This window comes from Populus nigra, chromosome 9 (genome assembly GCF_951802175.1).
Source record: "Populus nigra chromosome 9, ddPopNigr1.1, whole genome shotgun sequence".
NCBI classification, from domain to species: Eukaryota; Viridiplantae; Streptophyta; class Magnoliopsida; order Malpighiales; family Salicaceae; genus Populus; species Populus nigra.
Window position 1 is genome coordinate 16628640 of NC_084860.1, and position 142679 is coordinate 16771318.

The 142679-nt window shown below is 33.1% G+C and overlaps 13 protein-coding genes and 2 long non-coding RNA genes across 21 annotated transcripts; 8 read left to right on the forward strand and 7 right to left on the reverse strand.

Moving 5' to 3' along the window:
* Window positions 1-307: 307 nt before the first annotated feature.
* On the reverse strand, window positions 308-4133 carry LOC133703202 (uncharacterized). Its single transcript, XM_062127658.1, has 5 exons — window positions 3591-4133; window positions 3184-3504; window positions 2516-2791; window positions 2302-2439; window positions 308-2040 (listed from the first exon to the last, which is right to left on the reverse strand). Exons 2-5 carry the CDS (start codon window positions 3478-3480, stop codon window positions 493-495), a joined length of 2259 nt encoding a protein of 752 aa, XP_061983642.1. The 5' UTR covers window positions 3481-3504; window positions 3591-4133; the 3' UTR covers window positions 308-492.
* A 6131-nt stretch (window positions 4134-10264) lies between these two features.
* LOC133702903 (beta-1,6-galactosyltransferase GALT31A-like) lies at window positions 10265-15396 on the forward strand. 2 transcript variants are annotated; one of them, XM_062127235.1, is made up of 11 exons: window positions 10265-10650; window positions 12481-12583; window positions 12665-12726; window positions 12913-13124; window positions 13220-13283; window positions 13382-13454; window positions 13777-13897; window positions 13987-14074; window positions 14167-14292; window positions 14371-14480; window positions 14653-14788. In XM_062127235.1, the coding sequence occupies exons 1-11, from the start codon at window positions 10547-10549 to the stop codon at window positions 14694-14696; spliced, it is 1107 nt and encodes a 368-aa protein (XP_061983219.1). In that variant the 5' UTR covers window positions 10265-10546; the 3' UTR covers window positions 14697-14788. The 2 variants fall into 2 exon arrangements, with proteins under 2 accessions (XP_061983219.1, XP_061983218.1); XM_062127234.1 differs by having other exon boundaries at window positions 10266-10650; window positions 14700-15396.
* A 4342-nt stretch (window positions 15397-19738) lies between these two features.
* Window positions 19739-22973, forward strand: LOC133702649 (uncharacterized). The gene is made up of 6 exons (XM_062126954.1): window positions 19739-20673; window positions 20803-20965; window positions 21147-21323; window positions 21418-21501; window positions 22053-22134; window positions 22249-22973. The coding sequence occupies exons 1-6, from the start codon at window positions 20333-20335 to the stop codon at window positions 22686-22688; spliced, it is 1287 nt and encodes a 428-aa protein (XP_061982938.1). The 5' UTR covers window positions 19739-20332; the 3' UTR covers window positions 22689-22973.
* A 10361-nt stretch (window positions 22974-33334) lies between these two features.
* On the reverse strand, window positions 33335-35147 carry LOC133702576 (palmitoyl-monogalactosyldiacylglycerol delta-7 desaturase, chloroplastic-like). The gene is made up of 5 exons (XM_062126884.1): window positions 34556-35147; window positions 34341-34481; window positions 34095-34235; window positions 33622-33728; window positions 33335-33544 (listed from the first exon to the last, which is right to left on the reverse strand). The coding sequence occupies exons 1-5, from the start codon at window positions 35126-35128 to the stop codon at window positions 33346-33348; spliced, it is 1161 nt and encodes a 386-aa protein (XP_061982868.1). The 5' UTR covers window positions 35129-35147; the 3' UTR covers window positions 33335-33345.
* A 9908-nt stretch (window positions 35148-45055) lies between these two features.
* Window positions 45056-45781, forward strand: LOC133703970 (uncharacterized). Its single transcript, XR_009843961.1, has 2 exons — window positions 45056-45325; window positions 45399-45781. It is a non-coding gene; the product is annotated as an uncharacterized LOC133703970 (long non-coding RNA).
* A 5390-nt stretch (window positions 45782-51171) lies between these two features.
* On the forward strand, window positions 51172-55664 carry LOC133703057 (granule-bound starch synthase 1, chloroplastic/amyloplastic-like). Its single transcript, XM_062127462.1, has 14 exons — window positions 51172-51216; window positions 51631-51989; window positions 52086-52166; window positions 52295-52393; window positions 52528-52617; window positions 53148-53211; window positions 53296-53396; window positions 53496-53605; window positions 53720-53963; window positions 54049-54225; window positions 54321-54512; window positions 54655-54741; window positions 54819-54947; window positions 55049-55664. Exons 2-14 carry the CDS (start codon window positions 51648-51650, stop codon window positions 55163-55165), a joined length of 1833 nt encoding a protein of 610 aa, XP_061983446.1. The 5' UTR covers window positions 51172-51216; window positions 51631-51647; the 3' UTR covers window positions 55166-55664.
* On the reverse strand, window positions 52726-54512 carry LOC133703058 (uncharacterized). Its single transcript, XR_009843824.1, has 2 exons — window positions 54375-54512; window positions 52726-53919 (listed from the first exon to the last, which is right to left on the reverse strand). It is a non-coding gene; the product is annotated as an uncharacterized LOC133703058 (long non-coding RNA).
* Window positions 55665-59200: 3536 nt separating the features above from the next.
* LOC133702892 (glucan endo-1,3-beta-glucosidase 11-like) lies at window positions 59201-62140 on the forward strand. 2 transcript variants are annotated; one of them, XR_009843799.1, is made up of 4 exons: window positions 59202-59465; window positions 59555-60657; window positions 61394-61588; window positions 61976-62140. XR_009843799.1 is itself a non-coding variant. In XM_062127221.1 (3 exons), exons 1-3 carry the CDS (start codon window positions 59414-59416, stop codon window positions 61472-61474), a joined length of 1236 nt encoding a protein of 411 aa, XP_061983205.1. In that variant the 5' UTR covers window positions 59201-59413; the 3' UTR covers window positions 61475-62140. The 2 variants fall into 2 exon arrangements, 1 of the variants encoding a protein (XP_061983205.1); XM_062127221.1 differs by having other exon boundaries at window positions 59201-59465; window positions 61394-62140.
* Window positions 62141-62747: 607 nt separating this feature from the next.
* LOC133702891 (ubiquitin carboxyl-terminal hydrolase 9-like) lies at window positions 62748-71486 on the reverse strand. Its single transcript, XM_062127220.1, has 14 exons — window positions 71260-71486; window positions 70977-71167; window positions 69730-69966; window positions 68902-69049; window positions 68173-68232; window positions 67975-68070; window positions 66868-67263; window positions 66616-66756; window positions 65894-66064; window positions 65077-65334; window positions 64856-64998; window positions 63913-64473; window positions 63524-63794; window positions 62748-63311 (listed from the first exon to the last, which is right to left on the reverse strand). The coding sequence occupies exons 2-14, from the start codon at window positions 71144-71146 to the stop codon at window positions 63147-63149; spliced, it is 2817 nt and encodes a 938-aa protein (XP_061983204.1). The 5' UTR covers window positions 71147-71167; window positions 71260-71486; the 3' UTR covers window positions 62748-63146.
* Window positions 71487-73285: 1799 nt separating this feature from the next.
* On the reverse strand, window positions 73286-79968 carry LOC133703406 (uncharacterized). 2 transcript variants are annotated; one of them, XM_062127892.1, is made up of 8 exons: window positions 78732-79968; window positions 78189-78547; window positions 75940-77034; window positions 75690-75848; window positions 75236-75479; window positions 75039-75109; window positions 74799-74921; window positions 73286-74151 (listed from the first exon to the last, which is right to left on the reverse strand). In XM_062127892.1, the coding sequence occupies exons 1-8, from the start codon at window positions 79666-79668 to the stop codon at window positions 73801-73803; spliced, it is 3339 nt and encodes a 1112-aa protein (XP_061983876.1). In that variant the 5' UTR covers window positions 79669-79968; the 3' UTR covers window positions 73286-73800. The 2 variants fall into 2 exon arrangements, with proteins under 2 accessions (XP_061983876.1, XP_061983875.1); XM_062127891.1 differs by having other exon boundaries at window positions 75236-75584.
* A 7754-nt stretch (window positions 79969-87722) lies between these two features.
* On the forward strand, window positions 87723-93187 carry LOC133703725 (polyadenylate-binding protein-interacting protein 12-like). 4 transcript variants are annotated; one of them, XM_062128345.1, is made up of 11 exons: window positions 87723-88060; window positions 88154-88670; window positions 89223-89330; window positions 89435-89479; window positions 89557-89629; window positions 89737-89849; window positions 89964-90023; window positions 90128-90175; window positions 90272-90340; window positions 92675-92736; window positions 92840-93187. In XM_062128345.1, exons 2-11 carry the CDS (start codon window positions 88185-88187, stop codon window positions 92895-92897), a joined length of 1122 nt encoding a protein of 373 aa, XP_061984329.1. In that variant the 5' UTR covers window positions 87723-88060; window positions 88154-88184; the 3' UTR covers window positions 92898-93187. The 4 variants fall into 4 exon arrangements, with proteins under 4 accessions (XP_061984329.1, XP_061984330.1, XP_061984327.1 ...); XM_062128346.1 differs by having other exon boundaries at window positions 87723-87971; XM_062128343.1 differs by having other exon boundaries at window positions 87723-87946.
* A 171-nt stretch (window positions 93188-93358) lies between these two features.
* LOC133703726 (alcohol dehydrogenase-like 3) lies at window positions 93359-95712 on the reverse strand. The gene is made up of 9 exons (XM_062128348.1): window positions 95590-95712; window positions 95439-95488; window positions 95016-95344; window positions 94766-94848; window positions 94385-94460; window positions 94222-94283; window positions 94032-94127; window positions 93714-93875; window positions 93359-93576 (listed from the first exon to the last, which is right to left on the reverse strand). Exons 1-9 carry the CDS (start codon window positions 95689-95691, stop codon window positions 93466-93468), a joined length of 1071 nt encoding a protein of 356 aa, XP_061984332.1. The 5' UTR covers window positions 95692-95712; the 3' UTR covers window positions 93359-93465.
* Window positions 95713-99474: 3762 nt separating this feature from the next.
* On the reverse strand, window positions 99475-102242 carry LOC133703949 (alcohol dehydrogenase-like 3). Its single transcript, XM_062128699.1, has 10 exons — window positions 102051-102242; window positions 101808-101944; window positions 101657-101706; window positions 101234-101562; window positions 100983-101065; window positions 100552-100627; window positions 100389-100450; window positions 100199-100294; window positions 99881-100042; window positions 99475-99743 (listed from the first exon to the last, which is right to left on the reverse strand). Exons 1-10 carry the CDS (start codon window positions 102229-102231, stop codon window positions 99633-99635), a joined length of 1287 nt encoding a protein of 428 aa, XP_061984683.1. The 5' UTR covers window positions 102232-102242; the 3' UTR covers window positions 99475-99632.
* A 9643-nt stretch (window positions 102243-111885) lies between these two features.
* LOC133702804 (uncharacterized) lies at window positions 111886-112515 on the forward strand. The gene has a single exon (XM_062127118.1). It carries the CDS (start codon window positions 111886-111888, stop codon window positions 112513-112515), a length of 630 nt encoding a protein of 209 aa, XP_061983102.1.
* A 27268-nt stretch (window positions 112516-139783) lies between these two features.
* Window positions 139784-142080, forward strand: LOC133703056 (NAC domain-containing protein 43-like). The gene is made up of 3 exons (XM_062127461.1): window positions 139784-140153; window positions 140277-140545; window positions 140930-142080. The coding sequence occupies exons 1-3, from the start codon at window positions 139967-139969 to the stop codon at window positions 141740-141742; spliced, it is 1269 nt and encodes a 422-aa protein (XP_061983445.1). The 5' UTR covers window positions 139784-139966; the 3' UTR covers window positions 141743-142080.
* Window positions 142081-142679: the final 599 nt, after the last annotated feature.

Here is a 142679-nt window from a genome sequence, read left to right on the forward strand (position 1 = left end):
GCTTTTGAGTCGGAGCATTCACAAAGATAGCAGTCTGCTGGCTGAATCCGGTCGCCTCCAATTGTTTCGACGAAACGAAGAGCTGCAAAGTTTGTGCTAGATTTTCCTCACCGAAGAGGTGCATCCAAGAACAAGGGAAATAACTACAACATAAATACGAAGAACGCAAGGAAGAGATCTCAAAGAGCAAGAGGAATGATCTCCACTAACAAAAAGAGCAGCCTCGTTGATGGATGCCAGGTAAAATAGAAACAGCACTGTCATCAGTCAATCATCACTATGAATCATTTTGCTCATCTATAAGAGATTAACCAGAGTGTAGGAGAGAGTTACTAATTTCACTTTGCATTCAATTCACTATACTCGTATTCAACCTTTAGAAACAAAGAACATAGGATAGGAAAAAAGAAAAGAAATTGAGTATTTGAAACCATAATGCAATCTCTATATATACTAAATCAGTTTCGTATCACTCTATGCTGAAGAATTCCATCACCAAACACCGGTAGTGGCCTCCTTTGTAATGAGGTTTATGCCATGGACCCAAAGTTTCAAACTAGAAGCAGAGCTTGCCTCAAAATGAATCTCCCTCCCTGTCTCAGTTAACACCCTGAAAACCATCTCATCTCCAGCCTCATTTACCTTTCTCCTATTCTTCAAAAACGTTGGACTTGGTCCTGCCACTGCTTCCTTACACACCACATTCCTTCGGTTTGACTTTCCCCACGTTAACAAGCCAGATTTGAGCATCTGAACAACCTTCATATGTGGGGAACCTCTTCCCTCACGGGTGTGCTTCCATAGCTCCTCACCGAGTAGCACGTGAGAATGAGCCAAATAATCAAATATCACTCCCTCTGCAGCCTTACATTTAGTGCTTTTCCTAGCCAGAGATATCGCTGCCTCTCCTCTCTGATTGATAATCCCGCAATGAGCACCTCTTTGCAACAATATCTTACAGGCATCAGCGTGGCCTTCCCTAGCAGCAAGCATGAGGGGTGAATGCCCACTGTCATCGACTGAATTTATAGGGAATCCCATTTCCAATAGCTGAACTATCGCAGGCAAGTTCCCAACATGTGCTGCAAAGTGCAAAGCTCTAAACTCAGAATAACTTGTCACTTTGTGACTAAGCACAGCATCAAGCAATATCTCTTCAAATCGAGTCCTCACACTGGAACAGGCATGATTCTGCAAAAGAGACACTACTGCCTGACCATCCCTGCTCCTCTCGCTGATGTCAGCTCCAGCATCAATCAGGAGCCGGAAGACCTCAGTATGGCCAGATTTTACTGCAACCATAGTTGGTGTCAAACCAAGACCATCATGCTTACTTATGTCTTCTGTCGAATGTTGAAGGATCATCTGTAAAAGCTCTGTATTACCAATTCCAGCAACGAAGTGCAGTAAAGAAAACACCTCAAGATTGGAGGAGCAGACTTTTCTTCCAGTGGTAATAGCCTGTCGAAAAATATCTGCCAAAGAGGATCCAAACACACTTCTTTTCACCAAGTGCACTGCACTCTCACCATTATTGTTAACCAGACCCAAATCAGCTCCTGAAACAATAAGCTCAAGGAAGCAATCAGCTTGATCGGATTTGGCCGCCAACATCAGGGCTGTGTCGCCAGTTTCAGTCCTCGAATCAACTTCACAACCATAGAAGACCACCTGTTTTAGTATACGAAGGCAACCCATTCTAGCAGCCAAATGAATAGGACGAAATTCGTGACCTTTCTTGGTCCTTAAGCAGAACTCAACATCAGCACCAGCATTAAGAAGCACATCCATGGCATCTGAATTGTGGCAAAGGATGGCATGGCAAAGAAGGTTCCGGCCTTGCTGTTGACTCTCAAGGAACGAAATCTGATGCTGAAGCAAAAGGTTCAAAATTTGGCCACTTGCTTCATAATATTCAACTGCACACCAAACTTCATTATATGGCTCACCCAAGCATGCACCTACTCTCAGTTCTTCACCAGAGAAAATGTCCCATGACCAAGCTCCCAGCCTAACATAGCAATTGCTTCTTGCACCTGCCTAAATATACACTTATAAAACCCCATTCTTAATTAACAGTAATTAGATATCTAAATAGGGAAGTGGTGTTCTTATAAGTTGAAAACAGATCAGAAGGAGAAAACTGTGGCAACTCAAGGCATAAGACTGAATTAGCTTAAAAAAGAACCACAGACCACGAGTGATATGTTATGCTAATGATATTCAGTGATGCAAGTTTAAAGTCCTCTAGACCACTGCCATAATTTGAAGCCTGTAGAAATGGAACAATCAGATCACTACCTCTAACAAATATTTAACCACTGAAACTTGTCGGCTCACGATAGCAGCCACCAAAGGTGTACAATCGACATTCGCGTGCAATGCAGGCTTGACCGACTGCAACAGAACCCTCCGCTTGCAATTTATGTCTACTCCGTTCTGGAAAAAATGGAGAATTGGGTTAACCGGATGCTTCCCATTAAGAATTAGACTAGCCAAAATACTCAATCTGCACCTTGATCAAGGTGGTTACAACATCTACAAATCCGCGGCAGCTAGCTGATACAAGTGCATGTTGCGCCACATCAGGTCCTGTCATCTCTGAGCAGATCAATAATTCTGCAGCTTTAGCTTGACCACAAAGGCAAGCTTCAAGTAATGCATCTTCACAAGCTAATTGAGATGCACCTGCCTTGAGAAGCATGTCAAGAAGGACACAGTGACCTTCGCGAGCAGCAGCTGTGGTAGCGAAACCCCGAAATAATTCTTGGTTCACATCAGCTCCAGCTGACTATAATTGGAAACGTAGATTAAGATGAGATAATTAGTCTAATTGCATAAGATTACTTAAGCAGCACCAAACATTGTTTTAGCAAACGAATCTTTGGATGGCATAAAGGATTCGGTTCTGCCATTTTTGTCTTGCTTATACCTTTGTTTAGTCCCCAACTAAGCATGAACAAGCATTCCATAACTATACCAGCAGAAATTACACGAACTCTGAATAATAGGTAGTGGTTGACCATTGAAAAAATAAGAGAACCCCAAAAAGAATCAAAAGGAAAATTCTTAAAATCTCACTAAACAAAGGAGCTATTCACAGTTTTGAGAAGCAAACCATTCATACAATTTGTAACCCAAATCAAAGTTAAAAAGAAGAACAAAATCGAACAGAGTCCATACCAGCAATTTCCTGGCAATATCTACATGACCTGAATGAGCAGCAGCAAAAAGTGGAGTGACATCAGTAACAAAATCCCTGTGCTGAATCTCAATCTCATCAGCCTCTTCCTCTCTCAACACTGTCTCAATGCATTTCACTCTCAAGTTTACTGTCCCTATATAATTCACATCTACTGTTTTTGACAAACTCTCTGTCACAAACTCTACATCTCCACTCAAAGCAGCCTCTATTAGTCTCTGAGATGGCTCTGCAAGCTCATCCCTCTCACTCCCATAGACATAACTGTACCTTGCCATTGTCACACATTCACTAGACCAGTCCTACAAAACACAACAAGAAGCCAGAAAAAAGTTTCACTTTCTACAGCCAAAATCTAGCCAAAGATTATAACGTAAGTAACCATTACTTTGGATTAATATAGTAATTAAAAGATGCTGAGACATGATAAGTATCCAATGAAGAAGTGTAGACTTGATCAAATCATGCAGTTTTAATATGCTTAATACTTCTAAAATAATCAAAACGAATTAATTATATCAATATTTTTTCGTTGCAAGAGGCTCCTTGTGTCCCACTTAGGTGCCTTGCCCACGTTAGCATTCTAAAACCAAGGAGAGGATAGAAGGGGAAAAAACTTGTTGTAAAAGCATAAATCTTGGAAAAATGATTTATTTCAGTGCATGGAAAATTAAATAAAAAAAAAATATTGTATGTATAAGCTAATATGTGATCATAATACAACTTCAAATGGAATGAAAGGGTGCTAAATAATTTTATAAAGCAATAGTATAATTATCAAATCAAACAATAATTGGACTCATAATTGAAAGCAAACAAATGTAAGATTGCCAACTAATGAAGATGGAAGGAGTGAATGCCCTCTTAGCTGATTAGGTGTTGACGTAAATGGAAAGAGTAAAACGCAGGTAAAAGAAACAAAAACTTGGGTTGAAACAATGTACCTTGAGGCATGTCCTTGTGTTGATGGTTCTTAAATATGATGGATTTGCAGCCACCTAAAGAAGGAAAGGGACAAAATGCATAGGGAAAGAGACGACCGACTGGAATGGAAAGTGTAGCGAAGCATAGAAAGAGAATCCCAGAAGTGCAGAAAACAGCACCATGGCCAAATGGCATAACCTTAACTAGATTTGGTTGGTGTTTGTGATATGTTTATATATTAATAAACATGACTAATCAATTTAATAATTAGTTTTTTGAGGAAAAAAATGGATGGATAATGGATATTTAAAATCAAATATGGAGGACAATGAATACTTTATAGTTATTTTTTCGTCCCAATGGCAAGCCACTTCTGATGATCAAAAAACGAGTTCACCAATTCGTCTGGGCTGCATTACCAGGAGGTGGTGACCAACTTCGTTTACTTTATCAAGAAAAATCGGGCCAGTTTATTATTGATGGCAACTCTACATCTATATCTCCGTTCACATAAATATTATGAACTTCAGTCCCGACACGAGTGTGTTGGAATTTCTTTTTAAATATTCTTGCATGTTATCGATGCAATCTGCCGTATTAGAAGTAAGAAAATTAGAAAAAGGAATAAAAAAAGGATTAATTTTGATCTAAAAAGTCAACAGGACGACGAACAACTCTGGACTATGTCACTCCATCAATCTAAATTTTTAATGAGGTTGATTATAAAATAAATTGTCTTAATTTTTGTAATAAAAAAAGTTTTCATTGGAAGAGAGAGAGAGAGAGAGAGAGAGAGAGAGAGAGAGAGGGGCTAAGCCAAATTTTTATGTAGAAAACATTTTCCATTTCGCACTTATACAAATTTGAAAGAATTTTGCCCCACTTGCATTGGAATTGAAGTACAAAAAAATAGATGCAGAATAAGTAGATGAGAAGAGTTCATCAAAAGGTTATAGACACGACTCAAATCATATCATGTACGAGATGAACAATTAATGTTAGGATTTTTTTTAATTAGTACAGTAAAAAAAAATTAGTGAAGTTACGTAGGATAAAAAAATTGATGAAACTATATAGTTTCATCATGTTATATTTTAAAAATAAAATTTTTATAAAATATTATTATTTCTAAACATAACAAGATAATTATTACGTTTTAAAATAACAACATTTAATAAATATCATGTTTTTAAAATGCAATATAATTAAACTCCAATCTTTTATCTCAATCGATCAACCAATTGGATCTAGTTGTATTAACTGATTGATTCTTTCACACAAAATCAATATTTTAAAAAATTTTCTTTCAATTAGTTTTATAAGTTAAAATACATATTTTTGTTCAACTTGTTGACTAAAAATTAAACTCCAATTAAAATCTCAAAAAATTATTATTTATGTAATAGTGAATGATTTTGAGTAGTTATATATGAGTTTGTTATAACAATATGAGCCGTTGAATTTGAGATATCAAAAAATTTTCTGAAACCTCTTGGTTTTGACAATTTTAAAATTTTTCTTGTTATTTTTGAAACCAGCCGATCAATTGAATAAAAATAACAAATTGCTCTTTTTGAATAAAACAATGTCAAACTTTGCTATTTCATCAAATTTTTTAAACTTATATTAATTTATCAATTTTTTTAATTTACTTCAGTAGTTATCCAATTTATCCTTAATGTTATCAGTGAAGTAAGTTTTTGAAAAAAAAGTCGTATCATGTGTTGTTGCAGTTAATTATTTTTTTAAAAAAAATAAGTTAATGGTCTCATCTTTATTAATTGGAATATCCAAGCAGAAAAAAAAGATAAGCATCAATCAATTAATAGGTAATGTTGTTTGTTTTTACTGTAGCTATGGTTGTGGCTGTAAAAAAACGTTTGGTAAAAACAAAATTTGAAGTGTTTTTTAATAAGAGTTTTTTTAACAATGTGTGCTGGTAAATTCTGCCTCTAAAAGTGTTGTTTTTGTGGAAAAAAAAGGATTAGAAACAAAAAAAAATTCATCAATTACATTTGAATACAATGAATAAATTATTTTCTATAAAACATTACAATGGAGAAAAAAAATTATAATACTATATGTGATATACTCTTTAAAGCTATATTATTTTGATGGTTGTTATAAGATTTAGATCAGTTGATTCAAGATATTGTCCAGACCAAGTTTCATAAAATAATAAGGGAAGGATAATCAAGTAATTTGATCAAAAGTCTAGGTTGATCTATTACATAGTTGATCAAATCAAAACCAATTAATTTTAAAAAAAAATTATTATTTTAATTTTTTAAAAAATTTTAAATCAATCAAAATTAACCCACTAAACTTATAAACTTGAACATTACACTAGTTCAATGTCTAGATTACGTTAAATAACTCCTACTTTAAAGCCTCTACATTTAGCTCTAGAAAATATTGTAAAACTTTTGGTGCAAAAAAAATACTTCAGATTAATTTTTTTATATGTTTTTAAATTATTTTCACATATAAAAAATAAATTTTAAAAATAAAAAAATATTATATCAATAAATTTTAAAATAAAATTATTTTAAAAAATAAATACTACCACAATATTTTTGAGCCGGATTTTATAATTTGAGGTGTCGATGGCCCAGCGCAGTCCACAACACTTGTGGACATAAAGCATGGAATTTAGAGGAACCCATGTATATAAATTATTCGAGAATAAAATTGAAGGAGCAGCTGGGGGGGGACCGGAGCTGCGGCAGATGAGGCAGAATCAAATCAGAACTCGCGAGAGAAGGACAATAAATGCCAAGTCGCATCAAATGTGATCTTCTTGATTTCTTCACGTCTTCGTGTCTCATCTTAGGACACATTCATCGTCATCTCACTCTGTTATTTCTTGCATGCCCCAGATGATGAAGAAGACGAGTCGAAGAAGATGTACACCCACCGTCCTGTTTTCTTGGCCAAATGGACACTGAAATCCTTCTTCAATTTGGGTTTATCCAAATAATATCATTTATTAATAAATAAATGGATTTCACTTAAATTTTGATGAACTAACTTGATCTTAGGTTGATTCTGCTGAAATTCTTGCCTGGTTTAATATAAAACTTGCTCGGGGTAGATACTTTAGTAGGAAATCATCAAATTGATCTATTAAATTAAGCTGGATTTATTTTTTGTGCTACTAGCCAATTGCCTGCAGCTCAAAATAGTCCAAACAAAACTTTTAAAACGGACCAAACAAAACTTTTTAGTCTTTTCCCAACTTTTAAATCCAGCTACTTTGTCATTAATAATAAAGTTTTGTTCATTTAAATTCAGATTCGCCATCTAATGATTCATCACAGTCAACAGTTGTAATGGGAATCTTTTTCTCCTTTTGGTTGTTGCCTTTTTATCTTCCCCAGGGGGTGGTTTGTGAGTTTTATCACAATGAAAAAAAAATGATAAAGCAATAGTATTTTCCGATTACCAAATGCCATTTACAACTCTTATTTCATATATGTAAAACACGAGTCGCATGAGATATCTATGATTTCATATAAAATTAAAATTTACATGTAAAACAAGTGTTGTTTGCAGGCTCAGATTCTGATCAGGGTAGTGTTTTTAAAAGAAAAATTCAAATTTTAAGTTATTTCAATCCAAAAACATCTCATGAACACCCTTGAAATACCTATAAATCAATACATCAACTCAAAATACCTAGAAAATATCCAAAAACATGAAATCAATTCAGGTTAGATTTATCTTTCTCGACTTAGATTTGATTTGTCAGGCAACATTGAGGTTTAAAATAACCACCATCAAACCTCTCTCATCTTACAAAACCTGTGGACACCAAAAACATCCATTTTAATAATCGAAAATGACTTGAACAACGACCTTCTCTCTTGTTATTGGAATCTCACAACCCTTTTTCTTTCTTCTCTCTAAACATAAATTGGAAAATACTATAAATAAACCTTCACACAAAAACTGATTTTTTATTTAAATCTAAAGAGATTTTAAATTGTCTAATTTGTGTTAATTTTAAATTTTGAGGACTTAAGCGTATTTGTAAAATATTTTTGACACGTCTTCCATGTTTGGTGTCTTTTTCATTTTAGTCTCTCTCCTTTCAATTCCACCATTTTCTAAGAAATTAAAAGCAATTAGTTTTTAATTAAGATTAAATTACCCAAAATAAAAATTTAGAGACTAAAATAAATTATTAAAAATGTACGGTATATCCATATTGTTTTGTGAGTATATAAACAATATAAACGGAGTAGTATTTAGCTTACGGGTTTTAGTTTTTTAGTTAATTAATTACTATATTGTTCCTTTAACATAACAACAATGTCTCCTTTGCCATAGAATATAAAATTTTTATCATTTATGGAGAATGACCCTTGCTTTAAAATCATTTGTATGTAACGTAGTCTTGCTATAAAAAAATAGTTTACTAATGTCGAGATCGTGTTGCTTTGGTTAAAAGTAGCCTCCCATTTGAAGAGTAGCTAGAAAAAAATATAAACAAAATACTCGCCAGAACCAACACAACAAAAGTCTACAATCCTGACATCGCAAGACATGTTAATTTCTAAACAACTGGCGCAAGCTGCAAGCTGCATTAGTATATCACAAGATTTTCATCATACCAAGCACATGGAGCCCATAACCCTACATTTTGAGAAAGATCAAGCTGCCTCAACATTAAATTAATGACCCTTATAATTAACACTTTGATGAAGAAATAATTTCTTATAATATGGTTTAATCATCAGATGTAATAATATTTTGGACTGTACATTAATATTACCACATAAATAGATTTCAGTTTTTTGAGACTTCATTTTTTTTTTTTGAGGTTGTTGCCTTTTTATGGCCTTTGTTCCAAATATGACCTAACATGAAGTTGAAGACATATGCTACCATTATTTTCATCATCAAGGCTCAAATCCGACAGCCAAAAACTGCTAGCATCTTTTCCCAATCATCAAAATCCCTCTCTCTAATCATCAACAACAAGAATCTACCACCAATGATCTCCATGATTTCTTGTTCTTCCTCTTCTATTTTCGACCTTATTAGATTTCAAAATAATGGGTTGAACGAGTTAACTCGAATCAATAAAAAATATTGTTTTTATTTAAAGCAATAATGTTTAATATTTTTTTTATAACAAACCCAGGAATATCCAATGAATTAGATAAAGGGTTTCAGCTGAACCACGTTTTAAACTGAAAAACATATCCAAAATAAAACCCTAGGAGAGAGGCAGGCTCCTAGCTAGCATTAATTGGAGCTCGAACATGTTTGGACAGGGACAAACAGGATGTTGTTAGAGTAAATGCATCACATGGCATCTGATAACAAGAGACATTAACAAGAAATCTACACATAATCTCTCATGAATTACATATTTCACCAATATAACATATTCTCAAACCATTAGTTATAAGATCCTGTTTGGAGGACGACATGGCTCAAGACTTGTATTACAGGGGGTTAAACGGGTCAATCCAAATTATAATTTTTTTAAAAAAATAACATGTTTTTTTTTAAAATGAAAATTATATTGTTTAGGTAATAAAAAAGCAGTTAAAAGCAAAACTTTTCTATACCAAAACTTTAAATTAAGACTTGATGAGTTAATATAGGTTTTAGGGTTAGTGTGGTACGGTTGAAAATATTTTTGACATAACCACAACTTCAAAAATTATTTGATTTTTATTATTTATGTATTTTATTTTAAATTATGATAAAAACTTCAATTTTTTTTCAAAAAATATAATTTATAGATTTTTTAATTTATTTATTTTTAAATTATAAATATAAAAACTATCACAATACCAAATATATACATATTACTACAATTATAAACTATAATAAAAAAAATATAGCACTAGCTAGCTTAGTGGTCCATTACTCAAGTAAAAAAGCAATGGAAAAACAACAAAAGCTAAGAAGAAATAATAAAAGTTTGAGTAATAATTATTTTTTAATTTTTTTTATTTACAAATATATTAAAAAATAAAAAATTTAAGACAAAATATTTATTTTTTTATAAAAATATTTTGCTATCGCAAAAACAAACGTGACTTCAACGCAGTAAAGGAAGGAGTGACTTGGCATTGCATTATTTTTTATATAGAATATTTCTCGGTGACAAAACAGTGAAAGCAAGCCTAAATTATACAGCTTGTGTTTGTTGTTGCCCATTTTCATTGGATTTGAAAAGAAAACTAAAAGAAAGCAACATATTGATATAGTTCTTCAGTTTCCCATTATTTAAGACAACTATTAAGTTCAGGCATTGTTTTTGTTGTTCTCTTCTATCTTTCTCAGTCTTTGTGAGAAATGGGGTCGCCTGTTTTGTCTTTGTAGGTTAGTGCTACCACCCCCAAAAAAGTTTTAAGGAAAGAAGGAAACTTTCTTAAAGCTGAAGCTTGTTAGATTGAGATGGGAATAAGCAGACCTCATAAGTCCAGTAATGGAGTTTCTACCAGATGGGTTTTTCTCTTCTGCATTGCCAGTTTCTTCTTGGGTGTTCTTGTTGTTAACAGGTTACGTTTCTTTCTCTCCTTTTCTTTTGTGAATTTTTTGAAGATCTTGTCTTTTTGAAGTGATCAGCTGTTAGATTTGTTGCTTATCTTAGTAGGATTTGGAAAGTTTAACTTTGTTGTTAGTTCTGTTTTTGTGCTTTTGTTGCTTTATGCATAGGATGGAGAATCTTGCATGGTCTCTTATGAAATCATATGCAAAATGTACTCTTTTTGTGTAGATTTTGGCTGTAATTTAATGAATTTGAGGGTTTTTTCTTGGAATCCATGTAAAAGATTGGGACTTTTTTCTGTTCTGGCCTTCCGGGTCTACAGAATTTCAAGTTATAGGTGAGGTGGTGGAGATTGGACGTTTGCTCTTTTAGTATGTTACCAAATAATGAATTGATAAACGTGTATCCTTGCTGGAGCAAGGCGTCTGTTTAACTAGATTCAGATGGTTTATTTGTTTTCTTCAATGGTTTACCTCATCTGCAATATTATTAGTATTTTGAAACGCCTGAGATTTAAGGTGAAGAATGAGCATAGTTTTCCCGGGGAAATGAATTCTGAGTAAGGAGAATGTTTTAAGTATTGATTTGGATGGATAAGGTCATACATTGCTGGAAAACCCAAAACTTTACTGGTTGGCCTGCGAGGAAATGACAATCTACGAGCTGACGCGTTTCAAAAGGAAAGTCATTGGGTTGGTGAGTAGACTAATGTCAAGTAGCTGAAGAGATTTTGGTTGGATATTGGTGGTGGAACAAGTCTTGAGCAATTACCAAGTGATTATCTGCAAAGTTGGAAATTGAGCCCTTTCTTAAATTTTGATGTATGGAGATATTTCCGAGTTGTTTTTTGAGAGAAATCAGCTATCATATTTGAATATTAAATTTTGGGTTTATTTATTAAGAGAAAATTCTTAGTGTGATCTGCCTGGTAATATTGACATTCGATCTTGATAATTAGGGGTAGAATTTTTCAAGGTTTGAAGTTCGGGGTTAAGATCATGGCAGCCTTCTTTGATGTTAGCTGACTTCAAAACAAAGTTTCTTTCTTCTCTTTCTGACTCAAATGCCGGTGAAGACATGAACTAACTGCAATCAGCATGAAAAACAGAATGAAGCTCATAACATTAGTTGATATCAAAAGATAGTTTCTTTCTTCTCTTTCTGATGAAAATGCTAGTGACGACATGAGCTAATTGCAATCAGCATGGAAAACAGAATGATTCTCATAACATTCATTGATATCAAAAGATAGTTTTTTTCTTCTTTTTCTGACGCGAATGCCGATGAAGACATGAGTTAATTGCAATCAGCATGGAAAACAGAATGATTCTCATCACATTTAACTTGAATGATGTTTCAACAATAAAAGATACAGAATGGTTGCCACCCCTGACTTATTGCAATGCCACTGAGAAGTGTATCTGAAAGTTGGTTTGAGAGCTCATAAACCTTCATTTTCTGTATAATGCATCTGATCAGTTTTTCTTGTTCGGCAAACCAAATGACAATTACACGAGCAGTGCTGTGTAAAGCCAAAATGTGATGTTGTGAAAAAAAGGCAGCAAATTAGATGAGACTTGCTAAGTGATTCTACTTCGAATGAACCAGTGAAAAGTAGTCCAATTTTTGCTGCCATTTTTCTTAACACCATATCTCAAGCTGCTGGACTTAATGTAGCATGATAGAGTATCTTGCAGTTGTACCTGGTGCATTCTATTGATCATACATTGGATTGTTTCTAAGCTTTTACTGTTTTTCACTTATGCATCTGCTACCTTCATCTATAAATCCTACTGCAATTTTGTTCTAGTATGATTTGCCACTTACATGTGTTTTATAGGTTTTGGGATATTCCAGATCCGGGCCAAATGGACGACGAAGCTTCATCTCTGAAGAAGGATCAGTTAACAGCAGAACATTCCCCAGTTGATTGTCAGAAGCAGGCAAGTCAAGTTACTAAACTGTTACGTAAGCTCTGTTTCCGGCAGTAACATGTGTGGATCATACTGTTTATGGTATTGCAGGAGAATGCTGTTCAGGCAGGAGACATCCTTTCTCAGGTTTCTCAAACTCATGATGTAATCATGTGAGTTTTTATAGCCAGGTGTATTATGCTTCAAAAAGAATTCTGGATGACTTATGTAATTTAGTACACATGAATTGTCCTATCCAAATAAATAGGCTATTTGTTTTAATAGGTTCTGTAACTTTGAATTGGAAGAGGAGCATTAAAGTATCAAATCATGTAATACCCTCATAATGTTGATTATAGGGCACTGGACAAAACGATCTCCTCAATGGAGGTGCAGCTGGCTTCAGCAAGAGCTGCAAAAAGTGACAATGAGAATGTATCTCCAATGGTCATGAAATCAAGAAATGAGCATTTGAAGGAGCGACCAAAGGTTTTCTTTGTCATGGGCATAATTACTGCATTCAGCAGCCGGAAGCGAAGGGACTCGATTAGAGAAACTTGGATGCCCAAAGGTTAAATCCAAATCTTACCATTCCTTCCGATGTAAACCAGTAGTAGCTTTGACGAGTCAGTATATGCTTATGATTTTTATTATTTTTCACTCTAGGAGAGGAGTTAAAGAAGTTGGAAACAGAAAAGGGTATTATAATACGATTCGTTATAGGACACAGGTACGTATGCAAAGGGCTTGTGGTTACTCAATAGCTCAATGTTAAAGTTTGTTGATACAGACCTTATTAATTATGCTGAAATCTTTTGTATTTGACAGTGCATCTCCAGGTGGTGTTTTGGATCGTGCTGTTGAAGCAGAAGACGAGCAACACAAGGATTTCCTCAGACTGGTATGTTATGGTTAAGCTCCATATGACCTGTTTGACCCTTTATCTCCACCCAACTACCAAGTAAAGGCTATGAAACTATTTGCAAAATCAGTTCATGAATTTTGCCTTTATAGCATTCCCTCTCTTGAACCCCGTGTGGAAACATTTGCCTAGCTTTCCAGTCCTTGCCCTAATTAATGATAAAAATTATTTGAAAGCCAGAGCTACTGGTTTGGGAAAAAATTATTCTGAAATGTATTTGCCAGCACTTTTGACAGTCAAAACAAGTTTTCAGTTGTTTTTCTAAATTGCTTATGTAAAGTTACCATAATATGTTTTGCAGAATCATGTAGAAGGTTATCATGAATTATCATCGAAAACACAAATATATTTTTCAACAGCTGTTGCTATGTGGGATGCTGACTTCTATATTAAAGTTGATGATGATGTACACATAAATCTCGGTTAGTTTACTTGAATGCTTTAATTCTCTCAAGAATGGAGCACAGAGAGATGTATTTTGGTATGGTCATTTGATTTTAAAATTTGACAGGCATGGTCGGCTCTACCTTGGCACGTCATAGATCAAAGCCTCGTGTTTATATTGGTTGTATGAAGTCTGGACCTGTACTAGCACAGAAGTAAGCATTCAGATGGAAGCGAGTTTTTTAACTGTATCATGTTCAGATTATTTAACCTTTGTTACTCATGTACTTCTGCATTCCATTTGTAGAGGGGTCAAGTACCATGAGCCAGAATATTGGAAATTTGGTGAGGAGGGTAACAAGTATTTCCGGCATGCAACAGGGCAAATATATGCAATTTCCAAAGATTTAGCCACCTATATCTCAGTAAATAGGTAAGTCCCAGTGTTGTTCCATCCTTCTATTTGGATGCTATCCTTTTGAATGGCTGGTGCATGGCATTTCCTCTGCAGACACATACTTCATAGATATGCAAATGAAGATGTTTCACTCGGCTCTTGGTTTATTGGTCTTGACGTTGAGCACATTGATGATCGAAGTCTCTGCTGTGGGACTGCACCTGGTAAGATTGATGCAAATATGTTTTTCTTTGTTCCCTTCCTGCATGGCATGCTTTTGAATATTTTGATAGCCTCTTTCCTAGCACATCAACTGTAGCAAAATATCATACTAAGCATGATTTTTTATCCTTGTACAAAAATGCTTGCATGTTACACTAAATTTTGTCTCATCAGAGTCAAATAAAAGATTCTTCACTAATGGAGTTGCAATGCTGTGATAGACTGTGAGTGGAAAGCCCAAGCTGGGAATCCTTGTGCTGCATCATTTGATTGGAGTTGCAGTGGCATTTGTAAATCGGTGGAGAGAATGGAGGAAGTGCACCAGCGATGTGGGGAAGGTGATGAAGCCATCTGGCATACAAGTTTCTGAAACTTCCCCTCTTGTAATATGGTTTTTATATGTGTGATCAAGGCTGTTGGTTTAGACAACACCACTTGCCCGATTTTTGCTGTGGATGCCTCCGACGGTTGGTGCATGATTAAAATCATTACTGCACATACAGATTGTCAAGTCAGGAAAAGAGATATGGTTAACATATTGTAGTTCCAAAGACTGACTTGTTGCTGCTAACCAAGACATCAAGAAAATTAATCACTACACATACCGAGTCTTACAGCGCAAGGAATTGTAGGAAATCACAATAGCTAAATTCTACCAAAACATTGGATGAAGCAGATCAAATGTGGCTGGACATTCTGCAGGATGCATGGTGTTTTTCCATGAGTTCTGATTGTTAGATTGAATCCAGGATGGAAATGGACGTGTGCACAAGATCATCTTCCGAATATATATGTATCTCTCTCTTGTCTAATGGCCAGGTTTCTGGCAATACTGAATTAATTATTGGGCTTAGAATTTAGTAGAGGTGCTATGACCTGTTTATAACTTGATAATAAAGGGTTTTGCTATTTTAATCAGAGATGCTTCAATAGTGTCAAGTGTCGACTTTCAGTTGTCTATGCTTGCAACTTGCAAGCATGAAAAAACATTATCATTTTTTTTGTGTTTTTCACGTGAAACGCTGAGTCTGCATTCCAGGAGTACCGAGCAGCCAAATAGACTCTTTAGTTGTGCGCATAGTTTTAATCATTCAAGTTTTTGACAAATAATTTTTTTTCTTTACACTATCAAAAATGGAAAATGCTTTTACTTTATAAATATTGGTAAAAGTATTGCAATGAACCCAAAAAAAAAAAATCAAGAGTGAGTCATCTTTTTATGAATAAGGCGAATATATTATGGATAAATATAAAATATTGCAAGTTTGTTCAAAAATATTCTTTATTATAATAAAAAATGTTGAAAATGTGCATTTTTATGAAGCTTTAAACTTATATATATATATGCACACCATTCAATTCTTTGTTCTTTTTAAATTTAAATATTTTTGCTAGCATTCAAATACATTTATAGAAACACTAGATCAATATAAACGGATAGTTTTTAAAATAATTTCTAATAATAATAATTTAAAAACCTTTCTTTTATTTTTTTTTTTTTTTAAAAGCATAAATTTTGATTTTGTGAAATATATAGTGCACAAAAATGAAGAAGAAGCAACTTGATGTAATGACAAGCTAATTTTATGACTTGATCAAAAGCACAAGGCATTCAATCACACGAAAAGAGTTGCCGACGAAAAAATATTTTCTTCATATTAATTGCAAGAACTCCACGAAAAGTGGTCGGTGAGGTGAGATGTCATTATCAGCATAGTCTGACCCCATATATAACATCAAATTTGGCAGGATCGCCTCCTCAACCATTTTGTGGAGTTCATTGAATATTTTAGATTAATATGCAAAATATAATACACCCTCCAATCAGATTTTTTTTAAAGATTAATATGGTTGTTCGGTTAGCTTGCGCATATATCAATTAATTTTACGAGTTCTGAAATTAATGATCATATAAGTTTTTAATGATCCTGAAGTTTACGAGACTCGAACTTGTAATTTGTAAAATTTAAACTTAAGACCTGACTAATTAAACTATTTACCTCTCACAATTGCTCCAATCAGATTTTGTTTAATGAAGTGAAATCTCTCGCTAATCCGAGTCTTAAACAGATTGGATTTTATAAAAGAAAAGTTTTTTTTTTTCTTGCTTTCCTAAGCTAGATCTTCGGTATTAGACCCGTCCTAGTTCAATACATCAACTTTGTGACCTCTCCATTTAAGACTTGATTAGAATGGGATTAGTAAAATTTCCTTGAAATTCCTTGTATTAAACATTTTATTTTAAAAAGCTTGGTTTGATATTAGTCAACCAACCCACATGATTTTTTATTTAAACATTGTACCGAATCAAAATTCAATTTCTAATTTTTCTTCTGAATCGAAGAAAAATCTTATATATATTGAATATGTAGATTTAAAAAATGAAGAAGTTGAAATTTCAATAGTGAATCAATTCAATTCACACACATCCATCTCGGCCAAAATTGTATCTTTGAATGTGTACTCAGGTGACTTGATTGGATTATTGAATTGAGAATCACTAGAGCCTTTCGAGGCCAGTGCACGCAGCAGCCATTAGGAATGTTTTGCACCATAAACCAACGCATCAAAAAGATTTTCATATACAAACTTTCATTTCTCGAAGATAAGATAATGATGGACAAGATAAATAATTTTTTAATTAAATCCAGCATGATTCAAATCCTGAAATAAAAATTGAGCGAGTTAACCCATGTTAATTAAAAATATTATCGTTTTAATTTTTTAAGAGTAAAAATACCATTATTTGAAGAGGTATTAGAATAAAGTTTTGATTTGGCTGTAGATTCATCTGCCGAATCAATCGAATCAAACAAATTTAATTTTTGGTCGAAGATTGATTTGATAATCAACCGAGTCGAACCATGTAAACTCTAAATTTGAATTTTCTAAAGATTCAGTTCCGTATCAGCATGCCTGCCGAGTCATGCTGTATTTAATAAACATACCTTTCGAAGTGGTAGTCGTGATTCTTGATCATGCCCTCGGCCACCGCCATTCAGGCAACCTTCTTTTTCATATTTTATGTCCATTTTCTGAAAGTCAGAACGATTACAAGCAAGCCATGTCAATTCTCCAATGGAGGCTAAGGATCCATTCACACACAGCGTTGACATCTTTTGCTGAGAGCTTGTGAGGCATGTCTGTCACTAGAAAGAAGCCACGCCTCCCTTTTTCCCTTTAAGAAATGCATGAAAAGGACTCTTAGGAGCATGAGGAAATCCTGACTCGCCGTGTTTTTATTTCTCAATTATGTACAACAGAAACTACGTTGCTCGCTCGAATACAAGTGTTAAAACTCCACTATGAAGGAGCACTACAGCGTCAGACTAGCAGGGCCACAAACTCAAATCTAATTACATGATGTACACATGTAAATTATAAAATATTTTTTTGTTTAAAAATATATTAAAATATATTTTTTGACATCACCGTATTAAATTCATCTTAAAACACTAAAAAATATATTAATTTAATACTTTTTCCTACTAAATACACTTTTAAAATGCAGAAATACAAAAAAAAAAAATTGACTCGGGCGACCCGGTCAAAACCCGATGAAGCAAATACTAGCTTTATCTTACCGATAAGAAGCATTTGCGTTTTTTTATTATTAACGTGGATATCCAGGTCAGCTTGCGTGCACCTCGACTAATCTCACGGGCCTTGAAGTTAACGACCATGTAAACCTTTAGTGGCCCTGAGATTTGTGAAACTCGAACTGATAATATCTAAAGAGCAAACCCAGAACCTAACCAGTTAAATTATATTTTTTAGAATTATTTTTGCGTCCTTTTCTTTTATTATTGTGTATGTTAGTATTTATGAGAGGCACCTAAAGCATTAAAACATATTTAATTGTAGGGATCTAAAAATGAATGTGGATATATATTTTTTAAAATGATTTTTTTATTTAAAAAAAAACAAGGAACATGTTACATTTATTCCAGCTATCTTCATGTTTTCTATTCTAAAATAAGTAATCAAATACTATATTTAAAAACTTAAATTGATGCCCGACTTCTTGACCTTTCACTGTGCTCGAGTTCAAATTATAAATACCCCTGAATGCCAGATTATTTTAACTGACATCCTTAAATTATAAAGTAATGTTTTCAAATTAATTAATATTTAATTAATGTTAAAAGACAAAAAAAATCTCATTAATTACTTAAGTAATTACAAAAAAAACCCTGAAGGAAAAGATTAGAAAACCCATCAACCCAAGATTTTTTTTTATCCCAAATCATACTTATCAGTTTACTATGCATGACTAAAAAGATAATTCTATTATTTTTTGCCAGCTTTGTAATTTTGATTCCAAAGTCAATTAGCGTGCTTTAAAAATGAAAAATATAATTATATTAGTAGACAATTTTTTAATGATTAATATACCATATAAAATAATCAAAATATCCTTTATACAAAAGTAATTGGTTTTTTCAAAGAGAGGACAAAAACTTCATTTCACTATTGCACTGTGTGTCTATATATATTATTTGAGTTTTCTTACACTTTTTTAAAGGATAAAATTAGTCTTTTTCGAGGTTCGTGGCTGTCTCTTCTAATAAATACACTTCATAGGGATCAAACTTATATTCTTATCTTTGCAAGGGTATAACATGCCTTAACAGCTAGAACAATATTTTATTAAACAGTGAATAGTATATTGAGTTTTAATATTTTTGTCTTCAGCTTTATTTATTTATTTATTATGTAATGCATCCATTAAAAATCTATTCCAACAAACACTTTCTTTGATCTATATTAAAAAAATGAGAATTACAAAATGGAAGGATGAATAAAAAAAGATAAATAATAACCGATCCAATTTTCTCTATTAAAAAGATATATAGAAAGAATGAAGTCTATTTCTTTAAATTAGAGAGATTATAATATAATAAGAATATAAAGAATTTTTCCTTTCTTTCATTGTCTTATTATTACCCGGAAACCCTTAAATCTAACCATTTGGATCATCATTTTCTTCGTCAATTTTGCTAAAAAAAACTCAATCAAAACGAAAAAATGATCATAAATATAAACATACAACCTCAATCTTCAATGTTCATAGCATTATTAATCTATCAAAACTCATTAAAACCTTGCCATGTATTTTATAAACAAGAAAAGCCAACCCTAAAACGTGATAAATGAGATAGAAAAAGCCAGACGCGGTTGCTAGAAGTATGACCACTGACCACAGACCATATCTCCCCCATATATAAGAAGACACTCTCCACGCATTCAAACCCTCACACATTACAACATAGCAAGAGAGAAGACAACTGTTGAACAGAGACAAGACACCAATTTTCTATCTCTGTTTCTGTTTATAGGATAGAAGAATTTTATCCACTTGTTGCCATTTATCTCGCAACATTTGCTATTCATCAACCTGTCCAAAAAAAGGGCAAAATGGAAGTGACATTTTGTAACTAATGGTATTATTACAACAACACAGTTTGTGTGGTACCAGGTAGAAAAAAAAAGGAGAGTAAATGTTGGGCCTACAGTAATCTAAATAACATCTCTATCAGCAGCTTATCTTTGAATCCTTATCCCTTTCAAACAACAAGAAGAGAGTTTTTAATTTGTCGTTTCAATTCTCTGACAGTTCCTCTACAAAACCCATATCTTCTTTTGTCTTCTTTTTTTTCTTTAGGGTTGTGGAGGTTGTTTTGCATTGTTTTTTGAGCGGAGGGGTTTGTGTTTTTTTTTTTTTTGAAAACCCTTGAATAATCCTGTGCTTTAAATGTTTATTCTTTTGGATTAAATCGAGGGTTTTTCTTGTTTGTTCTTGATTTTCAAGGGATTAATTTATCTGGGTTGTTTTTGGTTTTATTGGTTAAAGATGGCTTTAGGGTCAGTTTTATTGGAGATTCTGCATAGACCTACAACTGGTCAAGTGTTGAGTGATCTTTTTATTTTTGCGATTCCTTTGTGGGTTGCTGTTGCTATTGGGGTGCTTGTTGGGTGGCTATGGAAGCCTAAATGGGCTAGCAATTTGAGTAGAGAAATGTTGTTGGATGCTAAACAAGGAGGGGAATTTTCAGCAACATCATTGAGTACCATGATTCCTAGTTTGAATATTTTGAAGTTTCAGTTGCCAAGTTGTGTTTTTCGAGCTGCTGATGATGGCGGGATTCAAACGGACTCTTTCTCTGGGCGACGTACCCTCAATTCTAAATGCAGGTTAGTTGGCTGCTGTTTCAAATTTAATGTCTTTATGCAAGATGCTCTTAGCTATGGATTATGATTAGAATTTGTGGGATTTGATTGAATTGGAAAAAAAAACTAAAATGGTTGAATTTAATCGGGCAGTTCATCAAAAATGGAAAAGGAAAAACCAAATCTAGTGGTGGAAGATGATTTGGAGCATTTGTGCAAGCTTGTTGAAGTGAAAGATGGAGGTCCTGCTTGGATTCAAATGATGGATCGTTCTACACCGACTATGAACTATCAAGCTTGGCGTAGAGATCCTGAGGTAGGTTTCCTCTTCTCAAATTGGTGTTGATTTGTGTAATATGTGTAATTGAACTTGTTAATGCAGTCTTGGAAATGAAGTTGTAGTTACCGATGCCAGTTCTTGCTTTATAATGCTGCTCTTTGGTAGACATGTGCAACCCTTGTGATTGAAATGGATTATGTTTTAATGGATTTTCTAGACTGGCCCTCCACAATATCGTACCAGAACTGTTTTTGAGGATGCAACTCCTGAAATGGTGAGGGACTTCTTTTGGGATGATGAATTTCGAGCCAAGTGGGATGACATGCTTGTGCATGCTGAAACTTTGGAGGAGTGCCCTACCAGAGGAACCATGGTGGTCCAGTGGGTGCGCAAGGTGGGAAGAGTGTCCCCTTCGTCACTTGTTTCTATGAAATGTTTTGTTTGTGGTGGTTTTTTTACTGAATTTATTGTTTTTTTTTTGGGTTCAGTTTCCCTTCTTTTGTAGTGACAGAGAATACATCATAGGCCGTCGAATTTGGGAGTCTGGTCGATTGTACTATTGTGTTACAAAGGTATGAGAAAGATTGGACGAATGAGTTGTATATTCTATTTTTCCTTTTATTGTACTTGTAGAGAGACAACTTGATTATATACATCTGCTGAGCAATGTATATCATGAAACAAGGGGATAATGAGTTCCATTTAGGGGAGATCTTATGATGTTGAATTATCAGTCTTATGTAGAATTACTCAGATGTCATATGAATATCAAACTTGATTACCTAGTCTTAGAAGTATGATATTCACGCTACTCTTGGTTTTGAATTTTAAAAGACATGCCTGGAGCAGCAATAGTTGGTTATTAAGCGAAGGGCAAGTTTCTAGTTCTTACCGTGTGAGTTAATTGCTGAAGGCACCAGTGAACCTCATCCCACTGTAATGGAAGACAAACCTGGTTGTGTCTGCTCAAGTCGTGAGCACAAATTAACTGTCCTCTTGTTGCTAGTCTTACTTTCTGTGTGGGGTATTCATGTTTCCATTGGGATGAAAGTGTAATTAGTATTTGATCATATTAGACAGTTACCTCTCCTAGAAACTTATTAGCATGTCTCTTATGTTCTAGGGAGTTCCTTGCTCCTCTGTGCCAAGGCGTAACAAACCAAGGCGTGTTGATCTGTACTATTCAAGCTGGTGCATTCGTGCAGGTAACTTATACTCTCATTTTTCTAAGTTATACACATTTTGTACATTTCTCTTTATAAGAGTTGCCTAGCATGTTCCTTGTGTGATTGAGATGTCTATCTGTTGGAATGAACTAGTTGAATCAAAGAGAGGGGATGGTGAGCTGACTGCCTGTGAGGTGATGCTGTTCCACCATGAGGACATGGGTATTCCTTGGGAAATTGCCAAGCTTGGAGTTCGGCAAGGTATGTGGGGAGCTGTAAAGAAGTTGGAGCCTGGTTTACGTGCATATCAGAAACATAGAGCATCTGCCGCACCACTTTCACGAAGTGCTTTCATGGCTCAGATCAACACCAAAGTGAGTGCAGACTACCTGAGATCTTTGGAGACCAGCATTAGTGATTCATCAGAGATTGAAATTCGAGAAACATCTGAGAAACCTGCTGGGCATAATGTGCCTAAGTTTTTAGTCATTGGTGGGGCTGTCGCTCTTGCTTGTACTCTTGAGCGGGGACTCTTAACTAAGGCTCTTATATTTGGAGTGGCTAGAAAGTTTGCAATTAGAAGGAGGTCATGATACCGGATTTTTTTTTCTTCCTTCATTCTGAAGGCACTGGACGAAGTTGACTGCTCATGCAGTGAAGTGAGAAATAGTCCATTGTTGATCTCCATGCCCCTTTTAGAAGGAATAGAGGCTTCCATTTTTTTTTTCCGCAGTTGAGCTAAGCGCAGCTTCGAGGACAGAAAAGGCGAAAAGTTCTTGTAATTGTTGTATTCACAAATTTTAGCAAATTGATGTCATTAAATGATACAAGCTGCAGAAATAACAGGAGTTCAAGGTTCTTTTCTTGTTCATTTAAAATGCCTGAATTAATTTTTTTTTTTGTCTTTTGCTTGATAATTTAGGGCACAAAAGACCCCACTTGGGAAATTGAGAGAGAAATTTGAGCTGAGCTGATAATCCATTCAAGTAGCCACCTTCTGCTAATAGAACTTGGTTAAAGCAGAAGTTTTGCTAATAACCAGGCCAAAGACGACCTCCTGCATGTCTACTCGTTAACTTTCCAGAGATTATTATAGTTGTTATTGCATGATGGAAGCTGGAGAAGTCTTTCTTCTTGACGGATTGGGATATTTCTCCCCTTCTCCCAGAATTCAACAAATATGGAGGTTCTTGGCAAGTCTTACGAGTGAAACAGTCAAAGGCAGAACAGAAGGCAATTTTCTGAAAAACACTAGACAACAAAAACCTGCCTCAGCTGCCTAGACATTTTTAGTGCTTGACCAAAATGAGTTCTCACCCATCCGTCTCATTTTTGAAGAAACAGACATTTTAAACAATACCCTTTCGTTTAAAGACAACAGAGTGAATGGCTTTCCTACTTGTTCGAGATTCTCTCATCAGAATTGATTTAAGCCTTTGGAGAGAAAAGGGTGGTTGTGGATGCATATTATATAGCATATAGACCATTTATAGTCAGATCACCTTTTGATAGTTCAAAGGATTCTTGGGTGAAAAGTAACAGGCAAGAGTTCTGTCATGTTAAAGTAATTCAGATCAAACATAAAAAGAAGTTAGAATTCTCAATGATATGTTTATTATGAGTGTTTAAGTTAACTTAAATACAAATGAATTATATATAGATTAAACTGAAAATACTATTCTACCTTTAATCAATAAAACTAGATAAATATTACTTAACATCTCCCCTCAAACTCACGATGCGGCATCTACAAGCATCGAGAGTTTGCCAACTAGAAAACAAAAACGAGATATGAAATGCGTCTTGATAAAGAAATCTGCAATCTGCAAGGAAGAATGAACAAAAGGCAAAGTAATGGTGCCATGCTTGAGATGATGACGAGTAAGATGACAATCGATCTCAATGTGCTTAGTTCGCTCATAAAAACCGAGTTGTGAGCAATCTGAATAGAACTCTGGTTGTCACAATTCATAGGAGTAGGATGAGAAAAGAAAACTCTCATATCAGTAAGTAAACAACGTAACCAAACAATCTTTTTGGTAGTAGATGCCATGACAGAAGCTGAAGGAAAGTCGAAATACCAAATTTTGCAGAAGCGGAAGACAAAATATCACTCCAAAATTTTTTATTTTTCTTGCAGAAACTTAATTCAAATACCAAATTGCAGAAGCTGAAGAGAAGACGAAATACCAAAACAATTACAGAGACAGAACAGAAATACCAAATTGCAGAAGCTGATACCAAATTGCAAAAACTGAAGAGAAGACGAAATACCAAAACAATTGCAGAGACAGAACAGAAATACCAAATTGCAAAAACTGATACCAAATTGCAGAAACTGAAGAGAAGACGAAATACCAAAACAATTGCAGAGACAGAACAGAAATACCAAATTGTAGAAGCTGATACCAAATTGCAGAAGCTGAAGGACAGTCCAAATACTAGATTTTGCAGAAGCGGAAGATAAAATATCACTCCAATTTTTATTTTATTTTTTTTGCAGAAACTTAACTCAAATACCAAATTGCAGAAACTGAAGAGAAGACGAAATACCAAAACAATTGCAGAGATAGAACAAAAATACCAAATTGCAGAAGCTGATACTAAATTGCAGAAACTGAAGAGAAGACGAAATACCAAAACAATTGCAGATGCATAACAGAAATACCAAATTACAGAAGCTGAAGAGAAGACGAAATACCAAAACAATTGCAAAGGCAGAACAGAAATACCAAATTGCAGAAGCTGAAGAATCTAAAATAAAGTTTCAGATATTAATTTTTCAGCTGCAAGCACAAAACTTGATCTTCATCCTCCATCTTTTAATAGGTCAAACAACCTATGTCTGATGTTTTGAAAAATGAATCTGAAGTTAAGCTTCAAAGAAATGCATTGAGCATGCTGAAACATCCTACAGGGAATGAAGTGGATGATGATAACGATTTTGATACGAGCAGTGGTTCTGACATTGGTGAACATGATTTCTATAAGAGCAGCGAGTTCCATAAAATTAATAAGCCAAGGGTTCGATCAACTAGGCTTTGATACCATGTTAAAATAATTCAGATCAAACATAAAAGGAGGCTAGAATTCTCAATGATATGTTTATTATGAGTGCTTAAGTTAACCTAAATACAAAGAAATTATATATAGGTTAAACTGAAAATACTATTCTACTCTTAATCAATAAAACTAGATAAATATTACTTAACTAAAAAATGCTTGACCAAAATGAGTTCTCACCCATCCGTCTCATTTTTGAAGAAACAGACATTTTAAACAATACCCTTTCGTTTAAAGACAACAGAGTGAATGGCTTTCCTACTTGTTCGAGATTCTCTCATCAGAATTGATTTAAGCCTTGGAGAGAGAAGGGTGGTTGTGGATGCATATTATATAGCATATAGGCCATTTATAGTCAGATCACCTTTTGATAGTTCAAAGGATTCCGGGGTGAAAAGTAACAGGCAAGAGTTCTGTCATTCTATGGTATGATTCCTCATCAAAGAACCTGTCATGTCTGAACTAGAATTTGGGATGTCAAGCATTCAAAAGCGTCTTCTTCACTGCCATGTTGTTCTTCTTGCCCCATATGATACGATCATTTTCCACTCAGTAGGTGGAGAACTGAACCTTTTGAATTAATGGTAAACAAATATATTCACATTGGGTCAACAATGCTACAATAACTCTGTTTTGATTAGTTGAGGCAAGATTTGCTCACGCATTTCCTTCCATTCCACCAGTTTGACATTTTCCTTTTGTCCCGTAAAAAAGAAAAAAAGTTGCCATTTCCCAGTTCCTCACGATGCAAACTTTGTACTAAGCATACTTTCCACACGGTGATGGATACCAAATCCAGTTGTGAGAGCCAGCAGAAGTCCTCAAATCCAGCCGTATTTGATGATTATTTTAAGCATGTTTATCGACACCCGCAACCACTGGGGCAAGATTGCCTTTTCCCGCGCCTTGGTCTCACTTCCATGCAAGGACCTCATTCTTTACTTTTCAAACTTGACCATGGAGGGCACGTGCAAGAGAATTGCATCTAGGTAGGATTAACTTTGCAAGCACGAAATTGTATTTATATAATAGTTATTAAACTCAGCTTTGCTGTACACGTTGATCCAAAAAACTTGAGATTTAGAATCTGATTTGAGATAAAGACATTAATGGTTAATTTAATGATTAACTCTTGACTTGGTTGAGATGACCAAATTCAACCAAGTAAAATTTTTTCAAAAAGAATAAAAAGATATTATTTTATAGAAAATCATTGACCCAACAATTCATGGATTGACAATGCCTACATCTTCTTTCCAAGTTAGAACTCTGACACAACTATAATTCAAATAATGTTTTAATTTTACCCAGAGATTTTTTGAAAAACACTTTCTTAGAATTTGAACCTCTGGTTTTATGGGATCCATTAATACTTGATGCATGTAAAAAGTAATTTCGAGAAGAGTATTCAGCAAGATTAGTGTTATTTATTACTGTTGTAGTTGAGTTGGATTGGCATTAAAACCCATCTTTATTTCAGATTGAAAACATTGTTCAGAACTCGGAACATGAGATTGTCAAAACAGAAGATCGAGAAGGAGCGGGGCACAATTCTGTAATTCTCAGGCAACAGCTGGGATGAGCGGTTCCTTGGGTAGAAAGCATCCAAAAGCAGCCAAGAGGTGAAGCTAGGCATGGGCTCATTCCTTAATTTTGGATCCCCACATGGAGTCCCTTCCATGGGGGCCAATTCGAAAGCCCATAGGATCTAGAAAAAGCTACTTATAGATTGAAGTGGCCCTCCATTGGCAAATTCCACTAATTGCATTTACAAGCAACAAGGAAAAGGCAAAATTTACTCAATGGAGTGATGGAAGAGGCACGCATGAGGAAGAATTTGCGTACAAAACAAGTTTATTGGACTAAAACAGTTTTAATTGAATGGAGCATTGAATCCTCCTCCTCTTCTCTACTTTGTATATAGTTGTTGCGCTTAATCAAGATAGAGAGATTTATGAGGTCTCATGGACATAATCCATGTAGTGAACTCTCCTGTGAAGGAGGAAACAAATTGTGTCGGTGGTGAAGGCAAAGCTAGAGCTAGCGTTGTTTAAAAGCTAATGCAAAAAACAATTATATGGGCTAACTATTCACCAGACATCTAAAGATTAGAGGCTAACCATGATGGTCTTGATTCATGTTTATAGCATCATAACTAACATGGAAGACATGCCAATTTGGCATTTTTTTTATGCCATGGAGGAATGGCTCATTGGGGTATAGATGTAAGAATAAAGTATGCAGACTGAAATTTGTCCTCAGTGATTATCTGTGTAAGATAATTGCTAGCAAATTATAGCCTTTGTTGTTTGAAGTTGATGGCCAGAATCGAACCTTAAGCCTAGGATTAAGTTGTTAATCTGAATTTAGAATAACCATCCTGCTACTTGAACTTCACAGACGGGCAGATTAGAGCAGCAGCTATATACAGAGGGCAGGAGATCTTGGCTCTGATAAGAGGAACAAGATTGCCGTGATTTGCGAGCATCCAAACAATCATAGATCACAGTATGCTTAGAGAAGTTAATCCAGGATTCATCAATTAAGAAAAAATCAAAATTATTTCAGGAAATTGAGATAAGATCATCAAGAAGAACAAAGAGTATATTAGTCATGAAAAAAATAGACTGGAAATAGATTTTCTCATTACCATCACAGCCTCAGATAGATCAATCAAAGAATAATTCCTATCCTTTTCTTCTCTGTAAATTTCCTACAAATGATCTCAATAGTTAACAATGGTCTCAAAACAGTTGAGCCCATCGAGCTCTAGCGCAAACCTTGTCATCTTCTTCTCTTGTTTCCTAGTTAATGATCTCGAGGAGCTTCCTTGTTGATTCCTGATCAGCTTATCTTCAGCCACCTTACTACTCAAAACCCTCTTGGTATTGCCATCCATGGTTGTAAAAGCAAAAGAAGACTTCACTTTTTGGCTCAAGAATTCATTACACAAAGCATCAAAAGAACTGAACATAGAATTCATATCTCTTCAACAAAATCTTGATCACCCCAAATTAATCTCAAGAAGTAGTAGAGGATCTTTCGAGAGCTAGAGAGCAAGATTTTGTTGGCAATTTGAGGAGGAGCAATGTCAAGAAAAGCTTATATATAGCGGTAAAGAAAGGAAGGAATCTTGATTGCCGTCAAAAACAAGGAAGGTTGTGCGATTCCTTTTATCTCCCAAGATGGTTGTTGTTCCTTGCAGGCTTCAAAGGCGTGGAATAGTTAATGGCGGCTTCTTGTGGAGCCTAGTGGAGATGACCATGAGATGAGACCATGTTCAACGATCAAAAGCCAGCCGCCTGCATGCGTCTTGTCAAACCATGTTTACTTGCTTGGGAATTGGAGATTGCTTAGCTAGCTAGTGCTTGGTCTCCATTCACAAATTTTCTTCTGACCTTACTTGAAAAATATCTCAACATGCCTTGCCACTTTTAACGGTCGAGGATTAGTTTGTTTATTATATGATTATTTCTGTTTTTACATTCCCTCACGTCTTGGGTACGTGACATTTTTTTATTTTCCATGATAACTTGAATTTTTTTTTATCTCAAGCTTAAACCCTTCATTCAATTTAAAAAAAACTTTTAGGATCACGGGCACAGGGTATAAAGCACCTTGTATTTCTAGACTATATAAGTATTTAGAGTATATTTGAAAACGCGGTATAAATCATGTTTTTTTTAATTTTAAAAAATTTTATTTTTTTATTTTTTTAAATAAAAAAATATATTTTCGAATCGTTTTGATGTATTGATGTTAAAAATATTTTTTTAAAAAATAAAAATATTTTATTTTAATATATTTCTAAATAAAATTTATTTTAAATCACCATTTATTCTCTTATTCGAAAACCAGCCTAAGATATACACTGTGTGTTTTTTTTTTAAATAATAATTGGTGCATTTTTTCTTTAAATTGATGATGGTAAGATGATCGTTGTGTGATTGTCGGTCCAGATATTCTTTGCTTTGTTTTTGGAAAGGTTAAATGAACCAAGACAAATGGTGGCATAAATCAGCCGAGTCGGTGGGAGGCAAGAGTTCTTCAGAGAATTAATTAAGAATATTGACTTCAATTCTGTCTCTGGCTCTCTGCTGTTCCAAGACACCAGAGAATATTAAATTAAACATGTAACCATTTATGTAAATAAAATCAATTTGACTAATTGGTGTAATGAATCTCAGACTATATAATATCATATATCAAGAAAATATAATTTATATGGTCCAATAGAGTGATCAGAAAACTGTTTTTTAGGGGGTGAAATATTCAATTATGATGAGCAATAAGAATTAATTAATTACATAATGATTATATATTAATTTAATATTGTTCTGGAAAATAGCAATCTCTATTTCTCTAGTTGTCATCTCTTAAGCATCTTTGGTAAGAATTATTATTTATATCGTTAAGGATTTATACCAACTAAATTTACCAATCACTTTAACAAGAATTAATCCATTGATTTTAGAACTTCAAAGGATAAGTGAATGACGCAATTTCACTTATCCTTTGAAATATATATATATATATATATATATATATATATCAATTGTTTAATTTTAACTTTCAACCTTTATAATTTACTGTTTCCTTCCTGCCACTTGCTTCAAGACCTCGTTGTGTTGGCGGATTTTGTTTAGAGATTTACCATAAAAAATAAAACTTGGGTTAATGGGTAATTTTTTATCTAGAAATATTTTTTTTATGTTGATTCATACGAGTTTAGATTATACCTGACCGATTATTCAGAAATTAATCGAGTTAATTTTACTATATTAATATTTATTTATTTAACTTAAAATTTGATTAGAGTTAAATTATAAATTTATTAAATGAACTTGTAATATTATTCGGTTATGATAGGATAACCTGGTAATTTTCTAGATAGATAGATATGCTTTTATTTTCTTGTTTTTTTTTTTTTCTCAAAGGAGATTATATTTGGTTTTGTCCTCAGATTTTTTTTATTTTCAACAATGTTTGATTTTCTTTCCAAAAATCCAGATTTTTATTTTCAGAACCTGGTCAATCCATTACATGTTTCGTCCTTTTCTTACACTTATTCATATTTCTATCGACAATCTCTTTTATATATATAGCATTTAATTATTACTTTAAAATAGAAAGTCATCTCAGCTTTTGAGCTTTTCCACAATAATGGAGTCTCTCCAATATCATATGGGAAAAAAATAATCTGTTGAGATATTTTTATTTTTAATTTATGAAAGCCAGCTTTGCTTTTGAACTTCCGGTGGCAGCTTCACATCTGTTGCCAATCCAATAGCTTGAAGAAACCTTACAACTTACCGAGTCATGTCAATCTGCCACCATTCCAGGCCATGCTTGCCTGAGTATTCAAAAGTATGTCAAAAATTGACCACCCACGACGGCATTAGAATCTTCATGATGGATGAAGTATTGCGTGCGGTGGTCAATGCAGTGAATGGCTTTGCTCAACTTTTTTTTTTTAATTCTTTTTTCCTCCTTGAAAAGCACGTTGCTTAATAATTGTTTTTAATATTATCCTCTTATTTTGATTAAGTTTCTAATTTATTCTTCTTGATTTTGATTATTTAATTTTTATCTTATTTCTTTTAAATTTGTTTTTGGTTTCACTATTTATTAAAATGTTATTTTTTCTTTTTTCTTCAAATTTAATATTTTTTCCTGATACCTTTTTGTAAAATATAAAAGTTTTTTTTACCCTTAAATCAAACAAAGCTATTTTTTTCTCTTATTCTGTTTTTGTTTAGTATTTAGTTCTCATATTTTTATATTGCTCCTTTTATTTTGGGATTGTTTGTTAAATTATTATTTTTTCAATTTTATTTTTTGATTCTAAGTTGATTAGGAATTGAGAGTGATCATGATTTTTTCTAGTTGGGTTACATAGGGTTCATGATTCGGGTCACGTATTTGAAAGGTTAACCTAGATATTATCAGCCTTTATTTTTCTTTTTTTAAAAAAAAAACTTTTTTGGGTTTGTTATTTTTAAAATTGATTTTTTCTACTTCTTGTTGTTCATCATTTTTTTATTTTTTTTACATTTAGCTTTATAACTTTTCATGGCATGCCTTTTATTGTGTTGTCCAATGCGCACGATCTGAGTCACGTTATTTAGTAAGCTAACCAAAGTTTGTTGGGTTTTTTTTATTTTGTTAATTATTTATTTATTCTATCAAGTCTTATTACATTGGGTTTTGTTAGTAATTAGAGCTTACATGTTTTTTTTTTGTTTTCTTTCTGATTTGTTATCACAACCTCTCAAACAAGTTGCGGGTTTGATAGGATTAACTTTCGTCATATTGTTTTTTATTTTTTTCTACCATACTTGATTAGATTGAAATTTATCATAATTTAATAAATATTTTTTTTTATCCTCCTTACTTTTTTTTTCTTAATTCAATCCATGTTACTTTTTTTTATCCTCCTCACTTTTTTTTTCTTAATTCAATCCATGTTACTTTTTCTTTTATTTTGTTTTTGTTTAGTATTTAGTTCTCATTTATTTATATTGCTCCTTTTGTTTTGGGGTAGTTTGTTAAATTATTTTTTTTTAATTTTATTCTTCAATTCTAAGTTTAGGAATTGAGAGTAATCATGATTTTTTCTGGTTGGGTACATCGAGTTCATGATTCGGATAACCTAGATGTTGTCAACCTTTATTTTAAAAAAAAAAAAACTTTTTTGAATTTATTATTTTTAAAATTGATTTTTTCTACTTTTTGTTGTTCATCATTTTTTTTTACATTTAACTTTATAACTTTTCATGGCATGCTTTTTATCGTGTTGTCCAATGCGCATGATCTGAGTCATGTTATTTAGTAAGCTAATCCAAATTTGTTGGCTTTTTTTTTTCTATTTTGTTAATTATTTATTTATTCAATCAAGTCTTTCATATTGGATTTGTTAATAATTAGAGCTTACATGTCTTTTTGGTTTGCTTTCTGATTTGTTATCACAACCTCTTGAACAAGTTGCAGGTTTGGTAGACACATTTAAATTAACTTTGATCATATTGTTTTTTATTTTCCTCCTACCATACTTGATTAGATTTAAATTTATTATCATTTAATAAATGCTATTTCTCTATCCTCGTCACTTTTTTTTCCTTAATTCAATCCATGTTACTCCTTTTTTGACATCTTATTAGTTAAGATAACTTGTTCAATCTAGCCAATTCCATAATCTAAATCACAATTTTTTCTTATTTTTTTTTCAAAACATACTTACTGTCTTTTAACATTCTTTTTTTTTTAATGCTATGTGTTTTACCCGGACCACGAGATTAGTCATGTCTAAAACATATTGAATCATGAGATATGTTTATACACACACGTATACAACTGACATAAGCTTATTCAGTAATATTTATAATAAATAATTTTAAATATCAGAAAAAATAATAAAAAATCTAAAAATAAAAATTTTGAAGGCCTCGATAGGGTTTAAATTAAGAATGTTGTCAATTTTGTGTATAAAATAATTGATCATAGGCTTTTAAACGTATTTGTAAGATATCATTCGGCCTAGTGAATCAACATTCAGTTTGCAAGCATATATAGATTAAATTTTGAAAAAATAAAAATAAAAAGAACATGTCCTAACTTTCCTTGGTGAGTAACCTATAATTAATATATATATGTTGCCATTTGTCTCGTAGATTAATTACAACCCATCAATCTTAATGTGTAATATGTTGAAATTAATGATGTGATAATGATTTCCAATTGAACTAATGCAAATATTTTATAGCGATTATGAACCATTAATTTCGTGTTTAATATTATATTGAGAATTGATGCACTTCATGGATTCTAGTAAAAATCCCATGCCCGTGTGTGTGTGTTATTATACACATGCACGATCAATATCTTGGAGATAATGACAACAATTTTTTTTTTTATTTAGATGAGAGGGGAAAAAAAGGGCTATTATATCATGAATCTGGGAATAAATTTTAATAGATATCTCAAAAGAGACTTATATTTCCTCCAAATTATGATTTAATTTTTTTCAAAATTTTCGAAGTCCAAATATTCTGTAAAAAAAAAAAAACAGTACGCCATGCACGTTTAAATAATAGTAGAATTATATTATATATATTCTTAAAAAGAAAAGCTTCTCATAACTCCACATAATTTCATTAATGATATCACACACACACACACACACAAACTTCAATTTTTGAAAGCCATCCTTTGCTTTTGAACTTCCGATGGCAGCTTCACATCCGTTGCCAGTCCAATAGCTTGAAGAAACCTTACAACATACCAAGTCATGTCAATCTGCCACCATTCCAGGCCATGCCTGGCTGAGTATTCAAAAGCATGGTGATTATTATGCCAACCTTCTCCAAATGTAAGCAACGCAAGCCACCTTAAACAAGTTTGCAGAACAAAATTATTAGAAATAACCAAATCAGAATGATAAAAGCTAAGAGCAAAAGGTATTACCAATTGTTCCTAGACAAGTCGCCGGTGTTCCACGCTCGCTTCCCCCATAAATGAGAAACTGAGTTTACTAGCCAAGTAATGTGAAAAACCAATACGGTTCTCACACCCTGAAATGGTCAGCAGTAAATTAGTTTTGTTGCATAAGCTATACAAAAATTAACCTAATTGACTACTGAGGCCTGAGGAGGGTGATAAGTGTTTAAATTTTCATGTCCATTTCAATGTCTGGTCACCGATCAAATATGAATGAGTAAATCCTGAGTTTATTAGCAGACAATATTGCCCTTTCATTTTACACCATGATTTTCGTGCCATTTGCCATTTACTTCCAATCAACTTGAGAAATTCATGTTCCAAGAGGTTGCGTTTGATGAAATTTAGTTCCAGTATAAAAAAGACAAATACTAATTTTGGCTATCTCTGTATATTTTCATGAAAAAAAGAGAGAGGAGGACATGAGAAGTATTCCATACCATTCCCCATACAAGGAAGGGAAATCCTCCCACTGCATATAGCAGAACTCCAAGCGCAATTGGATGTAGAAAGTACGTGTTTTGCATGAACTTGTAAAAGGGTTGCTTCTCTAAATCCCCAACATTGTTTTGCCCTCCACACTACCAAATCATATACTTTTAACAGAAAAAGCAGCAATAACACAATTTAATTTACACTAGGAAATTGTTCATTTGTGTGCGTGTGAGGAGGATGAACATACAGACCTTTTCAGTAATATAATTATTGTCAAAGAGCCAAGTGATGTGACTAAACCAAAACCCTTCAGTAGGGCTATGCGGGTCTCTCTCGGAATCACAAAACTGGTGGTGGTGTCTATGAGTGCTAACCCAAAAAATAGGATCCCTCTGAAACCAACATGAAGCCATTAAAAACTGATAACACAAAAAATCAAGGAAAGAAAAGGTTAGGGTACACCTACTTGAAGAGCTTGAACCCCACAGTACGCAAAAAAATACTCGAGCCATTTTGGAAGCTTGAAACTCCTATGAGAAAGATTCCTATGGAAAGAAAGAGTGATACCTAGAAGTCCAGTGACAATACCGATGCCAAGGGCAACCCAAAATGCAGGCCAAGTGAAATAAAAAGGTCCAAACAAAGATAGAAAATGCACCGCCGAAATTACACCAGCATTGACTATATCTGATGAATTCCATTTCCTGCCCCAAAATACCTGCCTTCTCCTTCTCACCACCACATCTGACAGAAAGATTTTCCCGAGGTTCCTAGGCTCAGCCTCTGATAGAGGTACACTATCAGCATCAGCCAATACTTGTAGTGCTTTTTTTGTACTGCTATAATTCTTATCTGAAGCATCCAAAAGACTTGATAATTTTTCTTTTTTGCATTTGTTGGTTGTTAGTGGTAGGAACTTGTGGTTATAGTGACCATAATTTAGGAGTATAGCAGGTGGAGAACCCAGTTTCTTAGCATGGGTAAAAGGAAGAAAAAGGCAAGGTTTGGATTTGGTCAATGGAGATGTCATCAAAGCCATTGAGACTTAAAAGAGGATGTGTTTTGATAGAATTGATTGTTTTGAGGGGGTTTATATAGAGCTCATTAATTTGTTTTTGTGTTTTAAAAGTTTTTAAAAAAATTATTTCTTTTTATTTTTTACTTTAAATTATTTTTTTTATATTTTTATATACTAATATCAAAAATAAATCTTAAAAAAAAAATATTATTTTAATATATATCTAAAAAAAATATTTTAACAAACAATCAATACAAACTCCAAACATACTAAAAAGGTCAATCACATTCAAATGGCATGCAGTGCAATATAATAGGGGCGTCAATTTAACACTTTAAATCTCAACTAGGCTCCACCAAAATAAAGTATAATTATAAGGGTGGGGTAGGGCTCATTAATTGAGAGCTAGGGGGAAAACTTGCGAGATCGGGATGCTCAAAAGGTGAATTTCCAAGGATAAATCGCCTTCAGGGTAAGATAATGGAATTTCAAGAACAATAATGAATGATGGGTAATCTCAATGTTTTCGGCAAAAAATAATTGTAAAGATTGAAATTTAAGCCTTTAGAGAAGAAAACTAGTATTAATAAAGAAATGATGCATGGGGTGAGCATGATGAATGAGAAATGCATCTGGTCGTGATGGTGGGGATTTGGAGCAAATATAAATCTAATACCATGATGATTTTAAAATGTTATGCTATATACCTAGGTCCTGTTTATTTTTGCGTTTCAAAAATATTTTTAAAAAAAATATGAAAATTTTTAATTTTTTTTTGCTTTAAATTAATTTTTTTTGGTGTTTTTAAATCATTTTGATACGCTGATTTTAAAAATAATTTTTTAAAAAATATTATTTTGATACATTTCTAAGTAAAAAAACACTTTAAAAAATAATCGCAACCACACTTGCAAACAATCTCCTAGAAAATAGCGCGATGACTTGTTGTAATAGAACTTTTCATTAAGTATTAATTGTTATAGATTATGTAAGGCTTATTCCATGGGATTATTGTTGTATTTCACAAGTTCTTCACGCTCATCTCTTCAACCTGACCATCCTTTTTCATTACTTATTATAGATAGTTAGGTAATGAAGTATCCTTTGTATCTAATTATTAGTAATGTTAATTGTAATTAAGTTAATCTTAGTTTCTAGAAAGAATGGTTGGTGAGTAATTTCTGAATTCCTTAATATATGTGATTGTGAGCCTGAGGTCATTATGAATGAATGATTGAGCAATATGTGACAGGACGATATTATAGTTGTATTGAAGAATTTAGTACACGTTAATTTTTGGATAGTGCCTCGAAAAAAGAAAAAGATGTTGAAATTTTATTAAATAACTAAATTAACCATTGAAATGGTAGAGTCCTTATATGACGATAAAACAATGGGCAATTAACGAGGACAAGTGAAAAATATATTGCTTGTATCAGGATTTTTAATCAATGAAATGTTTTGAAAATAAATGAAAATTAGAGGGTCGTTGCGTATGATCTTTTATGTCTTCTTTTACTTGCATCTTGCTTGAATTATATCGCGTCAATTCTTCTTCTAATTTTATTTAAACTTTGCCCGATTTAGATCTTAGATCAATCGAGTCATCCCGAAATTACACCAGCATTGACTATATCTGATGAATTCCATTTCTGCCTCAAAATACCTGCCTTGTTCTTCTCCTCACCACCACATCTGACAGAAAGATTCTCCCGAGGTTCCTAGGCTCAGCCTCTGATCAACCAATACTTGTAGTGCTTTTTTTGTACTGCTATAATTCTTATTTGAAGCATCCAAAAGACTTGATAATTTTTCTTTTTTGCATTTGTTGGTTGTTAGTGGTAGGAACTTGCAGTTATACTAAAGGGTGATTATTTTCGGTTCGGTTCGGTTTATATCAAAAAAAATAACCAAACCGAAATTTAAAAAAAAAAACTGAAACTGGGTCAAACCGACCGGTTTTTCCATTTTTGGCTCGGTTTTGGCTTGGTTTTTTCCTGTTTGGCTCGGTTTTTTCGGTTTGGCTTGGTTTTTTTGGTTTCGGTTCAGTTCAGTTTTTTCGATTTTTTGCTTATAAAACCAAACCGGCTGGTTTTTTAAAATTTTAATCGTTTTTTTTCGGTTCGGTTTTTTCGGGGGTTTTTTTTCCAGTTTTCTCTATTTTTCAGTTTTTTCACTCAACCCTAGCTTATAGTCACCATAATGTAGGAGTATAGCACGTGGATAACCCAGTTTCTTAGCATGGGTAAGAGGCAGAAAAAGGCAAGGTTTGGATTTGGTCAATGGAGATGTCATCAAAGCCATTGAGACTTAAAAGAGGATGTATTTTGATAGAATTGATTATTTTGCGGGGGTTTATATAGTGACTAGTTAGATGACCCGCGCGATACTGCGGGTCAAATTTTTTTTGCATAAAAAATATCAAAAAAAATTAAGATTTAAAAGTGTTAGGTCTTTCTGCAAAACTATATCCAAGAGTTTTGGGTTTGGCTGCAACGTCTGACCCAAGAGTAATATTTATAATATTAATAATAACATTAAACTTGCATAAGCCAAGTTTAAGTGGGTTTGGCTGCAATACCAGACCAAATAAGCTTGGATATGGGTCTGGCTGCAAGGTTGCATCATAAAAGTGTGATAATTAAATAGATTAAGTAAAAAGAAAAAAATATAAAAAAAAAACCAACATGAAGAAAATAACTAATGAAGAAAAAAAAATTAAATTAACTGGGTTAACTCTTCAAACCAGGTTAACACGTTAAACATTGAATTTGTGTCGTGAAAGTTTGATAACTAAATAGAAAAAAAAATTGACGGGTTACCCCAGAATTAACTGGGCTAACCCGTCAAACCCGGGATCCGTGTCATAAAAGTCTGATAATTAAACAGAAAAAATTTAATATTAAGAAAGTAAATTAAAAATAATAATTAAAAAAGAAAAAAAAAACAAAAAAGCCAGAAAAAAACTAAAGGCATCAGCTTTTTCACTGTGAACTGCACTGTGCAGTCCACAATAAAAGGCTTAAAAAGGAAAAGAAATGGGAAAAATACAAAGGCATACCCATGGGTTAATTTTTTTTTCTTGCATAAAAAATATAAAAAAGGCTAAGATCTAAGAGTGTTAGGTCTTTCTGCAAAGACATACCCAAAAGCCTTGGTTCTAACTGCAACGCTTGACCCAAGAGTAATATTTATAATATTAATAATAATATTAAACTTACATGACTCAAGTTTAAGTGAGTCTGACTGCAACACTAGATCCAAGAGCCTTGGATGTGGGTTTGGCTGCAAGATCGTGTCATAAAAGTATGATAATTAAATAGATTAATTAAAAAAAAACAAAGAAAAAAAACCAACATGAAGAAAAAAATTAATGAAGAAAAAGAAAAAAAATCTGAATTAACTGGGTTAACCCTTCAAACTAGGTTAACTCATCAAACTTGGGATTCATGTCATGAAAGTTTGATAACTAAATAGAAAAAAAATGATGGGTTAACCAAGAATTAACTCAGTTAACCCGTGAAACCAGGTTAACTAGTCAAACCCAGGATATGTGTCATAAAAGTCTGATAATTAAATAGAAAGAAATTTAACATTAACAAACTAAATTAAACATAAAAAATTAATTAAAAAGAAAAAAAAAACTTCGGGTTACCTTGTCGAACCAGGTTAACCCCGTTAAACCCGGGATCCATGTCATAAAAGTCTGATAACTAAATAAAAGAAATTTAACATTAACAAAAAAAAAATGGACGGGTTAATCCAGAATTAACTGGGTTAACCCGTGAAACCAAGTTAACCCGTGAAACCTGAAATATGTGTCATGAAAGTCTGATAACTAAATAGAAAAAAAATTAACATTAACAAACTAAAGTAAATGAAAAAAATTAATTAAAAAGAAAAAAAATCCAGGTTAACTCGTGAAATCAAGTTAACCTGTTAAACCCGGGATCAATGTCATAAAAGTCTGATAACTAAATTAAAAAAATATTAACATTAACAAACTAAATTAAACAAAACAAAATTTATTAAAAGAAAAAAAACAAAGAAAGAAAGAAAAAAAGCTAAAGGCATCAAAAAAGAAAAAATGAAAAAAATAGCTTAAACTACATTAAACAAAACAAAATTTATTAAAAGAAAAAAAACAAAGAAAGAAAAAAAAAAGCTAAAGGCATAAAAAAAAATAAAAATAAAAAAAATGAAGAAAAATTGCTTAAAAAAGAAAAAGAAAAAGAAAACAGCTTAGCCTTTCACTATAGATTGCTACAGTAAAAGCCTGAGCAATTTTAGTATATTTCTAATATATATCAAATTCTATGTCTCAAAGCTGTAATCTATTCCTAATTCCTCGTTGATAGGTTAAGATGTTGCCTTTATTTTAATTTTTTTTTAGTTTAACTCGTTAATTTTTTTGTTTCAAAAATTTTTAGAAAAAATTTCAAGTTTTATAATTTTTTTCAAATTAATCTTTTTATATCATTTTAATATATTAATATTAAAAATAAAAAAATATATTATTTTAATACTAAAACAAACATTTTAAAAAATAATCACCCTAAAAATACCAAACATGTTAAAAGGGTGTCAATCTTTAAATCTCAACTTGGCTCCACCAAATTAAATAAAGTATAATTAATTATAAGGGAGGGGCTCATTAATTAATTGAGAGGTAGGGGAAAAACTAACGAGATCATGATTGAAGTTTCATCTCACATGACTATGCAAGAATCTCCTTCTTTCATCTTCGTGCGCCAGCAACTGGGCATATGCATAATGCATGGATCTTTGTCTCAACTAGCAACCGCACCGAGCTAGCTATATGTCATTTGGCGGTTCATCTGATCTGCACTCGAAAATTGGAAGCCGTGAATCTGAATTATTCGTCATTAAAAAAAATATATTATTACTAGTAATAATGCTATTCCATCCACCTTGAACCATAGTTATTAAACCCCGGTCCAGGGTTAACCCGGCTAAAGAGCAGAGTCCCGGATTTCAAGGATCAACGCGGCTCAACTCGGAAAAATTAAAAAAAATAAAGTTTTAATATTTCATATGAAAAAATTCATGTAAATATAAGTTATACATATTGTAAACAATGAAGTTTAAAAGAATATTTTAAAAAGTTTTTTATCCCACATTAAAAAGATATTATATTAAGCTTTTAAGTTGAAGTATTTAAACCAAAATTTTTTTTATCCTACATTGAAAAAACATAACGTTTTTCTTAGGAACATGGAATATATAAACTAATGGGTTTCAAATTCCACATTGAAAAAACATATTTTTTTTTCATGGGAACATAAAGTATATATACGAAAGGACTTCAAATCCCACATTGAAAAGATATTATGTTATCTTTTTAAGTTGAAGTATTTAAACCAAAAGGTATTTTTATCCCACATTGAAAAAACATGATTTTTTTATTGGGGATATAGAGTATATATACTAATGGGTTTCAAATCCCACATTGAAAAAATATAATTTTTTTATGGGAACATAGAGTATATACACGAAAGGGCTTCAAATCCCACATGAAAAAGATACTATGTTATCCTTTTAAGTTGAAATATTTAAACCAGAAGGTTTTTTATCCCACATTGAAAAAATATGATTTTTTTTCTGGAACATATAATATATATATGAAAGGGCTTCAAATACACATTGAAAAAATACTATGTTATCCTTTTAAGTTGAAGTATTTAAACTAAAAGTTTTTTTTTATCTCACATTGAAAAAACCTGATTTTTTTCTTGGGAACATAGAGCATATATACTAATGGATTTCAAATCCCACATTTGAAAAAAAAAACACCGAGTCTCATCCAGGTTCACCCGAGTCATGGGTCGACCCGCCGAGTCGTCCGAGTTTGGCCGTGCTGTTGCCACAACCAGTCTTTTATTAAACCCAGACTGGTTCAGCCACCAAGTCCTGGGTTGACCCGCCGGGCCAGGTCAAGTTTAACAACAATGCCTCGAACACTCTTGGTGAGTCTGTTTAGAAACACAGATCAACTTGGTTTATAAAGTGTTTTTTAATTATTTTTTATTTTAAAAAAATGTTAAATTGATGAATTTTTTGATATTAATTATAATTTTGGTATGCTAATATTAAAAGATATATATATATATATATATATATATATATATATATATATATAATTTTCATGTATTTTATATTGAAAAACACCATGCACCACGTTACAAAAGACACAATATTTTATATGTCATGGAGGACTGTTTTCAAGTGGGAAAAAAGGAGATGATGTGCTTCATTTTTCATATTTTGTTGCTTCTTTCAAACTAATGAGACTGAGATGGGTATACTGAGATGGGTGTAGGAGAGGTGTAGCAAGTGATTTAGCAACCAAGTGAGTTCTAAAGTGAGAGAGAAAGGGGTTAGAGTGAGAACGAGTGATTTTAAAAGAGAAAGGAGTAATTTTGGAGAAATTAGTTCAAGAGATAAGGCAAGCTTGGCAAATTGGTTGCGGTAAAGTATTTTTTTTTATTTAATTTCATTATTTTGGTGAAATCTTGCCAAGAGTTGAAAATCCCTAATTTTAGAAAAGTTTGGGTGATGTTGGAATAGTATTGCGAGTGAAGATTTTTTTTTTTTATTGATAGATTGTATTATGAAATGTGTTGTAGGATAAAAAATATTGTATTATTAATGCATTGACTTATCATGTGTGTGTATTAAAACACCGCAACCCGTCTCCTTCAACCTTGCATAAGCCACCACTCTCCCTGTAGATTTGATGTAGATCTGAATTAAATATTGGTCAATGAGGACGCCAGCTTGCGTTTCAGTTTCCCATGCTTTCAGTAAAAAGTTGTGGATAATGCTCTTTTTTTTGCTGTGCTTTCACTAAAGATGTGGTGGCAAGTTCTAGCTCCTCCCTAGATGAGTAGGTAGGTGAGGGGTAGAAGTTTTGTGTTAATACTTAATAGGGCCATTTGGTTTACGCAGAAAAAATGGTTTTCAATGTTGTGTTGTTGGTACTTGCTTGGTCCTGACTCCTGATGTATCAACTATGTTTGGAAGGCATGGAATAATTAAATTCATAGTGCTTGGTACTCGTGTACCAAGGTAAGAAATATCAATTGCAAGATTTTTACAACCAACAAGTCCAAAAGGATAATTCAATTATGTATATTTATCTTTATGCAATGTGATTGAACGTGTCATCGGAGTTTGGAAACAAATATAAAAAAAATTTACAGATTAATTGAACTCGTTGGGTGATGATGAAATTACAAATAATTTAATAGAACATTATAAAAAATATTTTTTATTACATGATATAATAATAGTTAAATTTATAATATTTTAATTAAAACTATATATATATATATATATATATTATTCATTTTATTATCAAACCTCAACCTCAGCTATCAATAATTTTGTTGCGGCAGTGATGGTGGTGGTTGCGACATTGATGATGATAGGGATGGTGGTGACGAAGGAAGATTGGCTAAAGAAAAGAAAAATGGTAATGGGGTTCTGCAATCAAAGGGCTTGTGTGTGAAGGCCTAAAGTTTTGTTTTATCTCTACAACCGCCCAAATGGAATCAATCCCTTCAACTGCCCTGTTCAGGGCGCAAATCTTGATTCGAGATTTGGTTAGCTTGATGAATGCATTTGGTTTTAGGTGGTAGCTGAAAATTATGGTTGGCAGTTGATATGATGATAGGGATGGCAGTTGATATGGCAGTTGATATGGCATCCAACCCTATTTCTGATTTCATGCTGTCTGACGCATCCAACCCAAAGTTCATAAAACGTACACGTTGGGGACAAGATGTTGTTTGTCCTTTTAAGTAGTGTACAGCTATATATATATATATATATATATATATATATATATATATATATATATATATATATATATATATATATATATATATATCAAATTTTTTCAAACTTACTTTTGTTTTTAAAAATGATGGAGATGTTTTTAAATGGGTATGAAAAACTTGAGATCCAGGTGAGTGACTAGTCGAGAAAAATGCTTGTATATATTATGAAAAATATTTTTAAATATTATTAAAATATTTTAATGATATTATTTAGTAACAAAGCAAAAATTCAATCAGATTAAAATAATCTCTTAAATAGAAAAGTGAATAAGTCAAATGTTATTTATTGAAGAACAAAATAAAAAAAATAATTTTAATAAAAGACTAAAAAAACTTTTTTTAATAGAAATTGAATAAAAATAGAGATCAACTCTCAAGGAAATTAAATGATAAAACATAAAACTAAAATAAAATCAACTTGAGTTAATTTGACTAACCAACTACCTAGAATATAAGATTAGAATAATCTCATTAAAAAAAAGTGACAAAAATCACAAAGCTGAAAGCCCAATAACCTAATATCAAATAATAAAGTTGAAGAAAAAATTATTTTTTTTTAAAAAAAACTAAAAAATCAAAGTCAAATCAAACTAATCTTCAAACTCTGTGACTTGAATCATGAGATTGAGATTACCCTATAGAAGATAAATACAAAAAAATCATGAAGCAAAATTCTTAATTATCCAAAATTAAAAAAAAAACAAAAGAAGTAGCAATCAAAACAATAATGACCAAATATGGTACAAAAATTAAATGAAAGAATGTAATGAGGGACAATTTAAAATAAAATTTACTTCAAAAATTTAAAAGCAAAACAAATAGTAATAAAAAATAATGATTAAAATTGATACAAATATAAATTGACACAACAAATTTAACTTTTGAAAGGGTTAGCGTAAAATCTGAGGTGAGGAGAGAAAGAAAACATAAATCTATTGGCACCTAACCACTACGTCGCCATGTACACATAATGACTACCAGGAAGAGAACACCACAACACTTTCAATGCTATTATGGAAGATGGTGTTTGACAGCCGGAAGGCACCACATTCATCTCCTAAAAAATATGAGTGTCTCTCATTTATTGGTTCATGCATGACATGCATCAATAATTTTTATTTTTTTTATTATATTTATATTTATCAAAAGATTGAATTGCTCCTCATTCAAATTGATTATAACTAAAAAAACAATTATGAAATATAAAAAATTTTGCTCGTGATTTGTGTTTATATTTCTCTATTTGATCAGCTGCAACTTGTAGGATTTATATTAGAGTAAATTGGTGGTTCTGTTTTTTATTTCAAAAAATAATGCTTTTATATTTTTTTTCTTTTCACATAGGTCAAGAGTAAATTAGAAAATCAAAAGTGAAGTCACAATTAATTACTATAATAAAACCCACCTCTTTAAAATAAAAAATATAACATCTCCTCTTTAAAAATTAAAATGTCTTAAGGGGGGTCAGGGCTTCTGCTTGCCCCCCCTCCTCACTTCTGCCCCTACTTGTCACGAAAAAAACGTGACAATTTAACATGTCCCTAATGGAAAACATGTCATGTTCCAAGAAATTAAAGAGAGTTGGCACAAATTATGATGTGAAAAGTGGTAGGACAAAAGAAAAGGCTCGGAGATATATAAAGCTCTAATTACAATACTATCAATTCATTAAAAAGATATTAACGAAATAAATCCAATGATATAAAAAAAGACTATCGACAATGATCAGAGTGGACCAAACATGTCATCCAAAGACTGCATGTTATTTACTTGCCTTTGAGGTAACAAGTGCGACCCATCTTGATCACTATTGATGACCTTTTGCATTAAAAATAGGAATTTAAAGTAAGATTTAGAGTTTTTTTGTGTTACGATAATAGTTGTTTTTAAAAGTTTTTTATTTAGAAATTTATTGCAATAATATTTTTTATTTATTTTTTATAATTTATTTTAAATATTAACATAATAAAACAATTTTAAAATAAAAATAAACATAATTTTCAAAAAATTTAATTTAATTATTTTCAAAAACATTTTCAAAAATACAAAAACAGCTTTAAATCTCATTAGTTGCGGAAACCTCCACCTTAATATAAAATGCCTAAAGCAGTGAAAACGAAGGTCACATAATGACCAAAATTTCCACCGCCGGTAGTGGTCGAGATCTGGTGAGAACACCTCGTCGGATCTCGCCCCTCAAAAGCTTAAAAATCTCTTCTTAAATCAAATCCCGTAAATTAATAGAAAACCCCATAAAGAAAACATGAAGGGCTCGCGCGCTCTCGTTGCCTCTGTTCTTACTGCCTCCACTGTAGCTTTATCATCAGCCTCATCTTCTTCCCCTATGGTTTCTGAGGTATTTTTGGTCGTAATATTTGATGGTTAACTTGATTGAATCCTGACGGTTGGGTTTTTTTTTTGGTTTGAAGGGTTCATCAAGATCGTTATCAATGGAGAAAAATGGCGGGTTTAAGAAGGAGGAATTTGAGTCAAGATTTGATGGGTTAAGGTTTATTGAGACCCTTGTCACGACTCACAGATGATTATGGAGTTAATCATTGATTATCGTGGTTAATTTTGTTACTTGAGGGATTAAGACGGGATTAGAGAGAGAGGAGAAGCTTTAAAAAAAAAAAATGGTAAAATTGAGTTATTTATCATTTGATGATTGGTTGTAAGTTGTAGCCAAAACTTCAAGGTCACCTGTTTTCTTTTTTAATGTTTGTGTTGGATTTTCTTTCTTAATTTGGTTTCTTTCTTAAATTGTATTTTTGTTAATATGGTATTATAAAGAATTATTGATTGCTGTGGATGTGCATTGATCCTAGTGGGTTGGATTGTGGTATCTATTTGGAAAGGAAGATAGATTTTGTTTTGCTCATGAGTTGTCAAACTATGTTTGGAAAGTAATAATGTGAGAAGTATAATGTTCGTGGAGTAATGATGTGGTGATAGCTCTGTCGTTGGTTGTTGTTAGGTGGTGGTTGCAATGATGCTGATAGTTGCAGGGGTGGTGTAAGTAGTTGTCGTCGTTGGGTGTTTGCGGCAGTGATGGTGGTGGCGGCGGCATTGATGATGATAGGGATGGTGGTGATGAAGGATGATTGGTTAAAGAAAAGAAAAATGGTTACAAATCAATCCCTTCAACTGTCCTGTATAGGGCACAAATCTTGATTCGAGATTTGGTTTGTGGATTGGTTAGTTCGATGAATGCATTTGGTTTTGGGTGGTAGCTGAAAATTGTGGTAGTTGATTTGGGTGTTACAAGTAGCTTTTGGCGATTATTGGAGCGAGCGCGACTGACGCATCCAAAATAGGCAATCTACCAACCCAATTTGTGATTCCATGCTTCCTGCAAAGCTTCATGAAAATTTTGTGTATTTCATGGAATGGTAAGTATAGGTTTACTATATCATCGTATTTAAAAATATTTTTTATTTAAAAATGTATTAAAATAATTATATTTAGTTTTTTAAAATTTATTTTTAATATCAATATAGTAAACCAATTCAAAAAAAATTAATAAATTTTTTTAATTTTTTTTAAACATTATTATATCATAAAAAAAATAAACATAAATATAGAATATGTCTTTTTTACTTCCGGCAAATAGAGTAGTGTTAATTGTTTTCTTGTTTATAAATATTTTTTATTTAAAAATATATTAAAAAAAAATTAATTTATTTTTACTATTAGCATAAATTATTTTTTTATGTGGTGGTGTTGGTTTTAGAAAGTGTTTAGAAACGCAGGTCAATCCATGTTTTTAAAAAATTTATTTTTTTGCTAAAAATTCATTATTTTTTATATGTTTTGAATAATTTAAAAAAAAATAAAAAAAATATTATTTTAATATATCTCAACATAAAAATATTTTAAAATAAAAAATATTTTAAAAATAAATACTATGAAATAGACGATTAGTCATGGTGGATGTTGTTTTAATGTGTTTATAAAGGAAAAGGTTTTTCATGATGGAGGATATGCATAGAAAAGAGAAGAATATTCCAACTTGAGCTTAAACTTAAATAACATGATTTGATTTTTTGTTTTAAAAATGTTTTTAAAATAATTTAAATTTTTATTATTTTTTTATTTTAAATTAATATTTTTTATATATATATTTTTAAAATATTTTGATGTTTTAATATAAAAAATAATTTTTAAAAAATAAAAAATATTTAATATAATTTTAAATAAAAAATATTTTAATAAATAATGTAACTATATATTAAAAAAAAACTCATTCAATGTCATAAGTTTGTCCATTACTGTTATTTTTTTTTATAACAAAAACCTTAACAATTATTCTTAAAGTTTGTCGCGAATGGCAGATGAAAGAATCTCTAATTGTTTGGTCACCTCGTTCAGAAAACATTGACGTTGGGGACAATATGCTGTCTGTCCTTTTTAAGGAGTGCACAGCTATATGTATATAAAATTTTTTCCACCTTTTTTTTTTCTTTTCAAAATGATGAAGGTGATTTTAAATGGGTAAGAAAAACTTGAGATCTAAATCGAGTGGTTAGTCTAGAAAAATAAGCTTGTCTATGTTATAAAAAGTATTTTTTAAATATGATTAAAATATTTTAATGATATTATTTAATAATAAAACAAAAATTATATCAATTGAGATAATTTCGTAAATAAAAAAGTGAATAAAAAATTGAAAATAAAATAAATCAAGAAAATAATAAAAACAAAAAAAATAACAATTAAAAAAATAAAGATTAAATTGAATACAAAAATTAAATAAAAAAAAATGTTTAGGGACATATTTTTTTTAAAAAAATCAACTTCAAAAAAATTAAAAGCAAAACAAATAGCAATCAAAATAATGATGATAAAAATTGATACAAATACAAATTGAGATGATACATTTAACTTTTGGAAGGGCTAGCGTGAAATTTGAGATGAGAAGAGAGAAAAGATGGAGGAAAAGAAAAAATATATATTGATGCTTAACCACTACACCGCCATGTACACATAATGACTACTAGAAAGAGGACAGCACAACACTTTCAATGCTATCGTGAAAAGTGGCGTTTGATAGCTAGGAGACGCAGCATTCATCTCCCAAATAATATGAGCGCCTCCCCACTCGTTAGTTTATTCATAACATGCATCAATAATTTTTATTTTTAAATTATATTTATATTTATTAAAAAATTAAATTGCTCCTCATTTAAATTAATTGTAACTAAAACAATAATCATGAAAAGCAAAAAAGTCACTTAACGTTAGTTTTAAATTTTTTACTTTAAAGGAAAATATAGTTATTTCATTATACATCGAAGCATTAAGAGTATTTAAGTTATTTAATTGTGCATATAAAATGTTAAAATACCGACTTGTTTCAAATCAATTTGATAATGATAAATAAACTCTATAAAAAAAGATTGGTTTGCCATTAATAACTACTTAAGTGATTTTTGTGGTTCAAATTAGGTTTGCAGTTCACCTGGTCAAATTTAATTGTGGTTTGAATTTTATATAAAGCGATGGATTGGGCTAGGTTTCGTAGAAATGAAAGAAAGGCTATCAATTGTTAATGGCAAGGGCATAGATTATGTATGATCCAATGTAGAAACACATACAAGACAGAGATCCATACACGCGGGAACAAAGGCTGGGCTAAGGGAGCTTGAACTCATATGATTTTCATTATTTCAGGCTCACTCTGCGATCCCGCAATAATAACTATGCCATTATATCGAAAGGTAAACAATTCCAAGCTGATATTTTCTTTTTAAAATCACCATTACGTTTAGAATTAAATGGTAATTTATTTAAGAAAGGAAAAAGGAAAAAGGAAAAAGGAAATTCTTAATAATGTCATTCTTAATTTGTGTATTCTAAAATGGATTCAACTCTATAAGATTGTTTAATATTGTGATATGATATTTTCTGTGTTTTTTTATCTAATAATAGTGAAAAAATTATTTACTTAGTCAAAATAATTTATACTTCTCCTATTTTGTGGTAAAATAAGGTGGTGTTTATTTTTGTAGTGGCACCGTATTTTTTAAAAAAATATTTAAGAAAAATTCAAATATTTTTTGATATTTTTAGATTATTTTGATATACTAATATAAAAAATTAATTTAAAAAAATATTATTTTTATTGTGACATGTACAACATCGAATGAAAGGTTGAATCAGAAGGGTTTTAGATGTGTTGAGATAAATCATAAAAATATGTTTTGAAGAGTTCAGGAGTCGATATCTAATATTATGGTCACTAAGCAACCTAATGTTCTGCGACAATTTGGGTGAAGGGACTAGTTGTGCATGAGAAAAACACATCACCCTCAAGGCACCCTATTTTTGACAAACCGCGTTGTTGATTGATTTTTTTTTCTAAAATCATGTTTTTATGTTTTTATTCGTTGATCTGTCTAAAATTCAAGAAAAGTCTTTCAAAGTAAAAAAATCTTTATCTTATTAAGCTAAAACCTAACATTTCTATAGTCCAAAAGAAATGGGTAAAATACATATCCTAAACTTAAACAAAATGATTTTTATGGTGCTTTATTTTTTTGAAATTCTGGTCAAATCTTAACAGATAATCACAAACTTGTTGTGATACTCATTAATTGATCTTTTTCGTATTTCTTCAAGTATGATAGAATATAATTTTTATTTTTTATAAAATATGGATGAAAATTATAAAATTTGATACTTTGATTTTATTTAATTTAGTCATTGGAAAAGTCTTGTACAACTCCTAATGTTACGTGTCTTTTGCAGAAAGGTCCTCTTTCAATTTGGTTCTTAATTGATCTCTATACTCTGATTTTCTTGCAATTTCATCTTTAATTCCATCCAATGAACTTTGTAAAAATTAAATATGATCCTCTAAAATTTTAATTTTCTCAATTAAGTTAATCTTGAATTTGCATTGTCCAATTAAGTCCTTGCAAACTAAGTTTCCAAACTTAATTTCTCACCAAATAAGTTTTTAATAAAATTAATTTGATCAATTAAAAGTCTAATTAAGTTTTTACACTTAATTAATTCTTTTAATTTTAGCCTAAGTTAATTTCCAAACTTAATTAAATCTTTAATTAGGCTCATGATTAAATCAAATCAGTCTATTAAATATCTAATTAAATTCTTAGATTTAATTTTTATGCAAATTCGTTCAATATTCACATTAAGTTAACTTTGAATTTGCATTTAGATCCTTCAAATGTATAATTGAGTTTTCAATATTGTTGAAGATTAAGTTTGGTCTATCTATCCCTTATTTATGCATGTAGATCCCTCTCCAACTTGTTTTTGTCATCCAAGTCGTTTGTCTTCTTGTATATTTTTAATTAAAAAAACGATAATTTTGAAGAAACCCAAAATTAAGTTATGATAATTTTGATGTATTTTTAAGTAAAAAATACTTTAAATTAAAAACAACCACTATCACAATATTAAACTCAACCTAAGACTTGGATTATCAATTTAATACAATGGTAAATCAACCACAAATTAAAAATACAATTTCCTCATTCTTTTTTTAATCAGAAAATCAATGTTGTATACTGTAGGAGTGACAAGTGTCAGCTAGAAGAGCTCTTATGTTCTAAAACTATTCACATGAATCTTGCAAGTTGCCCAGTGGATTATTAGAAAAAGAATAAATTTAAAAAAACACTACACCATCCATATTCATGAATGGCAATGGCACTTTGGCAATTCAAAGACCAAGTAACAGTAAAGATTTTTCTCTCAATTTCTTTCTCCGCCGTACATTTCATAATCTTTTCATACAATTTAATTCTTTGAGGGACGTCGGCACTTGATGACACCCTTCATAGTCGTTTCTGCCACTTGATTTGAAGCCTCCAAAAAACATTCCGGCACACTTAACCTCAAGTATAGTGTTCGGAAATGTAGCTCATATTGTTTTATAAAGTATTTTTAATTTAGAAAAATATTAAAATAATATATTTTTATTTTTTAAAAGATATTTTTGATATGAATATATTAAAATAATTTTAAAAAATTAAAAAATTTAAATTTTTAAAACATAAAAACAAAAAAAAAATCATACTCCAATGGTGGGTCCAAAATTCCGTGCGAGTTACGGACCACGAACCCAATCTTGAGGAACCTAGTGACTCCCATAAGCAGTACCATAATGCCACGTGTTGCCATGCAACTACTACAAAACCCCATATCTTCGCTCACAAAATATTCAGTGTCATTTCCAAACTTGGCATATACCTTAGACGGACTTCACTTGCTAATCTTGTAAGTGGTTGATTTTTTTAAAATTTTTACATGTTTGTTTGTTTGAGATATTGCTAGCAATTGTTTTTGAGATTTTTAACGAATTGGTTTTCCTAGGATTACAAAACAAAATATCAAAATCTAGAGATTTTCTTGCTGGCCGGTTTGTTTGTTTTTTTTTGGTTCACTAAGGTTGTATTGTAAGGTCGCTAGTTCCATGTATTTTGATCATTTCTTGGCCGTATTGTCACCGTTTCTTACTTCTTTGTTATTCATTCGGGTTAAATTTCTGAGCTTGGTCAATTCGAGCATTTTTTAGAGGCACCCCAGAAAATTTTTTTCCCTTTTTTTGGTTTCATGGCATGATCAACTTGGAAAGTTTAAAGAAATTAGAAGGGATTTTCTTTTTTAACTTTTTGGGGTTTGAATTTGCAGAGCAAGGGACGAGAACCATGGCAACCGTGACAGCTTCACATGTTGTGTCAAGTAGCTCAAATGTGAGCAGCCATGGATCAGAAACAAAGGCAAGTTTGAGTCAAATTGGCTTAAGGAGCCAAAGCATGACCCACAGTGGTTTAAGGTCACTGAACATGGCGGACAAGCTGCAAATGAGGACTCAAGCATTCGCTAGGAAGTCTGTGAAAAAAGCCTATGCCACTTGGAATGACACTTCAGGAAAAATTGTTTGTCTTCAAGGAGGAATGACTGTGGTCTTTGTTGGCATAGAGGTTGCTCCTTGGAGCAAAACTGGTGGTCTTGGTGATGTCATTGGTGGACTTCCTCCAGAAATGGCTGTAAGTATATAGGGTTTCTGATACTTAGTTTCCTCTTTGACAAAATGCCAGGCACGGCTTGGGTTTGAACAATTTTATTGTGGTATTGCTGTTCAGGCAAGAGGCCACCGGGTTATGACAATCTCTCCCCGATTTGACCAGTACAGAGATGCATGGGACACTTGTCTATCAGCTCAGGTAATTTGTCATAGTTTCGCTATGTTTAAGAGGCTTCATCTTTACTTTGTGTCTGTGCCTGTTTCCTTGCCTGTGAAGATGGTAATGTTTGATGTTGTTTACTCAAATGATGAACTTCTCATGTACAGATAAAGGTTGGAGACAGAATTGAAACTGTTCGTTACTTCCACTGCTACAAGCGTGGAGTTGATCGTGTGTTCGTCGATCATCCAATGTTCCTAGAGAAGGTTCAAATTTTTGCTGATTACTGATTCTGATGTCTAAGAATGTAGTTCTTGCAAATTCAGTTCAGATTACAAGAATAGGCTGTCTTTTTTGTTGTATGCGCTGTTTCTGATTCTAAAGTAACTGGACGTTTAAGGTATGGGGCAAAACTGGATCCAAAATCTATGGTCCTACAGCTGGAGAGGATTACCAGGATAATCAACTGCGGTTTAGCTTGTTCTGCCTGGTAAATATAATTTCCATCCCTTCTAATTTCCTGTGCATTTTTCCAATTGTTCTTCATGCAAAAAGAATGGATAAAAGGGCAGGCATTCAGTTATCTAACTCAAAATCATAGCATCGGGAGAAAATATCACGACTTCAAAACTGGTGAATACATAAATTGTTTTTCATGTGCATCCTGTAGTTCGTATCAGTTAAAATGTTTAGTGACTTGCATTACAAATATAAACCAGCCCCAAATCTTGCATGGCCTCACTTGTTAAGCTGTGTGGTAAGCTAGAAGCTGCATCATGGGTAGACATATATAATCAAAGCATGTGTCTTTTAGTATAAACTTTCACCCAAGTAGACCTGACTGCTTGCAAGTTCACTTGATCTACAAAATGATTAACAATGAGTTAAGAGAAATTTCAGAACATATTCATGTTATTTTCCCTCCGCTAATGGTAGTTGATCAGCATCGGTGTTCCGATAATTGCTGGTATAGTGGATAGGCAAGTCAATAGTAAATGGATTCTTTTGATTGCTTTTCAGGCTGCTCTTGAAGCACCAAGGGTTCTGAGCTTGAACAGCAGCAAGCATTTTTCTGGACCATACGGTGTGTGCCTCTTTACAAAAATGTGAGACTTAATTTTCCTATGAAGAAATTTCTCCAATGATGTTATTTTCTCAATCAATGCAGGTGAGGATGTTGTCTTTGTTGCCAATGATTGGCACACAGCTCTCCTCCCATGTTACTTAAAATCAATGTACCAATCCAGGGGACTTTTCATGAATGCGAAGGTAATTTACCCGTTGAATTGAGACCTTCAGAGATATGCTTAGCTTGGATGTCCGATTGCACAGTTGCTGACATTGCTGTTGTTAATTCAATCATGACAGGTTGCCTTTTGCATCCATAACATTGCTTACCAGGGCCGATTTGCCTTCTCAGATTTCTCACTCCTCAATTTGCCAGATAGGTTCAAGAGCTCTTTTGACTTCATGGACTTGTGAGGATTTTGTTTTAGAAGCTGATGCTTTCAGATGACTAGAACCATAGTTTTATACAGGTTTGTGTCTCTCCTCCCTTTCCAAATACTGAGGGATCGATTTTAATTGGGCAGGTATGACAAGCCTGTGAAGGGAAGGAAACTCAATTGGTTGAAGGCTGGTATATTGGAAGCACAAATGGTCTTTACTGTGAGCCCTTACTATGCCCAGGAACTTGTTTCTGGAATTGAAAAGGGTATGGAATTGGATCACTGCATCCGTAAAACTGGCATTACTGGTATCATAAATGGTATGGATGTTCAAGAATGGAATCCTGCAACAGATAAATACACTAGCATCAAATATGATATCACAACTGTAAGTGCTTTATAATGGTTTTTAGCACCAAAGAATGCAAATCTGAAAGATAAAGACGGTGATTTTCGGGATTTTTTTTATCCAGGTCTCCTATGCAAAGCCATTGTTGAAGGAAGCACTTCAAGCAGAAGTTGGATTGCCTGTTGACAGAGATATTCCTGTAATAGGCTTCATTGGTAGACTGGAAGAGCAAAAAGGTTCAGATATTCTTGCTTCTGCCATTCCAATGCTGGTTAAATATAATGTGCAGATAATAGTCCTTGTAAGTGTCAAAGTTCAACATTTTTAACTCCTATGTTATGCTGCTGTGATGCCACAATGTTTGAGTTTAATGACGGGATCTGTTGTTTCCTTCAGGGAACTGGCAAAAAATACATGGAAAAGCAGATTGCCGAGCTTGAGAAAAAGTACCCTGATAAGGTCAGAGGAGTGGCATTGTTTAATGTCCCCTTGGCCCATATGATCATCGCTGGTGCTGACTTTATGATAATCCCCAGTAGATTTGAACCATGTGGCCTGATTCAGTTGCATGCTATGCGATATGGAACGGTATTGCCTTAAACATCTTCTTCTCTTTACGTAGCTACTATCTTAATTCACTCTTCAACTTTAGCTTGTCTCGAATCTTCTAGCCAGTTGCTCTACTCTTCCAGTGAAGGATGACAGTAATAACCGCTAAACTTTGCTGCAGGTGTGCATCGTTGCCTCTACTGGTGGACTTGTTGACACTGTCAAGGAGGGTTACACAGGATTCCACATGGGAGCCTTCAGTGTTGAGGTAAAAGCAAAGTGGCAATTACTTTCTTGATTTTTCTGTTTCCTCTACCCTTGATTCTAAAACAAGATATTTTGCAGTGTGATGCAGTTGATCCAGCAGATGTGGCTGCAGTAGTTAAGACTGTCGTAAGAGCTCTAGCAGTCTACGGCACTGCTGCCTTCAGAGAAATGATAAAGAATTGCATGTCCCAAGATCTTTCATGGAAGGTTAGTGACTAATGAGGATAGGGAGCTCCGTCTTTCCTGAAACAATTTTTATTTCCTGGGATCAAAAAAACGAAAAATGAATTTTGGTTTGATATATGCAGGGACCAGCCAGGCTGTGGGAGAAGATGCTGTTAAGCCTAAATGTTGCTGGGAGTGAAGCTGGCTCCGAAGGAGACGAGATTGCTCCACTTGCCAAGGAAAACGTTGCCACTCCTTGATCAACAGAGATAATATTTAATGGTTTCTATGGACTACATAAATGAATCACGATAAAGTCTTACAATCTACTACACACTAACAGAGCTTGCTGGGATTCGTAGCTGTTTGGCAATCGTTGGCGTTTTGGAAGGCTGAATGGTGTTTGTGTCTCTGTAAAGAGAAGTCATAACTAACATGTAAAGCTGGTTTGAGAAATCAGAAAAAGATTCCTCAGTTTTCCATGCTTTATGTGGCTAAATAAAGACTTCTTCTGATAAAGGTGCTTTCATGTTGTGGATAGATCGATGCTGTCCACCACAGATGTAAGCTTGTAGATCTTTGGAAGTCTCTGTGAATTCAGTGCTTTAGTACTATAGCTAAACGTAGTTCTTCGTGTACCGAATTCTCTTTCTGAATGTATTGCAGAGTTCTGGATGAGCTGCAGAAAAAAACCTGGACTTGGCATGTGAATGCAAATAAAATTTTGCAGATAAATTATCCACTAATTCAACACAAGAACATGGCCTCTCAGCAAAATTTGGCAAACAAGCCACACACTTCCATTAAACAATCGAATATTCAGTCTGGTTAGGAGAGTTTTATTTGGTTTATATTTTTCCTACTTAGATTTAAACTCTTTTATAAACAACTTCATGTATTATAACTTCATGTATTATTTTATGAATAGAGATTGAGGTTAATACTATTGACTTCAGAAATTTTTTCAGAACATATAGTTCAGGATTTTCTCTATAGTTTTGGATTATTACCTTGGGGCCTGAGGACTCTTAAATCTATCCTCTCTGTATATACCAGACAGGTCAATTACTTGAAATCTCTGAGGAAGTTCTGCACATAACAAATTCTGTCACCTCCACTATCCATCATGAAAGACATTCTTCTTTCATGGCTTGGGAACTATATAAGATGAAGGAGCCATTCGATATGACAGCCGAGGCTTGAAGTGAGGCATTCATTGCCCCAGCCTTGTTGCTGTGATCATAGCCAGGAAGCTTTTCACAGTATACTTTAACAAGCATAGGAAGACGAGAATCCACTTCACTAAAATCAAATTGATTGCCAATAGCAATAGCAATTCTACTGATAACACCTGCAAGCAATGAAGGGAACTCAGTTTAGTCAGCACAGCATCACACAAACATTCAGCTAAGCTGGTTTGCTATCAATAGAATTGCTTGTTTTCTCCTCTGGATTCTAGACTGCGCAGGTGCAGGAGGAACCATCCAAGTTCCTAAAAAAAAACCCTTAAATTCCCATCTATTTTTCCTAAACTTTAACTTGAACCCTCCTGATACGAGAGATTCCGTGTTTCATGTCAACTGCTTGGGATGTTTATGGGAGCACAATAATTGTCAAATTCATATGACTTGTCCACTGAAGTTTTATTAAGAGTCACGGGTGTTTTGGAGTGGAAAATAGATTATTTTTTAAAATGTTTTTTTAACTAGAAAATATATTAAAATAATTTTTTTATTATTTTTTAAAAATATTTTTAATATTAATATATCAAAACAGTTTAAAAATATAAAATAAATTAATTTAAAATAAAATAAAATAATTTTTTTACATAAAAACAAATGAAAAATGAGAAATTGTAGCACTCCAAGGCAGTACTAAGTTTAATAATGCCTAATACTAATAAAAAAAGTTATTAAACCAATCATTGTTCGAAGATTTTTCTTTTAAAGAATAAAACTATTTATTATTTAATAAAATTAAATCAAGTTTTAATTTGATTAATCAAAATGATAGATCGACTTGTTAAATTAATTAAATTTAATTAAGTTAAATCTCATTTAATTTTTTTAAAACTTAGCCTAATTTAAGTTTCAGATTGACAAATCACTGAGTTAACGGTGGACTGATTTACTACCAATGATTAATACTTGAAGAAAAACAACTACTACAATTCAATAAATAAAGCAGCCCTTTGAACATTATTGTCAACTAAAGCAACACATGGTAATGATACATAAGCAATCAAACCAAGAATTTAGTCAAGTTTACATGATTGATTGCATCACCATCACATATATATATATAATACCATTATATATATATATATATATATATATATATATATATATAATGGTATGAACTTGATGGCTACCCTTTTGTCTTCACTTGAATCATAAAAAGTTTTCGAATTCAATAATGTTCCGGAGACACATCATACCTTGTAATTTAAGAAGAATTATGATTTCCCAAGAACAATATTAAATGGAATTGTTTTTCTCAACAATATAGTATTTTTGTACTAGCTTTCATTTATTAAAATTAAATCTAATTTTAAATGAATTTAATGTTCTATTAAGCTGTCCAAATAATAATATAAGGTGTTTGGTGTGACTATGGGCTTGCCACGTAACTGTACGTACTTTGCTATCTATAATTTGTTTTTTTTTTTAAAAAAAAAAAAAAAAACAGAGGCATGCATGTGAAGCCTGTCGGACAAACACTCAGTGGACCCCACAAAACTAATCAAGCCATTCCCTTCCTTCACAAGATCAATCAAAATGCATTTTCTCATTTAATAGTTGGACTCGTGATGAGTGCTCAAGACTAAAAGGAATTTTTTTCTTGTCTGATAATATAATAGTTACTGAAATTTTATAAAGTTATTAATTTTAAAGTTTTTAAAATTAATTAAGATGTATATAACTTATTTCAAACACCTACATTAATAAAAAAAAAAAATGTATTCGCCTTCACACTGGTTTTGATGATACCCTAAATTATCCTCTAATTCTTAATTAGGTACAAAAACTTTTTTACTGTTTATGGAACCCACCATTATTTGCGTTTAAAACGCAGTGTCAATGAAAGCAGCTCAAAGCTGCTTCTCCTCTTCTCCACACAGTGGAGAGTGAATTGCTGGAGAAGGATGTCTATTGCTGGAGACCAAATGATTGTTACTGGAGTTATGAAGGAAAGCAAAAATCCCTTTCCTTTGTCTTGCTCTTCTTCTTTTTTTCCTCTCTCTCTAGCTTCCTCTCTCGTCCCCTTCATTTTATAGGCCTAAGAAAGAAATTCCAACCTTATCTTCTTGGGATGGTGATGATGTATGAAGATAATTACTATTTTAAATTTGCTTCATGTTTGGTGGGATGAGAACACCAACAGTCCTGCCATTGTTGGACTGTTGGTGATGGGTTTCCTTAATGCTAAGGGTGCATCGTGGGGGCAAAGGGAGCTGAACCAACTATGGGATTTGTGGTAGACAATCCGGCCTATGATCTGGCTTGGTTTTAGTGAGGGGATTGGATATTGTTTTGGTGACTTTCTCGCGCAGGTTTTCCTCGACTTCAGAGGAAGGGGAGAATGAATAGTTGATTTGAACGACGTCGTTTGAGGCCACAATAGTCATCTTCAATTTGCCCCCTGAAGTTCTGATGTCTTACAATCAAGCCATTGTCTTTGAAAATCTCTTTTTTTTTTAATTTTGCCCCTGAATCTATGCAATTGAACCCTTGAATTTCTATATATATATTAATATTAAAAATCATTAATATTAAAAATATTAATATTAATATATATATATATATTAATATATTTTAATTATTTTATAACTTTAATTTTAAAAATATTTTTAACCAAATACATTAAACTGTTTTTTGTTCAACTTCAATTTCAACTATGATTTTTACCAAACATATATTTTTTCAAACCAACTACAACTAAAAATATTTTTTATAAAATTATTTTTTTCAAATCACAACCACAACAACTATCATAATACCAAATACATTCTAAGTAATTTGAGGTTTCCTCTTTGAATTTCTCCCCTTCTAAATTCAATGATAAAGAATCTTTAACACTAAACACTGCGCCGCATATAAAACAAGCTGCATTCTTCCATTTTTATCTTATCCAAAGCCAATGTTGCATGCTACTCTCCCCACACAAATAACCAGAAGCTAAAGATCCATTCTTTTCGCTCCCGGGATAGCGGCGTGATTGTTTTAACGTTAAAAATAAATTTTAAAAAGTAATAAATATATTTTTAAATAAAAAAATACTTTCAAAAAAATACTACCACAAATCCTAAACAATGTCAGGTCACTTACTCGCCAGTCCCATTGCTTATACAGTTTCATGCCATACGACCCTCAGTGTATTTCACTCACTGGTTAGGCCTATAATATCTAGATTTTTTGTGGGTTACTCTCAAAAAGACAGCTTTGGACTAGCTTCTTGCATCAAGATTTCAAGTCCCTTTTGAGCTTACTTGACCACTCTGCTGAAGAATGGAGTACACTAGATTTTACCACTGTGCTTCACTTATCCTTTCCATTTCAGGTACTTTCTCTTAGATCCCATGTTTGTTTGAGGTTTCAACTTCTGTCTTGCTCTGAAATAAAAACTGAAGGTTGCATCTTGATATGCAGGTTTGGTATTTCCTGTAATGGTGGGTTCTATTGGGATCAATTATGGTCAGATTGCTAACAATCTTCCAGCACCAGACAATGTAGTCCCTTTAGTGAAATCAATTGGGGCAACAAAAGTGAAACTTTATGATGCAGATCCAAGAGTGCTTAAAGCATTTGCTAATACAGGAGTGGAATTCATAGTTGGTCTTGGAAATGAGTACTTGTCAAAGATGAGAGATCCAGAAAAGGCACAGGCTTGGGTTAAAACAAATGTTCAAGCTTATTTACCAGCAACAAAAATCACTTGCATCACAATTGGCAATGAAGTCTTAACCTTTAATGACACAGGTCTTACAGACAACCTCTTTCCTGCAATGCAGAACATTCACACAGCTTTAGTAAATTTGGGACTTGATAAGCAGGTCTCAGTTACTACAGCTCATTCTTTGGCAATTCTTGAAATGTCTTATCCACCTTCAGCTGGATCTTTTCGAAAAGATCTTGTGGGGTGCATCACCCCCTTATTGAATTTCCATGCCAAGACTAACTCGCCATTTTTAATCAATGCATATCCCTTTTTTGCATACAAGTCTAATCCCAAACAAATTTCTTTAGATTTTGTGCTGTTTCAGCCAAATCAAGGGATTGTTGATTCGAAAAGCAATTTCCATTATGATAACATGTTGTTTGCTCAAATTGATGCTGTGCATTCTGCATTAGCAAGTTTAGGATACAGTAAATTGCCAGTTCATATATCAGAAACTGGCTGGCCATCGAAAGGGGATGCAGATGAACTAGGAGCAACCCTCGAAAATGCGAAGAAATATAATGGGAATTTGTTTAAGATTATTTGTCAAAGGAAGGGAACTCCAATGAGGCCTAATACAGATTTGAACATTTATGTTTTTGCTTTGTTTAATGAAAACATGAAACCTGGACCAGCTTCTGAGAGGAATTATGGGTTGTTTAAGCCTGATGGAACACCGGCATATTCGCTTGGAATTAGCGGAACAGATGCTGTTAGTGCTAACACCACCACCACCACCACCACTGGTGCTCCTGCGCCTCCGTCACCGGATAGTTCTTCAACCGGGTATTTGTCAATTTCTGCTGCTGTAAAGGTAAGTCCTTGCCTTCTTTGTGGTGCATTTACTTTTGACGTTTTTGCTGTTGCCTCGTGTACCTAACTTGAGAATGTGTCGTCTTTTGTGGCATGATTAAAGCATGAAGATAGAATGATGAAGCATGTTTCAACTTGAGTGGTTACTGTAGTTTTCATTTAATCTTGATAAGCTTTTAGTTTATCAGAATTAAATTGGCAATTCAAATCTTGTCTGGTCGCACTCACAGTGAAGTTTCTTATCAATGGAGTTGTCATTGACTGGGACATGGGACTAATTTAAGCCTCCGAATTAAACACTGATGGGGACAATTAGTTGAAAAAATGTTGTCATCTCACATGAGTAGATTAGATGAGAAAAACCCTATAGATAACTATAACAAGTTAAACATGCTTAAAGTAGGTTTGTTGGCATTAGTTACGATTGATTCATTTCGATCGGATGCACTTCTTACGCTCTACAACACATGAATAAGATCATGCAGAGACCATATGCAGAAGCTGATTCTGACATTTTGATATAAAATGTTAGCAAGCCATTCAATCCAATTGCTTTCAACCTGGTCATGTCTAGTTTTACTACTAGTCAAATAATCATGTCTCTATTTTCTCATTGTGAAATAGCAAGTGACAGCCAATGAATGTAATTTCAGAAACTGCAGATTGTTTTTAGGGTTTTCTGTGAAATGGGAGTGTTAATTCATTGATTAACATCTTGGTGTTGTCTGTTATTTCAGGAAAGATGTTGTAGTTGCATAGGCCAACTGTTGTTTCCACTGCTGTTGTTGAGCTACTTGGCCTTTAGACTAGCATTTTGAACTGTGTTTTGCTTTGGAAGCCCTTGATAAAAAAGAATCAGCCGTTAAAGCAAAAATGGATGGAAAGAAGGGATTTGGAGAGAGGAGGAGGCAGCTTCTTAGCTTAAAGGAAAGGTGAAGTTCAGTTCTATTCCTTTTGCTTGTACACTGCAAGATGCAAAGCATGATTCTTTACCATTATTAGTAGACTACCACCGCCAAGTGCTCAGTGAATTCCATTCCCAATGAGCCTTAATAGCTCCTCAGTTGGGCCCTTTAGCACCCACTTTTATTGATATTTTCGATTAGTTTTTACTGCCACAAAGGGCCATCTTGTTGGTAGGAATTTCCCATGGACCATAATATCCTGACCAGTTGGGCCCTTCACTGCCCACTTCATTATTGATAATTGGTGCGGTTGGTGGGGGTGGACAACTCATAGGCATGGCTGGTTATGAGGGTTGCTTTCACTCTTTTTAGCTGGCAATGCCTTTCAACCTTTTGTTCTCTTGTCTTTTGCAGGGGATGTTTTCATATCTTTAATAATTTAAGTTTGCTGATGGAGAGTTTGATAGATCAAGCGAGAGTGGATTGCATCTGTTGCTTGTGATAGATTACTGATTAATTTGCTGTAGTTGTTTCTACTTTATTTAGTGTGAATGAGATTTTATTCTTTCCTTTTTTTTTTACTCCAAAGGATCCTACTATTAGCCTTCATATATTCAGCATCCTTATAGTTTAATACCCGCAAAAGATTCCGTATCATTTGAATTTCAGCCATCAATCCAGATTTTCTAAGCTAATTATCAAATCATTATTTTGAAAAAGAGTAGTTTTTCGGTTTGTCTAGATCAACTGAAATGACGTACGACCTCCCGAGTCTGCTTGATTTAAAAGCAAACCCGATCCCAGTTCAACAGATCAACGAGTTGAGTTGATCCACAAGGTTGATACCCATGCATCAAAGTGCAGGTAGGTTGGAGAGGCTCTTTAAAATCTTTATCATCGTGAGCCCTTCATATCCCTCTTTATTACCTGATACCCTAAAATGCAAGATCAGGACACCATTATCAAGGATCCACAAATTAAGTACAGTTTTAAGACACCATTATCAAGGATCCACAAAGTAAGTACAGTTTTAAGACACCATTATCAATGATCCACAAATTATGCAAAGTTTTAAGGTTTTTTAAGGAAGATAAAAAATGGATAATACTATCTAAGGGTGACAAATACATCAGGGTATCCTTATTCAGATTCAAATCCCCTCGATCTAATTGTGCACTACACTATCAATCTAAACCGATGATTGTATACCATGTTTGATAGAGACCACAAGGCATGGTGTCCTCTAATTTTGTAATCCAGTCACTAGGGGAGTCTAGGGTGCGAAAATGCAAGAAGGCAAGAGAAAATGGCTGGCCCCAGCCCAACATTCATAAGAGGACCGATAAGAGCAGCCGCATACAGAACCAAAATCTCTCCCCAAAAATTAATATTAATACATTATTAACTAATTGCCTGCCACTTCTTTTCCTTGCAATACATGAATAGAGATTCTTCTACTGGGTATCTTACAGGGTTGTTTGGCAAAATTATATCACCACAAAGCTGGCTGATCGGCTTGATCTTTAATGCATCTGCTCCAAACTACCAAGCTATAGCATAGCTGAATGCACCAAGCCATAGCATTTTAAAGACCTGCATGAGCTTGTGATGTCTCTCCCAATTCAGCCTTCGATTCAGTCTTAACCCTTCGGTAGAATAAGACATAAGCAGCTGAGGTCTTGATGTCAGCTTCATTGACTGGAGAAACTCGACTATCGTCAAAACTGTACCATCTATTATCATCAATCAACTGCAAGGTTGGTGAACAAAACAACTTGGACCTCAGAAAATCAGCCTCCAAATTCGACACAGATATTATAACTAATCATGCATGATGAACCCATTAGGTATTTCTAGGAACTCCTAGAGTACTATGATAGGTCTAAAATGATTGGACTACATGACAACTGCTGCACTAAAACCTCGGATTGAAAATTCATAAAGGCCCGAGTATTTGTTTACCTTGGCAAATGCAGTATAGTGCCCACCACCTAGACCACCATAATGGTTGCTGATGGCATATAACTCATACGTGTATGATTGTCCATCCTTTTGTTTCACATATTTGCTCAAATCAAGATTGTGAACGGGGAAATCCACAAAAGTATCCAGTTTGTTCTTCAGATATCTGCTGTATGAGAACCGTTTCAAGTGAAAAACAAGAATATCTGGCAACATCCACAGGTCCAGTTTCTTGGTGGCTTGCCTATGTTCTTTACAGCTAGGACAATACCTGCATCAAAATGAAATGCATCGTCATAAATATAGTATGATGTGCTTTTGCTTGGTATCCAAAGCAATATCTCACAGGAAATGTAGAAAAAAAATTTGTTTTTAAGAAACCATCATACCACATGTCATCAGGCCCTAAAGGTTCCTCTGTCAAGAATGCCTCCAGGCATGAAAATAAAGAGACAGCTTCCTGCCGGGTTTTCTTTGCTCTATAGCCAGTCTTGTGATAAACCTCTGGGAGATCCTTTAGATTGCTGGAATCGTATAATTTCTGTTCTTTCTCAGTCCACTCAAAGACAACCTTTATACGATTCCCAGATTTTATGACAGAATCCTTAAATATTGGCTTGCAGCTTAAATACCGATCATCAGTCAAAAAGAGCTGGAATGGCAATTCCTGGCTAGATGTACCCTCTAGTTCTGTGTTGCCCATGGATTGGTCCCTAGGTTCACATTGACCATTGCAGCCACTTGATGTCTCACCATTAGCCTCCAAAAGAAAACCATTCTCTTCACCACTATGAGCCATAGTAGAGGCACATGCTCGTTTCAAAGGCGAGAGCAGTCTGGAAGCAGCCAAATAGATATCAGCTCCACTTGGTGAGTCATTGTCCATATAAGTTATCAGAGGTGTGCCAAAATACTTCCCAACATTGCCCTTCAGTATATCTGGAGTGCACCTGTGAAACCAATGCATAAGACTTCATCTCAAAGAAGTGAAAGAAACAAAGAATAAAAAGAAGGAATAAACACTCAAGCAAGGCAACCAGCATATCCCTCTGTCTATCCTCTATTGGATCCATTCCCCTTTTGGAAGAAATTATCCTCTTATCAGTTCAAAATTATGGTGTGAATCAAATACTATTTGCCCACAATTATTTTCTTACCAATGACATGCAACACATTACATACAGCCAATTATGTTATGAATGGTCATTATCATTGCAAATAATCATACTCATATATAACTCAGTGACAAAACTACTAACAAGTAACAATGATATACATTGCACAGTTCTCCAATAAAAAACCAACAGCAAGAAATCTGCAGAAGTAACTTACTTATCCCTATGAACAATCTCCAGCTTCTTTCTTCCTGCCCCTTTTCCACAAAACCGATAGGCCACAATATGGTCTTCATCCTTTATAGAGACCAATGGTTCAAAAGGATTTTCCAACATCCTATAAATCTTGTGATCATATACCTGACAAGCAAAGGTCTGACACCTTAGCCTCTTAATGGAATAATTAAAGAAAATAAAGTTCAAGAGAAAACTTCTTACTTCTGCCAGCAGAAGGCTTTCTCCACTTTTCAAACCGCATGCAGAGTCCAGTGCTTGACCAAGATCTCTACAATTACCATGTTTCAGCACTGAAACAGTGCAAGGCATTGGAAGACCACTTCCATCACCATGAAACACTGTTACTGTCATTGTCCGAGTGACAGTTGAAGGCAGTGGCAAAGACAAGTACATGAAGGGATCAAAAGTAATTGAAATTTTACTGCAAATTGGGCAAACCAGCGTCGACTTATATTGACCCTGAGAATTATTTTCCAAAATATACAAAATGTCAGCAACTGAAAACATGAATTCATACTAGATTTTGTGTTCAGTAAAGCAAATCATGTAGTACATGACATTGCTGGGTCCTAGTATGACAATAAAGGAAGCCAAACTTTGACACACAAAACTGAGATCCTCGTCTATAACAATACCATGAGCCGCTTTCTCATCATCAATTAAAGTAAACAAATTGAATACTAAATGATTATTAAATATCACAAGCAATGAATTCCATTCTTAAACAGGTTTGGATTTTGGAAGTCTTGCCCTAAGTCCTTACTAATCAGGATGTTCGCATGGAAGCTGGTACTTCTAGTTTTAAAGTTGAGCATAGATAGCATAAAACAAAGGAGGTAAATAATGTTGAAGTATCTAAGATCACTGTGTAATGAGGACCTTACAACTAGATTTTACAACAACCAAACCTCAACCCCAAACTAGCTGGGAATATTACAAGACGAGCTCATCTATGAAAAAATTATTCAACCTTATTATGCAAACCATGGAAACAGATAAAAATATAACACTTCCTTACTTGACAAACATCCACAATAACTGAGTCATTCCGAGTCTTGTGATTTCTCCAACACTCGTCTGCAACTTCCTCGTCTGGTTCACCACTCCAATCCTTCATTTCAATATAAGGCTTTTGCTTGACACGATTCAAATCTTCATGCAGCCCATCCAGCAAAAAGGCAAGAAGTTCCTAAAACAAAAGGATCCCATCAACAATGGAAATCATGATAATATCAACAACACCAATCATCATTCTGAAGAACAAAAAACACAATAGTGCTAAGGATCCATCGTACCAGAATATTTATTGACAGAAAGATGCAAATTAGAAGCATCATATGTCTTACTGTCGTCATCAGTCCATGAGTCTAGATTATTGTACAAGTCACTTAACACATTATATCATCAAGAAGGCAGAGTTCCAAATACACGAGTGGAAATTTATGAAGGTCAATATTCACTCATTCCTTCGTTTGATCAACAAAATGACAAGCAAACACTTGGGCTAGGAATATTCACAGGAGCTATTACAGCACTTCTTTATAAGTGTGGTCCAGTTTTAACTAGAGTTGCACTATCAAAGATGAGATTCAGACTTGAGACCTCACCCCTCCTCTTATGCAAGAGTAACACTGAGATACACCTACAAGCTCATTGGTAACTAACAGAGCATTTAAAAATTGAATTATACTACTAATATTGCTGCTGTAGAGTAACAAGTAGAAATCAAAGAGTACTAACTTGAGAATCATGTTGATTATAACCACTGAATTGAGGAGCAAATAGCGCTAGTTTTCCCTTAAACACACGTGGTGCAATCGCGGTCCGGCCTGAGGACCACAGTTTCCTCAACAAGTCACCAAATGCAAGTGCAAGTTCACCCTACACGGCTACAACATAAGTTAGCAAAAGTGCAAAACATATAGCCAGTGTTCTTCAAAAAGTCTATATGGAATAGCCATAAGATGACAATAACTAAGCAAAGCCACCTACATGCATTCCTAAAGGATTCTGTGTGTTGATTTCCTCAGAGTAATCTTGCAAGAAATATTCAACAAGTTGGGGTGTGTGGAGTAAGCATTGTAAAGCACTGTTCATAAAGCAAGTATTTCCCATATTCTGCAGTCCTGCCAAACCTCCTTTTTCTACTCTCCTAACAGAGCTATGCACACCAAATCCATCGTCCATATCTTTGAATGATGAGTTTACGGCACTTTCTGGCCATAAGTTCAAGCTATAACTACTTGAGTGACCATTAGACATGGCAGGCCCTCCTGCAATCGACATGGGGGACCTTGGAGGTTCCAAGGCTACCAATGCTAACTCATTCCCTGTTGAATCCTTTGCAGATTGAGAAGGAGAACTATCAACTTTCAGCTCCAAAAGAATCTGCAAAAGGAAGAGGATGCATAAACCACAGTGATGTGGAACAAGAGCAAAATCACCAAAAGAGGAATTTAAGTAGAATAGAAACCAAAATCACCAACAAGAGAGACTCTTGAAGGGACCAAATCAAGAGACACGCTCAATCTTTACAAAACAAACCAAGAGAGATGGACTCAATCTTGAAGAAAACTTAGTTTTTTTTTCAACTATTAACTTAATTGACTGTCTAGGTCATTATTTATGCACCAAACCAAATAAAATAGAAAATCCTAACAAGTCTTAATTGAATAAGGAAGCTAAAATTCTAATTTAACTACTAAATAATAAATACTAATATTCCTAAATAATAAAATCTAGAATAGCCATACAATATTAAAATTCTTAAATAAATAAATATTGATTCATATTGAGTTTGGTAAGAGGTCTGTAAGATAATGTTTCCCCCTTTACGAAAGCTGCAACTAGGAATTAAGATATTGAGTTTGGTAATAGTTGGACTTTCTAGAGCCTAGTTAGAACAACCGAGTCAGGTTCTACAACTGTTAACATCTCTAGGAAATCAAATTGGAGCAGATGAAATTACTACAAGTCCATGGTCAAAGAGAATTTTCTGATGGAATGAAAATCAGAAGCATTATTAACATGATGGCTTAAACATTTTAACAAAAACTAAAGCTTTTTCTCATATGCATAATTCCTCACAAGATTACAGACCTCTTGATCCATCTGCAAGTGTAACTCCTCCAAGGTTTGGTTTGAAATGCTCAACTGTGAACTCTTTTGCTTATTGAAGAAGTCCCATATAGAGGCCTGTCAATATGCATTAGAATCAGACAAATGGGAGAGATTAGTCATTCAGCATCCAAAAAGAAGTAAAAGTAAATCAAGCAGAAACCAAAACATAAAACAAACCTTTTCACGCTCTACTCCTCTAGCTGAGCAAACCTTCTCATATAACTCATGCAGAGAAGCCTAAAAAGGAAAGCAAATTAAAACCTGGATGGTATACAGTAAGTAACTTGAATAAAAGGGCATTGTCCAGTGTTAAGAGGACCTTAAATCAATTATTTGAAAACTCAGTAAGTTCACTTTCATAATGTTTGACCAGTACATATAACAGATCATCAAGACAAATCAATCGATACTCAGAAATTCTGAAAAATAAAATTCAAAGTTTAGAAACCCAGTTCTGTTTAGACAGCATCATATCATAACCTTCAAAGCCAAAGCCTTAGCAGACCCTTATAAAACCAACAGTCCCTCGAACATATCTTCTATCAATAGAAAAACTTAATTAAATCCTCAATTTGATGCAACACAAGCGTTAAATTGCACTACCTTCATGTTTGTGCACCTATTCTATATGTCCTGCATAAAAATTGATGCAATTAAACAGTTAACTTGCAACAATATGAAATATCAGAGAAATTACCCAAATAAAAAGAAATTTGGCAATCTAGTGAACCAATGAGCTGAAGACTCACATATGCAAAGCTGTTATCCAATGAACATTAATTAAACACATCAATATTTCTTTATATATGACAAAAATGATATTTCATGAAAATCGAAACTTGTTGAACAGAATCAGCTTAAATTTTTTGAGACAGAAAGATAAAAACAAGAAGAAAATGACAATACCTTTTTGCTTATCCGTATAGTTGATTCACTGTCATCTCTGTAGTCAATTAACTTGAGGCGAAGTGGATAAACCTCCACATTGAACTGCTTTTTATTAAAAAGACCCTGAGAGATCATCTTTCTTGGTAACGCTGGTCCTCCTTTGTACCTAAATGACAGGATGACAGAATATATCAATAGTAACAGGGCACAAAGACAAACAGTAGTTTTAAAATATATGCAAAAGTGCGTGTGGGTGTGTGTGTGTAAGAGAGAGAGAGAGAGATTCATGTTTAAATTTTAAACAATTATGCTCATTTAAAATTTTTGCATCCATTCAGATCAATCACTAAATTACATAGAGATTAAATTAGAGTGTTTCCAAATAAACTAGATAGAGAAAAGAAGTGCTGTATCCATTCACTACAATGATTAAGATATATAATGCTTTCAAACAAGCTTTCAAACAAACTTCCAAATTAAATGCAATCCTGCAACTACAAATGTCAACGCCAGATATTAACATAGACTAACGCCATCATAATTTTGCAAATGTCAAATCCCAAGCCATCGGATGATGAGACCATAACACACATATACCTTATCGAATTCCTACTTTACAAGTTTTTTATTCAACCACTACAATAAAAAAGCTAAGCCATTGGGCAGCAAGATCATAACACATATAAACTCATATCAAGAGTCAAGATCCCTATCATAGCAACTGGGATTCAATCACTAACAGCAAAATCAATCCAAGTCAGCATAATTGTAAAATGAACTGCTTTTTTTATTTTGGCAGTTGGAACAATCAATTCAACAAGGAAAGAAATAGGAAAACCTCCTTACCACTGGACAAGCTTCTCCCAAACTTTCTTAGGAACTAATACATAGTCCCTTCCTTCCAACAGCGTTCTAACAAGCTCTAGCTCATCACCCTCATTACTACTTCTGCCCTCAATTATATCAGAGTTATCAATTGGACCAGGCCTTTCAACATCCAAATCTTGAGGCTCGGAAGATTTCCCATTATCCAATTTGTCAACACCACCACGACCAACATAACTCTCCCATTTTGAGAACCACCTAAACATCAAAAGAAAACCCAATTACAGCCATGCAGGTCCTTTTATTGACAAATGGATTCAATTATTAAAACGTGAAAAAGGATCACATTATTATGGTATGCATCTATCACATCCCTCGGGCAATAACACCGTACCCTCATCTAGCATAGCCTAATTGTATCTAAACAGGCCACATGTTGTAAAACAGTAACTAGGAAAAGTAAAAAATTGACCAAACCACGACACATGCACAAAACATCAGCCCACTTAAATTACAGTGGCATGAGACTCTCAGGCAATAACACAACACGCACACCATATTTAGCTTGCCTAGCTAGCCTGATAATTAAAAAAAGTCAATTTCTATTTTTAACCCAATCATTCAAAGAATCTCTTAAACTACATGCCTTACTTACCAATCAAGCATAATTGACGCACCTTTCCGTGAAATATAGCAATCATAGCAAACAGGGTTTTTTTTTTTTTAGGATAAAAATAACCCAACTATTCAAAGAAACTATCAGAACACATGCATTCCTAACACACCATCCCTTATCAGCAAAATCCCCATAAAACTTATCAATCACAACAGATGCACAAATCTGATTTAAAATAAGATAAAAAAAATCACTTAACTCACCGCCCCTTGTTCAAAAAAAAAAAAAAACATGAGCAGATACAAAAGTTAAAAGCCACAACAACCACAGACAGGTCATGTTGACCGCCTAATTAGCACAGCTGTAGCTAGAACTAATTAATCATTGCAAAAAGTGTTTTTTCTTCAATTTGGATAAAAAGATAATCCAATTATTTAAAAAATCTCTTAAAACACATTCCTTACTTACCCAATCAAGTAAAATTATCATCCAAATTACCAAACATTCGACAGTTGCAAAAAATCTCATCAGAATTACTTCAAAACCCACTTCCTCCATTTCAAAAACCAAAATATCTCTACCAACATAATTAGCGAAAAAAGTCCCACAAAATTCAAGAAAACTTAATCAAATCATGAACGAAAAAAATTACCTAGAAGAAACAACAAAATACAAATTCCCTTCTTTCAAATCACGTTCAGCTTCACGATTCAATTCCTCAACGATCTGCTTCTCTTCTTCAGGTGTACACGGCAAGCAACTTCCTTCACCTCCACCTCCTCCTCCGTTCTCCATTAAACACCTTGAGTCAATCATCGTCATAATTTCTGTCTTAATCACACTCTACATTCCAATAATCAAACCCAAATTAGTAATCAAACAAAAAAACCTCACAAAAATCAATAAGTCAAATTCGGATTTCGATTACTCCTTACTGTGATTTTCAGTTTCGTGGAAATCAAATTGCCGATTTGAAAGGCTGTAATTTTTTCTACTTTTGGGGAAATTTTAAAAAACGAGAGAGAGAAGGGAAGAAACCCTAGATTTTAAGGGTTTGATTTTTGGTCATGGAGAAAATCATTTATAATAGCAAGAACTTAGAGAGAGAAAGCTAGAGAGAGAAGTGCCGTCTTTCCAGCGATCTTGTCTTTATTTTTAAGCTTCAGCCTGCCACAGACCGTTTTATAAAAGAAAAAAAAATAAAAACATATTAACTAGTAGATTTTGAGAAAAATATATTTTAGTCTATCTTGATTCACAATTATTACACTTTAGTTATTGTAGATTATGATTTTTCAATGTTACCCCTAGAGTTTCTTTTGAATGGCTTGTCGAGGATTCTGAATGCTTAGTTTTTTCCGGCTTTTCTCTGGTTGGTGCGTTTTCCCTTTTTGTTGAGATGGATTTTTTTTTATTCACTTGATAATGAATATTGCCACGAGTTTTTTTTTTTAAAACCAGTTCGGGCTAATTTGAGGGTAGAATCGAGTTAGGATTAAAAAATAAAAATAAAAATCTAGATTAACCTAATAATTTAATTAAATATTTAATTCTAACCTGTTAATTATTTATTTCTTTAACAAAAATAATATCTTTTTAATTTATAAAAAAATTAGAGTTAATCAGGTAATCTGATCAGAACCTAATGCTTTTATTAAAACTTATAACCCGAGTTTTAAGTTAGGTTAACCACCGAGATGAAATTAAAAACTTTATTGTAGAAACATCATACATATATTATTGTAAACATTAATTAGATTTCAACTCGCATGATAAAATGGGTATTATTACTATACTCATTATGTTTGTGTATTTCCGTATAAACCTCGAAAGTACAGAGATACTAAATCAAAGGAATTTTTGAAGTTGATTCACTTCTAGATGGTGCTAGCTATTCATTAGGGAAGGGTTAAATTGAAACTTATTGGAAACTTTAGAGTTTATGTTGAGGAATTTTAAACCTAGAGAGACTAAAGTGGAATATTTCAAGATCTCAGGGTCTAGAATGTAGTTTACCAGATATTATTTTCAATAACCATAAATTCTATTAACTTGTTGTTTGTGTTTTCTCTTGAAAGTGGGGAGTGGGTTCAATCATGAATTCACGCAATCTATTTTCTTTTATCTTTATTAAGGCTTTGATTTTTTAAACATGGAAATGACTAGTGGGTGATGTGATAAATGAGATTCGTGATTTTGTTTTTAAGATTTTATTATGGATTTCTTTTAATAATTTCATGGGAGTAGTGAGATAAAGTTTCAACCAATAATTCACGTGTTAATGTTAATTTTTTAAAAAATTTATATATAGAAGTGTTCAAGAATGTGCTGTTGTTGTATTTAAAATAATATTTTTTTTAAAAAAAAATTATTATTGATATTAAAATATTTAAAAAAAATTAAAAAATATTAATTTAAAATAAATAAAAAATAAAAAAATTATTTTAAAAAAAAACACTTTTAAAACACAAAAACAAACAGAGTTAAACTTGTTGCTAAATCTAATTTATCATTTGAGTTATAGGTTACACGGTTAATTGATTTATGATTTGAATTATGGGTTACACAGTTTAATCTAAATTGATTTAATTTTATTTAAAAAAAATTAAAATGAAATTATTTTATAGATTTTTTTAAAAAATAATAATATATATTTTGATAAGATTACAAGTTGATATGGTTATATTATGTAAATTTTAAAAGGGAAAAGGTATTTAGAATCCAATCAAACAAATAATAAATCTAATAAACATTAAGCTCGTAGAATATTTGTAAGAACTCAAATTTGGAAAGCCTCCACCAAAAAGCAGTTGATATTTCCCATCACCTTTTAAACTGTCACGTTGATGCACGTTGATGTTAATTCTTTATTTTCCTACGGTGATTAGTATATTCATCCAGCAAATAATATTTGGAATTCATTAATTCTAACTCTTTAAAAAAAATACAGAAGCAAGAGACTTCTCAACAAGAACAAAATGAGTGGCGGCTTCAGACATCAAGCAAACCTCCACGTTACTTATGGTTGTTAATACATTAAATCCAATGGATTCTTTGCACCTAAGTTAACATGCTGATTCTACAGAAGCTTACAAACAGGCTGCTTCTTTTCTAATTTTGCAGAATCTACTCTAACAGAAAGGCTGCTGCGCCTCTACACAAGATGAATCTTTTACATGTTGCTACAAAAGCTACACCATTTCATATGTACATTAGTATTACAGGTTTGGCTCCAGCCTCGATCTTGCACCTGAACATTGGCGGCCAGGACAGTTGATGACCAAATGCAACTCAGTACGGTAGCAGAGACTGCAGACACAGATACAATCGCAATTACAAAGGATTCTGCGGCATCCCCTACAACTAATAGCTGCACAATATTCAATTCCATGTGGAAGATGCAGCACTTGGCTGAAACCAAGAAGCAGCTGCAATAAGGTGTCACTGTGACCCAAAATCAACTAAACTATTAATAACTATGAGGTTTCTGTATCATCTGAGCTAGCTGTGGCCTCACTTCCAGCCAAACCTGCCCCACCTTCTTGACTCTCGTCCTCACTATACAAAGTCTCGTTACTTGAATTAGAAAATAGGCCACTGTCATCATCAGTGAGTGTATCTGCCTTCCGCCGTTTCCTGACATCTTTTATACCTCTTCCTTGTAGTGCCAGGCGCCTTCGTTTCCTTGCTTTTCTCTTGCCCTTGGGAACCTCTTCTCTTTGTGACTCAAGGTTTTTGCCTTCTCCTTTTGCAGTTCTTACCTTGCCATAGTCATTATCTTCTGATTCATCAGGATCAAACTTACGCTTTTTTCTACTTGAATTTGTCTGGTACAGAATCATTGAAACCCAGATTTAATTGATGATTATTAAGCACAGCAAATCCAAGTGCAGTAAAGTATTCAATTGAAGGGGGAAATGATCCATTAAATCCTACCTGTAAATTGTAAATGATATGTGAATGAAAGCAGCAGAACCAGTATTACAGTCATCCGGTTACCTTATGTTTCCTAAATGGCTTTTCAAAATACATACATATATATTGTGTGTGTGTGTGTGTTCATTCATTCCTATATGTGTGTGGGTGTGTGGGTGTGTGTGATATGCAACACCACCATTATTACTCAAAGGACCAGAGCTAGCCACAACCAAGGTCTCATAAAAAGCCCTTTTATCAATACTGCTTGGGGTACAGAACCCATGGTCAGGGCTTTAGGATTAGTCAATCAGAAAGATCAAACCACCAAGGACAGAAATAACTGATAAACATGCATTGATTGTAAATAGGAATGCATCAATTAAATATCCCCATTTACAGCTTACTAAAACATGTACAATCAATTATTATCTAATTTTGGTAAAAATCATTTTTAAGTATAGGTTGACAGCATGCTTTAATAATTGAGCAACTAGCATCTGTGACTTGCACAGCAAAACACCATTTCATATGGAAAAAAAAAAAAGCTTCTGTGTACCTTGGGACCACGATCCACCAACCGAGCCCATTCATGCCGATTCCTCAGGCAATCAAGAACAGCCTGAGAAGGACTTGAATATGCATAGCGTTCTCCATTATGCTTCCTCAAGTTTTTCCAGTGCTGCAAACGGAATTACAATCAGTGAAGGAGATCTGGTTTATTCACTCAGAGTCAAAATGACACCAAAACAAACATGCAGAAAACAACAAGCACTTAATTAAATAAAAGCAACCATACCGGTAAGACGGCATTACAGAGTTCCTCATATGCCATGCGTCTGCCTTTGCTCATAATCTCATTGATTAAACCTATGGATGATGAAAGGAAATGAATATTAAGTTACAAAGAAACAGGAAAAAACAGCCCCATCTGTTCTTATCCTTTCCTTTTGGCTCTAAACTGATGCAGAATTTAAATTCCAGAGAGGTAGCTACCTGGCAGAGTGCGATGAACAGGAGCCCGAACAGTGCCTGTCTCCTCATCAGAAATATTCCTTGGTGAATTACGTCTAGATGACAAATGATGGTCATTAACCTCAGTAGAGGAAGATGGGCCACTGTTTGCAGTTGAGGTGGAGGCAGGCGGGATGTTGTTCTTGACAGAATTTACTGCTGTCGGAGATCCATTATCCCCTCTCTTCGACACCGAGTCAGCTTTATATCCTGTATCTTGTCTCCTCTGATCAGAAGAAGATGGTCTGTCAGTCTTTTTAGCCTCATCATCAGGCTCCTGAAAACGGCGAAACCCATCTTTTGATGTATCCTTACCTTTTCTTCTAGAAGCCTGAAGAATAATAAATTACAGATCGTTTTCAAGTACCATCTCAGTAACCTATATATGTTCATAAAGAAATATTTATGAAAATCATGTTGTGGAAGTAAATCTTACCAAGCTATGGTCTTTTGCTCCAGAACTAGATGTCCGCTTCATCAGCACACTTGTTGCGGTTGGAGAAACTGAATGTGGCAAACCACCTGCATGGCGAACACGCGGCACACGAGGTACTCTAGGAGAACTATTGAGTTCTTGATGTAAAAGCAAAGCAAGCTGTCAAGAAAAACCCCTCAAATGTAAACTAGATGGAAAAGAAAATGAGATCAAAAATAAACCATTACAAGAAATTGCAATTTGTTTTCACCTCTTCATCACTTAAAGCCGCAGGCGAATTGGTTGGTGCAGAAGGATTCATTGACAATGCAAGACTTGTCTTAGATGATGACTGGCCATTAGACTGATTAAACTTTTCAGATCTTTGGGGTAAACCTGATGCAAGTGCCTTACTATGAGCATGTGAAGTGCTCTCAATTTGCAGTGATCCGGCAGTATCACCAGAATTCTGTGCTGAAGATGCTTTAGAGGATAAGTGAAGCATGGAATCTTTTGAATCTGAAACAGTTCTCTTAGGAACAGATGTATGTGAACTCTTGCTTGGATGCAACACTTTTGAAGCAGAATTCACTGAGGATTTTGGACATTCTTTTACTGTTTTCTTTGAAATGTCATACGTTTCTTCTTCTGTCACTATCTCACTTGTAGCTCGATCTTTCTTAATACTAGAATTGCAGTCAGGTATAACTTGTTGCATAGTATTAGAACTAAAATTCAAAGTATCTGAAGTTTTAAAATTGTCAGATGAAGGTGTTTGGGAGATCATCACAGTGGATGAAACAGAAGACGCTTTTGCAACACAGACAACAATTTTACGCTGATTGGGTAGTGCTGGAGAGCTTGAGATGGTTTCACCTGCTTTTGACAGTTCTTCAGCAGTCTCTGTAGTGTTTTTAGGTTCTTGGAGACATTGTTGCATTTCAATTGAGCCTTCAGCTCGTTTATGCTGACAAGGACCATCACATAATTTGTTAGCTTCACCTGTGTTACAAAGAAGAACTGCTCCTAAATTGCTGCCAACCTCTTGAATTTTTTGGTCATTGGATGAACCACCTAATGCTGCACCATTCAGTTTTGGATTTTCAGATATGTTATCATAAGATATCCTTGCATCTTTTGCATCACCATGAGAAGACTGACGATTCAAGGCCCCCTTAGAGTTATCATCATCTACTTCTACTTTAACATTAGATTGTGCAGAACTTGGAATTGCATCACCATTATCATTAATCTGATCACCCATAACTTCTGGAGAAGCACTAGCCGGCTCCTCAAGTGCAGGCACATCTCTTCCTGTGGAACCCTCCACTTTATCATCTAAATTTCCACTTAGCATGTTATTGCCCTATAGGAAGCACAGGCAAAGTCATTCAAACACCAAAAGAAATCTCAGAGCATAAAATTTAACATACAATTACACTTAAAGGAAGAGCTTCATTATAGGTAAAATATAAAATGTAAAGGCTCAAGGAGGGACCGCCCTATTGTAGAACAAGAGAAACTACAAATATGAATATCTAACAGAAATAATCTATTTAAGAACTCAAGAAATAGGTAAGGTGTCAAATATGAGGTTTGTTTGCATGATGCTAATGGGACTTGGAATGGGGGAATTTCCAGTGAGCTTGGTTGGTTTACTGCTATCAGACCTGAAATGTGGGCATTTCATGGGGGTTTGCAGGAGGCTTGGTATAGAGAATTTTGTTGCATTTTGTTGGACTTGAATTCAAAGATGGAGTTTGGTGTGTGCAACTCATCAGGCTTAAAGCTCATCCAGGTCAAGTAATGCATGTACTATTAAGAGATTGGGTTGGAAACTTGGGCATGTCAAGTATGGGGAATAAGTGTGCTGTTTTTCAGTAGCATTGGGGTTGAGGGACATGTTATTCCCTTTTGCTTTGAGGATTTACTAGAAGGAACAGGGCCTCTGTTGTTTGATGGTTTAAACAAAGAAGGCTGTTCCCCAAGTTTAGTTTTAATGTTTAGGTTCTCTGGCCCAATTTTGAAGAAGAAGAACCCAAAAGATTCTTAAAAGGAGCAAAGGATTCTTAAAAGGAGACACTCTTACTTACATAAACCATCAATTTCCACTCCCACAACAAATGTATATATATAATTCTAATCATCAATAAAAATTAAAACCCAAACAGAAACATTGATAATAAGCGAAAAAGAATTTCTAAAAGTTCTAGCATAAAGATTGATGTGCTGCATATCAAAGACATTGAGACAGATTTAAACAGTATTCCAAATCACTAGTTATGCATTTTCTGATCAGAACTCGGCTTTTGCAAGATTCCACATATTGTCATTTCCAATTCCATTTCAAGGGATTCTAATCTAGCATCACTTACAAAGGTCATTATTGGCTTTATTCTAGCAGCCTAGTTTGTTTTATGGATTGGTAATCAACAAACATTCTCCAAATATCAATTGATCATTAAGAACAAAACACAGTACTATCCCAAACCAAACCAAAAAGAAAGGAGCAACGCGTACCTCTTGTTTCCCACAATCATTGTGTTCTGGAGCTGATGCCACTACATTAGACTCTTTGGGAGAACTCTCAACAGCAACCACAACATCATGGCTAGACTTCTCTTCCTCCAATCCAGCTCCAGTTGATGAATGAGGTCTAGACATGTCAAGAGACAGTGCTTCTGAGGATTGCTCAGCCACTGCTAAGTTGGGCTTCTCAACACCATTTTGAACTGCTATATAACTATCTGATTTCTGTTCTTGAATACCGGAGTCTCTTAAATGCTTGTTCTTGTTACCCTGAAGTTCACCCTTGAAGGACTTCGGAGCTCTGTCTTCATAAAATTCCAATGGTTTTGCATCACTGGTGGACGTAAATGCTAGTAATAAGAATAAAAACAACAAAGAACTGGAGTCAACAAGTGCGTGTCTGCTGCTACAAGATGCGACCCAATGCCTAAACTTCATGCCATTAATGTGAAATATGGGTACTTGGACAGCTAGAAAAAAGAGTAACAGATAACACAAGTAGGAAACAAAGCAAAGAAAGGTACATCCAATCACCTGTTTTAGAAGCATGAAAAACCCTCTTCTTCGCCTCCACCTCCTTCTCTGCAGTTCGAGCCTTCTTCTTTACACTCCGATCCTTGGCCATCCCAAGATCTTCTTTCTTCCGCTTACCTGAATGCGCCACAACTGACCTAAGTACACTTCTCTCCCTTTTCACTGCAAAGGTAGCACCCCTAACTTCTCCATCCTCACTCTCCCATTTCTTCATCTCCCTCGAATAAACCTTCCTCTCATAACCACCACCCTCGTCCCTCCCTCTCCTGTCACCCAAATCTGCCACTGGCATCCCCAACACACTCTCCTTCGACAATGAAAACAAAACCCCCGCACCCTTGTCAACCATATTCTCATTCTCATTCTCCTCCTCGCTCCTCTTCTCTACCTTCCTCTCCTTCTCATCCCAACACGGAAACTCCCTATACTGAAAACTAAACTTTTTCGGCACATACCCGGTACACTTCCACAACTCCGGCGTAAAAACCTTTGAAACCCCACTGAACAACCCAGGATCCCCACCTGGAATCCCCTGCACGTGAACTCTTTCCTCCATCGGTATCTCTGTCCACAACCTCAACCCTTTCCTCTGCGGACCAACATCCCCCCCGCCCCCATTCTCTAACCTAATCGTTTTCGTCGGCAATTCCACTAATAACTGCGCAACCTCAGTCTCCTCACTATCATCATTATTACTACTATTACCCCTATTCTTCCTCCTCTTACATTTATCACAGGTAAACAATTCTTCACCCTTCACATACTTTGAACAGCGCGTGTGTACCCACACGCCACAATCATCACAATTCACCATTTCTTCTCCATCATCAAAGTTTACACCACACACACAATCCACCGTCCACGACCCATCCACCCAGTCCTCATGTGATTCATACTGGTGGTGGGTCTGGAACCGGTGAGATCGCCCTCCCTTCATTCTTTTCTATGCCCCTAACCACCACCAAAAAAAAACTCTAACCCTAACTTCAAAAAACCTAATCACATCGTAAATTCAAGAAAAACGTAGACTAGAGAGGAAAACTTGCCTGGGGAATTCTTCCAACATTGATTTCTTGTCAAGAAGCTGTAATCTTGAGGATGTTATTGAAAGAATTTAGAAAACTTATGGGCTTTTAAGGAATTTTTTTCTGTACCAAGGGATCTGTCTTGTGTGAGCGTAGGGAAAAAAGGGGTTCTTCTCCTGGGTTTTTTTTAGTGCACGAATGGCTTGTAGACAGAACAGAACTGTAGAATTTAAGGATTTTTTTTTTTTTTTTTGCGTCCGGATTTTTATTTTATTTTATTTTATTTTATTTCAGACAAGGGTAGCTGGGCTTTTGTAGGATTGGGCTTGGGTGAGGATGATGATGGGTTACACTTGTGCTTATTGAGAATGGGTGATGGGGATTTACGGGCCTCGTTGAGTTTCAGAAGTCAACGGTTTTGAACTTTGACCTAGGTTTTTTAATTGATTCGGAATTTTTAAAGAAAGAATTGGAGTTGATATTGTCAAAGAACCATCTCAACCCAAAAGCTTAAGCTATTAGATGAGATTCTAGGATATGATTTATATTATTCTCTAACACATCCTCTCAAGTGAAAGCCCTTTGGGCTTGAAACTTGCACATACTCACATTACCTTGTGTTTATTTTTTATCAAATAAATAGGGATGGTGAGATTCGAACTCATGACCGCTTTGTCATCAAGGCTCTGATACCATGTCAAAGAACTATCCCAACCCAAAAGCTTAAGCTATTAGGTGAGGTTCTAGGATATGATTTATATTATTCTCTAACATATATTGATTTTTTATTTTTTTTAGTTCTTAATTATGTAATATTAGAGAAAAAAATAATTGAGATTATGGTTTTCTAGCTTGAATTTAAAAAGTTAAAATAAATTAAGTATTATGAACCATTAAATTTAAATTATTTAGTTCGAATATATGTAAACTATATTTGTATAGCTAAATTATTTATTCTAATAAAATGTGTCATTCATATGAGTAGAATGTATATTTTCTTCATAAAAAAAACTATTAATTTTTTATTTTGATGATTTGATGTGTATTGAATTTTGTGTAATAAAAAACTAATCTTTATTATGTTCATTGAAGGTGATTTTTTTTATAAAAATTTGTGATTTTATCTTATTTTCATATAATATATGGAGGAATATAAACGTCTTCTCAAATCCTTTAGTAAAGGGTTAGATAGATTGCCGCGTGTTCTTGCGGGTGAATTCATAAACAATATAAATCCTTATAATAATGGCAATTGAAAGTTAAATTTATGAACATCATGCCAGATAGATATAAAATTTATTAAACAATATATATAACAATGTATGGTGACACATAACATATAAAATTTATTAAACAATAATTAAAAAAAAAACAATGCAATGCTGCACTTATTAAAAATCATATTCAAAAATCAATATTCAAAAAAGAATTAATTTATATAAAATTAAAAAAACCACAGATAAATCATGCATATATTTTTAAAAATTAAACACACTCAGTATCATTTAAAAACAAACACAATCTAATTAAAACATAAATAAGAAATTTATTTGAAAAAAAATACACAAATATGCATCATTTAAAAAAAACTAAAAAAAATAAGAAAATAATTAGGTCAGGCGTTTGTAGGCGTAGTAAGCCAAGCACTTGGGACTGACAAACATACATGATCCATGTTAGCTTAGATATGACAAACATGTCAGACCCGTGTTAATTTGTAATTGACGACCTGCCAAGTCCAAGCACTTTAGATGTGACTAACACCAAGTTCAGGTGCCTTAGGTGTAGAAACGTGTCAGACCCAAGCATCTTTGGGTGCCAAACCTAAGTGAATTTGGATCCAACAATCATGTCAGGCCTTATTACTATTTTTTTCAATAATAATAATATTTTTAAAAAAAAATTAATAATAATTATGTTGATAATATTAACAATAATGAACATAATAATAATGTTAAGAAAAATAATATTAATAATAATAATAAAAGGAATAATAACAGCAATAATTTTTAATTTTACCATTCAAATCAAATTTATAATTTTTTACAATAGTAATAATATATTTTTTAAATTTTTTAATAATAATATTAAACATATCTAACTCAAGTTTAAATGGGTCTAGCTACCATGCAAGACTCACATTGGTTGGGTCTGCCAAGTATGTCAAACCCATGTACTTAGGTCTAGCAAACTTGCGAGATCCACGATACTTTCCAATTAAGTCCTTCTACTTTTTATTTTTTATATTTTTTCTTGTTTTTTTTTTAATTTTATAGTTTTTAATTTTACTACTCAAATCAAATTTATGACTTTTCTTTAATAGTAATGATTTTTTTCAAATTTATTAATACTATTAATAATAAGATCAAACATGGCTAACCCAAGTTTAAGTCGATGTGACAACAATGTCGGACCTATATTGGTTGGGTCTGCCAAGCATGCCACACCCACGTTAGATCCATGGTACTTTTCAATTCAGTCTTTCTATTTTTTATTGTTATTTTTTCTCTTAACTATTTTCTCAAAGTTCTTATAGTTTTTAATTTTACCATTCAAATCAAATTTATTGTTTCTCTTTAATAGTAATAATATTTTTTTTTCAAATTTATTAATAATTATATTAATAATATTAACAATAAAAAAAATAATAAAAAAAAAATAATATTAAGAATAAGAATAATACTAATAATCATAATAACAATAACAATAATAATAATAATAACAATCATTTTTAATTTTATCTTTCAAATCAAATTTATAGTTTTTCTTCAAAAGTAATAATGTTTTTTTAAAAAAATATTAATAATTATATTAATGATATTAACAATAATGAAAATAATAATAGTAATAGTAATATTAAGAAAAAGAACAACAACAACAACAACAACAATAATAATTTTATCCTTAAAATCAAATTTATAGTTTTTTTCAATAGTAATAATTTTTTTTTCATATTTATTAATAATAATATTCAACATGTTTATCCCAAGTTTAAGTGGGTGTGACAACCATGCAAGGCCCACGTTGGTTGGGTTTGTCACGCAAAGGTGCCTGATCCACGTTAGTTGGGACTGGCAAGCTTGACAAATCCATCGTGATTAGGTCTGGCAAGCATATCAGACCCAAACGTCTTGGGTCTGGCAACCACAATAGATCCAAGGTTCGTGGGTGCAAACCAAAGTTTCTTAAGTCTGGCAAATATATCAGACTCATGTTGTTTATGTTTGGCAAGCTTATCAAACCCACCTTGGTTAAGAGCTTGCCTTAGCAGACCCACGTTGTTTGGGTCTGGCAAGCTTGCGAGACCCATTGTGGTTGGATCATGCAAGCATGTCAGAACCACGTTACTTGGTTTTGGCAACCTAGCGTGTTTAAGATTAACGCGTTTAAAATAAAATAAGAAAGCATGATTACTCCAATCAATTTTAGATGTAAAATCCACCCGTGGTCTTTTGAATCCAGCAAAATTCAAAAAAATAATTAAAATAAATAACTCAGCGCAGTCACATAATACTGATACCAACCCAGCTCTCTGATAGAGTACTTATACTTGCCTAGAATAAAGAGAAACAATAAAGAAACCAATGCCATCTCGTGCAAAATCAACCAAAATCTCATCCAACTACATTAGACCAACACTCTCTCAAAAACAACCACGCAATCGGTTACATTACAGATAAGACCTGTATCTAATTACCAGTTCCTTCACATTGAACAAATAAAGAGAATGACAACCCACCAAGCACCTACTGACAACAAACAACCCAGCAACCCACAACACGTCATGCACATCACGAAAAATAGCAAAAAGCAAATTGTTTACAACGTATCACAAGAACCAACTAATTCCTCCCTAATAAATATTACTCCAATCCATAATGAAAATACTCACAATCTACAATACATGACTTAGCTCTTTTAGTTTTTTTGTAATGCGCATTTATTTATAATTACAACACAACAACCAATTTATTTTATTTGAAAAGTTTTAATTCTTGAGCTAGATCTTGAAATGTTTTCTTGCACTAGTCTTATGAATTATAGGGTCATGACTTTAGGCTCATTTTCTAGATGGTTGAAGTTCCATCTCCATGAATTTCCTTAAAATTTCCTTTCATTTTTTTTTAAAAAATTATTCACCAGTTATTTTGTTTCTCAATGTATTCTTCGGCAAAGTTTTTTGGTTTCTAGCATTCTAAAAAAATATATAATAAAATAACACAGTACAAGATTATTAAAAAAAAAACACCGTTTAGAGAATCGCAGATAACATTTGTGATTCATGAGTCGTGTGACTCTTTCAAATTGTAAATTTTGAAAGACAAGTGATTTAATTAAGAGAGAGGAGAGAAGAGAGAGAAAAAAGAAAGATAGAAAGAAAAGGACTTTGGAGGCACATCGAAATTCTGATGACAGTACCATCGGTACCATTAAAAAAATTTTGACGACTAGTGGGCCCCACTAGTGGCCCAAAGGTAAGTGAGTCCTTACACCTTTGGATGACTCATGTGACTTATTCTGTTCATCGTTTGTGACTTTCTTTGTTGCTGGACTCGTCTCGTCGAGATCTTTTCAACGGAACTAATGGTATCATCATTGAAGTTTCGATATGCTTCAAGAATTTTTTTTTCTTTCTTTCTTTATTTGTTTTTTCTCTCTCCTCTCTCCTCCTTGTAATTTGTGAAGAGGGAGGATAGAGAAAAAAGTAAAAACAAAATAAAGAGACCCTGGAGTCACTCCGACACTCTGATGACGACACCACTAATACTATTGAAAAGAATTTAAGTAAAAACAAAATAAAGAGACCCTGGAGTCACTCCGACACTCTAATGACGACACCACTAATACTATTGAAAAGAATTTAACAAAACGAGTCCAACGACATAAAATAAGGTTACCAACGGTGAACAGAGTTGGCTATACGAGCTGTCCAGATGTGTCAGGGCTCACTTCCCCGTGGGCTGCTCGTGTGACTTATTTCAGTCACCACTGATGATTTTCTTTGATGTCGTTGGATTTATCTAATTGATATATTTACAACAATATCAATGATGTCATCATCAAAGTTTTAGTGTGCCTTCAAGATATTTTCTTTCTTTTTTGTTTTCTCTCTCTCTCTACTCTCTCCTTATCAAATACCGTATTTTTTGAATTTTGCAATTTGAAAAGGTTTTTAGATGACATTTGTGACTCTCAAAATCACATATATTATATGTAAATCTCTAAACTGTATTTTTTCTCTAAATATTTTTTACAATATTTTGTTTTATCATTTTTTTTAGCATGCTAGTGTCCAAAAATTCTCTTCTTCAGCAGCCTATAGAAATCCCAACAAATTGGAAAGTCAAAAAAGGCTAAAAAGAAAAAACAAATGGAAAGAAAATCTCCTATGGATATAAGACAAGCTGTCATTTATTACTTCAATCCCCAAAACACCCTCCGCTGATTTCATGGCCAGCTATCGGTCACTTTTGCATTAGCCACCAACCAGCACGGAACTCAGCTATCTCCACAGCAGCAACACTGCAGGAAGCAGCACCTCTAGATGGGGTAAGAAAGTAAAAGAATATTAATAGTTGGGCATTGCGGTTAAAATTGTATACAAGTATGTTTCAAAAATACATTTGGTTTTAAAAAATATTAATTTTTTAGTGCTTTTTATTGTTTTAATATTATGTCAAAAATAAAAAAAAATCTAAATATTTTTTTTATTTTAATGCATTTTAAAATAAAAAACATTTTTAAAAGACATAAAAAAACATAAACTATCATACTCTCAAATAGAAAAAATTAAGCTTTGTTTATTCGTATGATGTGAGGTGGTGAAATTTCTGTTTTGCTCCAATCACATTGAAAATATTTAGTTGATCAGTATATATTATAGTTTTGCATAAATTATATTAAAAACTATCTCATGAACTATTACTTAAGGCAATACTATGAGCGTGTTTGATATTATGATAGTGATTATTTTTTAAAATATTTTTCACTCGAAAACGTATTAAAATAATTTTTTATTTTTTAAAAATTATTTTTAAAATCAACAAATTAAAACTATCTAAAAAAACACCATATAAAATTAATTTGAAAAAAATCAATTTTTTTAAAACAATATTTTCAACACAATAATAAACATGTCTTACCATTTATAAACTTAAAAATAAACAACATGATTGTATCTGATTTAGGATATAATTAAAAAAAATACTTCAATTATTGATCAATTTACAAGTACCGAGTCAATTCATAAATACAGAAGTAATATGAATAAAATATTTTTATTAAAATAATAAAAAGCTTATTTCATTATGTTAATTTAGAAGTATCAATTCAACTCACAAATATGAAAAACATTTTTATTAAAATAATAATATTTTATTTTTTTTCTTTTATATCAATTCATATTTTATTTGATTTAATTAAAAAATTAACCAATTCAAAATTTATTTTTCAGAGTTTATTTTGTGCGTATTTATTATTATAGTGTATGAAAATTTTTAAAAATATTTTTGCTTGAAAATATAATAAAATAAATTTTAATTTTTTTATTGTTAATATATTAAAATTATTAAAAAAATATTAATTATATATTTTTAAAACTAAATACACCTTTGAAATTCAATTCTAATCGCAAAAACAAAATATGACTAATCAACCCGGCACGCTTAAGAGCTATGCATATAGAGTGTGTTTGGTAGTGTGGTTGCGGTTGTTTTTCAAATAATGTTTTGTGCTAAAATATATGTCAATAATATTTTTTTATTTTTTAAAAATTATTTTTGATATCAACACATCAAAATGATTTAAAATATATAAATTATATTAAATTTTAACAAAAATAAAAAATTAAATTTTTTTAAAATATCACGCAGCCGCGTTCCCAAACCAACCAGCCAATAGTACAATGCTAACCATTCAACAATCGCGCTCAGTAATTACATGCCGCGTGTACATATTCTACCATGATGTGTAAACTACAAATCAGTCCTCCAAAAATGTTATATTATTCATACTACTGCTTTTCTTACAATCTCATGATCCAGCCCAACAACCGATTATCTAATAACTATTTTCCTTGATCATTCCGGATTCATTAATTAATAATAGAAGAAAGTGAGAAAACTTATTATTATAAATACAATTATTAGTAATTTAATGATATTTTTTAACGAGTCAAGTTTCATTTATTAATAATAAAGAAATTAAAAAACCCCAATGCTACACGTACAGGGGAATTAAACAAATTTTACATAACAACCAAATAAAATCTATCTTAGAGTTTATTAAAATTATATTAATTAACCAAAAGAGTAAATTGATATTAAATAAATTTGTTCTTTGTGAACTATTGAATTTATTACACTACAACACAAATTTATATTATGTTATTTTAAGCAAAATTTTAATATTAAAATAATTAGATGGTATTTAACTTGTGGAAAGATTTGTTGGCCAACTTTATTTGTACATTATAAAATAGAGTCAAACAAATATGTAAATGAGTTATTTTAATAAATTAAATTAACAAATTCATCATAGTTTCTTTTTATAAAATAAAATTTAACTAGAAATTCAAATTAATATATGAACCACAACCTAATTACTATTTTAAAACCCAACCTAATAAATTAACCCATGATTCGAATAATTCAAAATTTATAATGAGTTGGGTTTTAATAAAAATAAAAAGAATTAATTTTATATAACTCGATAAAAAATCTAGGTTAGCCGGTGATTTAATTAGCTTAAGGAAAAAATCAATCAAAACCTGTTTAACTTTTTTTAACTTTTTTTATAAAATAAAAAATTAAGTTAATCTGATTAATCCAATATTTTTCCCATCGATTTTAAAACTAAAAGTCTAATAGCAAGATTGAGAAAAGTTTTGGCTTTAGGACTGAATTGAAACATTCTTCATAGATGGATGATAATTTGTCATTAGCACCAAACAAAAGAAGAAAGATACAAGGATGTCCAGAAGGAGAAGCATAGGCTGACAGACTTTAGGTGTGCAAAACAAAACAGAGAAGGAAACAAAGTAAGACCAAACTTCAACAATCAATCTCTCTTTCACTTTCCATTTTTTTTTTCAGACCAAAATGTGAAGAAATCAAGATCCAAGAATAAATCCAAAGACAGCATAACAAGAAAACACAGACAGCATCAAACACCACTGCAAGGAATTAAAAAGTTTGCTTCTTTATTATTTTTCCGTGTAAAGTTTTATTTTTTATTCGACATTGTTGTTGTCTCAGTGGTTATTTTTGACGGGTTGTTTTTTGTTTTCTCCGTAGTTATTTTGAGGTGGGTTCTGTGTCTTTTAGTTTAGCCCTGAGTCTTTGTATTTTTGTAGCTCTAAAAATGGTTTCTTTGTTGTGTTTTTCTCATGTTTTGTAGCTGATTTTGAGGTTTGTTAGAGAGCAAAATCATGGTTGTTGGAGATAATGCTAGTGTTGATTTGGGGAATATTAGCGTGGACTCAAATGTTTCATCATCATCATCATCAAATGATCAGGATCATCACAATCACAACAACAATGCTCCGATTCAGCCTCTGTACATGAAGGTTTCCCAGGTGGGCCATCATCAGGCTCATCACCACGATCATCATCATCAGCAGAGATCAGATGGTGGGGAGAGTTACAAGAGGGAGATTAGAGAGTTGCAGGAGTTATTCTCTAAGTTAAACCCCATGGCTGCTGAGTTTGTGCCTCCTTCACATTCCAACAACAACAATTTTGGTAGAGTTAATGGGCTTAGTGGATTCAATGGAGTTAATGGGGGATTTTATGGCAACAACCATATCAGCAGCAGCAGCAGCACCACCACCACCACCAACAACAACCTCAACTTGGTTGTGAATGGAAATGGCTTCGACAGAAGTGGACAAGTTAATGGAAATGCTGCTAGAAGGGTAAAAAAATTAATGCCTTTTTTTAAAAAAAAATTAATTAAGTATATTTTATTACAAATTTCAGAAAGAGAAAAAGGAATAAATTTTGAATGTTTTTGGTATAGTATTTTTGTGGTTTTAGAGAATTGACAAGGGTTAATTGAACTCGGCCAAGTGGTATGCGAGTCTAAGTTTTGAAAATGATGGAACTTTGAGATTCAAGAGCCTGTTCTATGTTGATTTTTATTTGTTTAGATGGGTTTTTTTTTGGGCTTGGATTGGATATTTTGAGCATGAAATACAGAGATGGAATCTTGTGCTTCGTGGTGTTGGGATATTTGAAGTGAAAAAAAGCAAATACAACTGGGTTTATTTTTTTGTTTGCTTAGATTGATTGAAGGTTATTGCTCACATTTGTCTAAAATGGTCAAATTAAAAATACAAACTTTGATGAGCATTTTTATTTGATTTTAATGAGTTTTTATTATCCTTTCAGGTTAGTGAACTTTAATGGGCTTTAGTTTAATGCCTATGAATTCTAGGATTTGTTGATTGTATGTTTGCTCGTTTCAGAAGAAAAATTATGGTCAGGTGAAACGTAGAATCAGTAGCAGGACAAGTATGGCTCAACAGGAGGAGATAGTTCGCAGGACTGTGTATGTCTCTGACATTGATCAACAGGTATATGCTTCTGTGTGATTGTTCTTCTTTTGATTTCTATGGCGATTTCTGACTGCATCATCTGTTTGTGCTAACTAATTTTTTGGCTTCTTTTATGGAATTAGGTCACTGAAGAGCAACTAGCAGCTCTATTTATTAATTGTGGACAGGTAATGCTAATCTAGTTTCTTATCTAGACAGCTTTTATAGGACTGTACTTTCGAACAAGTTCCTGTCTCATCTGCAGGTTGTTGACTGTCGGATCTGTGGTGATCCCAAATCTGTACTTCGTTTTGCCTTTATTGAGTTCACTGATGAGGGTAATGTTAATTTTATGTGCTATTTTGATTCGATGCCTACCTTAGAATTCCATCATGTGTGTGTGATGGTTATATGCTTAATTACTCTGTGGTGGTTGGATATACAGAAGGTGCTCAGGCTGCCTTGAGTCTGTCTGGGACAATGCTTGGATACTACCCTGTGAAAGTGCTGCCCTCCAAAACAGCTATTGCACCGGTTAACCCAACCTTTTTGCCCAGGGTGAGGATGCTTTGCTGTATGGCCATTGAATCATGCCAAGTTTCTTACAATAGGCCTTTATGTGTTAGTTTGATTCTATTTATCTTGCTGATCAATTGGTACTTTGGATTTTAGAATGATGATGAGCGTGAAATGTGCGCAAGAACTATCTACTGTACAAATATTGATCGGAATGTGAGTATTTGGATTATTCATCATAAAACATAACCTTTTTTTTCCATGAGAAATATTTGTAATTGATGTTCTTTTCATAGTCTAATACGCTTAACATTCCGCAGCTTACTCAAGCAAATATTAAACTCTTTTTTGAATCACTCTGCGGAGAGGTTTGTTAGTACAACCTGTGAACTTGAAAGTTCTTTTCTTCTGGATGTTACAACATTATTAGCGGGTTATTTTATGGTCCGGCTTGTCTGATGCAGGTGTATCACCTGAGGCTGCTAGGAGATCATCATCATCCTACTCGTATTGCTTTTGTGGAGTTTGTTATGGTAATTGCTTCATCCTCTAATGCTGAACTTTCACTCTCTTTCAATATCAAACAAATATAGGTGGAGCTTAGGGAATCAGTTGGCAAGGTAATAAGGATTCTAGGGGACAAGGTTGGTTTGAGGAGGGACTCTATGCTCTTGCACATCCTGAAAGGGACACAGGACTAATTATGAGTGATGTAGTGGTGTCAAGTGTTGACCTTTTGAGACAGTTGGTTTAGGATTCCCTTTAGTAATGAACAAACCTTTTTTAAGTGCCAGAGAGCTAACAAATGAAGACTTAAGGCTGTTCCTTTGACTTTTTCACCCATCTAGCACACAATGGTAGGCCAAGGTTCTTATTGCTATTAATATTTTAATTCCTGCTAAAGATTAGAAGTTCTGAGCACAAAAGAACTGACAAAGCTGCTGAACTTTCTAGATACATGTAATGGAGCTTCATCATCAAGAAGCATTTTGACACAATAACAAAGTTCACAAGAATTGGCATTTTAATTTTCTTGTAACTGCTAAGAGTGACATGCATCAAAGTGAAATTACATAAATTTGTCTATATCATGTGTTTTATACTTCGGCTATACTATGGCACTATTCTTTATCAGAGATAGTTGATTTTTTTGCTATTCATAAATGATAGTTGATAATGTTGTGCTATTCATACTTTTTTTCTATTGCAGATTGCTTAAAAATCATAGTTATGAGTTGTAAGATGAAGGAATCTTTAATATAACTGTTTGAGTAATAATTTGGATGGCCATTATTATGGAGAACAGGCGTCATGCCGGATAGACTCTAATGCAAGTTAGGAAGTGAGTTCTTTACAGTAAATCAAGAGAAATTGTAGACATAGGAACTCTTGGAGCCTCTAAATGAAAACAAACAAAAAAACTATATTCCTTAAAATGAATAACTACCATTGATCCATTTATTGGATTTCCAACAAACAATCTGAGATGGATCTTTGACTTGTGATGGTGCAGTCACACTCAACAAACCTAGGATTATCTATGCCTAAAAAATCTCTAGAGTGGCTAGGTTTGTTCATAAGATAACAAGATTCCTCAAATGGTTTCTAGAAATATCCTCCATTCTCCAGGATTATTAAGGAAGAAACAGTTTTTTTCATGTTGTCACTTTTAATAAAACACAATATGCATTTAGGATTACTTATCATCAAGAATTACATCTCAGAATCCATGCCCCGTAAGATGTTTTAAACTTTATTGTAGACCTTTTGATTCAGAGATTTTCTTTCTAATTTCACTCTACTTTGATCTTTTATAAATTGTCTCATCAAACCAAAACCCAATGGAATTAAGATGGTATATAAATGATCCCATTGTATTGGTCACAAAAATCAATTTTGTACATAAAACTACATAATTGTGCTAATTATTATCAAGTACTTTTTATAACTCAACCTCTAATAGATCATCACTTTTAAGTGGCACTAATGCTTTATGGTAACAAGCTCCATGGTTGACTTATTGGCCGTGTGCAGTCCATGTATCTAGTAGATACTATCTACCCTCTGTTTGTATATGCAGTGTTGCAATCTGAACTTGTTGGTGCGAAGCTTAGCTACTTTTATTCTCTTTACTCTTCAAATGAAAAGAACTTCCTTTATGGGATGTGGACTCAATATATACCCTTCCACTATCACTCAACTTGATCAGGTTTCATGTTAGTCTGTATGAAAGCCTTCAGTAACCAACATTTTCTGACTGTTTCTTATTGCATAAGAGAATACTTCTGCTGTGTGTAATTATCAAACTCTTGTTATTACATTGGCTGTCATAAAGGCATGTTGTTACATCTCTCACCACTGTCTTAGAAATGTTTCCAAATTAGTGCACTTGCATACAAAGATGTTATTAGTTTACATGGTATTTACTCTGAAACTCATGGATGTAATAGTAGCAGTCAGCATACTTGGGACCCCTTTAAGGCCCATAAAATCTATTGTTGATGCCCTGATTTGCCATGGCTTGTGCTAGTATTTGCAGAGATACATGTTTAAATTGCATTATCATCTGATAAGCTGGGAAGATTTCTTCTAAACTATCAACAATTATCACAGATGATACTTTTAGTGACTGAAGTGATAGTGGTGCTTCCTGTAGTTTTAAGATGGTTCCAGGATTTTTTTGCAAGTACTTTTACATGTGCACTTGCATTTTTCTGTTATAACGTAGTTATCTTTTTTGCGCTGTTTTTGTTATTGTCTGCCTTTCTTTGCTTTACTGGCTAAGATATTATCCAGTATCAGAATGATTTCATGTTTTATTAGTGATATGTTGACTCATTTTGTGCTCCTGTAAATTCGCTATGCAGGCTGAAAGTGCAATAGCTGCTCTCAACTGTAGTGGTGTGGTTCTGGGTTCATTGCCGATAAGGTAAGATTGCAAGATGTACCTCTTCCCCATAAAATTCTCAATTTTTATGACTGAGAAGAACTAATAAATGCTTTGGCTAACATTTGATGTTCTCTATTTTCAGGGTGAGTCCATCAAAGACACCTGTGCGACCACGTGGTCCTCGCATAACTGTGCTTTGAAGTGTTCGATGCTCAAACTGACTTTAAAGTCAGCTTTTATATATTTAGATACGCACAACACACCAATGTAAAGATGTTCCCCTTGTTTTATATATCTTCATGTCACCATCCTTTCCTTCGCGTTAAATCTCTATTATCATAGGAGTTATCTTTTGGTTATTCTAGCAATATATAGAGTTGGATGGAACTTTGAGGCCCTAGTCTAATATGGATTGGACTTGCCCTGAAGTTTGAACCTCTCCGAGCAGTTTCTGACTTCATCTAGGTGATATTTTAGATGGCTTTTTTCAGTTGATTGGGCTTGTGCTCAAATGTTTCAGTTCTTTTTTTCCGAATTATTCCTGTCTTATGTCCTCTCTAATAGATGATTGTTAATCCAACAATCATCTCAGAGGGTGGCAAGATCTGATAATTATGAAAACTGCAGTTTTGCTGCCCGATCATGAAAACAACTCTAAAGGTGATGTTATTGACAGAAATTAATAAATGAATTTCGATTTTCTTACATGACAAATGTTAAATAAACTTGCTCTCTTTTATTTGTCTTAAAGTGCTTGCCTGTTAGACCTCAAACGTGCAGAAGACATCTCAGTGCCTTCCCATCACCGAGCAGCTGGAACGCTTCATTTATCTTCTCAAACGGAAGTTCATGCGTGATGAACCCATCTAGATTCACAACCTGGAAACAAAATCAAGGATGCTTGTAACGAAACTCGATGATTTTGATCTCGACAAAGTTCTATGTACGAACTACTTGCTTGCTAATGAACATGTTGCAAACACATGTAATAGAGAAATTTGACGCGTTAAACTGACCCCGTTCATGCAGGCTTTGGCAAGTTCAGGAAGTTGGCTCTTTCCCTTGAAGTCTCCAAAGGTTGTCCCAGAGATGCTCCGACCATCAAACAACTCCATTGGATGGAGAGGCAACATTTTAGGAGTGGGATAAATCCCGACGACTACCGTCTTTCCCCAGCCCTGTCACATGCAAAATCCACACATGTCAACATTATTGACAAGCTTTGAGGGCCGAGCGATGGGCAATCTGGTTCTTGAGTAATATTTACAATAACCCGCCCACACACAAAAAAGAGAGGGTGAAACTAGAGCAATGAAATGCTAATAGTGACTTACATCATGAGTGGACAAGAAGGCTTCTCGGAGAACCTCCACATTCCCTGCACACTCAATGCTGTAATCCACACCTCCACTAGTCATTTCCCTGATTCTCTGCAACACCATTTGCTAGGATGGTTAATACTTAACAGTCACATGCTCAGCAATCTAAGATAGAGAAAACTCCATGTATATTTTAGTTGTCAACCTGGTGCACTGGCTTTGAACAATCTTTTGGGTTTACAAAGTCAGTCATTCCCATTTCCTTGCCTGCAACCATATCGAAAGGCATTGCCATAAAACTCGAAGGTAAGGTCTTTCTTTTCTGGTGGGAATTGGAAAAATGAAGAATCAATAAATGAAAAGGATACCTTTATCGAACTTTTCTGGGTTGATATCAACACCTATTATTTTGGATGCTCCTCTGGCTCGTGCTCCTTCGGAAGCCTGTGATCAAAAGAATTTAGGCTAAGCTTCATGTTCTTATGAATTGGACTGATCATCCTATATATGTACATATAATTTTCCGTTTGATTTGTGAATAAATAGAATGAACGGGAGATTGTATTTTTGTGCCCACAGTAAAACTTTCTTGAAAGTATATTCAATTTCAAATAAAATTAAAATGTAAATTATGTTGAAAAGTGGCAAAAATATGAAGTAAAATATGGCCAAAAATTTGCCACATTCACGGGTCCCGTTCATTTGTCCCATGCGAGACTAGAAAAGCAGATGAAAAGGATGTTACTTACTGCAAGTCCCAAGGCCCCCAAACCAAAAATAGCCACACTTGATCCAGCTTGTACATTGGCAGCATTCCATGCGGCTCCTACTCCTAATCAGGTTAAGCATCAAATTCACATGTCCAAGATTAGAAAAACACGCATTCAGAGTGAGTCTCCAGAGATTTTTGCTATCTACAGGATAATGGGAGGGACTTGGGGGCTAGGCGCCTAGGCCTTCAAGAACGAAGAAGAGATCAATGAATTTTCGGTATCTTACCGGTAGAGACACCACAACTTAACAAGCTCATCTTCTTGAGGTGAGCATTAGGATCAATCTTGACAGCACAGGCAGAATCAAGCACAGAATACTCGGTGAAAGTTGATGTGTTGAGAAAATGGAATATAGGCTCTCCATTCATGGTAGAAAACCTACACTTTCCATCATTTTCCATCACACTCTTGAACGGGTTGACACGATAAGTTTGGCAGAGATTGGTTGTCTTGTTTGTGCAGTAGGGGCAGTGGCCACATTCTCCATTGAAGATTGGAATCACATGGTCGCCCGCTTTAAGGTCCGTGACACCTTCACCTACACTCTCAACCAGCCTGCAAAACGTATCCAAGTCTCCTTAAAATGGTAATGAAATATAGAAAACAAGACATTGAGTGGTCAAATAATAGTACTAGGAACATGTCTTACCCAACAGCTTCGTGTCCTAGAATTCGAGGATATGCTCGCTGAGCTTCATTCTTTAGAACAACGACAACGTCAGTAACATTATTGTGACCAGCACAAGAACTTAAACTGCATCAAAGTAGATTAAGGTTGAAGTTGTTTAGTGTTATGTTACCTCGCCTTTCCAAGCGCTTAGATCAGTGTGGCAGATTGAAGTGTAGAGGATTTTGATTCGGACCTCCATCTTCTTCGGGGGTTCAACTCGGATTGTTTCCATAAGAAAAGGTTGTTTCGGACCCCGAACAACGGCAGCTTGATGACCATAAAAACCAATGAAAAATACGAATCAATAAAGCAAGTTTCAATCAGGGATCGATCAACATAGGATGCTAATCCAAGCTGCAATTCTTACCATTGCAAGTGATGACTTTCCCTAACGTCGCATTCGGATCGAACAACTTACTTCCCGGCACATTATCGTGCAAGCCCCGCGACGCCGATCCTAGTAACTTAACGAAGGCTTGAGATGAGTTTGAGTTGCATCTAGGCAGGGTTTGTGTCAATATTCTTCTTGCTTGCAAGAGCATTGCCATGTTTTGATAACTCTTGGTATGTTTGATACTACAGCATGCATGTGTTTACATGCATATATTTATAGTAGTTGGGTAGCTAGCTAAAAAGAGATGTAAACTTGGTGTAATCTGAAAAAAAGCCAACGAGCACGCTAGAATTAACATGAACAACCATGGATTGCTATATATTGAGAAAAGTCTGAAGCGATTAATTCAACCAAAATTAGCATGTCTAATCAGTACTCTGGCTAATTTTTGCTATTATTTGGAGGCTACAAGATGAGAGTAAATTATTGTTCTAACGAGGGGAAATAATTTTACTTTTTTTGCGTAGTCTAAATCAAGGATGTGGATAAGTGTTCAACTTGCATAATACAGGCAAATTATTTATTTTGATAAAGACAGAATTCTGGGGGTTGAGGACTTTATGTTAGAGAGCATGCTCAGGCTAGTTGGCTGAGGATTATCTGACACAGCTCATGGCATGTTTTATTCTGAATTATAATTCAAAATTAGATATTCCATCACTTTTATTAATTCAATTCAATGATGCTTTACGAGCTGTGTTGCTTTTAAAAAAATTTTAAATATAAAAAAATAACATCTAAATTGTTGAATTTTTTTTTTGATATTATCATAAAACTTGGTATAACTGTTTAAATTTAAAAAATCCCAATCCGTGTATAATTTGCTTAAACCCGATTCTTAAATTAAATTATGTAAAAATTGCTTTGACATGACCTTGTTCATTGAGTAAGAAAAAAAATCAATATAATATTAAATGATAAAATTAAATAAAAAGCTCATATTAAAAAATATAATTAAAAAAAAATAAAGAAACTTAAAAGAATTAAAATCTCCATGTTATAAGATAAAATTTAATAAAAAAACCAAAACATAAATAAAGGAGGGGTGGGGGGGACTTTTATCATTCGATAAAAAAATATAAAAATTAATTTATTATCAACATAGTACTTAACTGATAAAATTAAATAAAATATCATATTAAATAACAGGATTGAAAAATAAAAAATAAAAAAATATTATAAAAAAAAATTATAAGCAAGAATTATGGAGAATCAAATAATATAGTGGAAGATATATAAATAAGTACTGGAGAAATAATATCCGTTGTAATATTATTTTAATATTTTTTTTAATATATTTTTAAATAAAAAACAATAATAACTAAAATTTAACAACCATCCTCGCCAATCATTCACTAGCCAACCAAACAACCTGCTATTGCAACAATCAGCCCATTCACATAGCCATCTTCGAAAAAAGAAGAAAAAACACAGCAGTACCGTGCCAAAAGAGTAGCCACAGCACCTGATCTTCCTCAACTAATAAATGAAAATCAAAGCACGGTTGCGACCACTAATCCCAACTCCCCTTTCCCGATCAAAGTAGCCAACACATCTCCACTTAAACCAAGCTTTCATTTATATCCGTTTTCATGGGTTTCGAAGACATTGTGTGAGTCACGCATCTCTCTTCCTTGCTCCATTTCACGCCAATATCCATGTAAACATAGCACATGTAACCACGCACAATCGCTGCATGCCCAGTTCTAATTCCAACAGTTTCCGACCACCTCCAGCAGCTCTCGAATGCCGTTTTTGAAACTCGAATGAATTTTAATTTATTTTGAATAATTTTCAATGTATTATCATGCCTCTGCATACACTATGAATATTTGAAGTGTCGTGTCCGAATCTGAACATGCATGAGAAGTTGCACCCCTCATAAGGTGTATGGTGTATCCTGGCCCCTTTTACTAACTGATCTTCAGAGATATCTCCACTATGAATAGTACAGACCAAGATTCTATCCTACTCAGGTTTACTATAATTAGAAAAATCTTCAAGTTGAAAAAAAGTATCTAACCTTATAAAATCCTGATGATTGGATTTTGGTGGAAATAAACGAGAACAACATGTAAGAACGCTATGAACCCGTTAGAAATGCCAACTCAAAGGCATAATAAAGGTCCTAAAACTCTATAGCAACTATGGGAGAATCGAGAAATGGGGTTTTGTCGTGAATTTGAGCATGTTTTAGTGGTGGTCGGATGTGGTTTTGCCTCGCAGAAAATCATTTAGAGAGAGAAAAAGGTAGACAAGGTGAAGAAATGGTGAAAATAAAGAAAAAGACCAACTCCTTGCATTGTATAGATCTACCAACATGGCAAAAAATGTTGGCATTGTTTACTTGAATGGACGATTCATCCCTATTGCCCCTCAACACGTCCACCACTAATGAGAGATGTGGCAAATAGATGGCAAGTATTTTGAATTTCAAAAGGCACCAATCCTCGGCCTTCACTCATACACCCACACACAGACCCCTAGGCTCCCAGCACAGACATAGTCACGACAAACCCCGAGCCTAACCATTGATGACACCAGAGGAAATGGAATGACAATACAGTTGAGGGGATAGCATAAAGTGATCGGCTGACACAAGTAAGAAGAGCCATGAGGTCCATCATGACTACAAGCGGACATGACAATGGAGTGCACACACTACCCCCATATATGAAATGGGGCACGACTACTTCTCCTTGAGCAAATTCTTTATACTACATCAAGAATTGGGGAGGGGGGCTCTCTTTTTTAATTCCCTTTTGTTTTCTTGATTCTTGTTTACGTAATGCTTTTACTAGGTATCTTTCTCGATATTTCTTTCAATTTGCTGTTCTGATATGTTCTCTCTTAGAATCCAAACAGTCACAGAAATATTCTCTCTGTTTTTTCCTTTTATTCATAATGGTGGCCTTCTCTTTACTAAAGAGAGGCCGTTACTTTCCCCTTATTTTTTTTTATTCTGCTCTTAAATTCTTAGAGTTAATTGTACTCCTTATTTTAAATTACTTCTCTCAGTACATTCGTAATTAATCCCCTTTTTCTCTATCAATTTCGGCCCTTTTAAAAAAAAACTTTAAAGAGAAACCATTGTTTATATCGTATTATTCTCATACACTACACCAATGTAAAGATGTTCCCTTTGTTTTATATTTCATGTCTCCATCCTTTCCTCCTTTCCCTTGAATCTCTACTATCATAGGACTTATCTTTTGGTTATTCTAGACATATAGAGTTGAATGGAACTTCGAGGCTCTATAAGATTCAATGCATTATTCCTCTCTAACATGTGTGGACTCGCCCTGAAGTTTTAGCTTCTCCAACCAGTTTCTGATACTTGAACTTCCGTAAGAATTTTCTGAAACTAAATTTAGTCTTGTGTTTATGAGAAATGGTTATTGATGCAGTTCCAATTTCACCTAATCGATAACTTAGATGGCTTCAGTTCTTTTTTCCAAATTTACTTGATACTGGCTGTGTTTGTTCATATTGAACCAATAGTCATTAATCCAATAGGAGTTGATTTCTCAGGTGATAGGCGTTGCCATGTTAATCCAATCATCATTTCAGAAGGTGGCAAGACCTAACAAATATGAAAGCTGCAGTTTTGCTACCCAAACATAAAAACAACTCTAATGGTGTTGTTATTGACAGAAATTAATAAATGAATTTCAATTTTCTTCTGTATGCATGTACAATTAATGTACATTACAAATGTTCAACAAACTACTTGCTGCCATGTCAATGCCATTAGCCTTCAAGTGCTTGCCTATTAGACCTCAAACGTGCAGAAGACATCTCAGTGCCTTCCCATCACCGAGCAGCTGGAAAGCTTCATTTATCTTCTCAAACGGAAGTTCATGCGTGATGAACCCATCTAGATTCACAACCTGGAAACAAAATAAAGCATGCTTGTAACGAAATTCGATTATTTTGTTCTCCTTAAATTTCTATGTACGAACTACTTGCTTGCTAATGAACATATTGCAAACACATGTAATAGAGAAATTTGACGCGTTAAACTGACCCCGTTCATGCAGGCTTTGGCAAGTTCAGGAAGTTGGCTCTTTCCCTTGAAGTCTCCGAAGGTTGTCCCAGAGATGCTCCGACCATCAAACAACTCCATTGGATGGAGAGGCAACATTTTAGGAGTGGGATAAATCCCGACGACTACCGTCTTTCCCCAGCCCTGTCACATGCAAAATCCACACATGTCAACATTATTGACAAGCTTTGAGGGCCGAGCGATGGGCAATCTGGTTCTTGAGTAATATTTACAATAACCCGCCCACACACAAAAAAGAGAGGGTGAAACTAGAGCAATGAAATGCTAATAGTGACTTACATCATGAGTGGACAAGAAGGCTTCTCGGAGAACCTCCACATTCCCTGCACACTCAATGCTGTAATCCACACCTCCACTAGTCATTTCCCTGATTCTCTGCAACACCATTTGCTAGGATGGTTAATACTTAACAGTCACATGCTCAGCAATCTAAGATAGAGAAAACTCCATGTATATTTTAGTTGTCAACCTGGTGCACTGGCTTTGAACAATCTTTTGGGTTTACAAAGTCAGTCATTCCCATTTCCTTGCCTGCAACCATATCGAAAGGCATTGCCATAAAACTCGAAGGTCAGGTCTTTCTTTTCTGGTGGGAATTGGAAAAATGAAGAATCAATAAATGAAAAGGATACCTTTATCGAACTTTTCTGGGTTGATATCAACACCTATTATTTTGGATGCTCCTCTGGCTCGTGCTCCTTCGGAAGCCTGTGATCAAAAGAATTTAGGCTAAGCTTCATGTTCTTATGAATTCTACTGATCTTCTTAAATATGCTTATATAAAGCATGATATGTGATATATCTAGTGCCTTGTAAGAATTGAATGAAAGTATGTTTTCTGTTTGATATTTCAATAAAAAGAATGAATGGGAGATTGAATTTTTGTGTTGAAAATAAAATTTATTGAAAGTATATTTAATTTCAAATAAAATTAAAATGTAAATTATTTTGAAAGGAGGGGAAAATGTTTTGCAAAACATGGCAAACAATTTGCCACACTCACATGCCCTGTTCATGTCTCTCTTGGGAGAATAGAAAAACAAATGAAAAGGAATTCACTTACTGCAAGTCCCAAGGCCCCTAAACCAAAAATTGCCACACTTGATCCAGGTTGTACATTGGCAGCATTCCATGCAGCTCCTACTCCTAATCAGGTTCAACATCATATTCACAAGTCCAAGATTAAAAAAACATACACATTCAGAGTGAGTCTCCAGAGATTTTTGATATCCACGTGATAATGGGAGGGACTAGGGAGCTAGGCGCCTAGGCCTTCAAGAACAAGAAGAGATCAATGAATTTTCGGTATCTTACCGGTAGAGACACCACAACTTAACAAGCTCATCTTCTTGAGGGGAGCATTGGGATCAATCTTGACAGCACAGGCAGAATCAAGCACAGAATACTCGGTGAAAGTTGATGTGTTGAGAAAATGGAATATGGGCTCTCCATTCATGGTAGAAAACCTACACTTTCCATCATTTTCCATCACACTCTTGAACGGGTTGACACGATAAGTTTGGCAGAGATTGGTTGTCTTAGTGGTGCAGTAGGGGCAGTGGCCACATTCTCCATTGAAGATTGGAATCACATGGTCGCCCGCTTTAAGGTCCGTGACACCTTCACCTACACTCTCAACCAGCCTGCAAAACGTATCCAAGTCTCCTTAAAATGGTAATGAAATAGAGAAAACACGACATTGATTGATCAAATAATAGTACTAGGAACATGTCTTACCCAACAGCTTCGTGTCCTAGAATTCGAGGATATGCTCGCTGAGCTTCATTCTTTAGAACAACGACAACGTCAGTAACTTTATTGTGATCAGCACAAGAACTTAAACTGCATCAAAGTAGATTAAGGTTAAAGTGGTTTAGTGTTATGTTACCTCGCCTTTCCAAGCGCTTAGATCAGTGTGGCAGATTGAAGTGTAGAGGATTTTGATTCGGACCTCCATTTTCTTCGGGGGATCAACTCGGATTGTTTCCATGAGAAAAGGTTGTTTCGGACCCCGAACAACGGCAGCTTGATGACCATAAAAACCAATGAAAAATACGAATCAATAAAGCAAGTTTCAATCAGGGATCGATCAACATATATATAGGATGCTAATGCAAGCTGCAATTCTTACCATTGCAAGTGATGACTTTCCCTGACGTCGCATTCGGATCGAACAACTTACTTCTCGGGACATTATCGTGCAAGCCCCGCGTTGCTGATCCTAGTAACTTAACGAAGGCTTGCGATGAGTTTGAGTTGCATCTAGGCAGGGTTTGTGTTAATATTCTTCTTGCTTGCAAAAGCATTGCCATGTTTTGATAACTCTTGGTATGTTTGATACTACAGCATGCATGTGTTTACATGCATATATTTATAGTATTTGGGTAGCTAGCTAAAAAGAGATGTAAACGTCGTATGATCTTAAAAAAAGTAAACGAGCACGCTAGAATTGACTTGAACAACCATGGATTACTATTGAGAAAAGTCTGAAGCGAGTAATTCAACCAAAATTAGCGTGTCTAGTCAGCACTCTGGCTGAGGATAAATTATTGTTCTAATGAGGGGCAATGCTTTCACTTTTTTTTTTTGCGTAGTCTAAATCGAGGATGAGGACAAGAGTTTCAACTTGAGAAATGCGGGAAAATTATTTATTTTGAGAAAAAAAGAATACTGAAATTTGGGTTGGGGACTAGAACATCTGACTTGCATATATAAATGTGTGTATATATATATAGTCAATCAAAGGTAAAAATCTCTTCAAAAAGAGACAGCTTAGGTTAAAAAACATGGATGCTGGCTAAATTTGGATGCTTCCTTTACTCTGAATTATGGACAAGATATCTTAATCCTTGTTGGGACACTCTTATTTTGGAATTATGATTCAAACTTAGAAATTCTATCCTTATTAAATATGTAATTCAAATCCATTAGACCTCTTGTTGAATAAACAAAAACCGGAAATTCTAACGTTATTAATTTACTCCTAATGCCGCATTTCACCGATTCATGAGTAAGCAAGGTTTCTTAATTATGCGTTGATGGTTTATGCTCCACCAATAATGAAGCTCTCACACCATTAAAATATAATGACTGAGCTGATCAGAGTCATGAAATATGGAAGCGAAGTCTTTGTTTATTAACGGGATCAATATGAGTAAACTGGAAGCTGTTCAATTTAGTGCGCCTACCAGCCCATAACAGCCTTGAAAAAGTCATAATCTTCGAGAGATTTGCAGCAACCTCGATCAAACCTCATCGATAGCGAATAGTAAATGATTCTAGTTTAATGTTTGCTCATTTGTCACTTGTCGCTTGTCGTTTGTCATTTGTATTGTTAGTCCCTCTTTTCTCTTACAAAAGCTCCCACATTAAAAAAAAAAAAAAATCCATCCCCTCTATTCTAAAAATATTTATGCAACATGTATTGTTTATTATCTTTATAGTACACTTTTTTTCGAATATTAATATTATATATCTACATTATTAGATGCTAATTAAAAAATAGTAACACATATGTCAAGGATATTTTGGTCTTGATTATATATATATATATATGTTTGAATTTATTAGTAGCAATATTTATGGGGGGAATCATGAAGTTCAAATATTAGAGGGTGTTTAATTTGGAGGTGGTTGTAGTACTTTTTTTTTATAGAATTCACACAAAAAACATGTATTTTTAGTTTTTAAAGATGTAGTTTGTACTTGAAAAGGGTTATATATTTAAAAAAAAACATCATATCTCCAAACCAAACACCATTTTAATACAGGATGAGAAGTAAAGTTTTTATGAATTTTGTAATCTTGAAGTACATAGATTTGTTTGAATTAAATTGAAGAGATTGGCTTAATCCCGGAATGTGAAAACTCATCCAAAAATACATATAGATAGATAGATAGAGTTAAATTGCATTTTTGGATCATTTTTAGAGGTGTGAGTTTGGATTCCAAAAAACTCAAATAGTATTAGATGTTTTGTCGAAGAGAAAATTTGCAGATAGCTAGAAATATAATACTCTTTGTGAAAAAGCTATGAAAATAACAAATATGATGTGAATCTATATTTTTGGTCTAGTCAAATTAAGACAAATTAAAAAAATTATATAAAAAAACTATTCCTTATAGTTCGGAATTTTATTTGTTAAACGAAGGAGCACATCTCTGACTATGAACCTAATCATATATATGAATATGAATGAACTAATATCATTGAAAATGAATCCAGGCATGCAGAAAAAAATTCACAAGATCTTTAGAAAATTTTAAGAGAAAAAAATTCAGTAATGGCTTAATTTTTTGATCTAAAACCTAAACTGGTTTGGATTTAAAAAAATAAAAAATGGAGTTGACATGACTTAACCTAATTAAAAATCCGAATTAATCTGGGACTCGGATGCTCCAGATAAAATAAGTTAAAAATTTATTAATTTTTTTTTTAAAATCAAAATAATATATCCTAATTTTTTTTTAAAAAAATTGAGTTGAACCTCTGAACTTAATACGCCGGTCTTATCCCAAGTTAATACTGAATCCAGTTTAAACCATGCTTAATATAACAGAAAATACAAAAATAATAGAAGGAAAAGGGGTTAAATAAGAGAGGGGGAAATTAATGTAAACGTCGAAGAAAGAAGATGTTGCTTTCCATTCTTTCCCTGAAACAATGGGAAAATTAAATATTGACACATGGTCAGTGTTTGATGAACGGGTCAACAAAGTTGAATTGGCCTGGCGTCTGCATTCAGACAGTTTTGATTTAGAATTTGATCACGATGGGAAGCCAATATTTATGAAGCAAGGGGCCTGTCTCCCTGTGAAGAAACTATATGTTTATAGCTAGTTTGTTTCTGCATGCATGGTACCATCAATAGAGACACGAGCTGGCCAACTAGAGAAAGGTAAAAGGATAGTTACAATACCTTGTTGGTCCATGACGTGGCTTAAGACTTGCTTATAAGTTGGGTGAATTAACTTGTATTAATCTAAAATAACTTTCAAAAACAATTAAAAGCTAAAAAATAAGAAATGTTTAAGTAAGTATGGGTGTTGTACCTAGATAAAAACTCTATATCCATACAAATTAACATTAAGATAAGTGAATTCTATTAAATAGAATTTTTTATTAAATAAAGTATGTTACACCGGTCAACCTCATAAAACCACAAAAAATACACACATAAAGAGAGGTTTAATAATCTAGCCCACACTTCTTAGTTATATACTTTCCATGTTAGGCAGCAACGATCCTGACTAGTAAAATGTCTGCAAAATCAGCAACCAGGGCTAGATAGAAGGCTGCACTGAAATTCACCTGAATTCCTCTAAAGAGATTGAAGAAATACAGGTTGGACATGGTAAGAAATATCTTATCATTCATGGTCTTGGTCAAAGCTATTAACCCTCTAAAAAAATTCTTAGAACTTCCCGGGAGAGTCCCTTGAAGCTTCCAACTTAGCCTAAGAATTTGGGCTTCTTCCCTAGCAACAGCAAGATTAATCCGCGCAGTAGTAAGCTCAAACTAGCTTGGGAGACGCTCATTTTAAGAAGCTTCTATCTTAGAGGAACCACTGGGTTATAGGTAGTTTGAAGCAATTTTTCACTTGAGCCTAATTGAAAGGCAAGACCTTGTGTTTGGTCCTTTAGTGTGAAATAAGCCACCTTAAGGCTATGCAGTTTGATTTCTATAATAGTTTTTACCCCTTGCAGTCATTTGAAGGTAGCTTGATTCGCCCTGTTCATGGCCACGATCTCTCTTACATGACCTCTTTCGACCACCCAGTGGGTGCATATCATGGAGGTTTGCCAATGATAAATGTTAAAATAGTAATCATAAAAAAAAATAGAAGAATTCTTTACATTAAAGGTTATTTGGCTAGTTAATGTCACATGGCGATGAAAGCTTTCATCAGACATCATAGAGATGTCTAATGGGATGATAAGGGTCCTTTCCAACACTGTCACCACCTCAAGGCTAGTCTTCTCAAGGTCCGACTTTCAACTAACAACAGCATCTATGAGATGCCTCTTCTTATCTGCTAGGGTGAGAAAATTAAAAGGAGTGCGATCAAGAGCCAAATAAGTAAAATCATCATTGAACTCCCAACAACAGCCATAGTGAAAGGCCTAACTACTACTTCTATAGCTGATAAGATAGGAGGTTGTGGCAGAGAAAATACTGCCACATGAGCCTCTATAGATGGGCACGGGACATAAGATTCCACTGGGGTAAAGATTCTCCTCTTAAAACGAGTGATAACATCTGCAATCACTAAAGGAGGAGTTAAATTTGCTTCTTTCCTGGCTGGGTGAAGATCACCTTTGGGTTCAGTCAAAATATTGAGCTCATATATATATATATATATATATATATATATATATATATATATTTGGCGAGTTACGAAACTCACCATCTCTAAACTCAGCCACGCATAGAGTCTAAACATATATCAAATTAATATCCTCTTAAACCCAATTGATTTGATGCAAGTCGCATGCCATTCTTGTGACCTTTTGATTCAAATACCTTCACTCAATGAATTTTTCTAGGAGTTTATCAAAAGAGCACCATGGATTATTTTTTTCTCCATATGAGATATATTAATAAAAATTAATTTTTTTTTCTAAGCGATCATGAAGATATATTCCCTATGAACATAAATATGTTGCAATTAAAAAAAAATTAACAAATTGCTTGCTAGTCTCATGATTTGAATTAAAAAGTAAAAATAAAAAGCATGTCATATATATCTTTTTAACTACTGCTCCAACTTAAAAAAACAATTTTTTATCATTTATGAGGCCTGGCATATCTCTAGCTGACTACCTCGCCGGTAGTATTTCTTTGATAAAAATGTGATAGGCCGAGAAAAATATTATATGCTGTTCAAGACTTGACCCCGCGGTGCTGTACAAAACAAGCCCATGTTCGAGGGCTCTGCAGTTAGGGAAGGGCTTTAAATTGACTGAAGGCTTGCAAAAATTCTCTGGGTTTTGAAGTTTTAGATCTACAAAACAAGCCCACTTCGTGATAATGTTCGCGTCCTGTTGCATAGCACTTTAAAATCTATTTTTATTTAATTATATAATAAAAAAATAAAATTTTATAAAAAAGATAATGAATAAAATTATACATGAATTTTTTTAATAATATTTTCTCTTATTCATTTTTATATTAGCTGCGTAATTCATTGAGTAAAATGTAATGGAAATTAGACACAATATTCATAAAAAACTTTAACGATACTAATTAAAAAGGAAAAGATTGTGTATTTTTAATTAAAAACTATTTTTTTTTACTAATGTAATTATTTTTTTCCAGGAACATTTTTTTTTATAAAATAAATTGTTTTTAAGTAAAAACTTATTATAATACCAAGTTTCAATTAAAAAAATAAAATAAAATCATTAATCAATCAGTTTTTACACGTTTAATTACTGCAGAAGAAGTGATGATGCATGAAGGGATGTGCAAAATTACTGCAAAAGCCAAAAGATGCACCTTCCTTGAACCATCTCTTGCATGCTTGTCGACAAAATTCTCCCCCTTTATGTACTAAACACATTTTATACCATGATTTCCTCTAGTCTAATACTTCCACGCATTAATCTCCCATCTAGTTTCCACTTTCTCGATCAAATTAACACCCTTTCATAACATAAAGTAAGATTTTCAATTATCTATTTAAATAGTTGACTTAGTAATAAAAACTTAAAACTGTGATGTTTTACTCTACACGTAGTTTCAGGTTCGAGTCACGTAGTTATTAATATAATGGCTATTGAAGATTTACATGATCGTTAATTTCAGAGCCTATAAAATTAGTTGAGCTACGCGTAAACTAACCTGGACATCCACGCTAATAATAATAATAAAAAAGTAACATGTTCTCTCAAGCCCTTCACAAATGAACAACCTTTTCCTTGTTCAAAACGTTTGACGTAGCAATATTTCATTTGTCCCCTTACAGCTTCTCACTTTCTTCCCCGTCACACAAGTATGTGATCTCCAGCCCTGAACTTCTTTATTATTTGTGTCCTCTTCATCTCTCCACCTATTTGAACAACCATGGGCGATTGCTTTGCGTTGCACAAACTCATCAAGAGAAATTAAGTCTTGTTTTCAATAAACTACAGCAAGGCATGAAAATGTTTTGAAGGGTAATGATCAAGACTAATGGCAAAATCTTAGATCACACAAGGTGCTTTATCATCAAGGGTAACGTACGGCAGTAATGGCTATCATTTCTTCACGATATGTAACTTGGGCATGCCTATTAGGGTTGCTTGTGAATATCATTGTGCTACTTCAGTAAGCATGGATAACACAAGTGGTTCAAAGAGAACCAAAATGATTCTACCAAAGCAACAGCTTCCACAATTGCTGATCGAGAAGATATCAGCAGCAGAGACAAGTAGACTCAACTCTTCATCAAGGTGGCAGACAGGGCTCGAGACCATCGATCCCTGAAGAAATCTAGTATTTTGTTTTCTTTTAAGGAAATTAATTATAAATATATGTCAAGGAGGGGGGGTGGGCCGGGGGATGGAAAGAGAAGTCAATTTTCTTCTCAGGCGCCGATCAAAATGATGGGAATGAAATAGAATTTCAAATCTAAATTAGTGAAGAGAAACACAAAGCTGAGTTTATCACATTAACATGCTTGTAGACAGTATTTATATGGTAGTAATTGTTTACATTGAAATAAGCAATTTTATTGAAGTTATTCCTTGTTACGGGTTTTAACTAAATCAGCTGTTTGTTTTTGCTTTCTAAAAATATTTTTAAAAAATTTAAAATTATTTAATTTTATTTTTATTTTAAATTAATATTTTTTTTGATATTTTTAGATCATTTTGACGCATTGATATCAAAAATAATTTTTACAAATAAAAAAAAAATTATTTTGATATATTTCTAGGTAAAAAGTACTTTGAAAAACAACAACAACCACACTTTCAAACAAACTAAACAATCATCCACATCTAATAAAAACTAAACAATCATCCACATCTAATTAAATTTATTCGGAGTTAACTTTTTTTTTTTTTTTCTAAGTTCTGATCAACCAACTCACTGACCAAACCAGTTTTAATAAATGTGAAAATTGGTGGGCCTGGTTATGTGTGAAAAAACCAGCAAGACTTTTGTTGGCACTTTATGTACACCAATCACAGGGGACATCTTGGTCTTGAATGGGAAGAGGGCAGTCAGGACTCAGGAGGGAACCTCTCCTGTTCAAAAAGTTGCAGACTTTCACCTCCTTTTATGCTTCAATCACGCCCTCGTTAGTCCTGTTCATACCAGTCCCTCTCAATTGTTTGAAATTAACATCACCTGAGTGAGTGGATGTTCTTCCTTCGGGTTCACGAGAAAAAAACAGGTAGACATATTATAAGAATATGTTGTTCCTTTTTCTTTTTCTTTTTCTTATTAAAGAAAAAGTTTGATCAGAAGAGATACCAATGGCAATTGAATTTTAATATTGATTTATTATTAATTGTTGATGATTATATATTATAATAATTATACTCGAAAATTATAAATCTTAACCATTGAATCTTAGACATAATGTCTTTTTGATTTTTATCTAATATTGATTATTACCGAGTTTGTCTACAAATTAAATTAATAATTAATTAATATATTATCATACATTCCAGAGATATCTATGAACTTAACAACCTGTTTATTTTTACGTTTCAAAAATATTTTTAAAAAAAATTGAATTTTTTTTATTTCAAATTAATAATTTTTTTTAGTGATTGAAGGGATCCTTGATTGTTTTTGTAATAATATTAGAAGATTTAACTTATTTTCTTAGTTTTTTAAATATAATTAAAATTTATTTTGAGGTTTATTCATTTTTAGTGTTATTAAATGACAATAGATTTTCTATAAAATTACGGAAAAGCAATTGACAAAAATGGTTTGCTTTCTAGCAGCCCTTATCCTGGATTAATGGTGTCTCAAGCATTTAAACTTTTTATAATATTGTGATAGCTTTTATATTTTAATTTGTGTTTTAGGAATATATTAAAATAATATTATTTTTTAAAAAATTTATTTTTAACATAAATACATTCAAAAATCTTAAAAAACAAAAAAAAATTAAAGAAAAAAAATAAAAAAAATAATTATTTTTTTAAAATATTTTTAAAACGTAAAAACAAACCAACTCTAAAATTATTTTCATAGGATAATCTAAAACATGCACAAATATTTTGTATTTGAAGATAAGAAATTTTTTTTATACAACAACACCGAATGACAATTTTCCCATATATATTGTTCAATAGGATTATACAATAAGAGATATATACAATAAGATATATATATATATATATATATATATATATATATGTGCTCATTATATAATAATTATAACTGAGATATTATAACTAAATCTTTTTCACTGAAAGAAATGATCGAAATCTTGTTTTACTAAAAAAGATTATCAAATATAACTATGAGACTAAATCTATTTCTTATAAACATTTGTAAATATCGCGAGTGCCAAGAGAGATTCGAAACAGTTTATATCCATCATCAAATCCTAGCATTTCTTGAGAGTGGTTGATAGAGAACCATCTCATTTGATATATTATCCAATTAATACAAGATACAATTAGCCTTATTATCTATTAATTGCCCATTAAACACCTGTTAAGGTTATTAATCATGCTTCATAAACTCAAATTATGCATTGAAAAATGTATATTTAATGTTTTATTCTTCTGAGTGACTCACGAGTGGACAAACAATTACTGACATTGAAAATTCTAACGATATTATGTTATATGCTAATTAATTTACCATATTAATTATTTCATAACAAGTGTTCCTGGCACCACTTAGCGAGACCCAAAAGAGAATATTTTCTGGATAGTTAATGGAAAAGTGAAGCTCTTTCGACTTTCCTGGATTTCAGTAGTGTTCCACTTATATATCTGTCTATTTCTTCTTCTTATCATACACTTATCTGTCTTCTTTTTTTTCGGATTTCTTTTTTGTCTTATGTGAATACACTGAGTTCCACTAAGTTGAACAACTAATAGATTTTGAAGACATGATTCCTGATGTCCTGGCGATTGAATCATATGTGTTTCGCTAATTATGAGATCATTTGTTTATATATATATATATATATATATATATAAAAGCAAGGAAAAGTTTTTATTTACTTGAAGACTGACATTGTCTGGAAAGACGAGTATCAAATGTTGGAGGATTGAAGGATCTACCCCAGTGCTTGTGTTAGAGTGTGTTGATTATACCTACAAGGAATTACTTGTTTTTCTTGAAGATCACTAAACTGTCCCTTAAATCTGACCTGCGATATCCCAGACGATGATGGATGTCCCTTATTGAAGGTGATGCATCCCTTCCCTTTGGTAACAAAAATTTCTCCTATGGGACCAAGATTTGATAAAGAGAAAGTAGAAAAGATTATAGTTCCCTTGGCTTTCCTCCATTGAATGTTGACTGAGATCTTTAATAAAACAACTATGATATATTATTCCCCAGCTACAAGGGCCCCAAGAGGATCAAAAGGAAATTGTAACTTTGCTCGCAATGTGAGCATGGCCTACCATCCATCATGCCGAACTTAATAAATATCATTGTTTTCCGTGTATGAACATGTTGTTGAACTATAAATTATACACAGCAATAAATTCTAATAGTGATGCCGGTGGTAGTGGCCACATTTTCTCTTTCTTTCTTAATTTGTTCCTTTTGTTTCTCTAGTGGGATTGATTGAGGAACTCTTAAAGAAGAATCCCACCAATGATTATCTCTCTCTCTATCCTCACACATTCCCTCCTTTAGGCTTTAATTCCCTCCAAGCTAGAGCTATAAGAGAAGAGTTGTGTTTCTTTAGCTATAGAAACTTTCTTTTCTTGTCCACTAAACTAAATCCATTAAGAAAAAAAACACAAGTATTTTTGCTTGGTTTCTTGCTTTGGGCATGGGAAACTGTCTATTTGGAGGCCTAGGAGTGGCAGAAGGAGTGATAAAGGTGATGACATCTAATGGTGGCATCCTGGAGTTTAACACACCAATAACAGCAGGATCCATCACAAATGAGTTTCCAGACCATGCGCTTTTTCCAAGCCAGGATCTATTTTGGAGACCACTTTCTCTACAAGAAGAGCTTCAAGGAGGACAGTCTTACTATTTACTGCCACTCCACAACTCAAAAATTGGTGGCCAAATAGTAAGAGAAGGTCATGTTAGATCAAAGAGTATACCAGCTGTTGCTGCCACATCAAATATTGTCACACCTTATAGGATGTCCTTAGATTATCAAGGCGCGTTAAAGAGATCATACACTGAAGTTTTCTCTAGGTACAACAACAACTACGACAAAAGTAATAATGGGTTTTGGAAAGTGAAGCTTGTGATTAGTCCAGAGCAGCTAGTGGAGATTTTGTCACAAGAGGCTAGGACAGAAGAGTTGATCGAGAATGTGAGAGCTGTAGCCAAATGTGGAAATGGGTTCTCATCATCAGCGTCTTCTGTTGAGTTTTCAGATTCTTGGAGTCTATCCAGCAGTAGGAATGCTTCTTGTAAGAAAGATAGTTTAGTGGATATTTAGTGTGAAGTGTTACAGTTTGATTGAAAACTCTGTCTTATGTTATAATCACATTACTAGTCTATTTTCTTAATCATACGCTGAGAAAAGATTAGCAATTCGCATTTTTATTTTTTAACTTTTCCATTGCTCATAGATCATTAGTGTAGATTCTCAGAGAAAAAGATTAAAAAATTCTTGTGAAACAGGACTACTTCAATATAAAAAATTGGATGGCCACAAATTCAGACTTTATAATAGATATTTTTCCAAAATTGAATAGCATTTTGGGGTCCAGGTGGCTGAATACGAGCTTCCAAAGTGAAGTTTCCTGGGGTCTCTCTGATGCTGGCGGTACCAGTGGTTGAACCACCCTTGCTGCTGGAGCCAAGACCAGTGAACACTGGCAATTTCTTGGGGTCTTGTAACCCAAAAAATGTATTCCTTTTATTTTGAATTTTGTAATAATGAAACTATCACTGAATCCATCAAGATATAAATAAAATTGATTTAACTTGTATTTGAAAAATTCATGACTAAGAGTTTGATTTAGATGTAGTTTTAAAACGAACATAAAAAAGTATTAACTTGATGAAACTTGGTTTATTTGGTCAAGTTTTTAGTGAACCCGATCAATTTAGTCAAACCCTATCCAGATTCAAGCCCGATCAACCTCAAAAAATTAAAAAGAAAAATGAAATTGCAACATTTTATAAAATGTCTTTTCTTGTAAATCTCTCATGTTATTAACAGGGCACCAGGGATTGGGCCAATTCTATAAGGAAATGGATAGCCCTCAGATTTAGACCTAAACATGTAGATCCACCAAGAAATCCAGGCCAACTTGAAAAGGTAGCAATAAAGCCTACTTTGATGAGAGCAGTGATGGTGGCCAAATCTTGCAAATATTGGGCTTGCATTGTTAAATCTGTCTGTGCTCTTGTTTTCTCAACAGGCCTTGAATTGTTAAACGCAGGCCTTGAATTATTAAACGCAGACCACACCCTTTTTTTCTTACCTCCTTGAGGTATGCGCTCCACGCAAAGAAATATTCAACACGAAGATGACATGAATATACACAATCAATGACATAAGGCTCCTAATAGATAGAATAATCTCTAGATTGTTTATGGGATCATTTTACTTGATGGATTTGTGCTATACAACAGACAATATTCAACAAAATCAATTGACAACTTTGAAAATGCGTTTAGGTAACAGCACTTTGCTGGGTCTCCAAAGATACAACAGTACCTGCTATTGAATCGACATGGTGATGTATGTGTTGATGATCATTTTCATAACAAAGAACAAAGAACCTGCTGCTTTTTCTGCAGATTCGAGTCAACCACATACCAATAACCCTTTGATAATACTCAAACAACCATCCATCGAAATCTAAGTTTTTGTTTTGAGTTCGAAGGTAGCCTCACTTGTGTACAAATTTATGATGATCTCCCTCCCTAGTCTAGATCCCTTGCTCAGAGATTTCAATCACTTGCAAATGTGTTGTTAAAGCAATTAAGTTTAGCTATAATTAATATCCCTATAATAAAAACTAAAGAAAATAAGTAAAAATTAACAATGACTAATCACATACACTTTCAACTTGGAAAAGCAAACCGTCGTATTAATTTCAACATCACTGCCTTGTCATGGCGCCATCAAAGTATTTCACTTGGAAATCTTGTGGGGGCAAGTAACCAAACGAGTTTACTTCAATTTCAACAATTTCAGCTCAGCAATACTTCTCAAATAAATAAAGCCCACGTCAGGTAGTATGTTGGTACCTAACGACCAGCCATGCATCAGATGTTCATAATTCCAACACATGCCAATGCATTGCTTTATTCTGGGATTGTGTTTCATGTTCACTCAATACTCTTACAAATACATCGGTTTGTTGCTCTCACTTGACTTGTGTGGCTGGCGGAAAGCCTCCACAATTTCATTGTTTGGTGATTAATTTATGGTAAAGTTATAGCAAAATATATAGCGGTACTGTTCGAATTAAAACTAGCTTTTGGTGCATGATTAATGGACACCATATGAAAAACATGATCATTTCATGTGTATTAATAATGTGTCCTTTCTTATGATCAAATTTCTATCCAACCTCTTCCCACATCGTTTAGCTATCCAGATTTTGCCCGTCTAATTTTGGTAAATCCAATAAAATACATATCTATTTTATATATAAAAAATAAATTATTATTTCAGTTTTATATATCAAAACCAAAAATATCGAAACAAGGGCTCAAATACTCATGATGATTTAAAAACTTTAGTAATAAATCAAAAGGGCTATTGAAATTATTGTCCCAAAGAAAAATTCATGGCGTCGAAGATCTACCAATAGGAAGAAGGTCACCCGCAGCCGCCTCCAAAATGCACGTTCCACATCAAGAGACTGTAATCAAACGTTATGCATGCGCCTCCGACCATCAATCGAGAAACCAAATATGGGAGAAATTCAATGAAGGCCTATATGTAGGCTGCTTGCTAGCTTGTTAGCTAGCTAGCCACTCTTTATTCAAACATTGTATTCTTCTTCGAAAAGCCTTGAAAATATTTCTTATATGCACCTGCTAGTGAAATGAGAAACTCAATGAAAGCTACGTCCACCCTTGAGACATGATCTAACTTGGATATTTTTTTCTCTTCGGCCAACAAATTAAGATCGATGCTTGCAGTCAAGTAAGAGATTTTCTAGATGCTTCATGACATGGATTTTGGCTAATGAATATGCGTACACATCTACCTTGCTCTTCTAGATATACAAATTATGTTGAAATGTTAGTGTCAAGACAGTGTACATCACTTTCTGTCTATAAAACAATTAATTCGCATGTTACTATACATATGTGTACAAAACAAGTTTTGACTATGTTCATATATATATATATATATATATATATATATATATATATGGGGTCAAATTCTTTATTTTATAAACCACAGACTGTTATTCCATGATAATAAGGTTTTTTTTTTACTTTTTAAGTTTAATTCTTAAAACGAGTACCTTTTAAAAAACATTATTTTTTCAATATGTAAAGTTTATATAAAGAAATATTTTTATAATTGTTTAAAAAAATATTACATTTAATCTCCGTTAATATACTAGCTAGAATAAAAATATCTCTAACCATTGAATTATAAAAAATTCTTCATCTTATATATTATATATTAGTAAAAATAATTACATGATCGAGGGCTTTAGCCTACTGCTACTGCTACTATATATTATTATATCCATTTGTAGATTTCAGTATACAGAAAAACAAAGACACATCAGTTAATAGCCGACGATGTATAATTGCATTAAATAATACAAGCACAGGCAAACAAATAAAAAATATTTTGCAAAATAGAAAGAAAAGCGAATGCCTGCGTCTAGACTGCTCTATTTTTGTACCGCTTCAATAGAGTGCTGGATCCCCTCCCTTTGCACCATATAAAATACATTAATTAATTATTTACTAATCCCAAAATAACATGAAGAACTTAGCTTAGTCACTGTTTGACTGCTGTTGTGTTTTGTTAGAAAAGGAGGAAGAGGAGGAGAAAATGAAGAAGAAGGGATCGAGAGGAGAGAGGCTGTCGGGGTTTAATTCAATTTAAAATTGCCAATGAAAATTCTTAACAAGTTATTAATGCCGATGGAATTGTCAATGAATTGTTTTTCTTATTTTTGTTCTATCAACATTTCCATAAAAGACAAAAATTTTCTAATAAATCGGTGTTTCTGTTGTTGTTTTTAAATTTTATGTTAGTTCATTATTTGTTTGTAGCCTAGTAGTTGAGGCCGAGGGATCATGGTCCGCCAGCTCCTTAATTTCAGGCCCATCAAAGTTAATTTAATTTAAGATCAGGTTAAGAAAAAAAATAAATGAAATTCTCATAAAAATCAACTAATTACAACATGAATATCATGTTCTAATCCGTAGGTCAGGCGTTTATTTATTTGTTTTTTTTTTCTTTTTAATTTGGGTTCACTGATTTTTTAATGCTAAATTAACCTTTCAAGGCTAGATTTAGACTTGCCAACGCAATTGGAAACCTGCCACAGTTTGAATAGACTAACCATTCCACAAGCATATCTATTAATTAGGGTTGAAATTATTAACCGAACCAAAATTAATAATTGAGTCAAATAAAAATATCAGGCCAAACTGAAAAAAAACAAGTTAATTGGCTGGGTTTTGATTTTTGCTCTAAAATAACCGAACCAAACTGAAATCGGTCGATTTGAATCGATTTCGTTTTTTTTTTAAATTTGGTTTTGTTATTTTTTAGGTAAAAATCGAACCGAACCGAAAATAATTATACCTAGTTGGAACTGTATTTTCACCAACAAAAAAAGGGAAAAAAAACAGACAAATCATATATATATATATATATATATATATATATATATATTTATAATCACGTTATAATTGAAGTAAGGTGACAATTATTGTTTCTTGTTCCTAGAGTCGACAAGGTGCACTGGAAGTCAATCTCTTTTAATTCAAGATCGTGATTAAGGATTGGAAAATCCATTTTTATTTTTTTTATTTATTTTTGTAAAGTTGAAAGGAATAGACAAATCAGGAAAAAAAAAAAGGGATACATTTATATAAGCAATTAATGGTTGGTAGTGAATTGAAAATCGAAATAACCCCAGCCACACAAATATCTAAGAACTTCGAAATCTATTTTTTGATTTATTAAGGTGGACCATGTAGCCAGGCATCACACTTCAACAAAAAAATTATTTATTCACCTTACTTTTATTGCCTCTAAAAACCCCTGAGTTGCATTTAGGGTCATTGCTTAGTGGTCGTGGCAAAGATTTTTTTTTTTTTTTTTTTTGCAGTGGAGTTCTATTTTTTCTGTGTATACCTGTCATTCTTGTAGTGCCTTATATATTTGTCTACTAGGCTTACAGAGTGTTTAGTAAATCCAAAAATTAATCGAGATGTGCGTAAGTTAATCCAGACATCCTGGGTTATCAAAAAAAATATAACCCGAGTTCTTGATAGTCTCGCACAACAACAACACACATAAAGGTTTTCTTGTTACAAGTTACAACAACAACACACATAAAGGTTTTCTTGTTACAAGTTACAACTAAATACATTCGAAGTATTCTAACTTCTTTAGTTCTGTTTGATCAAGAAAACAATATGTTTTTTTATTTATTTTTAAACAGGGTCAAGTTTTCTTAATTATAATGTGATTAAAGGAAGTTATTTTTATTATTTAAAAATAAATCTAAATGGCGTGTTAAAAACATAGTTGGGTGCAGTACTGTGCAGCAAGATTCAAGATAATATGGATTGCCATAATGTCTTGATTTTTTTTTTTAATTTGGTTACTAGATTTTTCTTTTCTTTTCTTTTCAAAGTGGTTCTCGACATTGCATTGAATTGAAATTGGGTTAGTTGATTTATTTTTTTTAAGAGTTATTATGATGTCAAAAAAATATTTTGATATTAAATTGGAGCTTAATTTTACAAATAAAAAAAGATTAATTTTATTGCTTGTATAATCTAAAATCCTTAACCTTCCAATGAATTAGAACAAGTATCTAAATAATTTAAAGGTAATGCGACCATACATACTATGAACACTACTAGAAAATCAATAAATATAAACAGAAATATTGAAGGAATATCTCCGTTGGTAAATTTTCAAGGCATTTTACCGACGGGCATATTCCCTCGGTATATACCGAGGGAATTACAGAGGGAAAAAAACTAAAACAAAGCAAAAAAAAAAAAACGATGACGTGTCATTTATTCTGTCGGTAAAATCATTGGTAAACTGTGAATACTGTTTATCATGTCAATTACAAAGGGAATCACTGATAAAAAATTCTGTCGGTATTTTCCAGAGAGCTCTGGAACTGTTCACTTTCCAACAACATTGTTAATTGTTGTTCTTTACAGACGAAATCACCGACGGATTGAAAAGTCGTCGGTGTTATTTGGTAGTTTTCTGAAAAAATTCAATTAATTTATAATTTTCAATTAAATCTTACAGACGAAATCACCGACAGATTGAAAAGTCATCGGTGACTTTTTGTGGTTTCTGAAATTTTTTTATTAAATTAATAGTCTTAGATCATTTAGCCTTTTGAAAATGCAGGACAATTGAAAATGTATACTTATACGTTGTTGCTTAAGAAATTTGACACTTGTAAATGAATTAATTAGTATTATACATCTATATATTTTACTTAACTATTAATTGGGACATCTAAGCAAGGAAGTCAAAAAAGAGCCTTCCTGTCAAGTCCTCATTGCTCTTTAATTAGGGTCCCAATATATATTATTTTCATCCGAAAAAAAATCATTGAATAATAATTGCCTTATTATAATGGCCCCCTTTATAAAGCTGCTTTATCAAGATTTTGCTTAGGAGAACTGTACTTCTCTTCTTTAATTATAGAAGCTTCATCAATTAATCTGGTTGTTGTTGATGTTAAATCATCTTTAATCAAACTCTTTAGTTGGCAAAATGGGGCCTTACACCCTTGCCTGAGACACCTATGAGTATCACTAATCAACAATAAATTTCCATGTGTGTGTGTGTGTGTCTGTGTGTAGCTGCCTGATTATTAACTACTAATTAATTACATATTGTTCTTTATAGCTCATGTTCTGCTCATGTTCTTTTATAAAAATTAATTAAGGATATTTCCATTCAAACGATGAGAAAATTGATTTAACCCTTGTTGATGCTAGGGATTTAACAAAATTAATTTTAGTTTTGGGGTTAACTTAATGATGTTTGATAAATGATGGATCCAATTGAAAATATATTTTTATTTGGGACCAGCTTTGAAATCGTGTGATAGTTTGGGTACAAATATATCATTTACCCCTTTTTTTTCTTAAGTTCGTAACAGAACAATCTAATGGCCTAATATTTGGGATGATCTCGATTTCTAGTTGTTACATTCAAATCTGGTAAGAGATGAAGTGCAATAATTTAGCATTGGAGGGTACCATCAATTCTATTATATCCAAAGATCTATCAAGCCTCACTAGATGTGCACTTATGCCACGAGTTTGAATTTTTTTTATAAAAAATATTTTAATATAGTAAAAATATTTTTAAAAAAAAATAAAAAATTACAACTCGAATAATAGATATGACTAAGTTAAATAAGTTAGTTATATTTTAATTAAACAATAAAAAAAAAAGCAACAACAATATATAAACTAATTTTTTTAAAAAATATATGATCACAATAACCTGGAAAAAAAAAACATTTTTCTAAAAAGAAACAAACTATGTAGCTTAATTCTCAACTCATTAAATACAAAAGAATAAAATTGGATAAAAAAGACTTAAAGAAATTGGTCTAAGTCAACCCGAGTTAACATGACTGACTTGTAACTTTAGTAATCAAAACCAAGCCAACCCGGGTTACTTGTCTAACTTGCATCCCTGATCATGAGATTAGGACAACACGATAGAAAAGAAAATGAAAAAAAATCATGAAGCCGCACTCAAATAAAAAAAAAACAACTAAAAGAATAAGGATGAAAACTAAAATACCAAATAAGGCTTATTTTTTATTGAAGGGTAAAATTGAAAACAAAATTGAATTTAACAAAAGGACCCTAAAAAAGTAAAATAATCAAAAGAATGAAGATCAAAATTGAAATATAAAAATAAAAATAAAATTTTGATTGAAATGTGAAATTGAAAAGAAAAATTAATTTAACAAAAGAAACCCAAAAAAACACAATCAAAAGAATGATGACTAAATTGGAAAAAAAAACATATCACAAATAGGGATTGAAGGGTGCAATTGAAAACAAATCAAAGTTTTACAAGAAAAACCAAGAACAAAAATTATAAATAAAAAGAATAAGAATCAAAGTGGAAATCCTCATAAATCAAAGGACAACTCTAAAGTTTTTCATGACCAACATGAATTTCAAAGGGAGAAGAGAGAAGGGAAAAAAAAAAAGTATCGTCGGCGACAAACCATACCAGCACCAACAACCACACACACCACTACAAAAGGAAAAGGATGTCGTTGTGCTTCCAACAACACAACAGAAAAGAGATTTTGGTTGCCGGGAGGCGCAACTCAAAGAACGCTAAAGCATGTGTTGCATACTCTCACAATTTTTTCTATTTAAATAATATTTAATATTTACTAAAAAAACTAAATTGTCCTTGCTCTGCTTGGCAATAACATAAGAAAAGAGTGAAAAACACTAAAAGCCCCTTAACACAAGTTTTAATTTTTTTTGTTTCCAAGGGTATCATCATAATGTATTTTAAAAAGTAGAAAGACAAAAAGGCCTTTATATACCAGCTTTGAAAATTTTGCCTTCAAGGACAATATAATCATCTTATTGTGCTTAAAAATTCTTAAAAAACACATTTATCCACAATCAATTTTTTAATTACTAATGAGCCGTGAACTATTATAGGTACACTACTAATTTAAAGGTACACTACTAATTTTTATTATTTTGGTTTAATTCTCATCTAATGATGAAATTGTGGTGTTATTGCTTATTTTTCCTTAAAAATCATGATTTTTTGATTAGTTTTATTCAAAAATTAGAATGATTATCCAAGTTTAAATTTTTTACGGACTTAATAAGAGAATTTGTTTTAGGTTAAAAACATATGGTAACTTTATTGTGAGGACAAATTAAAGTACTTATAGTTTTTTCTAGTTGTATAAACAGTTTTTAGCCAAAACTTTTAAAATCAGGTCCTTTTAGCTTTCACTTTAAGAAGGAAAAGGAAAACCTAGATGACAACTCTAATCTTTATGATTGTATTGACGTTGGGTGTGACATTTACTATAGCTGAAAGTTAAAACATGCCACTCATAAAACATTTTTTTTCAAGACGTTGGCTACATAATTTACAAGACTATGCATTTAATAGTTAATGATTTAAATGGAGTGCTGTCAAATTAATTAATAACTCCAAAGAAAAACAATTTGATTCCATTTTCCAACATTTGATTCTCTTTTTATATAAATTATGCACTTTTCACTGTTGTCAGATTCTAATATATCTTGAAATTAAACTTATATATATATATATATCGATGACAGGGTGCATCATTACCTACCTAAGATTTTATAAATTGGATAGATTTTTGTTTTTTGTTCGCTCACATTCCCCCTCTTTTCGAACAAACATTACTATCCCTTTGATCCCCGAACTAGACACCAGAATTCACATGGTGTTTGTCGCAATCAATATTGCAGTGATTTAAAATTTTTAGAAAAAAAAAGATATCTAGTATTTTATTTTTAGAAAAAAAAATATTTGGTTTACGTTACCTAGTATTATAGTTACTATAAACCATAACTAGTCAATAAAAATTTTATGATATGAGACTAGTTACATGGAAGAAAAGATACTATTACCCCTTAAGCGTCCTACCTGAGGTAGACTGCATCGCTGATTTTGTCTAAAATTGCTGAGGGTTTGTTTAAACAAATATTTCTAACTCCGGCACCACTGAATATTTAGCTATGAATACTTCTAACTCTGACATTGATAAATATTACGTAACAAAAAAAGAGAGTATGATATTCATGACTTTAACACCAGTGAATAAACCAGTAACATTTAAATTGAAAGCAAAAACATATTTTTATTATTTTTTTTAATAGAAAGAAAGTAAGGAAAAGACAAATATGTATTGTATACTAGATTCGCATTTCACAATATAAGTCTACCATCCAATACTAAGTCAAGTCACCCAAAAACAAAATGCGAGGGACCAAAAGAATCTTTGAATTTTTTTAGAATTTTCTAATATCTAAAAATGCCTGTTTAGCTATATATCAAAGTAAAGATGAGTGCAAAAAAAAAAAAAAACATATAGGTGTCACCCTTAGCGCAAAAAACATTAGGCCCGAGGCCCAGGTTTAGCCCCATCTCAATCTTTTTTTTGGTGGATCTAGCCAACTCGTATGGGCTGGGCTTGATCCAGCTAGCCCAGCCTAATCACTGACCCAAGCCCCCAATAATAGCGAGCACACGTGTATCAAATCACACATGGTTTGCATAGTAAGTAGGTAATTAAAATGCAAAATGAGGGAACAGAAGAACTTACCTAGTTCGCTGGAGACGAAGCTGATGATGGTGCGCTTGTTGGCCAGTGCTACTTTCCTCCCTTCTGTTTTTGTTCTTCCTTTGTTTCTTATCTAGTCTTCCTTTTCTCTGCTTTGATTTTTTTTGCCTTTTGGGTTCCTTCCTTTTATGCCTCTATCATATTCTTTATGTCTCTCTTTATGTTTGTCTCTCCTTCGCCCCCTAGCGAGTGATCTATCTCTGGCTTTTATAGGGCAAAAGAATGCCCTAGCGGTTCGTCTTATCTCTCCCAGGATAACGATCTTGGGGACGAGGGTAAGCATGGATCGTTCCTCCATGTTTGAGGAAAACAAGGCACTATTGCAAGACTGTTGGAGATGAACCATCCTTGCATTGAAGGAGCAACGTGTGGGTGAAAGAAACAGAGACCACTAGTAGGTTTGGTTAGAAGATAAATCCGATCCATGTTTTGGATCAAATTTGGTGCAGTTTTGGATGAGCCGGTCTCTTCTAGGATGAGGACGAAGAGGATGAACAATTGGTTTAGAAACATCGCTATTTTTTTTCAACTGAAATGATCATCTTTAATTTGCCCCCTGAAGTTCTGCCATTTAGCAATTAGGCTCTTATTCATGGAAATCTTCCTTCATATTTTTTTTTAAATTTCACCCTGGATCTATTGTAAGTAAACCTTTGGCTTTTAGCATCATTTACATAATAGTCCTTGGTTTCAAGTTTAATCAATTTAGTCCTTAATTGACTCCTTAACTTTTAATTCTTTCAAAATTACCCTTGAAAAAGTCAATTAACCTGCCTATAGTATCAACACCTATTCATTTCGGTCCCTGAAATTTAATTTCTTGTAATTTTAACCCAAATTAACCTCAAACTTTGATATTTCTTCAATTAAGCCCTATTGTATTAATTAATTAAATCAAAGTTTAATTCAGTTCCTGAACTTCTCAAATCTTCCAATTTTGGCAAAATAAACTTCTAAATTTATAATTTCATCCTTATTAGTCCTCAAACTTTCAATTTATGTTGTCTTGATCCAATTCTCAAATTTATTTTTCATTCACTTTTTTTTATTAATATATTTTTTCATGATTACTAACAAATGCTCTCAAAAGAATAAAATTTTAAAATTCAAAATGCTTAACAATAGTTATTTTAGTAGTTGGATTATGAATTAATCATAAATTCTAACAAAATAGTCTATTCACCATTGTTTAAGAAACTTCTAGCTTGTTGTGGAAAGCTTGTATCTTACAAAATAATTCTTTTTGGTGAGATTTGTAGACCCTCAGATAACAAAGTCAATGACCTTTAAACAAATAATTACTAATGAATGAGAGAATGAGCATTTATTTTTAAGAACAAAAATGTTTGTTCTTAATTTTGATATGATAAATGCTCTAAAATTAAGAAGGTATTTTTGTTTATAAGAGAAATTGTGAACCTTGAACTTGAAGGATTCATAAGGTATTTATAACTTATGAGTTTTTTTTCTTTTGTGAAGAAAAGGGGCTAGTGTCGCATGTGTGCGGCGTCCGACGATCATCCTCCCGAATCGGGATGGTCAGGAATGATGTGGGTGGAAAGGACAATAAATTCTTGTCATTTATCAATAAAAAAAGAAATGAGAGTCACCACCTAATATCATGGTCACGAGAAAACCTACTAGTCTGCGAGGGTCTAGGTAAGGGTATTGGTTATGCAAGAGAAAGACGTATCACCCCTAGTGCACCCTATCTATGTTTTAAATCATATTTTTATTCATTAGTCTATCTAAGATTCGAGAAAAATCCTTCTTAGTAAGGAGATCCTTATTTCATCAAGTTAAAACCTAATCATCCTAAAACCCAGAAAAGTTTGTCTAAGATTTAAGAAACGTCCTCTTCAGTAAATAGATTTTTATCTTATCAAGTTAAAACCTAACTATCCTAAAAGCCAAGAAATAACAAAAAGTTTTTATTTAAAATTTTGGTCAAATCCTAATAGATAACTGAAAACTTGGGCTCGGGGTTGTCAGATCCATGTCTACTTGGGCTCAGCACGTAACCAAACCTAAAGGCATTGGGTCTAACAGCTTGCTACACCCATGCCCAATTAGGCTCAGCACACAACTATGTTCAAGAGCGTTGAGCCTGGAAGCGAGTTAGACTCCTATCATTTAGGCCTGACATTCTGTCGAGCGTAGAGATGTTGGGTATGGATGTAAGCCCTACTCACCTCTAAATGAGTTATCACCCTACCATTGAACCTTTTAAAAAAAAACTTAAGCTCAAAATTCATTTTTTATAAAGTGCCAAAATATTGATCTATCATCAAATTATAAAACTTTGGCTAAAATTAGGAGGAAATTGAAGAAAAAATTTGGGTTCTTAAAAATTTCAAGAAGACATATGTTATTAGGATGAAAATTTGAATTTTGTTGGATATGCAATACTGTCTTTAAGTTTGGAGAGTATAATAGATTAACATAACCAAAGTTACATTGTCATAAAAATTTAGATAGATAGATTTCAACGAGTAGTTTAACTCTTTTTTAAGATAAAATTATAAATATTTTCAAACAAATGTTTTTCTCAAATGATTTTACATTTGCACCCTTTATATTAGCTTGAATAATAATTTCTCTATCTAAATGCTAGTTTTAAATCTTCTCGAGTTTGGAAAATCAAAAAAGGAAGCTATCATTCTTAACTATTAAACTTATTTCTAACAGTTATTTAACTCTAATATCATAATATCATGTTAGATTTTATATTGTTATGATTTTTAATTATAATTATGTGGATGGCTAGTGAGTAGATAAATATATTTAATCTTATTCATTAAATACAAATTGATTTAAATAGCAAGTGATATAGTAGTTCAATTAACAATAGCAAGTTATAAAGAGTCAACTAGAGGGATATAATATCTCTAATTTGATCAACTGACAATAACAAATTATAAAGAGTCAACTAAAGAGATATAATATCTCTGGTTTGAATTCTACAATCAATTGAGAATCTCGAGTTGACAGGCTTTTTCCTGTAATTTGACTCTTGAAAGTAATCACCCACCTGTGGATCGTCTAGGAGTGCATCCAAGATATATATAAAAAAATTGATCCAAAGATACAACCAAAATATTAAATAGAAAAAAAAATACTCCATAAATTCTATTCTGCATTAAAAATCTTACACTTGGAACAATGATTGCAGAAAGGAGTTTCCTACAAAACGACAAAAAAAAAAGGAGAATATAATTTGATTAAAATTTCTATCCTAGTCGGTACAAAAATAATTGACAAACAATAGGGGAAAATTCAAATATTTCAAAAGAGTGAAGAGGTAAGAAGCATCATCAAAACACTTACACTGTTCAATCACATGGTAATTACTAATTAAGATGCCAAGTTTACTTAATGTACGGTTAAAAAAATTATGTTTACTCACTGTTTTGTCTTATCAAGAGACTAATTAATTTCAATTTTGAATGCATTTCATGTTATATGATTTTTTTTTCACGAAAAAGATTATTTCTCGATCAAATTTTTTTATATAAAACTATTTCTTTTAGCTAAATCTTATTAGATTATTTATCTAAACTTGGAATAAAAATAATTTAATGCCAGAATATCTTCTTAATTACCCTAGCTTTCGTTGTCTTTCCTTACCTTCTCCCAGCTGATGAAGAAATTTATTTCTCGTATATGAAATAAATCTCACTCACTAGATCTTGAAAAAATTATTTAAACCTCATATATTTTTTTTTATAAATTTAATATATAAGAATCCATGCAACAAGTCTTACAATCACTACCAGAAAATCGATAAATACAAATGAAAATATCGAGAGAATATTTTCATTGGTAAATTGCCGAAGGCTTTACCAACGAAAATATTCCCTCGGTATTTACCGAGGAAATTACAGTGGAAATTTTTAAAAAAAACAAAGTAAAAAAAACGATGACGTGTTATTCTATCGGTAAAATCATTGGTAAACTATGAACACTATTCATCATGTCATTTACAAAGAGAATCACCGACGGACTTTTCTGTTGGTATTTTACAGAGAGCTTTGAAAGTATTCATTTTTCAATTGCACTGTTAATTACTGTTCTTTACAGACAAAATCATCGACGAATTGAAAAGTCATCGGTGTTATTTGGTGGTTTTCTGAAAAATTTAGCTTAAATTAAATATTACAAAAGGAATTACTGAAGGATTGAAAAGTCGTCGGTGATATTTGACAGTTTCTGAAAATTTTTGATTAAATTCAAAATTTAAATTAAATATTATAGACGGAATCACCGACGGAATGATTAAAAATATTAATATTTAATTAGCCATCGGTAAAACACCCCAATAAAAAGTCTAGAATCCCTAATTTCACAACAGACTCGTCTCCTTTCTTCTTCTTCTTCTTCTTCTCCTCTTCTCCTCCATGCTCAAGTATGTCTTCTTCTTCTTCTTCTTCTTTTTTCTTCTCAGTTTTTTGTAATTAGTATACTTTACGAATTTTTTTTCTCTTCTTAACTTCACTTGCAACTATATTAAGGTAAAAAAAAAAATTCTTCTTTTTTCGTGTTTTTTTCACTATATTTGTTTTTTATTTTATTTTTAATTATTTTTGTTCTTAATAATTGTATGAATGTTGTTGTAGGATTTTTTTTCATATGAGATCAATTTTGAGTTGATTTATTTATAGGATTTAAAAAAAATTCATATGAATTTTTTTTGTTGAATTTATTTTTTCATGTTATTTATTTGTTGCAAATTTGTTTGAGTTGATTTTCTTCTTCTTTTTTCCAAGCATTTTGAGTATTATAGAGTGTTGATTAATATTAATTTAATTATTTTATAGTTTTGTAAAATAGATTTTTTTAAAATATATTTTTAAATAATTACCGGCGGAATTACATACAGTATTTTTCTGAGGGAATTACTAACAGAATGAAGCAGGTAATTTTTTTTTGCTCGCCTTTTTTGTCGGTAAATCCATCTGTAATAATATTTTTTTATTACTAACGGACTTACCGATGGACAAAAAATTATCGGCGAAAGATTAACCCACGAATCATTTTCGCCAGTGATTCCATTGGTAAATTAATTACCAACGAAATAGTATTGCAAATATTGACAGAAAATTCCATCAGTAAATCTAAATATTGTGGTAGTGAATGGAAATATACTGAGGCCCAAAAAATATCTTATAATGAACAAACTAGATTTTTAAGAGTTATTTCTTCTTCTTCTTTAGTTTGGTATAGAACTTTTATTTTTTCTTTTTTCTTTTTTCTTTTTTTTTTCTAGTTAGCCAAATCTTTTTGCACTAACTTTTATATAAAATCTTATTATTATTATTATTATTATTATTATTATTATTATTATTATTATAAAAAACATGCATATATTGCATCACAAGTTACAACAAGAAGTGTTTCTTTTACATTGCGTCTCATGCAAACTTAAATCCGTACCATGCACATTTGGGAATATCATGTGTTGTATATACCATCACCAATCATCATATTTTATTTAATTTAATTACTATTCTTGCACCATCCGTGTCCTTTTCTAGAGCTAATTCAAGTGTGTCGTCACAGCCACGTCATTTGAAAGAAGAAGATCAACTTTTTTTCAAGATGGGTTATAAAGAAAAAGAAGCGTTGGAGGAATGGAGTGGTGAAAGTTCATTCATGTTTACATAGTTTTCTCCCCAACTACAACCAACCACAACAACATGTAAGGCGATAGGGGGAGGAGGATTTAATGGACAGTGCTGGTTAGTAAAAGAAGTGGTTGCTCCATCAATTGCTGGCCAAAATCATGATTAAGAATAGAATTTGGAGGAGTAACGATCATGATTAGAATTGCGACACACAAAGACCTCATAACAGAATACTTTTGATGTAGTGCTAGCTAGTGGTACCGTTATATGAGAGAGAGGGGGGGAGAGGGGGGGGAGAGAGAGGGAGAGAGAGGGAGAGGGAGAGGGAGAGGGAGAGAGAGAGAGAGAGAGAGAGAGAGAGAGAGAGAGAGAGAGAGAGAGAGAGAGAGAGGGCCATTAATCTTACAATGTAATAATCACCACTAATACTGTGTTAGCAAGTGGCCAAAGTGAATGTATGTTGGTGAAAATAAAGAATGTTTAGTCTCTTTGCTTACTCAATGCATGCCATCATCAATGGTAATATATATAGTATATATTTAATAAGGGAGTGTAGTGTTCGTCTCATATGGGCAAAAAGATGTGTAAATTTTCATGTGACTAGTTAGTTAGTTAAACGTGGGATATTTGACTTGACGAGGGACTTCACTGGGTAACACAAGTGATCACGTAATCACTCCCCGCTTTATATGTTTTTTTATTATTAATATTATTTTTAAGAAAAACTCTTCTTCTTGGTATAATTATTTTTATTATATTATTTTCTTAATTTTTAAGTTAAGGAATTCTGGATAAATAATGTAATGTCTGGTATAATAAAAGAAGGCATAATGTTTTATTCGATCATTGAAATAAGCTAAGATTTTACCATATTGTTCTAAAAAATTAATTACATAAGAACAACTAGCTTCAGTTGTTTTTGTTTTCAAGCCTAAATTAGACCCGGAAACTATTGTTTTGAAATTTTCTTTATTAATCTTTCTTATTGTTTTTAAATTATAACTTTTAATTTAACTAGGGCTTTACTAATTATGATATTTTTCTTGTATTCAAACAACTATTGGCTATTTTTCAGAAGAGAATTAACGGGATCAAGATTTTCAAAGACTTTCAAAGTTTTTGGAGTTTCTCTATAGTTAAGGTTTATAATCTTAGGGTTTGAGAACCTTAGTTTTTTTCTCTATGGATTAGGACCGTAAAACTTTAGAGATTGAGGAACACTATCCATACTATATGTTGTGTCAATTAGTATCATAGGAGGTTGGCATGTTCGATAAATAAAAGTGTTGCTAATAACTTCTCATTCTATTATGCATGAGTTGTGGTCGTCTATTACATTCTGAGGGCTTAGAGACAACATAAAGAACCCAATCGAAGATACTAGTTTAAGTGGAGCGTTCATTAGCAAAAATCACAAAACATATGACACTACAAGAGAGAGATGCAAACTGACAAGGAAAAGGGAGTGTTTGGGTGAAAGGTGTGGTAGCTTTTTTTTTAAGGTACCACCCTCTTAAAACACACACCACACTTTCTAAAAGTAAAAAATACATGCTTTTTAAGTAAGAGGTGTGGTAGCTTTTTGAAAAAAAACAACCACACCTCCCACCCAAACACCCAAACCTATTTTTCCAAACCCATAAATGCATTATGTTCATTTGCAGAATGTGTATATAACAAGCAGTGTAGTGAAACTCAACTTCTAATCAACTTTTTTGTAGATGTCTTCCTAAACTTAAAGAGATTCTTTTCTTTTATGAACATTTTTCGAAGATAGAATTTACTAAATGACTATCGGTCTTGAAAACATATTTTTTATTAAACAAGGCTCCTTATAAAAAAAAAAAGTAGGAATTGTCATATGCAAAATTACTTATGTTGCTGATAACTTGGTGGATTAAAGTTCTAGCTAGAAGTAGAGCTTACACTGATAAGCATATGATTCAATCATAAAAAACTATGAGAAAAATATTAATTTTAGAGTTGGTTTAAGATGATTAGAGTTGGTTTAAAATGATTGCGATGAGATTTTATGTGTGGCATATGAAAAATTAAATTATTATTAATAGCTTAGAAAAATACAGAGGATAAGATTGATGGAGACTATAGAGATTTTTCTAATTACAATAGAACTATACCTAAAAGGTGTTCTCATTAAATGGATGAATTTTGTTTGAAGCTTGATATCCCTAGTTTCAATGGAGATAAGAGTTTTGAGGTATTTATCAATATTTTTCAGGAAAAATGCATTAAAAAGATATTAATTGTGATAGAGTTATGAAATATTTAAAATGATCTACAGAGGAGATGAGGCAATTGGTTGAATTCTAATTAAGGGGAATAGCTAGCTTTTTTATATATGGTGGAGACAAGTCCAAGATACATTTTTTTTATTAGAAAGTAAGATGTATGTTCATTGTTGGTTTCGAATGAAATTATTATTGAGGAATAGATTTGATCCGCTAAATTACACGTGGAAATCAAAAACTACTATGTACTATTGTTAATTTGCAAAAGTGATGAATACGAGAGATTACAAAGTAATGAATTTGAGATATTATAAAGGAAAAAATTAGAAACGAAAGTCTCTAGTTTTGAAGTTGTTAACCGACCTGTAGTTAGTGAAATTGTCCGGCCAGTTTTTGAGAAGGCTCCTTCACCAACTTCCTAGAAGAAAGTATACTCTAGTAATGACTTTGATAATGGTAGCTCGAATTCTGAAAAATCTTTTTTTGAAGATGAGGTAAAAACTAGAACTACAACCCCGGCTGCTTTAAAAGTTCTACCAAAGATGAGTGACGAGAATGACACTTCAGAAAATGAATCTGATGAGTGTAATGAATCTGACAATTCAGACACAAACGAAGTCACTTTTTGACTATTTTGTATTATTAAGTGTTTTTTCTTAGAAAGAACAACCTAATTAGCTCTAATCCATGAATTCGTACAAAATTTATAGTTGAATAACTAAAATATATAACGTATAATAACTAATCGATTTGATTTAATCATTTTGAATTCTGCTCTTTCAAATGTTTGGCCCGATTCACATTGACTGTAAGAAAACATAGTAAGAAACATATTTTTACTTTTATTCAATGGTCTTAATTAACTTTTCAAGTTAATTAGTTGTTTAACATCATATGATAACATATTTAATCAAGTGATTGCGGAATTCAAATGCAACACTCTACTCCTCTCTTTTATATATATATATATATATATATATATATATATATATAGACACACACACGAAGATTTTTTTGGAAACAGTCTAATTGTGAACGTTCTTGTGAAGACCTTTTTTAATTATAGTTCATACTTATGATAGAATTCCATGTGGGAAACTTACCTCGTAATTTATGTAGAAGGAGTCTTTTGTTTGGTTGCTAGGAACCACAAAATTCTTACTTGCACATTCTGGTAAGGTGTTGTTTTCAGATTTCCAGATATATTGTCATTGATACAATATGAACTCATGCATATTGGAGCAATAAATTAGGTACTAGAGAGGAGTAATCATTACATTACCACTTCTTTAGTCCTGATAAAGACGATGCTTAGAATCGGACTCATTAACTTATTGCATTACAAGGGAAATTAGAAATTTCTTACCCCATGTAGAACAAAGGATGACATCAGGATCGGTCATGAAACTTGGTGGTGTTCCCCTCCTGTGAAAGGCGATTGCGTTCCACTAAGGCTCTGTTTATGTTGCTTCTTCTTGATCTGCTTTGATGATTTTAAACCAAGATAAAATTGTAGGACATATCGATCCTTCACACAATATAGCGTTCATGTCCCACCTTAATTAAAAGAGAGAGAGAGAGAGATCTTGAGTTTAAATCTATAAATCATATTCAAAATAAATTGTTATTACTCTTATCTCCTACCCAATGAAATTAATTCGTTCAAGACTAGATTGTAATAATTATTCTACTAATTTCATAGTCCTAAATCAAAAGGTGAATTAAAATTATCTCTAACATGTTTCCCTATTAATGAAAACATTTTATACTTGAAATTTATAGAAATTCATTATTATATTATCATGAAACTTAATTTAATTAGAAGAAAGAGTGAAGATGATAGGACTTCAACTTAGAACAAAGTTTTATCATAAATCCCTACCAGATTTAATCAGCATTTACACTAGTAGTCCATCAATACATATGTTACCGATAAACTCACAGACAGAAATAGTACGTCTGAAAAACTCTTGTCAATAATTTATAAATTGTCTGTGATAAAATTGCAGAGGAACAAAGCGCGCCAAAAAAATTTTACCACTTTATTTCATAGGTATATCCATCGGTAAATATAACATATCACCGACAGAATACCACATGTAATTTCATCTGTGTGTTAACAGTAACAATGATATTTTTAGTAATTCTTTTTTAACTCTATAGAATATATTGACGATCTAGTTTCATCAATAACCCCATTAATAATAGTGATATTTGTAGTAATTCTTTTCTAACTTACAGAAATATACTAATAGAGTTGTGCCATTAGTAACCCCGTCAGTAATATTAAAAAAAAATTGGATAGAAGTAGAAAAATAATTAAAATAAAAGATATTGGGCACCGTAAAGGCTAAGTTGTGTAAATTAATAAATTTTATGGAAAAAGACTTACATAAGCCAACTTGAGTAGGCTAGAAGCCAAACGATGAAGAGGACTCAAATAAAAAATAGCAAGACCTCACCAATCAAGCAACAAAGAGATTGAGAAAAAATAAGGGTTTGTATTTCAAATCAGATAAAGATACATGAGTATCATTTGACTCCAAAACATTGAACAAATGTGTTTTGCCAAAATTCATAAGAAAAATCCTCGGTGGGATCCATTAAAAGAAAGGTCACCTCAAAATGGCCAAGAATTGAAAATGTCTTTGAAAATTTTTCACTTTTGAGAAATTTTTTACCTGAACAGGCCGCCCATGAGAATTAGACCACACGAAAAATCTTTGTATTTTTCAATTGGAAAGGTCATTCATTACAATGAGATCAATGTTGAAAAAAAAAACTTTCAAGTTTTTCATTAACGGGCAGGTCGCCCATGAGAATTAGACCACTTTTGAAAAGTCAAAGTCTCTGACTTTTTTACCAACGAGCAGGTCGCCTTGAATAATTAGACTACTTTAGAAAAATCTTCTTATTTTTCACCAACATGCAGATCGCCTGGAACAATTAAACTATTCTCAAAAAATCTTCGTATTTTTCACCAACATGCAGGTCGCCTGGAACAATTATACTACTTTCAAAAAATTATTGCATTTTTCACCAAATGACAGGTCGTCTATAGCAATTAGACCACTTTTAAAAAATCTCTGTATTTTTCACCAACGGGCAGGTCATCTAGAACAATTTGATCTTTTCTGAAAAATCTTTGTATTTTTCACCAACAGACCTAGAACAATTAGACCACTTTAAAAAAAAGTTTCATGTTTTTCACCAACGAGCAGATCGCCTGGAACAATTAGACGATTTCTGAAAATTTTTGGATCTTAATTGATAATGTAGGTCGCCTTTCAAATGACTAATTGTTTTAGATTTCACTCTCTCTCAAGGAAATTCATATGTCAGTTTACTACTTTCAAAGTTTTCAGGATTCTTGAAAGAAGTAAAAGTTCTTTTCCATAAATACTTTTCTTTATAAATTTGCTACACAAGGCCAAAAGGAAACAAGATTTCTCAATGGCTTTGCATCGTAAATATTATAAAAAGAGAGCAACTGTCATAACCTAATTTTTTAATTTCTAGGAAAATACTATATATATATATATATATATATATATATATATATATATATATATATATATGAGAATTGGGTCAAGATAACAAAAATTGAAGGTTTGGGGATGAAAAGAAAAAACAGAGACAAAGGAAGTAGAAGATGAGAAACTAAGGAGACAGAGAAGGAGAGAACCCAGAAAGTAGAGGAAAAAGAAAACCTAAAAAAACAAAGAGGAAAAGAACAGAAAACAACAACACAGAAGCAAGGATTTGGTGTTGATTTGTCCAATCCAACAAAAAAACAGAAAGAACAAAAGGGGAGATTACATAAAGAAAGAGCGAACAAAAAGAAACACAACAAAATAAAAGGAGCCAAAGAGAAGAACAACCAGAGAGAAAACAAACGAAAAGAGGAACAGAAATAGCATTGTCTAGCCAACACACCATCGCCCTCAACTTCACTTTCAGTAGCAACTCATAAGTTAAGTCATTCTTTTTTCCCCGAATGTAACTTTAATTACTCTGGCACTGTTGCAAGCATGCATGAATAATTCACACATGCCTGCTGCTATGACCAGCTTAGTCACTAGTCTAGGCTAGTGATAAAGCTAGGCCGGCTGGATCAAGCCCAGCCTATATGGGTGGGCTAGATCCAGCCCGCCATAAAAAAGACAAACTATTGCGACCGGCCTGGACCTGGACCTTAGGCCCAGCCAGCCCAATTTTCTTTGGGCTAAGGATGTGTTTGAAAAAACACACCCTTATGTCATTTCCCTTTAATCTTACTTTTAATTATTTTGATATCTAGTCAAATAGGCCTTTTTAGATATCAAAAAATTTTGAAAAAAATTGATGACCCTTTTGGAATTATATATGGCTCCCTCGTATTTTATTTTTTTTTTACTTCACTGAGTATTTGGGTTGTAGACTTTTACTGTAAAATGTTAATCTAGTATGCGATACATATCTGTCTTTTTTTTCTCTAAAAAAATAAAATAAAAAGATATGTTTTTCTTTCAATCCAAATTTTACTAATTTTTTCACTAACATCAAAGTAAGGAATACCATACTTTTTTGGTTACGCAATATTTACCAACATCATAATTGAAAGTATTCGTAGTCGAATATTCACTAGCACCAGAGTCATGAATATTATAAGCAGGCCATCAAAAACATAATAAAACAAACTCATAGCAATTTAAAACAAAACCAGCAATGCAATTATCTCGGGTAGGTCGTTTAAAGGGTGATAGTATCTTTTTTTTTGCGTAATTAGTTCTGTACCATAGAATCTCTATTGAGTAGTAAGGGTTTCTAGTGACCGTAATACTAGGTGGCGACTCCTTAAACCAGATCTTTTTCCCCTCTAAGAACAAGATGTCAGATATATGTTCTTTTACCATAAAATTTTAAAGGTCATCATGATGTTGAGTGTGACATAATTAATTTCAACCAAACTATGATGGGGATCTATTATGATTCCTCTATCAGTGATGTCATACCAATAACATTTGAATAAAAATACTCTATTATGCTTGTTGTGATATTGCAATTCAATGACCTCTTCTAACTTCTCATAGTAGTCAACTTCAAACTCATTGAATTCGAACTCTTATCACAAACCTCATTGTTATATGTCTTTCTACCCTGCCTAAATTCTTTAATATGAAACACTTGTCCATTGATAAAATACTCATTGTAGCACTTCACCTTTTTTAAGACCTAGACCTAATAAAGATTGTCACAGCCCGGCCCAACCTACCAGATATTGTTCGTTTTGGGCCTTACCATCCTCACGGATTTGTCTTGGTGACCACACATGGCCCTAAAACGCATCTAACTAAGGTAAACTATCAACTCCTCATAGGCTGATGTGAGATATTACAATCCACCCCCCTTAAGGAGTTCGGCGACCTCGACGGCACAACCGGACAACCAGTGAGGCCGGCTCTGATACCAAATGTCATAGCCCGGCCCAACATGCCAGATATTGTCCGCTTTGGGCCTTACCGCCCTCACGGATTTGTTATTGGTGACCAAGCATGACCCCAAAACGCGTCTGACAAGTTAGCAACCAGCACTACTAATAAGGTCAGCTACCAACTCCTCACCCATTGATGTGGGATATTACAATGGTCATTCCCCTTTACAGAATATTGTCCGCTATGGCTCAGCTCAACCCGGTTTCCATGCCTCACGGTTTTGTTTCTAACAGCCCACAGGCCCCAAAACACGTCCTACAATGTTAGGTACCAACTACCTTAATATGCCCTGGCTCTGGACACTTTTCTCTCGATGTGGGATGTTACAATCCCTCCACCTTAAGAACGGACCGTCCTCGACTCTGATATCATATGTAAGGCCCGGCCCACTCCCCTTTGCAGAATATTGTCCTCTATGGCTTAGCCTAACCCGGCTTCCACACCTCACGGTTTTGTTCCTAACATCCCACAGGCCCAAAAACGCGTCTTACAAGGCTAGGTACCAACTAATTTAATATGCCCTGGCTCTGGACACTTTTATTTTGATGTAGGATGTTACAAAGATAAAGTAACATTAACATTGTTTCCCGATTGATAAATTTGGTACATGAAGTACAACCAAGAAAAGTTAATAAGAAATGTGTAATCAAATTAAGTATTCCGAGAGATAAAAATAATTAATTGATGAAACCTGATTATTCAGCTTTCATGAGTAAGTTATCATCTTTGTTGTGTGGGTTACGTGATCACGAGGTTTATATCAGCATGCATAATGTAAGTATCAATGTACTTCTCTGTCTTTCTCTCTCTCATGACTGAAAACCTGGTAACGAAATTGGTTGGTTAATAATTGTGTGTTTGTGCATACGTATGATGGGTATTAAATGTATGATATGTTAAATATTTAATTAAGTTGAGTGAACGTAGATAGCTAGCAAGCAAAACAATTGTCTTCGGGCAATCATTGAAGCAACCAGATGCATCAATAGTGGCACCATTGTTGTAATAGAGAGAAACACGCATTGTCAACTTTTATTTTAGTCTGTTGTCATAAAAAGGAGTGACCCAATCGCTCAAATTGTGTGGGGGAATGCTTCTAATTGATAATTTCCCTCCTGTTTTGATGAACGATATATAAATCTCTGGGGTTTATTGTGGATGCTGCCTGGCACTTTGGTGTCCCTATGGAAGAAATGTCAAATTAATAAGACCGCTAGCTAGCTAGACCAGTACCATCTTTATCATGAATCTTTTGGATAAGCCTGAGCATTCCATAAAGATGTTCACCATGAGTACTTTTCCCTAGGATGGCCATTAGTAAAAATTTATGGGATGAATTTAACCTGGCCATAATTTAATTTGAAACTATATATATAGACACCCGGAATCTCTTCCAATATATGTAGAGCCTCCTTACACAAGAGTATTAAATCAATGAACCATACTTCATGATATATATATATATATATATATATATATATATATATATATATATATATAAGCCTCGTTTTTCTCCTTCAGGCATGTGAAATTTCTCAGATCCATATTGTAGGAAAATTAATAACAGTAAGTTCTTAAGAAATGTTTGCATACAATATAGAGGATTTGGTTTTTGGAACTTAACTATCCAATCTAGCTAGTTTTGATCCTAAATTCATAATTTTTTTAATTATATTTATCTAAAAAGTAAATTAAAATAAATTCTATGATAGATTTATATAGTGATGTCATTTCATAATTCTCATTATTATATATTTTTAACTGTATTTTTCTTATTTTAGTGGAAAATATCGTATATCTTAATTACCAATATTGGATAGAATTAATATTGCATTTTTTTTAAGTGTCATTAAATTTTAATTGTATTTGAAACAAATGCCTTTAGATCTAATGTCAAGAAAGTTGTATCATAATTACTAGTAAAAAATGATATAATTGCTTTTAAAGCTAAATAAATGTCGCTAAATATGATTAATAAAAACAATTTCTTGAAATTTAATTATAACATGTACTTGTATAATGACAATTTATTCAAAATATCGATATAACCATCAAACAATTGCTGCAAAATTTTCATTTTGTACTAATGTCACTAGATAACAGTAAATTAATTTATACCCATAAATTGTAAACTATCAATCTCACCTGGAATAAATAAATAATATATATAATTAAGAATGAAACATCCACCATAAAATTTAAATTTTTTGAATGAATCTCAAACTCAACTATTTGATATTATCTGGGGCATATTTGTTTTTGTATTTTAAAAGTGTTTTTAAAAAAAATAAAAAAAAAATTATTTTTTTCTTTACTTTAAATTAATATTTTTTTAGTGTTTTTAGATAATTTTAATGTGCTGATATCAAAAATATTTTTAAAAAAATAAAAAATATTTTTTTAATATATTTTTAAACAAAAAAAATAATTTTAAAACCAATTATTATATCACACCCCAAATACATTCTTCATATTGTAGTGGAGTAATTAAGAGTCAATGGATCAATAAAGATCCTAGAGCCCAACTCATTTTTAAAATACCAAAAGATATATTGGGATTGGGTAAAAATATTAAAATCACAAGTACAATATGGTATAAAAAACAATATAAAATAAAATACAAAGGTGAAAATATATCATCAATTCAAACTCTATCATCAACTTTGATCATACTATACAGGTTTCAAAGATGCTACTGCATGAAACCGGATAGACAGTTTCTATCTTCCAATCGATAAAAAGGGGAAAAAGAAGAAAAAATGGGAAAGCTTTATTGTCTTCCTCTCTCACCAATTCTTTCTCAGTGGTTGCGATCTTGACTCAAGAGGAAAATTGTATCTTCTTTTATCAACGAAAGATTCAGCAGTTGCCATGTACAATCATGGAAAGGGAAGATATAATAAGTTCAAGAAAGGAAAATGCAGATCTACAAGAGAGTCCTCTCTCACCATTTTGTGGGTACATGACCATTCTGTAGGACTGATCTCCTCGGACTCTAGCAGCCATTCTTATTAAGGTTTTGCAAGGCACGTGTTTGTAAATTATAATATACGGAGACTGATCTTGATATATGTAGTACCATTTGCACTAGTAAAAATGTTTTCTTAAGGGCACCTTTTGTTTGTATTAATTTTGGATAATCTGTAGTCTCTCGTTTGAGCAAAATATTGATCACTCTCATGTTATTCTTATGCAAGCTAGTACCATGATGTACACAGTTGGTGTCTACAATGATAAAATGTGAGTAAAGAAGTGAAAGGTAGGGAGAAATATAGAAATTACTCAGTCTCCACAAAGCCCATCATGTCTTTCTCCCTCTAGGGACCATGAAAGGTCAGTGCCTCCCGACCCCATCATCTCTCTCTTGCCCTCTTGTCGTTGAGGTGGTTGCACAAGTAAAACGAGTGATGTTTAGAGAGAAAAGGAGGTAGAGGGAGAAAAAAAGAGAGATTGAGATTTTTTCTTAGCATAGTGGTGGTTTCAGTGGTGTTTTTCAAATGGATATTCAGGTCATGGGTCGTAGTTGAGATGGAGGCGTGCCCCCTGCACATACAAATACAAATAGTTACCTCTAACGCTTCTTCTTCTTTTTTTCTTTCTTGATGGACCCAATTGGCCAATTGTTAGTACCTATATTGTGGGCCTGAAAAAACCCTACCCTCTTCTCTATCTTTAGTCTCTACTTCTAGGTGGTTGGCTCTTCTCCAAGGCTTAGACCCCACAGTAAGTACACTAATGGAATTGATTCCAAAACTTTTCATGCATTTTTGGACCCTTCCCCCACATGCCCTACAAACCATTATAAATTATCAGGACTGCATTACCCTTTACGCACCCTCTCTCCTTGTTAATGTTGTCTCTCATTTTGCTTCTCTTTCATATTGATATCTAGCTATTCTCTTTTTCTCTCTATCATCAGCTTTTACATGTACGTTGATCATCTATCTATATATACACATATATTCACTCCCTAGCCAGCTTTAATTATACAATAAATTTTTCCTAGCAAAAATGCCTGAAGATATGGTGAATCTATCGATCAATGGTCAGTCTCAGGTTCCTCCAGGCTTTAGATTTCACCCAACAGAAGAAGAGCTTCTTCACTACTACCTGAGGAAGAAAGTTGCTTATGAGAGGATAGACCTTGATGTAATTCGTGAGGTTGATCTTAATAAGCTTGAGCCATGGGATATCCAAGGTAAATTGAGCTAGCTAGTGTCTCCATGTTTAAATTTCTCTACATATTTTTTTTCTTCCACATATATATTCCAAACTTGTTGACTAACCAAATCTTTCCTTGTGTCAAACTGGGACTATGTAGAGAAGTGCAAAATAGGATCTACACCTCAGAATGACTGGTATTTCTTCAGTCACAAAGACAAGAAATATCCCACAGGGACAAGAACAAATCGCGCTACGGCTGCCGGATTCTGGAAAGCTACTGGCCGTGATAAGATCATCTATAGTGGGTTTAAAAGAATTGGATTGAGAAAGACTCTTGTATTTTACAAAGGAAGAGCTCCACATGGTCAGAAATCCGATTGGATCATGCATGAGTATAGGCTTGATGACAGCACCCATGAAACTAATGTAAGCCATCTTCTTTATGCTTAAGCATATTTTATATGTTTAATAAAAAAATTACATTTTATATGCTTTGAAATCCTACCATACTCTTACCTCTTCATGTCTTGTCTTTTCTTTTTTCCTCTTTCCTTTTTACTTTTTCTATGTAAAAAGTATATACCTAGATCATTCTTGATAATCAAAAGTAAAGTTGATTTCATAAACTAAAATTAAACAATTCTATCTTTTTATTTATTTTGATTTTATTTTGTGACAAAAACAAAATTTAAATTTGAGATCTCATAGCCTCCTTCGTGTATTTGGTCTAAAAAAATGTTAGTATTTCTTCTAGATTGATCATTTATAGCTTATATGGTATTCATTTTGTTCACTCTCCGAATCCTGCAGGTTTCAAATCCTATAGGAGAGGCAATCCCAGAAGAAGGTTGGGTGGTTTGCCGGGTATTTAGAAAGAAGAACTATCAAAAAACCCTAGAGAGTCCCAAAGGCTCATCAAGCTCATTGGATTCAAAGGCTCACCAGATTCTTGGTTCAGGGAATGAAGGAGTTCTTGATCAGATACTTATGTACATGGGAAGGACTTGCAAGATGGAGAATGAAACATTTAGCAACATGAATATCTCCAACAACAGCAACAACAGTAGTTTAAGGTTTCTATCGAACAACTGCATCAGTGAAGGACTCCATGAAAGATTCATGCACCTTCCTCGGCTAGAAAGCCCAACACTCCCTTCTATTCCAATCAGAAGTCCATCTTTCGATCAAGATCGAAGTTTCATTTCTTGTTATCATCAATCATACGATGAGATGCTGACAGAGAATGAACCTTCCTCTCCAAACCAAGTTGGCAATGGCATCTTCGACATGACCTCATCCTCAATGACTGATCATGACTCCAAATCCGGGCAACTTAATGATTGGGTAACTCTTGATCGTCTTGTGGCATCACAGCTTAATGGGCATGAAGTAGAGACATCCAAGCAATTATCTTGCTTTAGCACTGACCCAAATGCGAGTTTTGGTCTTTCTCCTGATGATGGCATGCAATTATCACACAAACAGCATTCTCATGGATCATCATCATCAAACATTCAAGCGAACTCTTCCCATGTTTATAGCAACGAGAATGACCTGTGGAGCCTTACTAAATCATCATCTCCATCTTCATCATCCGACCCATTATGCCACTTGTCGGTATAACAAAAGTGCTCGATATTTTATACCCTACTGAATAATATAGAAACCCTGAAAATCTAGGTATGTATACGTTATAGTCAGTCGTCTTTATCTATATATAATGCATGCATGTATTGCATAAATAAGTTTGGGTGATATATAGGGATATATCTATATATTTTGAGATGGGATGGCATTGTCAGTTTACACACCATTATGTTAATATCTCAAATAACGATGCCATCCATGTTATTCACAGATTGTTATCAAAGAATATTACAGCTATAGTTTTTCTTAAAAAAACTTTCTGTGTGATTTGCTCTTTCTACTTGTAATCATATCCGCAGCTGATTGAGGTCTTACCTAAATTCGTTAACCAAATTGAAAAAGCTTCACAAGGCAATTATAGCACAGAGCTGACTTTAATGTGGTGTTGGGGTCGACCCAAACTCACACAAATGATAATACCCACATGCCATGGTGATATTGGAAAGAGGTCAATTATCAAATATTGATCAATTGGTTATTGTTTTGTCGAGGAATAGTGAGGCCATGGGGTCTCAAACCCAATCTACGTACCAAGAAAGATGATAACAAAGAGAGAAAGGTGACTATCTTTTTGCTATAGTTGAGATAAGATAAGAGTACACATGATACCACTCATAATTCATTATTTGGGAACAATAGAGTACACATGATACCACTCATAATTCATTATTTGGGAACAAAGCGTAGTGCATTGGTCTTGTCTTAGATATAAGACTTCTAAGGTCATATGGTTCCTAGCTAGATAGAATTGTATGCTTTCCTCTCTCTTTTTTTTTCTTTTTGGGAAATTATTTTGGTGGGTTTACTTTGTTGAACTCTCAGTCATATGACTTGACTGATTTTTTTTATCCAAAAAAAAAACAAAGAAGCTAAATTATCCAAAATTATATATAACCAACCAATTGAAAATGTG

Coding starts and splice junctions, on each gene's coding strand:
- LOC133703202 (XM_062127658.1), bottom strand. CDS start 3,480: ATGGCAAGGTACAGTTATGTCTATGGGAGTGAGAGGGATGAGCTTGCA. Junction 2,792..3,183: donor ATATTGCCAGGAAATTGCTG/GTATGGACTCTG, acceptor TTCCAATTATAG/TCAGCTGGAGCTGATGTGAA. Junction 2,041..2,301: donor TGGTTAAATATTTGTTAGAG/GTAGTGATCTGA, acceptor GTGTATATTTAG/GCAGGTGCAAGAAGCAATTG.
- LOC133702903 (XM_062127234.1), top strand. CDS start 10,547: ATGGGAATAAGCAGACCTCATAAGTCCAGTAATGGAGTTTCTACCAGA. Junction 10,651..12,480: donor GGTGTTCTTGTTGTTAACAG/GTTACGTTTCTT, acceptor TGTGTTTTATAG/GTTTTGGGATATTCCAGATC. Junction 14,293..14,370: donor ACCTATATCTCAGTAAATAG/GTAAGTCCCAGT, acceptor TTTCCTCTGCAG/ACACATACTTCATAGATATG.
- LOC133702649 (XM_062126954.1), top strand. CDS start 20,333: ATGGCTTTAGGGTCAGTTTTATTGGAGATTCTGCATAGACCTACAACT. Junction 20,966..21,146: donor CTTGGCGTAGAGATCCTGAG/GTAGGTTTCCTC, acceptor TGGATTTTCTAG/ACTGGCCCTCCACAATATCG. Junction 21,502..22,052: donor TGTACTATTGTGTTACAAAG/GTATGAGAAAGA, acceptor CTTATGTTCTAG/GGAGTTCCTTGCTCCTCTGT.
- LOC133702576 (XM_062126884.1), bottom strand. CDS start 35,128: ATGGCTTTGATGACATCTCCATTGACCAAATCCAAACCTTGCCTTTTT. Junction 34,236..34,340: donor ATAATTATATTACTGAAAAG/GTCTGTATGTTC, acceptor ATGATTTGGTAG/TGTGGAGGGCAAAACAATGT. Junction 33,545..33,621: donor GACTTGTCTAGGAACAATTG/GTAATACCTTTT, acceptor AACTTGTTTAAG/GTGGCTTGCGTTGCTTACAT.
- LOC133703057 (XM_062127462.1), top strand. CDS start 51,648: ATGGCAACCGTGACAGCTTCACATGTTGTGTCAAGTAGCTCAAATGTG. Junction 52,167..52,294: donor ACACTTGTCTATCAGCTCAG/GTAATTTGTCAT, acceptor TCTCATGTACAG/ATAAAGGTTGGAGACAGAAT. Junction 54,948..55,048: donor CCCAAGATCTTTCATGGAAG/GTTAGTGACTAA, acceptor TGATATATGCAG/GGACCAGCCAGGCTGTGGGA.
- LOC133702892 (XM_062127221.1), top strand. CDS start 59,414: ATGGAGTACACTAGATTTTACCACTGTGCTTCACTTATCCTTTCCATT. Junction 59,466..59,554: donor ACTTATCCTTTCCATTTCAG/GTACTTTCTCTT, acceptor CTTGATATGCAG/GTTTGGTATTTCCTGTAATG. Junction 60,658..61,393: donor CAATTTCTGCTGCTGTAAAG/GTAAGTCCTTGC, acceptor CTGTTATTTCAG/GAAAGATGTTGTAGTTGCAT.
- LOC133702891 (XM_062127220.1), bottom strand. CDS start 71,146: ATGACGATGATTGACTCAAGGTGTTTAATGGAGAACGGAGGAGGAGGT. Junction 69,050..69,729: donor TGGGAGAAGCTTGTCCAGTG/GTAAGGAGGTTT, acceptor CCTGTCATTTAG/GTACAAAGGAGGACCAGCGT. Junction 66,757..66,867: donor AGAATCCTTTAGGAATGCAT/GTAGGTGGCTTT, acceptor GTAGCCGTGTAG/GGTGAACTTGCACTTGCATT.
- LOC133703406 (XM_062127891.1), bottom strand. CDS start 79,668: ATGAAGGGAGGGCGATCTCACCGGTTCCAGACCCACCACCAGTATGAA. Junction 75,849..75,939: donor CGGCTTTAAGTGATGAAGAG/GTGAAAACAAAT, acceptor TTTTCTTGACAG/CTTGCTTTGCTTTTACATCA. Junction 75,110..75,235: donor TGTTCATCGCACTCTGCCAG/GTAGCTACCTCT, acceptor CATCATCCATAG/GTTTAATCAATGAGATTATG.
- LOC133703725 (XM_062128345.1), top strand. CDS start 88,185: ATGGTTGTTGGAGATAATGCTAGTGTTGATTTGGGGAATATTAGCGTG. Junction 89,480..89,556: donor TATTTATTAATTGTGGACAG/GTAATGCTAATC, acceptor TCTCATCTGCAG/GTTGTTGACTGTCGGATCTG. Junction 90,176..90,271: donor TTGAATCACTCTGCGGAGAG/GTTTGTTAGTAC, acceptor TGTCTGATGCAG/GTGTATCACCTGAGGCTGCT.
- LOC133703726 (XM_062128348.1), bottom strand. CDS start 95,691: ATGGAAACAATCCGAGTTGAACCCCCGAAGAAGATGGAGGTCCGAATC. Junction 93,876..94,031: donor CCTTCTTGTCCACTCATGAT/GTAAGTCACTAT, acceptor TGCATGTGACAG/GGCTGGGGAAAGACGGTAGT. Junction 93,577..93,713: donor CCAAAGCCTGCATGAACGGG/GTCAGTTTAACG, acceptor TTTTGTTTCCAG/GTTGTGAATCTAGATGGGTT.
- LOC133703949 (XM_062128699.1), bottom strand. CDS start 102,231: ATGGCAATGCTTTTGCAAGCAAGAAGAATATTAACACAAACCCTGCCT. Junction 101,563..101,656: donor CTAGGACACGAAGCTGTTGG/GTAAGACATGTT, acceptor TACGTTTTGCAG/GCTGGTTGAGAGTGTAGGTG. Junction 100,451..100,551: donor CCCAGAAAAGTTCGATAAAG/GTATCCTTTTCA, acceptor ATATGGTTGCAG/GCAAGGAAATGGGAATGACT.
- LOC133702804 (XM_062127118.1), top strand. CDS start 111,886: ATGGGAAACTGTCTATTTGGAGGCCTAGGAGTGGCAGAAGGAGTGATA.
- LOC133703056 (XM_062127461.1), top strand. CDS start 139,967: ATGCCTGAAGATATGGTGAATCTATCGATCAATGGTCAGTCTCAGGTT. Junction 140,154..140,276: donor TGAGCCATGGGATATCCAAG/GTAAATTGAGCT, acceptor GGGACTATGTAG/AGAAGTGCAAAATAGGATCT. Junction 140,546..140,929: donor ACAGCACCCATGAAACTAAT/GTAAGCCATCTT, acceptor CGAATCCTGCAG/GTTTCAAATCCTATAGGAGA.